This window comes from Entelurus aequoreus, linkage group LG09 (assembly GCF_033978785.1).
Source record: "Entelurus aequoreus isolate RoL-2023_Sb linkage group LG09, RoL_Eaeq_v1.1, whole genome shotgun sequence".
NCBI classification, from domain to species: domain Eukaryota; kingdom Metazoa; phylum Chordata; class Actinopteri; order Syngnathiformes; family Syngnathidae; genus Entelurus; species Entelurus aequoreus.
Window position 1 is genome coordinate 63,536,630 of NC_084739.1, and position 144,179 is coordinate 63,680,808.

General features: G+C 40.9%; 2 protein-coding genes across 3 annotated transcripts in view; one reads left to right on the top strand and one right to left on the bottom strand.

Moving 5' to 3' along the window:
- The first annotated feature begins 14,265 nt into the window (after window positions 1–14,265).
- Window positions 14,266–101,710, top strand: LOC133656923 (galactosylgalactosylxylosylprotein 3-beta-glucuronosyltransferase 2-like). 2 transcript variants are annotated; one of them, XM_062057784.1, is made up of 3 exons: window positions 14,266–14,546; window positions 63,363–63,472; window positions 99,133–101,710. In XM_062057784.1, exons 1-3 carry the CDS (start codon window positions 14,402–14,404, stop codon window positions 99,217–99,219), a joined length of 342 nt encoding a protein of 113 aa, XP_061913768.1. In that variant the 5' UTR covers window positions 14,266–14,401; the 3' UTR covers window positions 99,220–101,710. The 2 variants fall into 2 exon arrangements, with proteins under 2 accessions (XP_061913768.1, XP_061913767.1); XM_062057783.1 differs by having other exon boundaries at window positions 14,274–14,546; window positions 63,363–63,511.
- Window positions 101,711–134,262: 32,552 nt separating this feature from the next.
- The window catches only part of LOC133657013 (stromal membrane-associated protein 1-like), a 63,945-nt gene continuing 54,028 nt past the window's right edge, over window positions 134,263–144,179 (bottom strand). The window contains exons 5-6 of the mRNA XM_062057891.1: window positions 138,788–138,972; window positions 134,263–135,639 (exon numbers count right to left, since the gene is read on the bottom strand). Coding sequence (XP_061913875.1) covers window positions 135,496–135,639; window positions 138,788–138,972 — 329 coding nt within the window. The 3' untranslated portion in view covers window positions 134,263–135,495. The remainder of the gene's footprint in view (window positions 135,640–138,787; window positions 138,973–144,179) is intronic.

Consider the following 144,179-nt stretch of genomic DNA (forward strand, 5'->3'; position numbering starts at 1 on the left):
GAGAGGTCAGCCATATTTATTCTCTCAAATTTTTTTAGGATTCCTGTCACTCCCACTATACTTCACTGAGAGATGGAGGTTATTGCTTTTAGTCATTCCAAGCTGCCCAAAGATTTGGGTATATTTGTGTTCTGCCTTATCCTATAAACTCTTTGAGCTTTCTACTTATCTCACTCCTTTCCTGCATGCTCCCTGTGTAAGACTACGTCTGCAGGCCAAAAGTGGCCCAAATCAGATTTTTTTTTAATCTGACACTGCAAGTAAAATGTGATTTTTTCCAGACTCCAGTGTAAAGGCTCACAGGCCCCAATGTGGCCCCAATGTGGCCTCGTCGTCACTTGCATGCGCATTTTGATGAAGTGAAAATGAAAGAAGTTGACGGAGAGGAAGGCGCTACTACTACAAAATAAAATAAAAGTCGCAACACTTAAAATTAGTGTTTTTTACGTGAAAGTCAATGAACGTAATATCATGTATGAATGGATGTATATTGTGTAATATATTTGGGAGGGATCTTTTAATGGCTGTTAAGTAGAGGAGACACGGACATCAGCTGACACTTATTAAAGTCCCCAAGAATAAATTTGTCAGGGGTAGTGTTGTCCCGATACCAATATTTTAGTACTGGCACGGTACCAAAATTATTTTCGGTACTTTTCTAAATAAGGGGGACCACAAAAAATTGCATTATTGGCTTTATTTTGACAAACAATCTTACGGTACATTAACATATGTTTCTTATTGCAATCAAAGAACAATTTTGTCCTTAAATAAAATTGTGAACATACAAGACATCTTGTCTTTTAGTAGTAAGTAAGCAAACAAAGGCACCTAAAATTAGTCTGCTGACATATACAGTAACATATTGTGTAATTTTTCATTCTATTATTTTGTCAAAATTATGAGGGACATGCTGTAAAAAATATTTTTAATACACTTGTTCATTTACTGTTAATATCTGCTTTCTTTCTCTTTTAACCATGTTCTATCTACAACTTCTGTTAACATGTAATAATCACTTATTCTTCTGTTGTTTGGATACTTTACATTAGTTTTGGATGATACCACAAATTTAGGTATCGATCCGATACCAAGTAGTTACAGGATCCTACATTGGTCGTATTCAAAGTCCTCATGTGTCCTGGGATGTATTTCCTGAGTTTATAAACATAATATGAATTTTTAAACAAGGAAGACATTTTTTGTGACGATAGAAAATATCGATGTAATCATAGTAGTATCGACTAGATACGCTATTGTACTTGGTATCATTACAGTGGATGTCAGGTGTAGATCCACCCCTGGCGTTTGTTTACATTCAGGGTGCTAGCTTGCTGTTAGCGGTTAGCTATCGTGTCCTCCTGTGGTGTGTAGTGAAACATGTTTAGCTTTACCTCGTCCTGCAGGGATGATACTTGTAAGAAGCATACTTTATTTATTGCCATGGAAGAGAAGGATTAGTGATTTAGAAGTAGCTAAAACACTGCCGACTGCGAATGGACGTTCGCCGCGTGCTAGCTAGCCATGTCTTAAAGCACCTCTTCCTGCGGGCGTTTCAGTGTTATATCTTCACCTTTATTGTTAGTTTTTAGGCCAAAATGCGTCCGTTCTCCTTTTTCTGTCTACACACTGTGTCTGTTTGTAAGTACTCCGTGATTGTGCGCTGTCGAACATGATCGTCTGCTCGCAAAACCATCAATGCCGTGACGTGACGACGCACCGTCATGCCCTGGAACTGGTACTTTTCAAACAGAGTGTAGTACAGTTTTTGATTTGTTAGTATTGCGATACTATACCAGTACCGGTATACTGTACAACCATAGTCAGGAGAGATAGCATCGGGTCTATTGGTTACCTCCGCGACTGCTGGGATGCCGGCCCTCGGGTGTACAGTATGTAGATGGGTGAAAAGTAAAAAGACCAAAGTGAAATTAATAAAAGCTCAAAGTCAGGGGTGCATATTTCCTCCTGAACTGTGCCGTCAGTACAGTACCTCTCATTGATGTAAAAATCATACTGCGCCTCTGCAAGATTTGTTCGTTATGCGAGGCGACCGGTGCATCCGGACGGGGCGCCCGAAGCCGCTGAGGTGTAGATCCTTGTTGCTGCCACAGCTCTGTAAAGGTCACAAGCATGTGTCCCTAAAATCACGCTTGCACCTTGCGTAAGTTTTGTTTGTCCATTTTATTACGGATGGATTGAACATTAGAGAGAAGGATAGTCGGTGTCGGTTATCCAGTCCGTATTTCCTCTTTTTTCAGTGCTTTGTGTGTGATATGTCATCTGTCCTTGCCAGGTTATTGCTCTATAGCAGTGGTTTTTAACCTTGTTGGAGGTACCGAACCCCACCAGTTTCATATGCGCATTCACCGAACCCTTCTTTAGTGAAAAATAAAATGTTGTTTTTTTTCAAATTCAAGACAAAGTTATAGGTTTTTGGTAACACTTTAGTATGGGGAACATATTCTAAGTAACAAAGACTTAATTCAAAGTTTTTTGGACACTGAAGAACATATTGTAAATAACAAATACTTAATTTAGAGTTATTTGGTTAGGGTTAGAGGGTTAGGCCCAGGGTTAGAGGGTTATGGTTATAATAAGGCCATGCCGAATAAGGCATTAATAAGTACTTAATTATGAATAGTTAAGAGCCAATATGTTACTAATTTGCATGTTAATAAGCAGCTAATTAATGGTGAATATGTTCCCCATACTAAAGTGTTACCATGTTTTTTTACTGGTGCACAAAATGAACCATGCATGAACATCACCTTGTTCAAACAACAAAACCAACACAGTGCATAAACTCACAACAAATTACACACCTGCAAATCAGTGTGACTTCTGCTGTTGCCGTATCTGTAATACACCGATAGGGAGAGGTTTTTATTTACACGATGAGTCGGGTGTGTTTTGACATCCGCCGAACCCCTGAGGCCGACTCACCGAACCCCTAGGGTTCGATCGAACCCAGGTTAAGAACCACTGCTCCATAGCAAGTGGGAAATGGGCGGAATTGCGTTGCCTGCTGTCTGTGGTCGCAGTTCAAGCAATATCTCCCAGCTGTAGGTGATCCTCATGTACGCCGCCACGCCACCGTCAACATTCAATCCTCAGGCAAACCGAATAAAAATAGTCCAAAGCGCCACAAAGATGCCTAAATAGTTGCACCTCATTATAAAAAAACTTCCACACAAAAAAGTGACATACATCCATGCAACCATTTTCCACCACTTGTCCCTTTTGGGGTCGCGGGGGGTTCTGGAGCCTGTCTCAGCTGCATTCGGGCGGAAGGCGGGTAGACCCTGGACAAGTCGCCACCTCATCGCAGGGCAATAGACATACAATTTACAAAAATAAAGTTTAAAATGAATATTCCTCTTGAAAACTTTACATGTAGTGTCAATATTTTACTAGCATTAATGCTAAAAATAGCATTCTTTGTCCTTGATGAATCGGAAATATTTTTTCCAACCAATGGGGGCGGCGTGGCAAAGTTGGTAGAGTGGCCGGGCCAGCAATCGGAGGGTTGCTGGTTACTGGGGTTCAATCCCCACCTTCTACCATTCTAGTCACGTTCGTTGTGTACTTGGGCAAGACACTTCACCCTTGCTCCTGATGGCTGCTGGTTAGCGCCTTGCATGGCAGCTCCCTCCATCAGTGTGTGAATGTGTGTGTGAATGGGTAAATGTGGAAATACTGTCAAAGCGCTTTGAGTACCTTGAAGGTAGAAAAGCGCTATACAAGTATAACCCATTTACCATTATCATAATTTGTTTTGAAGTACATCATCGGTGTACACGTTCTTAAACATTAATCCTAACCCTTTTTGATACCATTTTTTTCAAGTCTTTTTCCCCCCGTCCTTGCATATTTTTTTCCATCCATCCATCCATCCATCTTCTTCCGCTTATCCGAGGTTGGGTCGCGGGGGCAGCAGCCTAAGCAGGGAAGCCCAGACTTCCCTCTCCCCAGCCACTTCGTCCAGCTCTTCCCGAGGGATCCCGAGGCGTTCCCAGGCCAGCCGGGAGACATAGTCTTCCCAACTTGTCCTGGGTCTTCCCCTTGGCCTCTTACCGGTCGGACGTGCCCTAAACACCTCCCTAGGGAGGCGTTCGGGTGGCATCCTGACCAGATGCCTGAACAGCCTCATCTGGCTCCTCTCGATGTGGAGGAGTAGTGGCTTTACTTTGAGCTCCTCCCGGATGGCAGAGCTTCTCACCCTATCTCGGCGGAGGAAACTCATTTCGGCCGCTTGTACCCGTGATCTTGTCCTTTCGGTTATAACCCAAAGCTCATGACCATAGGTGAGGATGGGAACGTAGATCGACCGGTAAATTGAGAGCTTTGCCTTCCGGCTCAGCTCCTTCTTCACCACAACGGATCGGTACAGCATCCGCATTACTGAAGACGCCGCACCGATCCGCCTGTCGATCTCACGATCCACTCTTCCCTCACTCATGAACAAGTTTCCGAGGTACTTGAACTCCTCCTCTTGGGGCAGGGTCTCCTCCCCAACCCGGAGATGGCACTCCACCCTTTTCCGGGCGAGAACCATGGACTCGGACTTGGAGGTGCTGATTCTCATCCCAGTCGCTTCACACTCGGCTGCGAACCGATCCAGTGAGAGCTGAAGATCCTGGCCGGATGAAGCCATCAGGACCACATCATCTGCAAAAAGCAGAGACCTAATCCTGCAGCCACCAAACCAGATCCCCTCAACGCCTTGACTGCGCCTAGAAATTCTGTCCATAAAAGTTATGAACAGAATCGGTGACAAAGGGCAGCCTTGGCGGAGTCCAACCCTCACTGGAAACGTGTCCGACTTACTGCCGGCAATGCGGACCAAGCTCTGACACTGATTGTACAGGGAGCGGACCGCCACAATCAGACAGTCCGATACCCCATACTCTCTGAGCACTCCCCACAGGACTTCCCAAGGGACACGGTCAAATGCCTTCTCCAAGTCCACAAAGCACATGTAGACTGGTTGGGCAAACTCCCATGCACCCTCAAGGACCTTGCCGAGAGTATAGAGCTGGTCCACAGTTCCACGACCAGGACGAAAACCGCACTGTTCCTCCTGAATCCGAGGTTCGACTATCCGGCGTATATTTTTTTCCACATTTACAAAAACATTTCCCATAAGTGTTAACTTTTTTTTTTTTTATCCATTTACTTAGAATGGAAACTGGGAACATTTACTTTTCACTTTGCAAAGATTTTTTCCACTCTTGCAAAAAAACGTTTCTAAACTGTTTTTTTTTGTGTTACTAAAATACGTAAACAAACTAACCCTTAACCCTAACGTTTTTTGTTATTCACTCACCTTTATGCACTTTTTAACATGCTGACCGTAACCATGTTTTTTATCTGACCAACTTGTTTTGCAGTACCTCATCTTTGTATGCTTTCTTAAATGCTAACCATAAATTTTTTTATGGTAGGACATAGTATACAAAGTATTTAAAGATAGCTAAATACACTGCTAGTTTGACACACGGTACTGTTTATGCAGATTTACACTGCAAGTACATGTTTTGCTATCATATATATATTATTATTGAAAATATATTATGAACCTTGATGTGAAAACACTTACCTGAAAGTAGAGTTTGCATGTGCACATAAATATGTAGCTATACTGGGCCAAATGCTGCCTTGTAGTGATTGCTTTATGACATTAGGAGAACATATCCCTGGACTAGACAGTAGTACAAACACAATGCACTTTAAATTATTCCAATTATTTCCTAATATATGGAAAGGTTGATGAATTATCGATGTTCCTACAAGAAGAATAACAAATAATATTGATTGCTGTAAAGTCCACACATTGAAGCTAAAAGAAAGCCTGATATACTTCTCTTGTAATGTGTCATCAAAAAAGTGTTTGAAAAAGGACTAAAGTGTATTCCTGTCAAAAATGTTAGTGTAAATTGTTTTAAAAATAAAGCATCCATATAACATCAAATTGTTTAAGCCTTTTTAAGTAATAAGATTGTACATTGTGTATTACAAGTGACATGCTGTAATGTAACATGACGCCAAATTAAGTCATCATATATCCAGGAAAATAAAAATAATTAGTTAAAAAGCAAATCACTTTTTATTAACTCTCCAAGACTCTCTCTGTAGGCATAACATTTGCTTTTTCATATTTTCTTGTTAATTACACTTGTAAATGGCCATTCTGATGTACAGTATATGCAAACAGGTAGGTAGATACTGTACAGTAGATCGTTTGCAGTTGTTAAGGTTAAAAAAAGAGAACAAACAAGAAACTATTATCTGCTTGTGTAAAACATACAGTATACATGAAAACAAAAATAGTTTTAGGAATGTATGAGTTTTTAAAAGCTCTATAAAGTCACAATTGACACAATTAAACATTGTAAAATTAAGAAGTTAAGGTTGACTTGCAGCTTTTCAATTCAGTTTGTTGTATATGTTGTTGTTCAATGACGATTAAAGCTTCTAATTCTAATTCCTTAGTATCACTAAGGAGATTAACCCCTGAAATGTGTCAAAAAATACACTTATAATGCAACTTAAAATCATGATATGTATATTAAGCATGTACAAATAATTACAAATAGAGGAAAACTACCAATATTCCTACAATGTAGTGAAATAATATGTTATTATTAAAAAACAACAATAAGTGGATCAGACATTAATGCTATTTTGATATTATATTTGCAATTTAAGTTATCATATGGGCAGCGTAGCTCGGTTGGTAGAGTGGCCATGCCCGCTACCTGAAGGTCCTAGGTTTGATCCCGGCTTCTGCCATCCTAGACACAGCCGTTGTTTCCTTTACCCACCTGCTACCAGTGCCACCCAAGCTGGTTTAAAAATGGAAGTTAGATAATGGGTTTCACTATGTAAAGCGCTTTGGGTCAGTAGAGAAAAGTGATCAAGAAATATAATTCACTTCACTACTTTCATCCATCCATCCATCCATCCATCCATCCATTTTCTACCGCTTATTCCCTTCGGGGTCGCGGGGGGCGCTGGAACCTATCTCAGCTACAATCGGGCGGAAGGGGGTGTACACCCTGGACAAGTCGCCACCTCATCGCAGGGCCAACACAGATAGACAGACAACATTCACACTCACATTCACACACTAGGGCCAATTTAGTGTTGCCAATCAACCTATCCCCAGGTGCATGTCTTTGGAGGTGGGAGGAAGCCGGAGTACCCGGAGGGAACCCACGCAGTCACGGGGAAAACATGCAAACTCCACACAGAAAGATCCCGAGCCCGGGATTGAACTCAGGACTACTCAGGACCTTCGTATTGTGAGGCAGATGCACTAACCCCTCTGTCACCGTGCTACCCTCACTACCTACAACTAAGCTTAAAATTTCTTCTTGGTAGCAATCAATTTGGCTCCATTAAATTATGCAATGGATTCACTTTTTCTTGTCCAGATGTTAAATACAGGGTAAGAATACACTTCCAGGTCAGAGGTGACATTTTTTTTCTCGCGCATGCATACTAGGTCGTGTTGCGCCGGCGGACGGTTGGGGGAGGGGTTCTTAAACGGTGGCATTGTGTATGTGTGGACAAGGATAAGGTTAGGTGGGGTATAGCCTGGATAACCTTCGGCTTAGTGTAGAATATAACCGAAATCTTACTCGTAGGTACAAAATCCATTCTAGCCAAAAACAACAGCTTGTCCGTTACTCTCGGCAATTCCTCCGTCTCACCCTCCTCCCAAGTTAAGAGTCTGGGTGTCATCCTCAACAGCACACTCTCTTTTCAAGCCAACACAAACAGCATTACCCGGTCTGCTTACTTTTATTTACGCAATATTAATCGCCTTCGCCCATCCTTTACCTCACATACTGCTGCCATACTGGTCCATAGCCTTGTCACCTCTCGCTACTACTGTAACTCTCTCCTGTTTGGTCACAAGTCACTTTACAGACTTCAGCTTCTTCAGAACTCTGCTGCCCGGATAATCATCAAACACTGTATCCAACGTAAAATAATTATCCTCAATTTCAAAACAATCCATAACCTTACCCGTCATCCATAAGCTTCCCCGTCATATCTTTCTGACCTGCTCCATGTCACCACGCCCTCACGTTCCCTAATATATTTATGACAAATAAAACCTATGTGGATATGGGTAGTTTCAGTGCCTATTTCGTTCTCAATATGCTGATACGCTGAAGAAATGGGTTCCAACATTAGCACGGCTGACATCATGGCAATGTGAAACGTATGGAGACAGACAAATCACATGATAAAATAATTCCTCATTTGTGTTTGCATATTGTGGACTACATGTACCAAATTACATGACAATCTGAAACGTTTGAAACAATAGCCTATAGGCATACCTTGGTAAAATAGCCCCTCTTTAGGCATACATTAGGCTGCTAAGCATGCTCTACTTATTTTCACCAATATAACTATTGCTAGCGTTGGTTGTAGTTGGTTTTAGTCTTTGTTTTCTGATAGTATGACAATAACCATATGATTGCCATTTGTTGTGATATTGTACGCAGGCATGACGTACTTCTTCCTGAAAATAGCCTAATTTCTGTATAAAATGGGTTGATTAGAGATTTGTTATTGACAAAATGCTTGTCTATTCAGCTATTATGGTCCCAGCACCTCAACCCCTAGTAAGAGGCAGTAGAAGTTTAAGTTCCTTGGAGTAGCCCAGTCCATCGAGCTGGATTCGGCTGCGTATCTGGCAACCTCAGTTAGAGAGAGGAGGAGGGGACTACAGAATGATTGCAGTACCGTTTCTGGCCAGATTATTACAGATGGCTCTTTTAACAAGAAATACAAACTACAAACATAATACAACGATAGCTTACTGAACAATGTCTGCTCTCACTGTTATGATGACTGATAGGATGTTCATATCTTCCCGTTTTGATGAAGAATTAATCATGATCCACACGAAGGTTTAAAAAGGAAAGTTGCTAATTACAGACAGGGTCTGCCCCACTTAAGAACTTTCCATTTTGGTTGATTTTGCTACCGCCAGTGGTAGCTATTTATTGGCTACCACGCAAATTTCCAATAGCTAACATTAGCATTAGCATTTTGATTTTAGCATCGAAAGGCACTTACTAGCATAGCAGGAACAGCGCCAAGGCAGCATCGGTCTGAAATCTCCCGTCTTTGAGCTCACACCATCGAATGAAAGCCGAGCCAATGTTGATTCTCGACTGTCTTTTTATACAAGCCGCTTCCTTTTTATTTGATTTTCATCTCCTTAGACAAAACTTTTCCTTTCTTTGGTTGTTTTGCAGCTTCTGCCATGATAGCAGTATTTGCACGTAAGCGTTCACACCGACTTTCGTCTTTGTAACGAATGGGGAAAGGGGGAGTGACGTATGCCGTAAAGCAAGTCTGCACATTTGTAGTTTTCTGTGTGGCAGAGTTCCTGCCAACCTCCTCAAAGTTGCTAAGTGCAGGTATAAGCGATACAGACCCCCTCAGGCTATGACAGAGGTGTCATTCAACTAGTTGTAAGTCCATGTATCATCCCAAAAGTTTTGAAAACATTTTATGAAGGTTAAAATGTTTTATTTAGTGCTGCTTTAACCACGGATAGTTAGTTACCTGAAAGATTGTTATATAGTCAGTGATCAGGTCAATGCATATCTTCGTGCAAAGATGAGTGAGGAGACTGACTGGTGTGCTCGCTGGCAAATGTCACTCCAAATACATGACAGGACTTTAGCGTGTTTAAAAAATGATGTGCATTCAGTAAAACATTTAAAACACATTTTTATTGGAAAATGTGTTTTAAAAGTTTTAAATATTTTGACACAAATGCAATTTTATTGTCAGAATGTCATATTCATTCTGACAATAAAATTGCATTTGTGTCAAAATATTATTAAGTTCATTCATTGCAAGCAAGTACTTTACTACAATTAACCATGATTAATCAAAATTGTGATTGTGATAATCTCATTAAAAAAATATTAATTTGACTGCACACGATACAATACAATAACCTAAAGAACACAAATTTCACATTGCTGTGTTGTGATATTGCTCGTATCAAGGTTAACATAAGGAGTTAATGAGGGAAGCATGCTAAAATTAATAATATTTTTTTCAAAAGCATAGTCTCATTATTATCTTTTGATATATTTTCCGTTAAACAACCAGACTCTATAACATCATAATGTGTATGCTCAGGTAACCTTCATTCATAATTGAAAACGAAGAAAAAAGCTTAATTTTAGGTTTGTTGTGTAAGATGTTCCTGTGGCAGCAGCAATATCTGCAGATGTTGGCACAAAATGTATTTTCCACATACAACAATAATACACCATCTGTTGAAGTACTGTCAGCTCACAGCTACCCTTGACACCCGTTTTGCCAAGTAATGTCACCTTTATGGGACAGTGGGGATACATAAAACATGTGCAGTGTGGTCTGACACTTCTGTCTCTGCTGAGGGCTCCTTTCACAACTAAAGAGTCTAAGAAAATGGTACTGCTCGGTTCAGATACTACACTATTGAATTTCCACTTTGTGTAGCTGAGGTGGTATGTCTTTGTCAGCTTTGGAAATATAGAGTGTCTCTACAAATAGTGCTATAAAAAACCCAAATCATGATTGTTATTGTTATCATACCACCTCTATTGAATTCAACAAAGAAGTGACCATGCTGTATTATATAGTAAATATTGCATGCTGTTGCAACTCCAAGATATTAGATGACATTATGTTGCTTTAGCCTGGAAGTAGTCTTTGCCATCAAGTTGAAACTGTCAGCCTTGTCTTTTGTAGAGTCCAACAAAGTGTTTAAACTGTAAGTATTGTACTTATTACACAGCAGCTGTTTGATTGTATCTTGCATCTTAGTTGTAGTTTTCATTAGCAAGTTTGGGGGTGTTGAAATTGCTATGTAAAATCGCTAATGCTCATCGGTAGCATGTTTAAAGCATAGTCAATGTAAATTAGCGCAGGGGTCAGCAACATTTTGCATCAAAAGAGCCATTTGGGCCTGTCTCCACCAAATTAAAACCCACTTGAAGTTGACAAAACGTATTTGATTACAATATTGCTACATAAAGTTTCCTTTAACGTATTGTCACATTACGTTCCTGTCCCTCCCCCCGTATTTTGCATGTTATTTTGTTACTGGTTTCTTTTCTAGTTTTTCCCTACAGTTTCCCTAGGTAAATACCCACACCTGTCGCCACCTGACAATTAGTCAAGATCCAACTCAGCTAGATTTTAGTTTTATGATCTGTTGTGTTGTTACCAGTGTTAGGCAAATTACTTTGACAAATCAATTAATTATAGTCAATAAAGGGATTGAATGTGCTTTGGTGGCTGTATCTCTCCTCCACAAACAGAGTATTGTGGTATTGCATGATCATTGAATTGTTGTTAATAATTCCCCGTAGTTGTATGTGTGTGTTAGTAACACCGTTGTTATGGCAGGGCATTATGCCTAACACTGGTTGTCACACATCTCCTTTTCTTCCATGTTTCTCCTTTTTATAGATAGATAGATAGATAGATAGATAGATAGATAGATAGACAGATAGATAGATAGATAGATAGATAGATAGACAGATAGATAGATAGATAGATAGATAGATAGATAGATAGATAGATAGATAGATAGATAGATAGATAGATAGATAGATAGATAGATAGATAGATAGATAGATAGATAGATAGATAGATAGATAGATAGATAGATAGATAGATAGACAGATAGATAGATAGTACTTTATTGATTCTTTCAGGAGAGTTCCCTCAGGAAAATTACAATTCCAGCAACAGTGTACAGAATTGAGATCAAATTTAAAAAGTATAAAGTAAATAGTGGGGGTATAAATGGAAATAAAATAGAAAATATTACAAAAACAATAAAAATAAAAAGCATCAATAAGAATAAAAATATAACAGTAAAAATAAGAATATAATAAGAGAAACTATGCAGTAGTGACCATGTTATGAAAATGTATTGCATCCCCTATCATCCAAAAGTGCAATTCACCTTTAAGGCAAATTGTGTCTTGCCCCTCCAAAACATGTCGTGTAGTGTGACGTACGCCTAAAAAAAAGTCTAACATTGCGTAAACAAGGCTGTAATTGGTTGGCTTTCAGTACTTGTCCTATGTTGATGCCATGAAGCACACTGCCCACCTTTGCAAGAATGCCTTATTTGCTTGCAAAAAAAGTATTTTAACACAGCACCAGTTCCAATCGAACTCAATACCTCTCCAGTTAGTATTGTTTATTAGTAGCAAAGAAAGCTAACAAGCTAAATCCTGACAAGTTAAGTGTCATGGTTTCTCACCAGAAAACACTGGCCCTGGAATTGAAGGGCATAACTTTGAAAGACTCATGATACTGTCTTATAATAATAATAATAATAATAATGGATTAGATTTATATTGTGCTTTCAAAGCGCAGAGAAGTGAGAACCCATCATTCATTCACACCTGGTGGTGGTAAGCTACTTTCGTTGCCACAGCTGCCCTGGGGTAGATTGACGGAAGCGTGGCTGCCAGTTTGCGCCTACGGCCCCTCCGACCACCACCCATCATTCATCATTCATTCACCAGTGTGAGCGGCACTGGGGGCAAAGGTGAAGTGTCATGCCCAAGGACACAACGGCAGCGATTTGGATGGTAAGAGGCGGGGAGCGAACCTGCAACCCACTACGCTATGCCGCCCCTTGTGGAGGAGTGTAGTGACTACAGTACACAAGCTAGTTAAACTATTTGGAGCCACAACAAAGGTGTTCAAGAACCTTACTGTATTTTTTAGCGCCTTCTTCTTGCTTTGTTGGCACTGAAAATTTAAACATGACTTAGAGGCAGTCCGACTGACTCTTCTCTGAGTGTTTGATTGCTTGTTTCCTGGCCAAGTGCTTGAGCCGTTGCCAGTTCTCAACCATACAACATTATTATACGTGGATCAATGCCCAGTAGTACCAACAGGCTTTGGTCGGTACATACAACGGTACCGAATCTGGTACCCATCTGTATTTTGGACACTGCTGAATCCCACTGGAAATGTAATCAAAGGTCAATCTATTCTGTGCTTGGAGGTTCTGTACTCAAAGCAGAGGCTCATCAGCAGTCAAAGCAGAACTTCACCATTAAGCCAAAAAGACCTTTGCTTCAAGATGATCTGGGACCGAGTGCACGCCTCGCTTTCTTCTTCTGTTTCTGAGTCTTCTCTGATTGTAAAGTCTTTGGAGAATGACCTGAGAGAGAAGACCAGGCATCAGCTACATGGAAACCAGTTAAGGACATTTTAGTTTAAGTGAGAAGAGAGGAAGAGCTTCAAAGCAGTTGTCATCTTTGGGACTTGGGGGATGAGGTGCCTTGGTAGGACACTGGTGTTCGGGAGAAGTGCAAGGTGCAGTAGGGGAGATAAATATTTAATGTGCTTACTCGACCTCATTTACAAAGACATGGCCAGCCTATAATTGGTATGGTTACGTTATAAAATGTCAACCAAAAACTGATTAAAAGCTATAAAATTGTTTGTTCTTGAGTCACTGTTACAAAGTGCACTTAAAACATTGATACCAAATCCTTAAAATTACAAGCTGAAGCAATGTTATCCAAAAAATAAATCACAAAAATAAATGTTAAAAGTTTTGCAAAACTTTTTGAAATAGCTACTGTGAAATCAGGCAATTAAGGCCCCAACAATCACAAACAAATACTTTCAAATCCTGAAAGGACTGAGTTGGATACACAGTGGTCGTACTGCAGGAAACCGAAGCGTAAGTTCCTTCTACATATTCACTGAGTGAGAGCGAATATAGAACTCTGTGTGATATTTGGATGCAACAATGCAACGCTACTGACTGATGGGTTTTGCTGTTCTGTTTTGTCATGTGCGCCTGGCTGGAGGCTATTTGTGTTAGAGAGTAGCGGTGGGTGGCCAGGATTGGAAAATAGAATAAGACACACATACACATAATCACAGTAGGATGGGCTTCATGCTTTTTGTGTGCGTGTGCGTGTGCGCGTGTGTGTGTGTGTGTGTGTGTGTGTGTGTGTGTGTGTGTGTGTGTGTGTGTGTGTGTGTGTGTGTGTGTTAGATAAGCCTGAGCTTTGTTCAAGCTGGCAGAAGCAAACAGAATGCAGCTCTCATATAGGTTCCCTACGCTGGTCACAACTTTAGGGACACTTGCACAAGCGCTACATCATAAAGTCTGCCTGAATTACCTGTAGTCAGCATGATGCTGCGGCATGAAAAGGAAAGTAAGCATGCTGTATGTAAGTACGGTATTGGGCATGTCAAGTTATTAGTTAGTGGTGTCATCCTGTTGTACTGTGCATTGCCAATAAAACCTCTCTAATCTGTTCTAATAAAAGATACACAATAGTTAAACATATCCCATTCTTTGCATTATTTTTCTTTCTAGATGCGAAACACTCGAGGCGTGTCTGTGTGGCCGGTGGGGTTTGTTGGTGGCAGAGCATATGAGCGCCCACTAGTGTCAGGGGGCAAAGTTGTGGGCTGGTACACCGGCTGGAGACCGGATCGACCTTTTGCTACTGACATGGCAGGTAAGAAGCTATGTGGATACAATGCCATGGTTATTTGTTTTTAACATTTTTTATGATCTCAATAGTTTTATGGGATATTCGATCATTTCCTCTCATTTATTATCTTCAGAATCAGTTAAATGCTATAGCTCGAGTTCATACATTAAAGCAGAGGTCCCCAACCTTTAATATTATTTAATGTTGATGTGTGGCCCCATCGCAAATGACAGATATTATACTATGTTCCGTAAATTCCCTTTTACCTTGGTTGGTTGGTTTAAGTTTATTTCGAACATGAATGCAGTTTCAACATGATATTGCACAAGTTTTCCATTTCTCATGTTTGAAAAGGATGAGGAAGAAGCACAGCTGACTTAATCTTACCCCTTTTCCACTTCATAGCACTTTCTTACACATATATGTTCACTTCCTGTTTTCAATTTGTAGCACAGTTATATCAATGTTTTCTGAATACAAACGTACAACATATATATATCAATAACTAACGTTGGAATTAGTTATTGATATCCAACCGCCATTTGCAACAAAATAATAATAATGCATTAAAATTATTATACAACATACATACTGTGTTCTATGCTTTGATTGTCAATAGGCTGCATGTTGAGTGTTAAGTCAACATTACTGTTGAACTATCAATTTTAACTCTTTTTAGCTCAGTTAACTTTTACCTTAGTACTTTCTGTCTGGTCTAATTGATTAAGAGTTAATAATGGTAGCACTAGCCAATGAGCTGTCAACTCTTTGTCCAGCTCTGCTCTTAATGTGTCGACAAGAGGGGTTTTACACATCAAATTTCCACACAGCCACACTCGCTGTTACACTCAGAACATAGATAAATCAAGTGGAACATCCAAAACTGATTCAATCAAATTTGTGCTTTCATGTGTTGAGTCTATGACTTTGTTCCAGACACAAACATTGCCTTTATTGAAGTTGTATTAATTGTGCAGGCAAATTCTACGTAATATTTTGGTTGTAAAAAGTAATAACATTGTACGGTAAAACCAATGATGGGCAGTAACAAGCTACATGTAGCTAAGCTACATAGCTTAACTACATTTCCCACTTTTTTAACGAGTAACTTTTCCTGTCTTAGCTACTTTTCGACCCATTTATGCTGTAGCTAGGTCGCTTACATCAAAGCTACAAGCTACAAAGAAGTAAAATGGACTGCGAATCCAGGTCAAAAAAATATGGAGAAAATACAATGCCCTAGGGGAATGACAACATCCACATTACAGACTGGCCAATCAGAGTCAAGATAAGGCGGGTCATCGAAACTAGTAAGCAAAATCATAACAGACATGCAATCATGGCACATGACGACGAGGGCGTCGGAAACAGAAGGACGCTTCAAGCTGTCGAATAAAAAAAAACATACTTGAGAATGACACAAATGAGGGATTCTCTCCCACAGATTAGATGTTTCCTTTATTGATGAAGATGACGTGCAGGAAACCAACAATAATGCGTGTCCTTGGCCATATTTAGAAAAATGTATGTGTTTAGAGAAAACAATGCCCAAAACCTCAGTTTTTAGTTGTTTACTCTGTAAACCAAAATCATTACTGCTCTCTTCATCTACAAATGTTTGTAAAACGTGGAACACAAATTTAGGAACACACATTAAGGTGAGTTGAGTTCATGAAAAGTGCACATAACCATTACCAACTGTTCCCAAACAACACACAAGTCATTTTTTCTTTTGTCAAGATATAGATAGATGCTCTTTTTTTGCTTAAGGCAGAGAAAATGGATAACATTATAGGGGTGGGCCAAAGAAAAAGCAAACCAAAATAAATAGAGGTAGTTGTAGGATGTCCTCAGCTAAATGACAGATAGTTAATAGTAATGGACCCTTATTGGGTCCATTTGTACACGCTCAGTTACATTAACAGTGATATTATACATGTGGGCCCTTAGATATAAATGCAGTTAAATGTAGCTTTGCTCTAGCAAGCTACTTTTGCCGTATAGCTTGTAGTGTAGCTTGCTATAATTCTCCGGGGGTAGCCTACCCTGTAACTTAGCTACATTTGAGAGTAACTTATAGCTTAGCTTTCTACATTTTCCAAGTAGCTTGCCCATCACTGAATAAAACAAAAAGAAAGTAACAGTGGAGTGGGAACAGGACAATATTTGCACAGGATTGCAGTCATCTTATTCTTTGGGTGCTAAGTCGTTCTCATACAATAGTGATCCTCCTCTATCTTTATAGGTTTGATGAAAATTCTACCCTTAACTTGGTCGAACTGCATATTGTTAGCTTTAGAGTTTTCCCTGTAATTTACTATCTAGTAAGTCCTCCGACCCATTAACATGTCAAATCATGACAGTACCTTTGACCACACTAATAATGTCTGGAATATTGGCTAATTTTATCTCGGCCAAAGACTTTGTCATCAGTGTGGTCTGCAGAACAAGATCATTATCAACCAGACCCTTTGTGTGTGGACAGAGTCATTTATGTATTCATTAGGTCACATACAGGCGCTCTCCAAGGTTGTCCCGAGCAACATGGTTGTTTTGGTTGACAGCTGAATGCCAACGTTGATTGATTTGATTGATTGTCAAAGTAAAGGCATGCAATTAATCACAGCAAATTATTGCTTTTTAATAATGTTTAAACGCAGATTAATTTTGATCGCACATGCTTTTTCACCTTAACGATGGATGGTTACCTGAAATGCGGTACAGTTGCTACACGGTCAGTGATTGATGCAAACATCAGTGCAAAGATGAGTGAGGATACTCCGATTAATCTATCGATTAGTTTGTTCGAAGAATCGAGTAAGCGGGTAGAACACACTTTATAGCCTCAATTGTAAGCCTCATCTGTGGTCACCTCATAACCTCAGAGCAGAGAGGAAAAGAGATGGCAGATTAACTGGTCTAAAAGGGGCGGGGGGTCTTTTTAAAGGCTAGAGTATACAAATGAGTTTTAAGATGGGACTTAAATGCTTCTACTGAGGTTGCATCTCTAACTGTTACCGGTAGGTCATTCCAGAATACTGGAGCCCGAATAGAAAACCCTCTATAGCCCACAGACTTTTTTGGGGCTCCGGGAATCACTAATAAGCCGGAGTTCTTTGAACACAGATTTCTGTCCAGTACATATGGTACAATACAATCAGCAAGATAGGATGGAGCTAGACCGTTAAGTATTTTATACGTACAGTAAGTAGTAAAACCTTACATTTGCATCTCAAGTGCACAGGAAGCCAGTGCAGGTGAGCCAGTATAGGCGTAATATGATCAAACTTTCTTGTTCTTGTCAAAAGTCTAGCAGCCGCATTTTGTACCAACTGTAATCTTTTAATGGTAGACATAGGGAGACCCGAAAATATTACGTTACAGTAATCGAGACGAGACGAAACGAACGCATGAATAATTATCTCAGTGTCGCTAGTGGACAAAATGGAACACATTTTAGCGATATTACGGAGATGAAAGAAGGCTGTTTTAGTAACACTCTTAATTTGTGACTAAAATGAAAGAGTTGGGTCGAAGATATTACCGAGATTCTTTCACTATCAAAGGCATCTTTGGACTGCTGGGAGTGAGCATTTGCTGTTTGGTCAAACTCAGATAAAACAGCCACTGCAGATTCTGGAGGTTAGTTGTACCATAATATATATTGTAAACATTAAATGCTATGTTTCATGGAAAATTTGATGTAGAACCAACCTATTCTCAGATAAAATCTAAATGGGCATCTTAATATCATAGTGAACAGCTTTGTTTTCCCAGACAAAACATTTAAAAAAAACAATTTTTTTTATAGCATTCAAAAGTCAGTGTAAACTGTGCACAGTTCTAAATAGTCTGTTTTATTTTGTTGTTCTTGGCTATTATAGTGTATTTTATGTTATATTGTTATGAAAACAAATAACAACAAATCTTTGAACAATTAACTTTTTTGTATTTAGGCTATGTAGAAGAACATGCACTAATAAAAACATTTTCCAAGACCACATTTAACACGTCATGATAATGTAACTGACCTTCGTCAGATTCTCATAATTAGTAAAGCAACTCTTTTCTGATGTCGGAATTGTACTGTTTGGGGGGTATTCCAAACCTGCTGGAGTTTGCTCGCGCTCAGCTAATTTCGATGAAGAAGAACCATGGGAAGAAGTTGGAGTTTTCCGACTAATTTTGTGGTGTGAATGCATCATGGCAGAGCCAAGTGTGTGTGCCTTTTGACGTAAATGAAAGAGAGTGAGCGGTTGCTGTCAATACGACATGTAGGTTGTCTGTTTTGGTATGATTACAGCAGAAGGGTACCCGTTTTGCTGGATAATAGTTTAGTGTGGTTATGGCCGACAGTCAGGGACATGCACATGATTATAGAGGGGCAGGGGCTCAAAGTCAGAAAAAGGCAGGACATTTTTTTTTGGTTCTTTGCACAATATGGAAATTAATGTAAAATTAAATTTGCTAATAGGAAGCTAACTACTTATCTGTGTGTCCTTTGTAGGTAAAAGTGATTGCCATTTATTTTGTGTCAACAAATTATTGTCATAATGAGTTAATTCACATTATCATAGGCTTGGAAGACATGAAAAGCAACAAAACACTGGTTTATTATTAGGCTATTTATTGTTAAAGATAAGCACTTTAATATTGAACATTGAACAGTGCAACATGAACTTTGAAAAAAAATACACAAATAAATACCCAAATGGAAAAAACTTCAATGTGAAAATCTGTCCTTCTTCCCTTAATTTGATGAAAACACCATCAAGTTGTATCTTATGGTATTTCTCACTTTCTCATGTGATCCGCCGTAAACACAGTGCATTTTATTTGGAAAATTAACCCGGTGTTTTATTTTGTATTTTGTACACTACTTCCTGTCCCGCACGATCCGCTCTGCTCTGTGCGGAATTGATATGCCGTGCTCAATTGATGCGCCGTGCTCCGACGTCCGGCAAAAAGAGAAGCTGACACATTGAATAATAGAATAATACAGCTTTTTTTAAAAATATTACCCATATTAGATGCTGAATAAGTGGACGGCGACTAGACAATAACTCACAGGTTCAAGTTGCTCCACTATCACGTCTCCTCAGGGGCACAGTTGGCTCTCTCTCCTCTCACTTACTCACTCACTCGCCCTCTCTCTCTCTCTCTGGCGGAAGCGGCAGGCTCAAACAACCCGGTATTACAAGAAAACGTGGAGTTTTTGTACCGCTGTTTTTTTGTTTGTTTTTTTTTACATCCCTGACAGGAATTTATTAATGTTGTTTAAAAAAAACAAAAAAAACCACACACACAGGCAGAGGGCACATTTTAAGACGAGGCAAAAAAGGGCAGGGGCTCAAGCACCCATAGGGCCCTATGGGTGCACGTGCCTGCCGACAGTAATCAATTTTGCTCAATAAAATTATTGTTAGTGATCCTTAAAACATCTTGGTCTATTGTGACCACTTCTTGAAAATGGTACAGAATAAAGTACTGAACTAGAGTACTAAAACATTTTGACAGATTTTTGAGTGCTCTGTAATGTTCTATATTCTCAATGAAACATCAAAGTTATGGGTTTGGGTTGCTAGTGACATTTATTAAACAGGCGGCATCAACCTGCAGTCCACAGGTATCTCTTATGTATGACTGCCATCTACTGGTCACATGAATTATTACACCATGTAACAAATAACATTACTTAGAGGTCATTAAGCGCACTGTTGATTTTTGAGAAAATGAAAGGATTTTCAGTGCGCCTTATTGTCTGAAAAATATGGCAGTTACACTCATTAAAAAATTAATTAAAAACAATTTAAGTAAAACATTTAAAACAATGTTCCTGTATGTTTTTTTGAGAGTAAAATTACATTTTTGTCAAACTATTGAGGTATTTTTCAAAGTTAATTCAAACTATGTAAACATATAATTTACTCTGATTAATCACAATTAATTGAAATTCAGAAGTGTGTTTAATCTGATTTTAAAAATTAATTATTTAAAAAAAACACCACTTTGTTCATTGTAAAACAAGGTTATGTCAATCTCTGGCTATAAGATAATGCCAGTGAGTAAGAACAGATGTTTTGGTTGGATCTTAAGAGGTTTATTGTGACATTATCTACACCATATAATGGCGGTGATCAGTGGTGTGTCCAGCTGTAACTGCTAGAGCAGTTTACCACGGTTACCACCACCAAGTATGGGGTGAATCTTCTTGCAAGACAATTGCTGACATTAAACAATATTGCAAAGTATTGCGGTATTACGATAAGTCAAACAACTTGCAACAATAATTGGCGCAAAATACTTATACAGTATGTCAACTTTCCTCTTTAATACAGTAAAAGTATAACATTCATAAACCTTTATTTAAATTTAAACAGACGAACTCCTCATTCAAATACACACTTTACGTTGCTGGCAATAAAATAATTTAAAAATATTACACAGTGTGCCTTAAAAGTCTTTGGCAAAAACAAATACATGAATTAGACTGAGTAGAACTAGAATCACGGTGGAATAACAAAGGATGGTGGGACTGATGTAACATTCAAAACAGATGAATATACCTGTTCTTGTGTTGGCAGGCAAACACTTTAATAAAATCATCCATGTTCAAGTCATTAGCTCTTTTGGACTCAATGCTTAGGATACCTACATGGCTAAGCCTCGTGTCAACCATAGTTGTACGTAAATGAAAAGCTCCGTTCACGCAGCACTGCTTACAGGAAGGCCTAAAGATATTTTACAAAAATCAAAACAGTTCATGGAACACTTCCTGATAAGGTTCTAAAAACACAGTCAAAGCCACAATGCTCTAACAGAAAATCCTACATCAAATTCAAAAGCTAAATATCACAGTTAATGCTAAAGATGCTTGTGTAAAAAAATATATTGTAGCTAAATGACTTACGTTCAGTCAGTGAAGGACCATGGATGTCAGGAACCTGGCTGCTCATCATCAGTCATCATCAATCAAAAAACAATGCCAGCCACTTGGATATGTGCGTGTCGATTAAGATTGCCCACCCATATCTGCGCCGCTACGCACCAAATACATTTGCCCGCCACCCGAATTATGGCCGTGCCGAATCCAACTATAAAGATTACCCATCAATATGTGCGCACAATGCGCATCGGATAACATTGCCCGCCACCTGAATATGTGCGCGCCGGCCGAATCCGACGATTAAGATTGCCCGCCAATAAGAGCACGCTGGATAAGATTGCCCGCCACTACAATATGAAGTATAAATGATAAAACATTGAGTATTAATTCCTACCTTGTTTACTTCCCTGACAATCTCCAGGCTCGTAAGTTTCTAAATCAATCAGAAATATCCCTCTGTACATCCATTTTCTATCGATGACCCCATTGTCCCTCAAACAACTAAAATGCGTCACAGAGTGTTTTGCATATATTACCCATCAGGCCTAGAGAAAGGGTTATATGGGTGTATTTTTTAATTATCTTACTGTCTTAGTACAATTAGACATGTTTCATGATGTCCATCTAGTTCAAGGGGAACGTTGTGTGTTGTTGTATTTGGTGTGGAACTAATGCATTGGGTGGTAAACTTTGCTCCCCTATACATTGAATCATGTTTTAAAAATAAACTTGGGACAACTCGTGCACTGTTAATTGGGGTCCTTAAACTGATATAAGCAATTATTTGGTGTACCAAATAATTCCCTGTTTGGCGTCCAAACAGAGACCCAAATCTCAAACCTCCCCAGTCTCCTGACTGTGTGGCCTACATGCTAACCAGTAGGCCACCGTGCGATGATAACAAACAATCAATTAATTTTACTCTGATGTTGTGCATACAGACAAATTATGTGAACTCTCTGACAGGGGCTGCTAAAAACAAAGTACAATTCTACCAACATAATGACAGCAGCTACTCAAAATGGTTTTGTTGTTTCCATGCTAATTTACCAAACCACTTATGGGCTAAATTAAATGTGTGCAGTTGTTTTTGACTCTGGAATGCATTATTTGGATTTAAATATATAATCTAAAATGTTTTTAGAATACATTCTTAGATTTTGTTGGGATTTTTTTGGGGATTTTGAACTTCATCATCATGCCAATCACTTTCTGTTGTTAACAACATTACTATTATTAATATTTAAATTAATATTTCATAATGTACACACAGCTGTTCGCACTGTGGCCGACTGCACGTGCGCTCACATTATCTCACACATGCACAAATCTGCCCCTGGCATTATTAATTAAACCTTCATAACAACAGATACCTTTTTTTTCATTCTTTGACCTCTCTTGCTTCACCACAAGCAGCATTCAATCTTTCCTTCCACATCCTTTTTAGTTCCTTTTTGCACGTTCATAAACATACACAACACTATAAAAATCATCATTACATTTACAGTACATGGATAATTATGGCGTGCTTAGATTCACTGCAGCGCTGGGAATGACAATGGGGTGAATGCAGTGAGTGCCAGTGCTCGTCCTAATACACTGCTGCATTGTTATCACTGAACTAAAGCTGCACATCCGCAAGGCAACCCCATTGAGGTGTACACAATAGGTCCTGGAGCATGTTTGTGTGAAACATTGTTCACCTTTCAACGTGGTCCTGTGTAATTATGCATATGAGCACACGCACACACACACTCAACTTCAACGAGGATCTATTTAGAAAGACACGCAAGCACACACCTGCTACTGATGCAATCAGACGTGTGTACACGTTTCGGGGAACTGACAAGCACGCGATTGTCTAAGATCACACGGCAGCAGTAACGCTGTAAAACGGGGCGACCTGTGCACACACAGCAAACACCAAAACACAGACCCCGGTGCCGACACTCGAGTGGTACTTGCTGCCTGAGAAGTGGTCCCTGAGAAGGCAACATGAAAGCATTTAACCCTGAGCGACCTCACCGTTTAGATGCTGCTCCCGAGGCGGTGAGATGTGAGGAGGAGGAGGATGGAGACTATCTGCAAGAGCAGTTAGAACATCTTCTCTCACATAACAATGCTGTAGTCTCATCTAGCCATGTATTAAACTACTAAATACTTTGCTAGAACATCTCTAGGTTTGGCTGTGTTCTCTAATGCGCCCCCAACCACCAGTCCGGAGACCATTTTTGATACAAGGTCGAACAAAAACATAATTTATAAATTACCTATTTTCTCTGACTTAATTTTGGCCTGTCTCACTAAACACACCAATAACCTTGTTCGTAGAAGTATAATGAAATTCATGATAGGAAGTCGTCATTTGTTATGTCTTTGTTACATGGGACAATGCACCTTAATGAACAAATACAATTAAAATGTGCCAGATTGTAGCCAAAGACTTATTTCCCCGGCAGGTTGATGATACAGTATATATGACAAGGTCCATAAAAAGTTAAATTAGACAGCACCAACATCAGACATAAACAGTACAATAAAACACACAGGCTCAGATATAATGATAGACATAAAATAAAATGGAGACCCATATAAAACAGTCGGTTGCTGCATGACCTCAGCTTAGGAACAGGTCAAGAATAAAGTCACCATTGTGGTTAACGTGCATAAGGCAGATGGAGAAGTGCTATAGTGCTAAAGTGCAAGGGTGCTAAATCTTTGCATATAACAAATGTGCTAAAGGAAGAAAATACACGTCTCCCTTGGCCTAGTAAGGTAAAGTGTTGCTATTATTGCACAAGTAGTTAGCATTAACAGGTGTGTTTACACGTAGAAAATTGCACACAAAAAAACAATCTACTACTTTAATCAATTATTATCTGATACTAAAAGGTAATATGGTGGCTCGGCTTTTGTATCGTCTGATTCGCTTTTCAATGAAAATGTGTTCCAAAATTTGCTCCGAGTTATATGACGTTAAAAGCCACATTAAAAAGTGATTTCACAAATCACAATCCTGCAAATACTTGATTATATCTTCTCATAGGACAAACACTGAATAAATCACTTTGATACAATGTGAAGTAGTCAATGTACAGCTGGTAAAACAGCATGAGTGTACTTAGGGTAAAGGTGATGAACTCGCCATTGCCAAGCATGTCACCAGACCAAAATCATTTTGAGCATCTGTGGGGCATCTTCAATGGAAAGGTGGCAAGGGGTAACATCCACCAGCTCTGTGATGTCGTCACGGATGAGTGGAAGAGGATTACAGAGATAACCTGTGAAGCTCCAGTCAACTCCATGCCCAAGAGAGTTAAGGCAGTGCTGGAAAAGAATAATAGTCACAGTAAATATTGACACTATAGACACAATTTGAGCATTTTTGCTTAGAGGATGTACTCATAGGTTGGTATCCTGTACTCCAGAGTACCATCAGAATTTAGCAGTCTGACAGCTTCCAGATAAAAGCTCTTCCTCAGTCTAGTGGTCCTACTCCGGAGATAGGGTTTGCTGGTGTGTGTGTGGGTAGGTGGGTTCCTCTGTGATGCAGAGAGCCCTCTTTCTGCATCTGCTGACAAAGATGTCTGTGGCGGTGGGAAGACTGCTCCCCCCGATCTTAGCAGCTTTCACCAGTCTCTGCAGTGCCATCTTTTCTTTAGCCATGCAGATGCTGTGCCACACTGTTAAGCCGATGCTAAGTCTCTCCACCACATATCTGTAGAAACCTCTAAGGATGGGGCACCCTAGTCCAGAACAGCACAGATTCCTGGGAAAGTAGAGACGCTGGTGTTCCTTCTTAAAGGCCTACTGAAATGAGATTTTCTTATTTAAACGGGGATAGCAGGTCCATTCTATCTGTCATACTTGATCATTTCGCGATATTGCCATATTTTTGCTGAAAGGATTTAGTAGAGAATATCGACGATAAAGTTCGCAACTTTTGGTCGCTGATAAAAAAGCCTTGCCTATACCGGAAGTAGCGTGACGTCACAGGTTGTGGAGCTCCTCACATCTGCACATTGTTTACAATCATGGCCACAAGCAGCGAGAGCGATTCGGACCGAGAAAGCGACGATTTCCCCATTAATTTGAGCGAGGATGAAAGATTTGTGGATGAGGAAAGTGAGAGTGAAGGACTAGAGGGCAGTGGAAGCGATTCAGATAGGGAAGATGCTGTGAGAGGCGGGTGGGACCTGATATTCAGCTGGGAATGACTAAAACAGTAAATAAACACAAGACATATATATACTCTATTAGCCACAACACAACAAGGCTTATATTTAATATGCCAAAAATTAATCCCACATAACAAACACCTCCCCCCTCCCGTCCATATAACCCGCCAATACAAACCAAACACCCGCACAACTCACTCAATCCCACAGCCCAAAGTACCATTCACCTCCCCAAAGTTCATACAGCACATATATTTCCCCAAAGTTATGTACGTGACATGCACATAGCGGCACGCACGTACGGGCAAGCGATCAAATGTTTGGAAGCCACAGCTGCGTACTCACGGTACCGCATATCCAACTCAAAGTCCTCCTGGTAGGAGTCTCTGTTGTCCCAGTTCCTCACAGGCCAATGTGTATCCAACTCAAAGTCCTCCTGGTAAGAGTCTATGTTGTCCCAGTTCTCCACAGGCCAATGGTAAAGCTTGACTGTCATCGTTCGGGAATGTAAACAATGAAACACTACTACGTCGTAGCCGCTACGTGTTTGTGTTGCTGTAGCCGGCCGCTAATACACCGCTTCCCACCTACAGCTTTCTTCTTTGCTATCTCCATTGTTCATTAAACAAATTGCAAAAGATTCACCAACACAGATGTCCAGAATACTGTGGAATTTTGCGATGAAAACAGACAACTTAATAGCTGGCCACAATGGTGTCCCAAAATGTCCGCTATAATCCGTGACGTCACGCGCAAACGTCATCATACCGAGACGTTTTCAGCAGGATATTTTGCGGGAAATTTAAAATTGCACTTTACTAATCTAACCCGGCCGTATTGGCATGTGTTGCAATGTTAAGATTTCATCATTGATATATAAACTATCAGACTGCGTGGTCGGTAGTAGTGGGTTTCAGTAGGCCTTTAAGCAAACAAAAAGTGTTGTAGCTCCAGGTGAGGTCCTTGGACAGATTAACTCTAAGATACATGAAGCTGGAGATCACATACACATCTGCTGGTGTCTGACCTTCCTAAAGTCCACCATCGAGGTAAATTGATGCTAAGGTTGCTGCTTTTGCACCAATCCACCAGATGTTCTACCTCCTTCCTGTCTGGGGTGCGTCCCACTACTACTGTAGTGGGACGCACCCCACAATATAACAGCTGGGGTGTTTAGCACTGCAGTCATAAGTCAATTTTGTATTCGTAGGAGTGACTATTGAAAGATGTTTTGATGATGAGCAATTGACACTAAAACGTGTGACAGCCAACCCTTATTTTTTCCTACCACATAAAATGTGTGTAGATTTTTCCTGGGTGGGAATGAGGAAACAGAATGTACAGAGTGGATATGTTTGTGACAGCTGACCTGGCTTTAAAACTGACAACACATTGGTCTATGTGGGGATGATGACAAGCTGGAAATATTTGCATGGCCACACTTTTGTCTGTAAGATGCATGCTGACATATTTCTCAAAGGACTGCTGTCTGCGAGCCGTGTCAGTAATTCACCATGGCTGTCGTCAACAGCGTTCCGCTCAGAGAGGAGAAGAGGGAAATAAGAGGAGGTCAGGAGAGATAATTGCTTAAAGTAAATTCCACAACTAAATGTGTGCTATCCAACCATTTTGCTTAAAGAAGTTATTATGTACACATTCTCAATGTTCTGATGTTCTTGGCACATGTTGCTGATATGAACCGTTGTATTTTCAATTTTATTATCATTTTTAGTATGATTATTTTTCATCCGATGGTGCTACTCGGTGTTGTCACCTTTACAACAGGAGCTGAACACTATAACAACACAGAATTATTTATTTAGTTTTTTTTCCAAATGTCTGGATTGTTCGTTTTTGGCGAGGTTTGCATTAAAGGAAGCAACTTCAGTGAACAGAAAGCAAAATAATGTATCTGCTTATTCTCAGTGGGCGTCTTTGATATGAGCAACATGGTCAATTACCCAGGTTGGCATTCTCTCTCTTTCGCTCTCTTGGGGGCGGCCAAGTATGAGGGGGAAAAAGATTTGTATTTAATAGTGCTCAGCATTTGTATGCAGTTCAGGATATAAGTATCAGATGGGAGGTCTCACAAGGGGTGTACTTTAATTTTCTAAAGGTGACTTTTGTCAAAGTGTAGCATGTTGGCATGTGGCGTGACCCCTACCCGTAGAAATGGGAGGCAATGTGCAGGTAAAAAATATGTTTTAATGAAAAAGTACCAGCGTGGCTGCAGCAGTGGGCCCTGGGTGAGTCAAATAACTTAGCGATGCAAAGAAAAATACCTGCAGGAAACAGCAACGACAGAAATAAAGAAACATGTACACAGTATAATAAAAAAAAGTTGACTATCAGATGAATCTTCTGATCACTCAGAACTACAGGTGGGGGAAATGATCAATTTTTAGATGCATCACAATACGTATATGTACGATTATAACAAATAAATTAGTAAACGTCAATAATGGATAATCGGTTTATTTATTGTAAATAAAGTAATGCAGAGAGTTCTAAAATTTGGCTGACTACAGTGGCTGATAGGTGGCTGATAGGTGAGATAGGTGGCTGATAGGTGAGCCACCTCACCTATCGGTGAGGTGGCTCTTATGTTCCAGTCTTGCACACATTTCCATTAATTTAATACATTTGATGGGAATTTCTTAAAACAGAAGCACTGTTTTTGAAAGTTGCAAGTGATAAACGCTTATTTAGTGAAACAAAATTAAGTATAAAATTAAATAAATATACAAACCCAAAACCAGTGAAGTTGGCACGTTGTGTAAATCGTAAATAAAAACAGAATACAATGACTTGCAAATCCTTTTCAACCTATATCCAATTGAATAGACTGCAAAGACAAGATACTTAACGTTCGAACTGGTAAACTTTGTTATTTTTTGCAAATATTAGCTCATTTGGAATTTGATGCCTGCAACATGTTTCAAATAAGCTGGCACAAGTGGCAAAAAAGACTGAGAAAGTTGAGGAATGCTCATTAAACACTTATTTGGAACATCCCACAGGTGAACAGGCTAATTGGGAACAGGTGGGTACCATGATTTGGTATAAAAGCAGCTTCCATGAAATGCTCAGTCATTCACAAACAAGGATGGGGCGAGGGTCACCCCTTTGTGAACAACATTGTCGAACAGTTTAAGAACAACATTTCTCAATGAGCTATTGCAAGGAATTTAGGGATTTCACCATCTATGCTCCGTAATATCATCAAAGGGTTCAGAGAATCTGGAAAAATCACTGCACGTAAGAGGCAAGGTTGAAAACCAACATTGAATGCCTGTGACCTTCAATCCTTCAGGCAATAGTGCATCAAAAAGTGACATCAGTGTGTAAAGGATATCACCACATGGGCTCAGGAACACTTCGGAAAACCACTGTCAGTAACTACAGTTTGTCGCTACATCTGTAAGTGCAAGTTAAAACTCTACTATGCAAAGCGAAAGCCATTTACAACAACACCCAGAAATGCCGCCGGCTTCACTGGGCCCGAGGTTAACTAAGATGGACTGACGCAAAGTGGGAAAGTGTTCTGTGGTCTGACAAGTCCACATTTCTAATTTTTTTCTTGGAAACTGTGGATGTCGTGTCCTCCGGACTAAAGAGGAAAAGAACCATCCGGACTGTTATAGGCGCTAAGTTCAAAAGCCAGCATCTGTGATGGTATGGGGGTGTATTTGTGCCCAAGGCATGGGTAACTTACACATCTGTGAAGGCACTATTAATGCTGAAAGGTACATACAGGTTTTGGAGCAACATATGTTGCCATCCAAGCAACGCCTTTTTCATGGCTGCCCCTGATTATTTCAGCCAAACAATGCCAAGCCACATTCTGCATGTGTTACAACAGTGTGGCTTCATAGTAAACGAGTGCGGGTACTACACTGGCCTGCCTGTAGTCCAGACCTGTCTCCCATTGAAAATGTGTGGCGCATTATGAAGCCTAAAATACGACAATGGAGACCCCGGACTGTTGAACAACTTAAGCTGTACATCAAGCAAGAATGGGAAAGAATTTCACATGAAAAGCTTCAAAAATTGGTCTCCTCAGTGTTGATAAAAGGAAAGGCCATGTAACACAGTGGTAAAATGCCCCTGTGCCAACTTTTTTGCAATGTGTTGATGTCATTAACTATAAGTTAATGATTATTTGCAAAAACAAAAGTAAATTTCTTAGTTCGAACATTAAATATATTCATCTTTGCAGCCTATTCAATTGAATATAGGTTGAAAAGGATTTGCAAATCATTGTATTATGTTTTTATTCACGATCTACACAACGTGCCAACTTCACTGGTTTTGGGTTTTGTACAAAAAATTAAAGATGCATCAATAATCGTTTTTTAATCGAATCGTAACTCCTGAATCGTAATCAAATGGTGAGATGGCCAAAAATTCCCACCTCTACTCAGCACGGAGTTAAAAAACACAAAGACAAGTGGAATAGAAGCAACACAAGCCTTAAACTGTCATGAGGGATCATGACAAGTGTAGCGATAAGTACTATACAATACAGATACTATATTATATAACCTTTATTGTGTGAATGCCACAAAGCACACATTATATTGTTCCACACCAAAAATGTATCTATTTATTATTCCTCTTATTATTATTATGTCAAAGTTTGGTTGCTATCAGCGCCCACAGTTTTCGGAACCGTTCAAGAATCAAAATTTGTGGCTCCACTGGGAATCGATGGCAACCATATTTTGAACTCCTCAAATATTACAGAATACCCAGAATTTCAGGTTTCACTGGAATTTTTTCCCATTTAAAATATATGGGCCACTTTTTAAACTTGCACAATTTCCACATTTCTCACCTGATTCGAACCGTTCCACTTTCAACACGTCCCACTCATCCTGGAAATTCAAACTACCATTTTCCGAGTTAAATTTTTTTTCAGGAATTCCCGTTTTTTTCCAAAGCTCTATTTTCACCCTTTGTTCTATCGGTTTCACGTCCACATTTTTCAGCCGATTTCAACCATTCCACCTCGTGGTTTAGAGAAAAGGTACTTTTTTTCGTACAAATTCTAGGTTTTCCCGAACTACCAGCAATACTGAAATACCTATTCTCAATTACAAAGTGTTACTACATCAACATTCTCAACCGATTAAAAAAAATCCAACACCAACCCATTCGTATCATCAAGGACAATTGTGATATTATCTAGATTTTGAAAAATTCCCGGTTTTCCTGAAATTCCCAAATTTCCAGGAAATTTCCATTCAAATGAATGGACATTTTCAAAGTTCTACAACTCCCAAATATTTCAAATTTTTGGGCCATGTTTTACCCGATTCGAACCTTTCAACCATCCACACCCTGGGTATTAAAGGCAAAAACATGTTTCCTAATTACCAAACTTACAATTTTTTCCCGAATTTCCAGGAATGTTTCCCTTTTGAAAATGAATGGGCAATATAGACAATGTTACATTACACACATTTTTAATCTGATTTGAACTGTTGCAGCATCCACACATTTCAGTTCCACTCATGCGTATCAGCGCCTTGCGTGTTTCCGCTGCGACATTCACACGCAATTCTTACTGGAATTGCATATTTTAGTTTAGTTTTGTTTTCTGAATTTTTCTATCTTCAGTCTCACACTGTTAAAATAAGTATATGAAAATGGACTGTCAATGTGAGGATCCGGTGCCCGGATCACAGTTTGTTTGTGTTTTCGATTCACTTGTGTTTTCAGCACCTTTGAGTTTGTGTGTTTCAGTTGCTATGACGGCAGATTACTCTCACCTGCCTCTGGCTAGTGTTCGGGACGCTCACCTGTTCCCGGGCACTAATCAGAGAGCTATTTAATCCATCCTCTGGCCTCACTCGGCCTGGTGGTTTTGTTTGCTCCCATGCAACAACGTTACGTTCTCGTTTACGCTCCTAGTCCGTATTTTTACAAGCATCTTTTGGCTATCCTTTCTTGTTTTCCGTGCCGTGGGCACCGCGAAGCATATTTTTGTCTGCATCTAGAATAAATCATTCTTCTCACCTGCAAGCCGCTTCCTGACGTTCCTCTGCATCTTGGAAAGACAACCTCCGGCATCACAATGCCACGACAGTGTGACAGTTAATGTCTTTAAAAAGTGTTAAACTTACAAAATCACCAGGGGAACAAACCATGCATTCATATTCTACCGAACATTAGCTACATTATTTGTGAATGTGAGTTTAGGTTTTGATGCAACAGGTATCAATACCTAGTCTGCGCAGAGAGGGAAAAATAGAAGTCATAGTCGGTACCATAGAGTTTGGGAATATATGCCTTCCATGACTTATTTATATACCGTTTTATGTCAAGCCTGTTTTGGCAGAAAGGGAAGCCGTGGAGCTAAGTCCCTTAGCCCGCCTATGGAATTTTAAATTATACCTCAGCATCAAACTAGCAGAGTAAATGCTACCATTTTTTTGGATGGTTGAATTGCTTGTTTAAGTATTGTTGACTGAGCATGCTTTTTTTTTTTTTTTTACACGAATGTACACTTAAGGTGTATCCTAACGTGATTCCTTCATAATCACTTCATTTTCCAGGCAATCAATGAACAACTTTGACTGAAGTTTGTTGTCTGTAATTTGAAGGACTGTTTACCTTCCTTCCAAACTAAATACCAACTTTCAGGGAAGACAGAATAGTTTATGCTGATCTATGTGGGGAATTAGCATCTGCCTGTGTTGTGTTGAGTGTCAATGCATTGGGCTGTAAAAGGAGTCCTTCCCAGGGCACCATTAAAGTTTTTAAGCTACAACTGTTAATTTTTGTATTTGTTTTGTATAAATACAGCATTACATTTGCTGTTCATATAAAAAATACAATACAAAAATAAATTGAATATAAATAGTTTTCCACTGTATATGAAAAAAGTCCGTTATCAGGCAGTCCATGCAAAGGCATTTTAACATTTAAGTTTGACAAAGAGGTCCTTCTGGCAGCACGGTGGCACAGGGGTTAGTGCGTGTGCCTCACAATACGAAGGTCCTGGGTTTGGGATCTTTCTGTGTGGAGTTTGCATGTTCTCCCCGTGACTGCGTGGGTTCCCTCTGGGTACTCCGGCTTCCTCCCACCTCCAAAGACATGCACCTGGGGATAGGTTGATTGGCAACACTAAATTGGCCCTAGTGTGTGAATGGGAGTGTGAATGTTGTCTGTCTATCTGTGTTGGCCCTGCTATGAGGTGGCGACTTGTCCAGGGTGTACCCCTCCTACCCCCCGAATGCAGCTGAGATAGGCTTCAGCACTCCCTGCGACCCCGAAAGGGACAAATGGTAGAAAATGGATGGATGGATGAAAGAGGTCCTTCTGAGTCTGTGCCATGAAAGGTAAATATTGAATCTGCTGAAAAGCGAGCAAAACATGGTGTTTTGTAGACTATAGACATGAAGAGACTTGAAGGTTCAGAGGCATGTGTATTTTAGTGACTGTCATCAAGCAGCTGCATTTTGGGGTGTCTGCAAGAATGGATGAAATCAATGTTCTCACTGATGAGGGATGTGAATGCAGTGCCTTTGTGATGCAACTCGTTGTTGCATTAGGCCTTCGTCAGTAAAATAAACAGTGTTTTATTGGTTTTCGTACATCAATTGTAGTTATTATATTTTTTTTACCCAGCCTTTGGACACGTCCAAGGTTTTGTCCCAACCCCAAATAAATGGCAGTGTTACCTCAGGAAGTGTATCATCACCGTCAAATAATTGTGAAAATGTTAATTTATAAAAAAATGTCTGTACAGTTTTTATGATAGACTGATAGCTACAGTAACAGTATTTCTTTTTCTATTGTTTCCTACACAAAAAACCTTGGTTGACGTGTCCCACAATGGTTCAACCTTAAAATATCCCCTATATTTTTTTAAGGGAATTATTTTTGACTGTGTTGATGCACATACAAACACACACAGAAAACACACACAGTCTTTCAATGTGGTTAGGGTTGAATTAGATTTGACTGGAATTAGGATGGTGTAAAAACTATGACTGATTTTCTGGGCTTCATTTGCATGAGAGGAAGAAGGCATTGCAATTTGGGACAAATCATTTTAGCACAGCACAGCTTGAAGTCATGTTTACTCTGGCTTGCACCAACAAAATATATTCATACTGTAAGCGGGACACATTTTTATGAGTTATCTAGCAGGCGACTAGCCAAGTAATTATCTGAGCATTTAAACACTGGGACAAGTATAATGCATAGACCATTGAAGTGTAATGTGCCTTTAAGGGGAACTGCACTTTTTAGGGAATTTGGCCTTCAATACACACTACTTATGAGAAACAAGAACACATATATTATTTATTTTTTTAATGCATTCTAACTCGGAAATAAACAAAAATAAAAGTGTTTACAATGAAGCCAATGGAAGCCATGACAATGTTGCGTCTATTGCGTTTTTTCTGATATAAAACCCAATAAATAACCTTTCAAAAAGTGCCAACAATACTCCATTTACATTTTGTGACCTGAATATTAACCAAGTATTATTATTATAAGCGCTAACGTTAAGGACATACATTTAGCGGTGCATTGAACAGAGAAAGACAACTTCTTTATACTGCTTTATTGACATCATCAGCTGGTGAGCTGCTTTCTCGCCTCGGAGATTGTGAAAGTTTATTCTAGATTTAAAATCCTGTCTCTTACTTGGATAGTAAAATGATGTGGACATAAACTGAGAAGTTGGTACACTTTGACAGCTGGGTGAAGTACTTCCACATTCCACTCGTGCCGAGCCGCGTATAATAATTAGGCAGCCTCATGTTGTTTTGTGATAAACTGCTATGTTCAATGCACCCCTTTACTTTTATTGTATTTATTTCTTCTCACATGTTGTGCACTTATTATTTGTGTTGCACGTGAAGAATATAATTATAGTGGAAGTAGCCATCATGATTTCCGACTTTGTAAGTGGAAGGCTTTTAACTCGACAGTGACGTCCGTCCCAGCTCCGACTTCCAAAATTTTGAGGTAAATAGCACGCAGCATTGTTGCTTCCTACAATCAAGCCACAGCAGGGTGATACTGCTTACTGAAGACGCAGCCAGCTGGCAGCTAGCGTGCTGATGCTAGCTATCTTAAAGGCTAACATAAATACATTTAACGTAGGCCAGCCAGTGTGGCTGTGCAAGTGTTGGTTAGTAAACCTCTCTCATCGATGACTTCAAGAGTAGGCAAGGCAAGGCAACTTTATTTGTATAGCACTTTTCATACACAAGGCAGACTCAAAGTGCTTCACAGACAACAAAGTGAAATGAAAGAAAATAAAAGCAAAATTAAAATGCAGACAATAAAAATAAACACAGTGCAGACGTTAAAAGTTAAAAGATTAACAGATTTAGCTGAAAGCTAAGGTAAACATAAAAGTTTTCAGTCTAGTTTTAAAAGTAGTCAGAGTTGGGGAAAGTCTGACATCTTCAGGAAGTTTATTCCAGCTATTTGTTGCATAGTGACTGAATGATGCTCTCCCTTGATTTGAGTTTACTCTGGGAACCGCTAACAGATTGGTCTCTGAAGATCTTAGTGATCTAGAGGGCTTATATAGTGGGAGCATATCAGTAATATACTTCGGCCCTAGACCATGTAGTGATTTATATGTGAGCAGGAAGATTTTGATATCAATTCTCTGATGTACAGAGAGCCAATGTAAGGATTTAAGAATTGGTGTAATGTGCTCACATTGTTTGGTCTTTGTTAGAACTCTAGCAGCAGCGTTCTGAACAAGCTGTAGCTGCCTGACAGTTTTTTTGGGAAGACCTGCAAGGAGACCATTACAATAGTCTAGCCTACTGGTAATAAAGGCATGTACAAGTTTTTCTAAGTCTTGAGCTGACATGAGCCCTCTAAGTCTTGTTACATTTTTGAGGTGATAGTAGGTCGATTTTGTTACTGATTTGATGTGACTGTCGAAATGTAAATCAGAATCTAAAATAACCCCAAGATTTCTGGCTTTATTTGAGGTTTTCAGAGACAGTGATTGAAGGTGTTGGATGACTTTAAACCTTTCTTTTTTAGCACCAAAAACAATTATCTCAGTTTAATAGTAGTGCTGGCTGCTGGCTTTTAGCCCAGTGGTCTGCACACTTGACTCTAATACAAACAACCGGTGTGTGCGTCCCCGTGCGGAAGCAGTTAAAGGCACGGGGCCGAACTAGATGGGATACATACATGACATATTTATGTATTTGTGGGGGGAGGTGTAGCCAGCGCTGCCTTTAGGAGTAAAAGTCACCGCCGCTGTCCGTGGTGCTGAGGAGGAGCGCCATCGGGCAGGGGCGGAGCATGTGCTGACGGCAAGACACAGCTGGCAGGTGATTAGATTTCACAGGTGGTACGTATTAATCTAATCATCTGTTGTCTTTAAGAGTGAGCGGCCGGGTGCAGGAGGGAGAGGAAGTTTGGAGAGTGACTGAAAAGTCATGTTCTGAGAGAGAAAACTTTGCATAAAAACATACAATCATTAAAAACTTGTTAAACCTGCACGCTGGACTCCTGTGCCGTGTCTGACAGTGGGACTGCGAGGAAACGACTTCCACAGTATTGTATTGTGCATTCGAGTTTAGTGAAGAACTTAGCGGAGTGAAGTGGCGTAAATGCAAAGTCCACAAAAGGAACAGGGTACTTGTTCTTGGCAGTAATGTGATGGAGGGTGCGATAGTCAACGCAAAGGCGTAGTGACTTGTCTTTATTTTCAATAAAGAAAAAAACCGGCAGCAACTGGTGCCGACGAGCGACGAGGGGATAATACCGCAGATAGTGAGGATGAAATATATTCCTCTAACGCCTCCTGCTTAATCTTGGACACATTGTACAGACGGGAGGAAGGTAATGGGGAACCAGACAGGAGGTTAATGCCACAATCATATGGTCGATGAGAGGGGAGTGACAACACCTTGTCGTTGCTAAACACCATCTTTAAATCATTGTACGCTATTGGTACTGTGGAGAGGTCCATGATTTAAGGAGGTGGCGTGCGATTAACGGAGTGAGGAGGAGCAGCGATGCAAAGACAATGCGTGTGACAGGTAACACTCTAGTTAAGAATAGTGGAACTTGACTGGTGCGTGTTTTTTTTTAGCAGCCATTAACTCAAGAACAAGAGGAGCAGAGCGAGAAGGCAAAACTTGGTGACGAATGATTAGGGATGTGTATTGTTAAAATGTTATTGCTACGTTACCCTTATCAATATTCCTTATCGGTACTCTTATTTGTGCTACATGTAATTGGTGTTAATAAAGATTTAAAAAATGCCTTTTTATTACAATTTTTATTGGCACAAGAGGTTAACATCTCACAGCAGGGAACTATTTTATCAACACCTTTTTTTTAATTCTTAAACAAGTCAACTATGTTTGCAGTGCAATGCAGTTATGTCATCATCTTGTTAAGACCACACAGATACTTCACTGTTTCTATTCAGGCCACAATATCCATCACTTTGTTTCTATTCATTACAATTACACTCAGATGAAAATAATATTTTGTAAGCAGAGCACAGACCTTTCACATGACACTGTACATCATATCATAATTTATATCATATTAAATATATCACACCAAATAATACAATCAATTAGCAAATTAGGTGGATGTGCACCTGCGACCTCGAGAGGGACAAGCGGTAGATAATGGATGGATGGATGGTGGTTGTGCAGATAAGCAAGGTGTGTTATGCTGCAACGCAAACGCGACGCGATGGAGTGACGTCAGACGGACACCAGTCATGCTATCTTGCTTCTGAACAACTTTATGAATTATTATATTACTTCAATGTTTCACTATTTTGAGCGGATTAATATTGGCTTGTGGATTACTGGATTGCTAAACACTGGACTTTGAGGGTCTTTTGAGGAGGAAATATTGTTGTGTGACAGACTATTGTGTGGTGTTGCTTCCTTATTTGTGACTACTCCAAGCTGATTAACTCATCCTTATGGGGCTGTGCAATATGAAAAAAAAAAAGATCCGATCTCCATTGATATCACATTTTTTTACATTGTTTTTAACCTGCCAGTTTTATGTGACAGTGCATGCATGTCATAATTACGACAGTCAGCTGGATAAAAAAGTCCTTAGAGCAGTATCATTAGTCCAGAATTTTTACGGTCTGCTTGGACTGACCCAATTAGGAACCGGTACCTAAAAATACCAGTGCTCTGAATATATCCCTACTCATGATGGTTACCAGATAGCCATAGACCGAGTGAGCAAGTTTTGTGAGTTATGCCTGCCAGGAGACGCCCGTTAAAAGAAAGACACTCTTTTGGTTCCCTTAGTTCAATACAGGGGTTAGAGTGGGTGTCAACAAAAGCAGCAATAATACAATTGTATCAGCACTGGCGTCAATGAGGGCACAAAGTATAATTATTCTCCGAAGAAAGTGTACCTGAGAGCTGCATCCTGTTGACAGGAGGAAGGGAAGAAGCACATCCTCTGATGGGCGAAATCCTAGGGGAGCAAGGTTGTGTGCGGTGACGGATTGCTCTGGTGGGGCATGTTCCACAGCGGGAGAGAAAGTGGTCAGTACAAGCATAGACCCAGCCGTCAATGTCGATCTCATTCAACAAACGTGAACCGGTTGCCACCAAGTTGCATCCACCTTCCAGGCCGGAGTGCTGAAGGGCCTCAGAGGTGAATCCAGCCATGGCAAAGCGAACGTTGGAACGGCTCTTCCGGGTAGTCGTCCTACAACTGCTTGTCGATGAGCACGGCTAGCTCGATCATGTCATGGGGAGAGCCAGCGGTATCATCATCCTGCGAATATCCTCTGCCAGTTTAAGATAAAAAGAGTCCAGGAGGACTGAGGAGTTCCAATCACTTTCGGCCGACCCGAAACTCCATTGCCAGCTTGAATAGGGAGCGTGCTGCTTCGCGGCCTGGAGGCTGTCGCTGTAAAATATGGAGCAACGCTTTGGAGAACACAGGAAAAGACAAGCTTGTGACGGTATTGCAATTCCACTCCGTTGTTGCCCACGCTCCCGCTCCCCATGTGAGGTGAGAGATGGCAAACGCCACCTTTGCCCGCTCTGCTGCAAAATCTGGATTTTATATAACGGTTTCCCCTGAGAATCTCTCCGGTCGGTATAGCTGTATAGCTGAGACTGGGCTGGCGCCTGGATCACGTTGGTGACGGGATCAGCTTGGGATTGGGTTGGGAGCAAGCAAGTAGAGTGTTGAAGCAGGAGATTAGGCTTTCCATCATCATATCCTGCCACTCAACAAGCCATTGAAGATCCATGCCCATGTTTTTTAGCTGCTCTCGTTGGGCTTGGCTACACATCTTGATGAGGTCTGTTCCATCTCTCTGGCCGGTTCCAACTGCTTCCGATTTTGTGTGGTGCAGAACCCAAGATGCAAAAACACAGGCCAGATGGCAGTTACAGTCTCTTTTAATTCAGAACGAGATCAACAAAAAGCGACGGTGGCGAGGGAAGAAGCACACCATGAAAAAACAGCACAAAATAACTCAACTGAGGGTCACGCCGGGAAATAGCTTGGCCAACCACGCAGGAGGGAGATGCCGATGCCAGAGCGAGAAGGAGCCTCGGAAGGTGAATCATGAGCCTGGAAACTAGCCAGTGGAGCAGTCATTGTTGCCCCGAACAGGATCATCAAGCATGTGGACCCTGCAACCTCCCAGCTGCCACCACTCTAAATAGCCCCGCTGTTGATAAGTGGGCGGTGTGCCCAAAATTAGTGCCACCTGTGGATTGCCCCACTATAAGAGAGAGCGAGAGAGAGAGAGAGAGAGAGAAAGGGAGCGAGCACACGAGGCAGCAGGTAATCGTCACAGGAGGATTCAAGATGGCGTCAGCGTGTACTGACCGCAGTCTGCATGCTCTGCAAGAACTACTGTTTATTGCTGTACTGTGTTCTATTTTGTGTGCCAAAATATGACTGGGTTGCTAGTGAATGACCGTCAGGCACTTATTGGTCCAAATCGACCTCATGAGGTGTGTCTAAATCCCAACTTTGAGGTTCAAGCACCTAGACTTCCTCCTCACCTGTCCCGTGGAGGAAGCATGTCCTGGAGGTCCAATTCCGGGATTGCTCCTGTCCTTTCTTCACTCGGATGCCAGGAAACACATGGATTGCAGTGGATCCAGCCTGGGGCCCCTGCATGTCTGGCCACCTGCCTGTGTCATCTGCCGATGACGCCTCCCTCGACACCACGGTGTGGATCAGGAATGCTTCTGGCCGCAGATCACCCCGGGCTTGCGAGGATGTGACTCTACACCTGTGTCTGCATCATGCTAGATCAATTGCTAACAAAATACATCTACTGAATGACTTCTTCATGTCCCGCAAGTTGGATTTTATGTATCTCACAGAAACCTGTCGGAGAAGTTGTCAAAAAGTGGAAGCCACAAAATAAAGGTAAGTAGACGCCCTTTTAAAGAAATAATAATGGCGCTAAATAAAATGATAATACGCCGCTTGCTCAGCTTTTTATTTTCCCATATTGTTTTGCATAATAAGAAAAACCTTAAAGTCTTATTTGACACTAGTGTTCAATATTTTGGTACCGGTACCAAAATGTATTTAAATACTTTCCGATACTTTTCAAAATAAAGGGGACCGCAAAAAATGTAATTATTGGCTTTATTTTAACAGAAAATCTTATGATACATTAAATATACATTTCTTATTGCATTCAAAGTACAATGTTGTCATTAAATCAGATAGTGAACATACTTGACGACTTCTCTTTTAGTATTAGGTAAACAAACGGGTTACAACGGCTCCAAATTTGGCTGCTGACATATGCAGTAACATATTGTGTCATTTTCCATTCTATTATTTTGTCCAAATTATGAGGGACTAGCGGTAGAAAATTGATTATAACTTGTTCATTTACTGTTAATACCTGTTAAAATGTAAATAAACACTTCTTCTTCTGTTGTTTGATACTTTACATACGTTTTGGGTGATACTACAAGTTTTGGTATCAATCCAATACCAAGTAGTTACAGGATAATCAAAGTTATTATGTGTCCATGAACGTTTCCTGGGTTTATAAACAATAAAAAAAAATTATAAAAGATTTTGTGATAATAAAAAATGTCGATGTAATTATTGTAGTATTGACTATATGCGGTTCTTGTTCTTGATGTCGTTACAGTCGATACCTGTGTAGGCCCACCCATGGCATTTGTTTACGATGAGGAGCGCTACCTTGCTGTTAGCGGTTACTTATTGTATCTTCCTACAATGTGTAGTGAAGCATGTTTAGCTATTCCTTGTCCTGCAGGGATGATACTTGTAAGAACCATAGTTTATTTATCACCATGGAAACGAGGATTAGTGATTTAGAAGAAGCTAAAACACTGCCGACTGCGGATAGAAGTTAGCCGCTAGCGAGCTATGTGTTGAAGTACCTCTTGCAGAGTGGCGCTTAGTGTTTATAGCTTCATCTTGATCATTGTTTTTAAGTCAACATGCTTCCATTTCCCTCTTTTGTCTCCACACAAAACTTTACCAGACTTTAGTTTTACCTAGAAATAGGTGGTTTGCCAGCCTTTGTTGTAGCTCAATTTAATTTTTTTTTAGCTGTACAGATGGTGATTTTCTTCCTTTTCTCCTTTGTTCACTCTCGTGCTTCACGTGCTGAAATGCGTACTGACCTAATTTGCATGTTTCTTGTTGGTGGGCGTGGCCGACCATCTCGCAGTTTAATTGACATGCCTAAAAAATGAAAAAGAGGTTGATGAAGCATATGAACATTTCTTAAACAAGTTCATAATACTTTATGACAAACATTGTCCATGGATACAACTCAGTAACAAGCAGAGAAAGAATAATCAACCATGGAGGAGAAAAGGATTAAAAAATGCTTGTAAGAAGAAGAATACACTATATACAAAATTTATAGCACAAAGAACTATAGAGGCAGAAATTAAGTACAAAAAGTATAAAAACAAGTTAACAGACATACTACAATCATGTAGAAAAGACTATTACAGTGAATTATTGGACAGGAACAAAAATAATATGAGAGCAACATGGAGCATCCTCAATAGCATTATTAAAAATGGAACTAAGAGGGACTACCCTCAATACTTCTTAGATGAAAATAAAAAAAATGACAACATAAAGGAAGTAGTTGAAAGCTTCAATAATTATTTTGTAAATATTGGACCAAAATTGGAAGAAAGGATTCCAGACCCAGTTCCAATTGAGGACTATAATGATACCATAGAGCGAAATCCCAACTCCATGTTCCTCAGTAATGTGACACAGGAGGAAATAGTTACAATCGTGAAAAAATGTAAATCTAAGACTTCAACTGATTGTAACTGAATTGATATGGAAACGATAAAAAAGGTTATTGAAGAGATCTCAGGACCATTAATGTATATTAGTAACCTATCATTTAAAACAGGTACATTTCCAAACAAAATGAAAATAGCTAAAGTTGCACCAATTTATAAGACTGGAGATAAACATCAATTTACAAATTATAGACCTGTTTCTCTACTTCCACAATTTTCTAAAATCATTGAAAAACTGTTCAATAACAGATTAGAAAGTTTCATGAATGAAAATAGAATACTCGAAGAGAACCAATATGGATACAGAGCTAATGTTTCAAGTTCAATGGCTTTAATTGAAATTACAGAAGAAATTACCAATGCAATAGATAGTAAAAAAATGTGCAGCAGCGGTTTTTATGGATCTAACTAAAGCATTTGACACAATTAATCACAATATTTTAATCAAAAAACTAGAACGATATGGCATCAGAGGGTTAGTCTTAAACTGGATAAGAAGTTATCTAACGAACAGGAAACAATATGTGAAGCTAGGCGAACACACGTCTACAACGCTAAATATATCCTGTGGTGTACCTCAGGGATCAATACTAGGACCTAAATTATTCAATCTCTATATAAATGACATTTGTAAAGTTACAAAAGATTTAAAGTTAGTATTATTTGCGGATGATACAACAGCGTTTTGTTCAGGAGAGAACACACAGGAGATAATACAAATAATAACAGAAGAAATTAACAAATTAAAAAGATGGTTTGACAAAAATAGATTATCGTTGAATCTTAGTAAAACTAAAATAATGCTATTTGGTAACAGTAGAAGAGAAAGTCAAACACAAATACAAATAGACGGAATAGAAATTGAAAGAGTAAACGAAACCAAATTTCTAGGTATAATGATTGATGATAAATTGAACTGGAAATCTCACGTAAAAAATATACAACATAAAGTTGCAAGAAACACGTCAATAATGAATAAAGCAAAACATGTTCTAGACCAAAAATCCCTTCATATTCTCTACTGCTCGCTAGTGTTACCATATCTGAGCTACTGTGTAGAAATATGGGGAAATAATTACAAAAGTACACTTCATTCATTAACGGTGTTACAAAAAAGATCAGTTAGAATAATACATAATGTTGGATATAGAGAACATACAAATCCTTTATTTATTGAATCAAAAATACTGAAATTCCACGACATAGTGAATTTGCAAACAGCTAAAATTATGCACAAAGCAAACTATAACCTGCTACCCAAGAATATACAACAATTATTCTCAAAAAAAGAGGAGAAATATAATCTTAGAGAAAAACGTAATTTAAAACATTTGTTTGCACGTACAACACTTAAGACCTTCAGTATATCAGTATGTGGAATTAAATTATGGAATGGATTAAGCAAAGCAATCAAACAATGTACTAATATGATACACTTCAAGAAACTCTTCAAACTTAAAGTGTTTACAAAGTACAAAGAAGAAGAACCATGACAAACACTCTCAATTTATTTCATCCATCCATTCATTCATTCTTAAAGTAATCTTACTTATCTCATCATATGAAATATGACTTACTTCACCAATTATTATTATTAAATTCTTACTATTATTTATTTATTTATTTTTATTGTAATTACTTATGGAGTTTATTGTGAAAAAATTGTGAACAGGAAGTGAACAAAAAGTTTTGCAACTGTTATGTAAAGAAAAGGGGTAGGATTAAATAAGCTCTGCTTCTTCCTACTCCTTTTCGAACATGTTGAAAAGAAACTGGAAATTGTGATGTATCATGTTGTATGCTTGCATGTTCGAAATAAACTCAAACTCAAACTCAAACTCAAACTCAAACAGCCCGCCCCTCACTGCTTTCTCCACACAGTGCCTCAATTTGATAAGGGCCAGATTAATTAAACTAAACACGCATTTCAAAATGAGAGGTTGACTATTAGCAAAGAGCCAATGAAATTTGGGGAAAGCACACTAGATCCCGGAGGTGGGGGGGGGGGGGTGCTCCGCCACCACACCTTTAGTAGTCACATGGGGGTAGTAGTCAGCGGTTGAGAGCTGTTGTAGACTCCAAACAAAACATGTACGGAACTAGAAAAATATTTTTGACTTTTGGACTGTAACCTATTTTTCAGTGATTAGAGTGTCCACCCTGAGATCGGTAGGTCGCGAGTTCAAACCCCGGCCGAGTCATACCAAAGACTATAAAAAATGGGACCCGTTACCTCCCTACTTGGCACTCTGCATTAAGGGTTTGAATTGGGGGTTAAATCACCAAAAATGATTCCCGGTCACGGCCACCGCTGCTGCCCACTGCTCCCCTCACCTCCCAGGGGGTGAGGGTGATGGGTCAAATGCAGAGGATAATCTCACCACACCTAGTGTGTGTGTGACAATCATTGGTACTTTAACTTTAACTCAAAAGTCTTTATTTTCTTTCAACTGCGAAATCACTAACAACAGAAAAAGAGAACAGCAGCAACTCTTTACAATAGATAAAAAAAAATAGTCCTGAAGATGTTCAGTGGATGAAGTGGCAACTCTGTGAAAAACAAACAAGCTATAAACAAGCAAATCTCTCAGAGCTGTGAGCCAATTAGCAACATTAGTCAGCTTTAATCGAGGTCTAACCCTCCCAAATTTGATATGTTGAAAACAGCCACAGGCAGTCAGGTGTCCACAGAGGCCACAGTCCTGAATTTTAAGAGCTGCCGTCAATAAAACTGACTTAATATGGTAATAAAAAGTCTAAGACAAACTGCTGAGTCAGAAAAAACAGCATCATCATCTTAATTATCATCATCATCAGGCAATTGAAAACAATGCATGTTCACGTCATGTGCACAGTCTGTATTAATATTACTCCTCCACACTTTTTTATGTATTTACAACGTAAGGAAATCAAGGGTATGGTCATGGCATCATTGAACTGTTGGATGCAAACATCCAGTCATATCTACATGTAATCTGATAATATGCTACGATGCATAAGCAACGTTCAATCCAATCCAATCCACTTTATTTATATAGCACATTTAAACAACAAAAATGTTTCCAAAGTGCTGCACAACAATATTAAAAACAATATTCAAATATCCTTAGCTCCACCAATGACTGAATAAAAACAAAAAATAAATAAATATAAAAACAATATAAAAATAAATATGATTAAAAACGATTTTAAAGGGTAAAACCAATTAAAACAGTAACGTTCAATAAGCATTCAAATTGGAAATACAAGGATACCTCAAATGCTAACAAAACAACATTTGATGACCGCCGTATGTCAGTACAGTACATGTGTATTTGTTTGTTTCTGAATCAGTTAAATGACAACCACATTTTTTAGTAGGCTTTAGTTTTCGAATTAGGTTCGATCAAAGAATGTCTTACAGATAAAATATAAAGTGTGTGAGAAAGCACCGAAGATACATTTTATTTGGACAATAATAATGGTACAGATAATTTTAAATATGCTGACAAAATGTAAATTGAAGAACATCACTTGTTTACACACATGTGACCCACCCATAATGTGTCACATTTTTGTGTTGATTTATTTATTTTATTTTGTGGTTTGAATTCGTTTTTGGAGCTGTCATTCCACATTTATCACTATTCAAATTGGTCAGTAGGGGGCAGTAGGGCGTTTCTTCCCAATTGAATGCTATTACCTGCAGACCGGAAGCTTCTCGTCATTCTGATGAGAGCGACCAGTCTGTAAACATCTGAAACGTTCTGTGTGATTTTTCCTCCTGTATAACAGGTTAGTTTTGGTGAATCCACTCACTGAATAATATCCATGTGATCTTTATAAGTTTAAGTATACATTCTGATGGTGGAGCCTAACTCTAAAGTGTTTGTGAGTTGTAGTTTGTATTTGTGAATGAATCCAGTGCACAGCTGCATTAATCAATACAAAATGGCGACGTGAGTGCGCAATGTTTGTATAGGAACTTCTGATCCTAATTCAGACTCCCAAATTAGAGCTCCCATTTTCTTACTGATTTTACAATGTATATATGTGTAATGTGTGTGTTCTGAAAGAGGTTTTACATGCTATTTTGTTGTGTTTAGACATGGTTATATAAGTTAAGCTCTCAGGAATGGTCAATGAACATTTCAAGTACAGTAACTTAAAGCTGCTATTATAAGAAGAATATGAAGAAAAGTAAAGTATTTAAATGAATGTTGCTAAATTGTGCATTAAGTTAAAGGTGAATATTCCTGAGAAAGATAAGACAGTGAAATAATGTTTAATTGGGCACTATATTGTATGTTTTGGAGTGATGATGTGGGTTGTGTGAAAATATATGGCAAAGGCATACAGTATTGTTATGGTAATTATAACTCCAGTGATACAGTAACGGTTTAATGATAGTTTATTGAGTGTTTTGATGAAAATAGAGGTGAAGATAAAGTAAAAGACATTTACATGATAACACAAAGTGACAAAATATATGGGAAATGAAGTGAATTGTGGATTTTTAATTTCTGTTAATAAATTCTGATGAGAGCGACCAGTCTGTAAACATCTGAAACGTTCTGTGTGATTTTTCCTCCTGTATAACAGGACATTATTATCTGACTGCTTGTCCTGGCTACCTGGGACCTGCAACAGATATTTGGGGGCTCGTCCGGGATCGGCAACACCATTGATGGTTTGACGGTTGCTGATCCAGTGATATATATGAACCAGAAGGCCAGAGTGACTGCACGTTACTGAAGTGAGGTGGCGTGTCTGCGGTGCGGCTACAGAGCAGAGGTGGTGTGTCTACAGTGCGGCTACAGAGACGAGGTGGCGCGACTGCAGGACAACTTCAGTACAGAGGTGACGTGTGACCATAGAGCCAAAGAAACTACAGCAACTGCAGTGCGACTAGAGAGACTGCAGTGCGACTAGAGAGACTGCAGTGCAACTACAGTGACTGCAGTGCAACTACAGTGACTCAGTGCGATATAGAGGCGAGGTGAAGTGGCTGCAGAGTGACGACAGGAGCAAGGTGTCATCACTGCAGCTAAGGCCATGTCTGAAGGACGCAAAGAACTCTTATGGAGCATCAAAAAGCAACTATACCATCTCTCAGGCACCGAAGCCTATGAGGTTGCGATGTCCATCGGAATTGATCATCCAGGCACAGACGAGCTGAGCTCAACCGATGAAGAAAGCTGCATCGACCATATCCTTTCCTTTATGCAATCTGATGATCTGTTTAATTCTAATGATGAGGGTATTGGTCGTTTGATGATATTGAATGATGTAATATTGAAGGTTTTCAAAAAACGTGATTGTTTTGAATTGCCTGTTTTTGTTTCAAATGATGAGCCATCTTGTTCAAATGCACCACACACACACTCAGGTGATACTACATATCCACACACTAACCCCAGTACACACACCCACACAACCACACCAGATATGAAGCAACTACAAGCCATGTATGAAGAACTAGGCAGGAAGTTACAGGAATGTGTGACTCCCACCACATCTTCTGGCCTGACAACCACAACTGACCCACACCTGAACAACCATGATGCAAACGACCCCCTAATGACTCAAAGAACCCCAGCACAAGGTGGCAGCCAGCCACGTCACCATAGTGATATCGAACCCACACCACGCCAAACCCCAGAGAGGTTGGTCTCCCTACAAGATCTTGCTTATCTCCAGCGAAAAGAGTTCAGGATACATGGGGGCCAAATAAGTGACACTACATCTGATCTAAGCTACAACAGCTTATGCAAACAAATAGATGAAGGTCTCAGAGAGAAACACACTGAGGGTGAGGTCATTAGAGGGGTGCTCCGTGCAATCAAACCTGGCAACTTCAGAGATATGTTGACAAACAAAAACGAACTGACTGTCACAGAACTCAAAAGCTTCCTCCAGTCACACCTAGGTGAAAAGGGATGCACAGAGCTCTTTCAGGACTTGATGTGTGCCAAACAACATGAAAATAAGACACCACAGCAATTCTTGTATAGAATGATTGGCCTCAAACAAAAGATTATGTTCACTACTAAACAAACAAGCTCAGTAGTTAAGTATGATACCTCCACAATACAGTGCATATTCTTGAACACAATATGTCAGGGAATAGGAGAGAAGTATGATGATGTCAGGCGTGAGCTCAAGCCTCTCCTTGCTGACCCAACAGTATCTGATGAAGCTTTGCTGCAACAGGTGATAAAGACCACCACAGAGGAAAGTGAGAGAAAGCGCAGATTTGGTCGCAGCTCTGCCCGTAAAGTAAGTCAGGCCCATAGCACCCAGGCTGAACCTGAGGAGAAAGTTAAGAGTGAGGTAAAAGTCAACACTGTCAATAAAGATGACACAATACAGAGACTTAGCTCCCGGGTTGAAGCATTGACCCAGGCAATGGAGACCCTGAAACAGCTGATCACACAGGCTCATGCACCAGGTCAGCAATGTGCACCAACCTCTTACTGTGACCCTGAAAAGCGCAGAACTGAGAGAAAGACACAGAGACCTTATGGCCGCACACAATGTGTCGCCCAGTCCAATCCAAATTGCAACCACTGCTTCGCATGCGGAGAAGAAGGCCATCGTGCAGTTGGGTGCTTGAAGAAACAGAAACCGTTGGGAAACGGGGTGCGGTCAAGACAGAGGGACAACCTTTGACCGCTCCTGCACCTATGTCCCAACCCCAAACATGCCCAAAACAAAAGCCAGCTAAGATCAGTGATGCCAACACAATACAATCTCACAATACATCACAGCCATGCAAGCTAGTAGCCCCACTCATTGGCCGCAAATCCCTGCTGAAATGTAGTATGGGTGGCTACGCTGTCACTGTCCTGCTGGACACAGGAGCCAATGTGAGCCTAATTGACCGCATGTGGAAGAACAAGTATCTGCCTAGCCAAAATATTCGACCTCTCTGTGAGCTACTGGACAATGAGCTGAATGTTTCGGCAGTCACGGGTGATGAAGTGCCTTACGACGGATGGGTTGAAGTGGTGGTAAACCTGCAAGGCAATGATGATCCAGACTTATCCATCCGTGTACCCTTCCTAGTGAGTTGCCTGAAACTAGACAGACCATTAGTTGGTTTTAATGTAATCCAAGAACTCATTAAGAGTAATGAAGGCCGGCCTAAACTCATGTCCATTCTGTCTAACCTCCTTGCGGGTGCCATGGAGATTGATGATGTTAGTGCTGGGGCCATAGTGAGTTTTATTCGGACTCAGAACTCCCCAAAAGAGGAACATGCTGCTGTAAAAGTGGGTTTCAAAGAGGTCACAAATTGTTCAGGTCAGGTAGTTCACGTTAAGTGCAGGGTTCCAGCCAATATTAATCCCTCAGAGTCATTTGTGTTGTTTGAACCCAACCTTGACAGTGTACAGCTGGAGTCATTGAGCATTGGAGCAGGCTTAATGGAGATTCACCAGACAGACAGGTGTTTCATTAAAGTGCCAGTGTCAAATCTCTCCCAACATGATGTGACCTTGCCAAGCTTCACAGTCCTAGGCAGCATTGAGCCCATTGACAAAGTCATAGAGACAGACAGTCCCCACAGTGACCATAAGAGTATTCATGTTAACACTGTTGACTCCTCACCTCCCCCCAATTCTAATCAGGTCCCACCCACTGCAGACCTGTGGCACCCACCAGTGGATTTCAGTCATCTGACAGATGATCAACAAGAGGAGGTGAAACAAATGTTGATGGAGGAATCAGGAGCTTTTGCTCGCAATGATGGTGACATTGGGGACATCCCAAGCCTCCATATGACCATCAGTCTGAAAGATGACATTCCAGTCCAAAAAACATATTCATCCATTCCCAAACCACTCTATCAAGAGGTCAAACAGTACATCCAAGAGCTGCTTGCAAAAGGCTGGATTGTCAAGTCAAAATCACCCTTTGCAGCACCTGTTGTCTGTGTCAGAAAACGTGATGGATCTCTAAGACTGTGTATTGATTACAGGCAGTTGAACCAGAAAACAGTGCCAGATCGCCACCCACTGCCTCGCATCCAGGATCTCTTGGACACCCTGGGCGGCCACAGCTGGTTCACCATTCTTGACCAAGGCAAAGCCTATCATCAGGGCTACATAGCTGAAGGATCCCGCCATATGACAGCCTTCATATCGCCTTGGGGTCTATATGAGTGGGTGAGAATACCGTTTGGTCTCAGCAATGCCCCTGCTGCTTTCCAACGCAGCATGGAGGAGATGCTTGTCGCCTTGCGTGATGACTGCTGTATTCCTTACCTTGACGACATCCTCTGCTACTCCAAGTCCTTTGCTGATCATGTCGATGCAGTGCGTCATGTCCTGAGAGCCCTGCAACGTCATGGAGTCAAGCTGCGACCCACAAAATGTGAGTTGTTCAAGCCAGAGGTCAGGTATGTGGGGATGTTAGTGTCAGCTAATGGGGTGAGAATAGACCCAAAAGACATTGAGGCTGTAATGTCACTGAGGGAGAAAAGACCCACTACAGTGGGGGATGTCCGTAAACTGTTAGGTTTTCTGAGTTACTATAGGATGTACATTTAAGATTTATCCCGCATCGCTAAGCCAATATATGGGCTGCTACAAGTGAAAGGAAATCCTGATGCAACACAGGGGAAGATAAAGAAAGGTAAAGGAGCACAGTTGCCTTCAAAGACCCCCATACAGTGGACTGATTGTCACCAGACCATCCTCGAGCAGCTCATTAACGTCCTGTCACACCCACCTACAGTAGCGTACCCTGACTTTGAACTGCCCTTTACGCTACACACAGATGCCTGTCAGCAGGGACTCGGTGCAGTCTTGTACCAGCGACAGAGTGGAAAGCTGAAAGTCATCGCATATGGTTCAAGGACATTGACCCCCGCTGAAAAGAACTATAACTTTCACTCTGGAAAGCTGGAGTTCTTAGCCTTAAAGTGGGCGGTATGTCAAAAATTCAGGGATTATCTGTTTTACGCCCCATCCTTCACAGTGTATACAGACAATAATCCACTAACATACGTGATGAGTACTGCAAAGCTGAACGCCACAGGCTACAGATGGGTTGGAGAGCTTGCTGACTTCAGATTCAACCTAAAGTATAGGCCAGGAAAAGTCAATGTGGATGCTGACACACTGTCTCGTCTCCCACTGGACATAAACAGTTATGTTGAGGAGTGTACTGAAGAGCTCAACAGAGATGCAATACGTGCTACTTGGGAAGGAAGTGAGGCTGCAAAAAGGTATGACATCGCCTATGTTGCTTCTCTTAACCTGGCCCAAAGTTCAGAGTCTCAAGTTAAGTCCCCAGTACCGACCATCAGCCAAAGTGAACTAATCCGATCTCAGAGGCAGGATGCAGCCATCAGTGAGATAATCAAGCTGAAACAGACAAAGACAGCACTGACAAATGAGGACAGGAAGAAAGCAGGTGGCCCTGTGAAAAGACTCATGCATGAGTGGGGTAAACTGTATATGGAATGTGGCCTACTGTACAGGAGTGCAGGGGGTCGACAGCAGCTTGTCCTACCTTCTGAATATCGGCCCCTTGTATTGAAGCATCTCCATGATGACATGGCTCATCTAGGATCAGAGAGAGTCATTGGGCTGGCAAGAGATCGTTTCTATTGGCCCTTCATGAAAAAGGACATTGCGGTTTCTGTCACAAAACAGTGCCCCTGTATCAAGAAAAAGAAACCTGTGGTCCATGATAGAGCACCAATGGGCAGTATCGCGACCAATGCACCACTTGAGCTTGTGTCTATCGATTACATGCACTTGGAGCAAAGCAAGGGTGGATACGAATACATCTTAGTAGTCATAGACCACTTCACCAGATTTGCCCAAGCATATCCAACACGAAACAAGTCAGGCAGAACAGCCGCAGAGAAAATATGTAATGACTTCATCCCTCGGTTTGGTTTTTTATCCAAATTGCACCATGATCAAGGCAGAGAGTTTGAGAACTCCCTGTTTAAGACCCTTCAGCAACTGTCTGGGGTGGGACACTCCAGGACAACCCCGTACCATCCTCAGGGAAACCCTGCAGAGAGATTCAATCGGACGTTGCTTCAGATGTTGAGAACGCTGCAAGAGGAGAAAAAGAGCAACTGGAAGGATCATTTACCACAGGTGGTGCACGCATACAACTGCACTAGACACGAGGCCACAGGTTTCTCACCCCACTACCTCATGTTTGGGCGCCACCCCCGCCTCCCTGTTGATCTGCTCTTTGGTCTGTCCTCTGAAGAGGAGGGTGAAACACCCCAAGGGTACGCCGACAAATGGGCTGTGAGAATGAAAGACGCCTACCGCATTGCATCTGAGAACAGTCAGCAGTCCAGTGCACGAGGCAAAAGACGATATGACCTTCATGTGAAGGGGATTGTTCTACAGCCTGGTGACAGGGTTTTAGTTCGCAACATGAGTGAGAGAGGAGGCCCAGGAAAGCTCAGGTCCTACTGGGAACAAATAGTAAACATTGTTAAGGAACAAATAAATGACAGCCCTGTTTACAAAGTGTCTCCAGAGACAGGTGGTGGCAAAGTCCGTACTCCACATAGGAATCTCCTCCACCTTGTAAATGACTTACCTGTGAGTGTGGCTGAACAGTCAAAGAACCAAGCACCGACTAAAGAGAGACAAAGGAATAGGAGTCAGGTTGAAAGGAATGCAGAGAGAGAGACATTCCAAAGCAGTGCTTCATCTGACTCTGATGAAGATGGCCCAAGACCACAGTACTGGCTCAGAGTATCAAGGCCAGCCGAGTCACAAAGGTCAAATATAACAACCACCCATGTGCCTAAAAAAAACCCTGTTACTTCTCCATCCTTACATGAACAAGCAAGGCTGACCACACAAGCAGGAGAGCACAGACAGCCTCCTAGCTTTACAGCAGAGGAACCTGAACTGATGGAGCAAGAACAATACAGTGAACACGAATATGAACAGAATGCTGAAAATGAACATTGCCAAGCCAGGTATGACACTTACCAGGACAGTTCTACTTCCCCTCAGTGTGGTTCAGTCAGGAGACCAGTGCGAGACAGGAGACCACCCAGGACACTGACTTACGAGTCTCTTGGTCAGCCATCTTACCAGTCAATTGGGTCAGTCAACAATATTGGACTTTGTGGGCCACAGACATTGCCAGCATGGGGAATACAGTAAGGCCCAACACCACATTACCCAACCTATCCCACACTATAACCAACACTGCCATACACTGTCATGATGCCATACATTGTCCCTTCCTTTGCATACTAACATAGAAGATTCGATTTGAAAAAAAAAGTGTATTGAAAAGAGTATTTTGTTTTGAATGCCGGGAGTCATTTTCTTTGTCGGGGAGCGTGTGACCCACCCATAATGTGTCACATTTTTGTGTTGATGTATTTATTTTATTTTGTGGTTTGAATTCGTTTTTGGAGCTGTCATTCCACATTTATCACTATTCAAATTGGTCAGTAGGGGGCAGTAGGGCGTTTCTTCCCAATTGAATGCTATTACCTGCAGACCGGAAGCTTCTCGTCATTCTGATGAGAGCGACCAGTCTGTAAACATCTGAAACGTTCTGTGTGATTTTTCCTCCTGTATAACAGGTTAGTTTTGGTGAATCCACTCACTGAATAATATCCATGTGATCTTTATAAGTTTAATTATACATTCTGATGGTGGAGCCCAACTCTAAAAGTGTTTGTGAGTTGTAGTTTGTATTTGTGAATGAATCCAGTGCACAGCTGCATTAATCAATACAAAATGGCGACGTGAGTGCGCAACGTTTGTATAGGAACTTCTGATCCTAATTCAGACTCCCAAATTAGAGCTCCCATTTTCTTATTGATTTTACAATGTATATTTGTGTAATGTGTGTGTTCTGAAAGAGGTTTTACATGCTATTTTGTTGTGTTTAGACATGGTTATATAAGTTAAGCTCTCAGGAATGGTCAATGAACATTTCAAGTACAGTAACTTAAAGCTGCTATTATAAGAAGAAGAATATGACGAAAAGTAAAGTACTTAAATGAATGTTGCTAAATTGTGCATTAAGTTAAAGGTGAATATTCCTGAGAAAGATAAGACAGTGAAATAATGTCTAATTGGGCACTATATTGTATGTTTTGGAGTGATGATGTGGGTTGTGTGAAAATATATGGCAAAGGCATACAGTATTGTTATGGTAATTATAACTCCAGTGATACAGTAACGGTTTAATGATAGTTTATTGAGTGTTTTGATGAAAATAGAGGTGAAGATAAAGTAAAAGACATTTACATGATAACACAAAGTGACAAAATATATGGGAAATGAAGTGAATTGTGGATTTCTAATTTCTGTTAATAAATTCTGATGAGAGCGACCAGTCTGTAAACATCTGAAACGTTCTGTGTGATTTTTCCTCCTGTATAACAGGACATTATTATCTGACTGCTTGTCCTGGCTACCTGGGACCTGCAACACACATTTCAACATGTCCGAAAAGGATTAGAAAGAAGTGAACCTTATTTAATCCTACAATTTCTCTATTAATCAACAATTACTAAAAAATTACTGAAAATCGGCACTTCCAAGTCCGAGTCCATAGTTCTCGCCTGGAAAAGGGTGGAGTGCCGTCTCCGGTTTGGGGAGGACATCCTGCCTCAAGTGGAGCAGTTCAGTACCTCAGGGTCTTGTTCACGAGTGAGGAAACAAGGGGGCTTTGGGTTATGACCGAAAGGACAAGATCACAGGTTTCCTCTTTCGGGTGGTGGGTTCTTCCTTAGAGATAGGGTGAGAAGCTCTCTCATTTGGGAGTAGTTCAAAGTAAAGCCGCTGCTCCTCCACATTGAGAGGAGCCAGATGAGGTGGTTCGGGCATCAAATAAGGAATCCCCCCCGGACACATCCCTGGGGAGGTGTTTAGGGCGCATCCGACCGGTAGGAGACCACGGGGAAGACCCAGGACACAGTGGAGAGACTATGTCTCCCTGCTGGCCTGGAAGACATAGTCTTCCAGTCTTCCATAGTCTTTGTCCAGCTCCTCCGGGAGGAGCTGGACAAGGGAGAGGGAAGTCTTGGCTTCTCTGCTTAGGCTGCTGCCCCTGCGACCCAACCTCGGATAAGCAGAAGATGATGGTTGGATGGATAGATGGATGGATGGATGGATACTATTTTTGATAACAAAAGTAGAAAAATAAATCAATCAATAAAGATGGAGTTAAAGGTGACAGAAATATTGCGCTGTAACACATAAAAGATATACCCCAACCAATACTGCAGTTGAAAATACAAAGAATGGAGAATTAACATTAAGTGAATATAAATAGATAAAAATAGGTAATGGTTATTATATAATAATTTATTAGATTATGAGATAATAATGAATTCAGGATAATGATCGCAAACACAGTCGTTCATAATATATATACATATACAAGATGTTATTCCAATCAAAAGGAAAACAAGTTTAGAGTAAACCCCTGGAGTCTAATGCACCTTCCCACCCTTCTTTATGCATTTCTGGAACGATTCTTCTAGGATCTTCCACAGCCATCTTGATGATGTTTGAGTTTAAGAAAGAGTACAACAATCCCACAGAGTTATGTTGGGTGAATAGTGAGTTTGTTCCAGCATGGCAATGTTCTTCCCGGCCATGGTGTTACGGTGAAGAAGCCACACTGTACATTTCCAAGTTGGAGGTTTTTTTAAGTCCTGTACCAATATCTCAACTTAACGTTGCTTTACACAGCATGTTATCTCATTTTCATCAGTTTGTTTCATCATCATAGATATCCTCGAAGTCATAGACATTTGGTGGTACCTCAATTTACGAGTAATTTGAGGTACAAGCTGTCTCTCAGCTTTTTGTTATGCTTTAAGTTGGTAACATCATTTCAGTTACAAGCCCAACCTTCCAACGGTTTAAGTAATACTGTGCTGTTTGATCAATTAAGGGTTAATACACTGTTGCACATTGCTGTTTCTACTACGTCTACACAAGGAATAATCATACATTTTGATTAGATAGTTGGGGGGGGGGTACTGTCATGACCCGATGTTCTGGGTCATGTCTTGTTTTGTGTTTTGTTTGTTATTCTCAGTATAGTGTTCTGTTTTTTTCCTTGTCCGTCCACTGTTTACCTTTCCTGTTGCCTCAGGCACTGAGTGGATGCACCTGTCTCCAGTTTATGATTAGTTTTTCCACCTGTCTCCTTAGTTGATCACTTTATACTCTGTTGTGACCCAGCCTAAGCCGCTGGATTAATGTTTGCTATTGGCGACAGTTTAAGTTTGTGACACACTATGCTAAGATAGCTTTCCTTGTTTTCCTTATGACACAGTTTGCATTGCAGGTTTGTTGTTTTTACATTTCTTGTTAGCCTCACGCTATTGCTTATGTTTCTAACATGTGGGTAGTTTTTGCCCTGTATATACATTTAAAAGACTGTTTCCTGCACTCTGCTTCTGCCACTTTACCTCCCTCCGCATCCGTTAGTGATGAGATCGACAGTTCTTTTGACTGTACTGAATCAGTAGGATCAGTTCCTTAAATTGAGTCGTTCAAAAAATGTGTTCACCGAATCCCCCCCCCAAAAAAAAAAAAAATAGGAGGGGGCGGGGGCGTGCATAGTACAGTACAGTGCAGACATTCGCGGGAGAAGCAGTAAATAGGGTGAACGCGAGTCCCTACACAGCTCTGTGCATGCAGTACACCAGGCACTGAGTGACTGACACAGCGCCACAGTCAGCACAGTTCAGTACGTGAACCTGAATCACTTCTGCAGCAGCAGTTCTGTGTGCAGGTCGGTGAATCATGAGTCAGTCAGTAACAGCTTCCCCAGCGGCAGATCTCGGTGTGTGTCAGTTCGCGAACGACACAAGCCCTCAGCACCCAATGAACGACGCACACAGTGACTGAACGAGAGCCTCAATGTGACGTCCTCCTCCGCGACACAGTCAGTTCTCTGTGTCAGTAGGTTCGCGAGTCCTGATTCTGAATGAGTGAGTGAGTGCAGCGCAAACCTGAATCACGTTCGCGAACGACACAACACTACCGCCCCTCCCCCTCGCGTCGCTGCTGCTCAGCCTTGCCCTGCTTGCACTGAGTTTCTTTCTGTCTCCTCTACTCATAACTTTATGTGTTGAGATAATGGGGACGGGGCGCGTGTGTGCGTTTGTTTTCATGTGGCTTGAGTCAACATTAGCCGTTAGCTTGGAGAATGAATGGAGAACGGATGCCAATGGCATGAAACATATCCCCGCGACGGGAGGAGAATCATTCGCGGCATTGGGGCAAGCAGAGCAGAGAGCGAGAGCGTTGTCGTTCACTGAGTGATTCATGTCATTAATCCGCGGTGAACGAATCGTTCGCTCAGTCCCTCCACCCGCCCCCATGATGAGTAGCTGGCTGCGTCAGTCGCCTACGTCGAGGGTTCAGTGAGTCACAGAATGCGCCAGTTCCACTCATACCGGCATGGTCGCGGCAGAGCTCAACTGAACTGAGAAAGGAACGAATCAGTTCATGAAGTGATTCGGTTCAGTACGTTCACTAAAAAGATTTGTTCGTTCGAACGAATCGTTCGTGAATGACACAACACTAGCATCTGTAAGAAGTCAAGAATCGCAGCTATGCGACCAGATCGCAACAAGATCAGAGTAATATAACTGGCGGCCCGTGGACTAAATCCGGCCTGGGAATGCCAGCAGACCGGCAACTGAGTTCAGTTAAAAAAAAACTGGTAAGAGACTCAGCAGACTCAGATTCCTAAAAACACTAGGGTTGCGTGGCTTTCCTCCTAAAAATGGATATACGATCACATCCAGAAAACAGCGTACGCAAGTAAAAATTCAGATGTATTAACATGTTCGCACACACAAATACAAGCACATTTCTTTGTTACATCGCAATCAACTTGAAATCAAGCACATCAATCAGTTTGAGGAGTAAAAGTTGGCACTTTTTTATGTGAACTGTTACTTAGCACCATCTCGTGTGTCGCTAAAGTATGGCAGCTATGGAGGCAGCGCACATTTCCATGTCAACGTCGGTCTTGATCAATGTTCATAATATTGTCGTTATATAATAACAGTTTTAGTAACTGCATTACTTTTACTAGTAACGATTAATCAAATTAATTACTTTTAAGTCCGTTACAACACCATTAGTGATAGCTTGATGTGACATGGCACATTACTTTTGTTGTGGTTGTACGTCGACAACAAAACAGCGTCATAAGTGCAGCAAGTTCAATGCAGGAAACATCTTTTTACTAGTGAAAGCAACAAGCAGCATCGCGCTAAAATGAACTTAAAGTACCAATGATTGTCACACACACACTAGGTGTGGTGAAATTTGTCCTCTGCATTTGACCCATCCCCTTCTTCACACCCGGGAATCATTTTTGGTGATTTAACCCCCAATTCCAACCCTTGATGCTGAGTGCCAAGCAGGGAGGTAATGGGTCCCATTTTTATAGTCTTTGGAATGACTCGGCCGGGGTTTGAACTCACGACCTACCGATCTCAGGGCGGACACTCTACCCATTAGGCCACTGAGTAGGAACTTGATATCAAATGGGAAGATGCAACATCTCACTGTGACACAGCAGACAACAACATATGTGCACGTACACAATGGCAATAATGAACAACAAATCAATGATTGCAGTGACAATTTTGCCATCCAAACAATACACTGTTTGTTGACAAGAAGATATGACAGCCATCGAAGCACATTCAGTCTATTTATTAACCACAGGTAACACAGTCCGGTGAAAATATTAAACAAACTGTCGCTGCTAACTGCTAAAGCTAACAAACACAGCTCTGTTGAAACCCTCGATGATGTCACGCGTCACTATGCAACAGGCCCCGCCTTTAGAAAGCACACACACACACACTGTGCGCCTATATGAAAAGTTTCTCAACTGCTTATGTCAGACACTTGAAGGATTTTTTTTGGACAGGATTTCTAGGCGCAGTCAGGGCGTTGAGGGGATCCGGTTTGGTGGCTGCCGGATTCGGTCTCTGCTTTTTGCAGATGATGTGGTCCTGATGGCTTCAACTGGCCAGGATCTTCAGCTCTCACTGGATCGGTTCGCAGCCGAGTGTGAAGCGACTGGGATGAGAATCAGCACCTCCATGTCCGAGTTCATGGTTCTCGCCCGGGAAAGGGTGGAGTGCCATCTCCAAGTTGGGTAGGAGATCTTGCCCCAAGTAGAGGAGTTCAAGTACCTAGGAGTCTTGCTCACGAGTGAGGGAAAAGTGGATCGTGAGATCCACAGGCGGATCGGTGCGGCGTCTTCAGTAATGCAGGCGCTGTATCGATCCGTTGTGGTGAAGAAGGAGCTGAGCCGCAAGGCAAAGCTCTCAATTTACCGGTCGATCTACGTTCCCATCCTCACTTATGGTCATGAGCTTTGGGTTATGACCAAAAGGACAAGATCACGGGTACAAGCGGCCGAAATAAGTTTCCTCCGCCGGGTGGCGGGGCCCTCCCTTAGAGATATGGTGACAAGCTCTGTCATCCGGGAGGAAGTCAAAGTAAAGCCGCTGCTCCTCCACATCGAGAGGAGCCAGATGAGGTGGTTCGGGCATCTGCTCAGAATGCCACCCAAACGCCTCCCTAGAGAGGTGTTTGGGGCACGTCCGACCGGCCATAAAAATATGAATTAGCACGTATGTGGTCTACATCAGTGTTTTTCAACCACTGTGCCGTGAGATACAGTCTGGTGTGCCGTGGGAGGTTATTTAATTTCACCTATTTGGGGTATAAAATATTTTTTGCAAAGCAGTAATTATAGTCTGCAAATGGTGTGTTGTTGTTGAGTGTCGGCAGAGTAACCATGTAATACTCTTCCATATCAGTAGGTGGCAGCAGGTAGCTAATTGTGATCACAATATGCAGACGACAGCGGGAGGCAGTGTGCAGGTAAAAAGGTATCTAATGCTTAAACTGAAAAATAAACAAAAGGTGAGTGCCCTAAAAAAAAAAGGCATTGAAGCTTAGGGAAGGCTATGCAGAACGAAACTAAAACTGAACTGGCGACAAAGTGAAGAAAAACAGAATGCTGGACGACAGCAAAGACTTACAGCGTGTGGAGCAGACGGCGTCCACAAAGTACATCCGAACATGACATGACGATCAACAATGTCCCCACAAAGAAGGATAAAAACAACTGAAATATTCTTGTTTGCTAAAACAAAGCAGGTGCGGGGAATAGCGCTTAAAGGAAGACATGAAACTGCTACAGGAAAATACCAACAAAACAGGAAAAGCCACCAAAATAGGAGCACAGGACAAGAAGTAAAACACTACACACAGGATAACAGCAAAAAAGTCCAAATAAGTCAGGGTGTGATGTGACAGGTGGTGACAGTACACCTACTTTGAGACAAGAGCTATAGTGATGCATGCTTAGTTATGGTTTAAAGTCATATCCGACAACTTTTTATTGTCAATATCGAGTTTCATATTTTAATGATTTCTGCTGGTGGTGTGCCTTTGGAGTTTTTCAATGAAAAAAATGTGCCTCGGCTCAAAAAAGGTTGAAAAACACTGGTCTACATCATGTTATGTGAGCCAGATAAAGTGCACATGACAGACAATTCTTATATTTCCTACAAAGCTCAGAATTGTAACTTGTGGTGCTGTCTATTATATGTGTGTGATTAATCAAGGCTAACACTGCTCTGCGAGTGCTATTTTGCATCTTTATTTAGCATGTCTCAAAACATTATGCAAACCTACATAGTTACACACGCGGCTGTGAGAAAGGAGGTGATCGTGCTGCAATGACAGACAATGGACAGATAATATTCCTTCCTGCTTGTGTGTCAACATATTTGGACTGTCAAAAATAGAAAATATTAGACATTAAAGTTGTCAAAAAACCAACATATTTTTGAATTAATCACAATTCTTATTTGTAACAATTCTTAATCGATTACAACAATTCAAAAATCTATTTGAATAAAATAAATTCAAAAAAAATATATACACTACCGTTCAAAAGTTTGGGGCCACCCAAACAATTTTGTGGAATAGCCTTCATTTCTAAGAACAAGAATAGACTGTCGAGTTTCAGATGAAAGTTCTCTTTTTCTGGCCATATAGAGCGTTTAATTGACCCCACAAATGTGATGCTCCAGAAACTCAATCTGCTCAAAGGAAGGTGAGTTTTGTAGCTTCTGTAACGAGCTAAACTGTTTTCAGATGTGTGAACATGATTGCACAAGGGTTTTCTAATCATCAATTAGCCTTCTGAGCCAATGAGCAAACACATTGTACCATTAGAACACTGGAGTGATAGTTGTTGGAAATGGGCCTCTATACACCTATGTAGATATTGCACCAAAAACCAGACATTTGCCGCTAGAATAGTCATTTACCACATTAGCAATGTATAGAGTGTATTTCTTTAAAGTTGGGACTAGTTTAAAGTTATCTTCATTGAAAAGTACAGTGCTTTTCCTTCAAAAATAAGGACATTTCAATGTGACCCCAAACTTTTGAACGGTAGTGTATATTTTTTTTAAACTGTCCTGTCCAGCCACCGAGGCAAATCGTATTAATGTATTGTTGTGCAGCACTTTGGAAACATTTTTGTTGTTTAAATGAGCTATAAAAAATAAAGTGGATTGGATTGGATGGATGTAGAAGATCATATCTGCTGTACAGATTTACTTTAGAAAAGGGAAGTGTTGGATACTTCTTTTGCCTTATTTGTATTTGACTTCAATAAATGTTTGGTTAGACTTTTTTTTAACAAAACCAGTTATCTTTTGGGTAATATAGAAATTTATCAGAGCTGTTTATCTATTTAATGGAGGAATGTAGTTAATCATATAACTGGCACTCAATGTTATGAAAAAAGTATTGATTTTAAATTGAATCGTTACCCCCAAGAATCGAATCAAATCCAATCGTGTGGTGACATATTGTCTATTTAGTAATATCCTTTTCTAATTTTATAGCTGCTGGATGACTTAAGGGGCTCATTAAAACAAACTAAATTAATATGTTTTGGTTTCTGCTGGCATTTCTTTAAATGCCGTTCTTTTTTCATTTAGGAATATATTGTTATAATATATCTCCTATTTGAAAGAACATCTTTAAATAAGCATTTTCTTGTGTTTGGACAATTCCAGACGTTTACTGCTGTGCTGTACGCCTCCATGGACAGCGCACCATCAGTGTGCTAAAAAAAAGTTTATGTTGTCTGGATTGCAGTTCTATATTGCAGAAAAGGTGTTTCAGAATATAGAAGTGTGCAGCTATTTCAAGAACATGGCACACGTTTGTTAGTCTCTCGCTTCAAACAGGGAGAAAGACACCTCACTCTGTACGTTGCTCTCAGCACCTGAGCGTGTTTATTTAACAGTAGAATTAACTTAACGCAGTGAGCCCTGTTTGCGCTCATTCACAATCTTTGTCCCACTGGGCGGACACTAAAGCAGGACTAGATGCTGGTTCTCAGGAATATACAAAATAAAAGGAATAGTGACGGGTGGAATAGTCCAGCATTCTGGAAATGTGGCCCCCAAAATATTGAAGTTGAATATCCCTGCTCTAGATAGTCAATCAACACACACATTTAAATAAACAAATGTACTTTTATTGTAACTCACCCATAACCTGTTATGATCCGTTACCCGGATCATAGTTTGTTACCATTTATTTAGTTTTTGATTCACTTGTGGTTTAAGTTCTGTTTCAGCACCCCTGTTTTGTGTTTCTTGGTTGTCATGGGTGCTGATTGTTTTCACCTGCCTCTGATTAGTGTTCGGGACGTTCACCTGTTCCCGGGCACTAATCAGAGCGCTATTTAGTCCTGCCTGTCACCTCACTCAGGCTGGTGCTTTTGTTTGCTCTCATGCAACGGTTACGTGTGTTACTCTGCATTCCTGAACTAAGCTTTGCCTTTTGCGTATTCTTGTGCATATGCTTTGTTTTCCTTGTGAGCTATTCCGTTAGCTTCCCGTGCTATAGGCACGCTCGTTTTGTTCGTTTTTGTATGTTTTTGAATGATTTATAGAAATAAATCATTTCCTACCTGCACCTTTGTCTCCGGAGTTCCTGGTGCATCGCTTGGAAGAACAATCCGCGCATCACCATGCGACCACCACGTTACATAACCCTCCATAATAATAGTTTTTGTTAAGTTTTTCATTTATTGACTTGTTTATTTCTCTTTAAAAGGTGTTTTCTTTGTTGTGAATTGTATCGTTCTTTTTAGTACTCTAACAAGGTTTCATTTAAGTAGTGTGAAGAAAAACATGTTCAAAGCTCTGTTATGTATCACCTCTGAATCATTATCAGTCTTCCTTCGCGGCTCCAAATCGTTTCATTTCCATAGTGCAATTATCACAGGGGAATGGCTCACCCCTGTGGTAAATTAATTTCTTATCATAGTCATTAGATACACTAAAGTGTGCGATCATTTACTGCTGTGATTATAATAGCCTCATAATGGTTTTTTAATGCATGTCTAACCTCGTGCTTCCATCACACCTTCCTCTGTGCTTCTCCCTTCCTTGCAGGTTTTGCTGTGAACCTCCACGTGATCCTGGCTAATCCGAGGGCGCAGTTCAAGAGGCGGGGCTCCCAGCCGGGCATGCAGGAGTCCGACTTCCTCAAGCAAATCACCAAGGTGACAGAGTTGGAGCCCAAAGCCAACAACTGCACTCGGGTCAGTGAGAGCTGTTTGTATTTAGACTGCAGCTATCTAATCTATTTCATCTAATCAAATCTTCCTACTTATCTTTGACACAAGATGTTTTATTTGTGCTTCCAATTCCTACCGTGGTGTTTGTGCGCGTGTAACTTACCCTGTACGTATATTTTATCCCTGCTATTGACAGCATGAGTCATGCTTCAAGCCGGTGGCCTGCTCTAAACGTAGACACACACAGCTTGAATAGGCTACAAACGCTGTTATATGACGCAGTCAATTGTACTTCTGTGTTTAGACAGCTTAGATCGATACTGCGAGCCTTAAATCACTGCGGACCCTTTTGGCGCTTGATTTTATGAAGCCACTCATCGTCCTGACAACCATCACTGAGGTGCCTTAAAGGACCTGCTGATAAATGGATTCTATTACACCTTTTCAAGGGAATCATCAACTGAAAGTCTATTGGCTCCAATCCTGTTGTTTTGTTTGTTCAGCCAATGCTGGCATTTGTGGTTTTTAACAAATAAAAATAAGATTATTATTTCTTTGGTGAGTTTACTGAAAGTTTAATAATGAGATCACTACACTGCTTTACACTGTTCTATTCATTTGTTCAAAGACACTATCTTTATCATTGATCAGGGTCATTTATCCTCTTTTTGAACAAGTTTATTAGACCTGTGTGAAGTTGGCCCCCTTTATCCTAGCAAATATTAAAATAACACTGCCATTTGTTTGTGCTGTAAAAATTGTTAATTTGTGCCGTTACGATTTTTAAGTTATTCTAAAATACATTTTCTGACCAGTGACGTCATCTATCAACATTGCCAAAATCTCCCCAAATGTGCCCCAAACGTTTGCGCTGCCAATTTTTTTTCTAACTGTTATAGTTATGTTATTAACGTTTTATAGTTTTATGTTAACGTATTATTAATCATAGGCAGCCGCCAACGTCGTCAAAACCTCCTCAAATTTGTCCCATTCGTTTGTTCTACATTTGTGCTGGTTTGTGCTGCAAAAATGTTATTACAATTTTTATGTTTTTAATATTTTATAGTTTTTATTACTCTGTAGAAGCCCCCCAACCATACTTGCCAACCTTGAGACCTCCGAATTCGGGAAATTGGGGGGGGGGGGGGTTGAGGTAGGCGGGGTCGGGGTCGGCGGGGCGGGGTTAAGGGGTCGGAGTATATTTATAGCTAGAATTCACTGAAATTCAAGTATTTCTTTTTTGTTTATATATATATATATATTTATTTTTTTTATATATAAAAGAAATACTTGAATTTGCACTGAATTTCAAGTATTTATTATATATATATAATACGAATACTTGAATTTCAGTGTTCATTTATTTACACATATACACACACATAACACTCCTCTCTACTCATTGTTGTATTTGAAAGTGCAATGCTTTGCAGCCAGTAGCACAGCCTTTGAAGGAGCATAGGTGAAATTAAATTTGCAGGAAAGGAGTGAGTTTAGGGTTGAATTGTCCATCCTCGTTCTATTCTCTGTCACTATCTTTTTTTGGACATTACTACTTGCTGTAGTTTTGAAGCAATGCATGATGGGAATCCGGAATGTTGTGTGTCAGTGTATTAACATGCCGGCTGGAATAAACACACGCTGAGAAATAGCTCTGTGCCTGCCTACTTTATGGGTTATAGATAAACCTATGGATAACGGAGACAAATATAATAGTCTCCTTCCTGTTGTGTGTGCAGTTGCGCACTGAGCTCCAAAAGCCGTAGATGTTATAACGTGACTGGGCCGGCACGCTGTTTATATGGAGATAAAGTGGACGTGACGACAGGCTGTCCTCACTCAGGTCCAGCTGGAAATCGGGGGGAAATTCAGGAGAATGGTTGTCCGGGAGATTTTCGGGAGAGGCACTGAAATTCGGGAGTCTCCCGGGAAATTCGGGAGGGTTGGCAAGTATGCCCCCAACCTTGTCAAAATCTCCCCAAACTTGTCCCAAACATATGTGCTACGTTTGTGTTGGTTTGTTCTGCTACATTTTTTTTCCAACTATTATAATATTTATGTTAATAATGTGCTTGTCACGATCGGCCTGAGCCGGAGTAGGACCACAACGCAGAGACGAAAATAAAAAAGAATAATAACCAAAAGCGCATTCAAAAAGGAGTGGGGAAAAACAATTAGGGATAGACACAAAATGTGTGCATAAACGGAGGTCGCACACAAAAGGTGTGCAGAGAAACAAGTTTACACTACAGGAAGGAGGAGATGTACTGGGAGGGGGTAGCAACAGGAATCAACTGGCGCCAAGGGAATGGACTGGAAAGCTTATGTAGTCAGGCAGAAATGGGTATCAGGTGTGCTCGAGTGTGGCTACGCCCCGTAGCCCGAAAACCAGGCACTGCATCGTAAAAAAGCAGAAATCTGCCAGATCATGACAGCCAACGTTAAACCCGGAGATGACAGCCAGTCCACTTGTCCAGGTTGATAAGTGGGGGATGGTACCCTGTGGCGAGCTGCCAGCCTATGGCAGCCGTCCGGGACAAAGCTGCTGTTGTATCCCGCCACACCCGATAGGCTTGGCGAATGTGTTGGTGGACGGATGGAATTGCCAATTCCGACTCCTGGGAAGGAAAAAGAGGCGGCTGGTAACCGTAGACGACTTTAAAAGGACATATACCTGTGGCCAAGGAGGTGAGGGAATTGTGAGCGTACTCCACTCAAAGGAGGTGTGAGGACCAGGACAAAGGGTGTTGGTGAAGTGCCGCCTCCAGGTCCTGGTCAGCCTACTCCGTCTGGCCGTTGGTCTGGGGAAGATATCTTGACAAAAGGCTCCGGGTGGCCCCTAACGCCTTGCAAAAAGCCTTCAATACTTGGAAAGCGAATTAGGATCCCCTGTCAGAGACCAGGTCCAGAGGGACACCATGAATGCGGAAAACGTGCTTGACCAGTAGTTGAGCAGTCTCCAGGGATGTAGGTAGTTTAGACAGGGGAAGGAAGTTTGCCATCCTTGAAAATCAGTCGATCAAATTGAGAATGAAAGAGTAGCCCCGGGAAGCTGGAAGGCCTGTAATGAAGTCCAATGGAATGTGGGACCATGGTCGTGACAGACTGGGTTGTGTTCTTCTTTGACGCTGTGCCATCAGGAGAGTAGACCTCACGTCAGGAAGACATTGAAAAGGGGAAAAAAGTGAAATAAAACAAATGTGACGTTGTCCTTCCTCAGTGTAGCAACATGAGACACTGTAAGTTTTCTGTCATAGCTAATTATTTTTCCTTTTAAACACTGTCGTCACCATAAAACGTAGCATAAAGTGTCGTAACACGAGGACCGCTAGTATGCACATTGTGGTGTTAATAACAACACCAGTCCATCAAATGAATATTTAAAGCACGGAAATTTGCGGCTATTAATGTTTCAAAAATGATCTGTCAAATCTAAATGAATAAAACCAACACACAATAAAACCAAACGTTGAACTGTTTGTTCGTTAATAGTCCTTGCAACATTCCAAGTCAAATATGAGTTAACCTGTGAGGCATCCAAGCACATCCGTACACAGTACATTGGTACGCATGGGATGATGTCTCTTCTGCCATCAGATGCTGCCCTCTCAAGCCCTCATTCTCTCTGCATAATTTACATCCCCTCTTTTGGAAATACACTTTGAACCCAATGGATGATTCCATGTGATGTATGCTCATGCATGAACCATAATACTGCTGGGTCGCTGAGGTCAAAGATCAACCAAACTAAATGGTGCTTCTTAATTCCAGCGACTTTCCAACATGAATATTGAATAATCTCAGAGTGCTTTTAAGGCTTGTTACATGCTAAAACATTTAAACTATCTAGATGGCTGTGGGATATCACTGCAGTTATTTTATTCTCTGTGGCGATACAAAGAGCAGAATTTGTATCTTCACAAAGTAAATGCATGTGTGTGTGTGTGTGTGTGTGTGTGTGTGTGTGTGTGGCACTGCAGTATGTCTCTAGGGGTTATACTTAATGTCTCCTGCAGGGAATTGTACAAATATTCAGACCTGCTGGCTCATCATCCATAGCTGACTGCTGCGGCAGCTGCTGCTGACAGCAAACTATCGCCGTGATTATCAGGCCCATTACTTTAATGGAGCTGCCTTACAGTTAATGTGGCTGCTGGCCTTTAACAGGATGTAACATCATCAGTTCGTCACTAGCAGTGTTAAGGTTGTGAGATTGATTTGTTAAAATATACAGTAAATGTCAGAAAGTAATAACACAACTCAATACAGACGCAGCACCTGCCGTTTAGAACCATGATGAAGTGATAGAAGAAAGGTAAACATATGATAAACCTACATGTGGCGGCATAAGGGAAAGTAATGTACAAGTTTCACTTTTGCATCTCACTGCCGATAACTGTGGAGAGTTCAAAGACCCTCAAAGTTAGAAACAGAGGCCACACTAGGTTTTAAAGTCAGGGGGAAACTTTACCCTAATATAATCATAACACTAACAATGTATTACAGTGGAACCTCAATTTACGAACTTAACTGGTTCTTGAACATGGTTGTCAAACCTAAACGTTTGTCTAGTTCCTCATTAGAAACAATGTAAACATGAATAACTGGTTCTAGTCTCGATAAAAGTCCCTATTTTTTTTTTAAATATACATATACATATATATACAGTATATATAATCATTTTCCATATATTAACTGCACAGGACTGTAAGCTGCAGATATATACGTTGTGAATAGAGTCATTGACACAGAAAAATTCTGTAAAAGCTTATTTACATACCGTAATTGTTTCAAAACAGTGCCTGTAACACGGCAGTAAAATGGCTGATCAAACAAAACAGCTCTCCAATTAGCTAAACAGACTCAATAACTCTACGGGGACATCTTGATGAACTTACTGAGGAATTTATGAAACTGAAACAATATGAAAAGAGTGTCATTGTAAGTTAATAATACTAACACAGAAACTTGTAAATGTGTTAGCCTATTAGGTAATGCTAACAACTTTTGCGTCATTACATTACGATAGCACATACAAATATGCATGAAAACACTCCTACAGACATCACACATGGGACGGTTTAGTTTGTATAAACAGTTTTAGTTATGCTGTAAAACTTATAAACGTTTGGAGTGATGAATGATGAATCCATACGCTTAGAAACGCTAAAAGACTAAACTGCTCGCCGGTTAAAAAATTTAAAAAAACACTGCTATTAATGGAAGGACACTGCAGCACCGGCAGAGAGCAATTTCTTCCAAAAGATGGCATCATACTACAAACAATGAAACACCCTCTAAGTGTTTTTGCTTTATATATATATATTTTTTTTCCAATTGCTGTTAGCGAAGAAAACTCAATAAATTAGCAGATTCATCTTATAGTGACTTATAGTCCGAAATTTACGGTATATAAATCAAACCAACATAATTTATTTTGTATCCAAAACCAACACAACAGCAGCCAACTGTCAATGCATTTGCGTTACCAACCATGTTGCTACAGTAAAAAAACTAAACATTTTTGTGTCTGTGAATATTTGTGGCATTTGTTTTGAAAGTCTGGGAGTTGTTTAGTTATAAATCCTTCATTGGCTTGTGTCCTGGGTGTGCATTGTCCTCAGCTGCTGAGGCATCTTTTTCCCCCCAAAAAGGCCCAGTGTCATCAGAGTTAAAAACGTGCTGCAGTTTAGGCCCCCTTTGCTGATAAAAGCCTTGAAGGGCTGGATAAAGTTTTGTCGGAGCTTGCAGCCTCACCACGCCACAGTCGGTGAATGCCGGCTCATCTTTTTAAACTTTTCCAACCCCCCATGGCTGGACTAAAATAGTTATTTTGTGCTGGTTCCACACGGGTCACTTTTGGACAGCAAGACCATATAAATGGCGAGCCTTTTCACAAATGTTAGCCTGCGAGCTGATTCTCATTCATCCACACATGCAACAGTTTTTCGACTTGGTCTTGCACTCTCTCTCCGCTCTTGCGAAGATGCTTAACCCTTTTGGCAAGTCAGCAATCACATAAACGTCCTTTTTTGATAATGGTTGCAACTGTGGACTTGTTTCTTCCATATTTTCCAGCCGATCCGTGTGCCATTGTCTCTGCCGCCGGGGTGTGCACCTCGCATATATGTAAACAGTACGTAACATAGGGACCGTGCCAGGACGTGTACAGGAAGTGATGTCGTAGGGCTTCCAGCGGCACACAAAATGAATTAATAAATGAATGAAGCATTCGTACATCGAGACATTGGTCGCACACAGATACATATGTGGCTTCATGTGATTTAGATTGATTGATTGATCTAAAGGTTCGCAGACCGAAAAGGTCACAAATAGAGGCTAATAGAGTACATCGAGGTTCCACTGTATTATGATTTGTATGATTTTTATCAGCTAATCTATACTCTACATGCTAAATACATCAGAAGACTCTGAATCATATTTAAGTTAAAAATGGCAGGTTATATGATTATTTAAATTCAAATTCTGGCTACTATATATTGAATTTGTTGGCACAAAACCAAATTATTTAGGGGTGTTTATCTAGAAATAATCGAAGTATCCCATTTTTGAAAAGTCAAAAATGTAATTATGGTTTTTACATCTGTTTTAAAAAGCTGGTTTCAACAAAATCCATGCAATAATTATTGTTGTAGTGTATGTAAACATTATTAATATTGTGTGTGTGGGGCGGTGACATTGGGTTTAGGGTGGGATGGGGTTACAGAATTTGGTGCTACGCCCCTGACTACCGGTCCTTGGGGAATATTTTATGTTGGCCAAACGTGCAGCATTGCTCCAAACACAGAAAAGAGTCACAACCAAAAAACACACAAACACCACAAAACGAAGCAAACAAGAAATGATGCAATTGTATTCCTTTAGGTCATCTTGCCTGCGGGCATGGCACTCATATACACTATATTGCCAAACATATTTGGCCACCTGCTTTTACTCACATGTGAACTTGAAGTGGCATCCCATGGAATTGTTCAAAATGTTTTGGTATCCTGGAGCATTCAAAGTTCCTTTCACTGGAACTAAGGGGCCAAGCCCAACTCCTGAAAAACAACCCCACACCATAATTCGTCCTCCACCAAATTTCACACCCGGCACAATGCAGTCCGAAATGTAGGGTTCTCCTGGCAACCTCCAAACCCAGACTTGTCCATCAGATTGCCAGATGGAAAAGCGTGATTCATCAGTCCAGAGAAGGCGTCTCCACTGCTCTAGAGTCCAGTGGCGACATGCTTTACACCACTGCATCCCACGCTTTGCATTGGACTTGGTGATCAGTGTTGGGACTAATGCGTTACTCTGTAACGCGTTACTGTAACGCCGTTATTTTTGGCGGTAACTAGTAATCTAACGCGTTATTTTTTATATTCAGTAACTCAGTTACCGTTACTACATGATGCGTTACTGCGTTATTTTACGTTATTTTTTATGTAGTATCGGCTAGAATCAGAAGATCTGAGTGTGTTTTATTGGAGCGCTGCGGTGTCGTCCTTCTGTGTCACAAGGAAAAGAAAAGGCGTGCTTTGTGTGGGTGGGGGCGGGGGGAGGGGGCTCCCAGACCGTAGTTGAGGAGCGCAGGGGAGACGTTCCTCCAGGGCCGATGTACCGTATTTTCCGCACCATAAGGCGCCCCGTGTTATTAGCCGCACGTTTAATGAACGGAATATTTCAAAACTTTGTTTACCTATTAGCCGCCCCGTGCCATTAGCCGCACCTACGCTACGCTAAAGGGAATGTCAACAAAACAGTCAGATAGGTCAGTCAAACTTTAATAATATATTACAAACCAGCGTTCTAACAACTCTGTTCACTCCCAAAATGTAATGTGCAAATGTGCAATCACAAAAATAGTAACACTCAAAATAGTGCAGAGCAATAGCAACATCAATAACTCAACGTTGCTCATACGTTAGTGTCACACGACACACAAAACAAACATTTAAAGCTCACTTTTTGAAGTTATTACTCATCCACAAATCCCTCGAATTCTTCTTCTTCGGTGTGCTTCACTTGTTTTTTGACACCATTTGTGATGTGGACGCGCATGCAGTCGTAGATCAACAGGAACGGCGCTGCGTGAAAAAAGTCACCCGGTCTCTTCGCGTAAACGTCTATCAACCACTCGCTCATCTTTTCTTTATCCATCCATCCCTTCGAGTTAGCTTTTATGATGACGCCGGCTGGAAAGTTCTCTTTTGGCAAGGTCTTCCTTTTGAATATCACCGTGGGTGAAAGTTTCTGGCCGTTAGCATGGCAAGCTAGCTAGCTCACGGTGAAGGACGACTTCTCATTCCCTGTGGTGCGAATATTCACCGTACGTGCTCCCGTTGTATCCACAGTGCGGTTCACATGAATATCAAAAGTCAGTGGAACCTTGTACGCGTATCTCTTAGGAGGAGACATTTTGTGGTCTTTACAGAAATACACAAATGAAATGAAACGTAATATCCGCGCGCTTCTTCTTCTACGGGGGCGGGTGCTCACCTTGGCGGTTGCTTACAGTAGAAGAAGAAGCGCTTCCTCTTCTATGGGGGCGGTTGCTTACCGTAGAAGAAGAAGCGCTTCCTCTTTTACGGGGAAAAAAGATGGCGGCTGTTTACCGTAGTTGCGAGACCTAAACTTTATGAAAATAAATATGAATATTAATCCATATATAAGGCGCACCGGGTTATTAGCCGCACTGTCTGCTTTTGAGAAAAATTGTGGTTTTTAGGTGCGGCTTATGGTGCGGAAAATACGGTACTTCAGGGCTAACAACCTTCACTTTACCCGGCAGTGGGTCTTTACAGCTCCGGACTCGAGGGTGAATGACGAGGCTGGCGGTTTGTTGCAACTTTGTGACTTTATTGGTGGATGGTACTCAGCCATCCACCAAGCTAGATCACCTGCACGCACTCACTGTTGCCGCTCCCTCACTTCTCTCGCCCACTCACTCACTGACGTCACTCACCTCACTTGCTGTCATATCTTAAAGGGCCACACACACACACACATACGCTACTCTCATAACAACTAACAAGACATCATGGAGAAGCCAGAAGTCGAGTTTCTTAACATGGAGACATTCTCAATACTTTTCTTTTGTCGAGCACGAAGAAAAGAACATTTTAGTTAAATGTAAGTTGTGTCTTGGATCAAAGATCCCATCTACTTAAAGTTAAAGTGCCAATGATTGTCACACACACACTAGGTGTGGCGAAATTATTCTCTGCATTTGACCCATCACCCTTGATAACCCCCTGGGAGGTGAGGGGAGCAGTGAGCAGCAGCAGTAACCGCGCCCGGGAATACTGCCCAAAACAGCAATTCAAATCTGCTGAAACAGCTATATAAGCAACATGCTTTGACGAAGCTAGTAAAGAGAGACACAGACTCCGATGCCACTTCAGCTCCACTTAAGGATTTTAACGGAGGGACTGCTAGCCAGGACAACATTGATAGAGCCATTACAGTGTATGTGCTAGAAGACATGCAGGCTATTTGTACAGTGGAGTCACCCACTTTCAGGCAGCTAATTAGCATGATACCGGCGTCAAACAGCAAATGGCATGGAAAACGTGTTCCAAGTACCTGGACAGTGAGTACATAAACATGGAAAGCAAGCTAAAGAAGACACTCCAAACTCTGCCTCTGTCATCATTCATCACTGAAGGTACACACACTCCGTCAATTCTCTTATATACTCTTTCATTCTAGAATTCTAGAGTGTTTGATTATCACATCACTCTAAATGTATAGACTATAAAGTTCACAAACATAAAGAGGGATCCTAGTGGGCCATGGCACTCTTTCCTTATCTCTAAACTAAAACTGGGGAAATGTGTAGAGTGTTCTGGGCTTCAGTACAGTGTTGATCTCCTGAATACATGATTTTATTTCCGAATTCCTTGAGAGAAAAGAAATGCCTGGTTAGGCTTTGTGTATGTCATGTGTGCCTTCCTTGGGTGAAGCCAGGTTTACAGCTATGCTGTTATTATGCTGTTTGTTACTTATGTATGTTATGTTTCAGCTATTTAAAATAGTTTTGTCAATTTGTTCTGGCCTGAAATAAATTGGCCCCTTGAAACATATCTTTGTCTTTGTGTGTTGTATGTAGACCACATTGCTTAGCAGAGTTCAGTGATGCAAATGCATTTCAAGTTGATCAACAGATTGTATTATTCTCCAGTGCAATAACAGTACTGAAATGAAGGCTAAAAGGGCATTAATGGAGCCTTAAAAAAAAATAAGAAAAAAATAAGTAACTAAATAGTTACTTTTCACAGTAATGCATTACTTTTTGGTGTAAGTAACTGAGTTAGTAACTGAGTTACTTTTGAAATAAAGTAACTAGTAACTGTAACTAGTTACTGGTTTTCAGGAACTAACCCAACACTGTTGGTGATGTATGGCTTAGATAGATGTAGCTGCTCGGCCATGGAAACTCATTCCATGAAGCTCTCTGCTTACTGTACGTGGGCTAATTGGAAGGTCACATGAAGTTTGGAGCTCTGTAGCAACTGGCTGTGCAGAAAGTCTTTGCACTATGCGCTTCAGCATCCGCTGACCCCTCTCTGTCAGTTTATGTGGCCTACCACATGGTGGCTGACTTGCTGTTGTTCCAAACTCTTCACTTTTCTTATAATAAAGTTGACTTTGGAATATTTAGGAGCGAGGAAATTTCACGACTGGATTTGTTGCACAGGTGGCATCCTATGACAGTCCCATGCTGGAAATCACTGAGAGCGACCCATTCTTTCACCAATGTTTGTAGAAACAGTCTTCATGCCTAAGTGCTTGATTTTATACACCGGGCGAAGTGAGTAGGGCACCTGATTCTCATCATTTAATATAGTGTACCTCTCATGTCTGCCACTCCTGGATGCCTGGCTAACTTCCGTTTTGTGCTGTGACCTTCCAGCATTTCTGTCATGCTGTTGTTTTTTCCTGCAGCATGTGTGCATCATGTGTGCATCATACTCAACTTCTGACACATTTTAGCAGTGTAAACGAGTCCTCAAGCTGCTTTAACGTGCAGGAAACTGTGAAGACCAAACTGCGATGAACATCGGTCGGACGCATTGACAAAAGGAACAGTCAAATGAAGACTGTGGCTTGTCAACATTAGCACCTGTGTTGAATTTTCTTATTTAATGTTGTGTATCCTTAAAAGCTGCAATGTTGTGTTCAACCAGCAGTGGTTGACGTCACCTTCAAGTATCGACCTGGTAGTGACCTGCTGTCTTGCTGAGTTACCGTGCAGGAGGCATTCGTTTCACCACAGGCGATCGACAACATGTCTCTCACTGCACATGTATGTCATTTTCATGTCGGTTAAATAATTAGACTATTTTTATAGAAAGGCAGCCAACATCATCGGCTTCAACTGGTCAAATATTTTGTTGTCTTTTTGACAGCCGACAATAGGGGAGGGATTTGGGTGAAAATGTCCGTCACAAACCAGATCATAGATAACTGTGGCTCCCCTTTATGTGACATTCAATAACTGGGATGTTCCCTAATGCATTTAAGCCAAAGTCTAGTTTCCCAATTCCATCTATCTTTCTAGGTATATTCCGTGAACTGCTGGCTAAGAATATTGGACTATTTTCTAACAAGAGTCTCAGAGGTCCCACAATCCTACAAAGCCTTGATTCTCGAATTTAGAAAAAATGCATTTAATAAGCACCTCTGGGAACATGCAGCTTTGTTTCTTTTGTCCACACCTGACTTTATACAAGTGTGTGTTTCCAAAAAGCAGTATTGTGTGATATCAATATTGATCCAATACGTTATCAGCACATGTATTATTTTTTGGAATTATTTGTTTTACTTTATTTTGTAGTGTGGAATGTTATAAAATGTTTGATCAAGTGACGTTAGTCAAGCAGAGAACAATGGTAGGAATGATAAACGTTAATCTATTTATTATTAACCATTTGGAATGGACTTAAGATGTCACCAAAAATAGATGTTTTTTGGTGACATCTAGTGCCAAGATGTTTCATTAAGATAGGCTAACACAGTAAGTTAAAGGCCTGCTGAAACCCACTACTACCGACCACGCAGTCTGATAGTTTATATATCATCGATGAAATCTTAACATTGCAACACATGCCAATACGGCCGGGTTAGATTAGTAAAGTGCAATTTTAAATTTCCCGGGAAATATCCTGCTGAAAACGTCTCGGTATGATGACGTTTGCGCGTGACGTCACGGATTGTAGCGGACATTTTGGGACACCATTGTGGCCAGCTATTAAGTCGTCTGTTTTCATCGCAAAATTCCACAGTATTCTGGACATCTGTGTTGGTGAATCTTTTGCAATTTGTTTAATGAACAATGGAGATAGCAAAGAAGAAAGCTGTAGGTGGGAAGCGGTGTATTAGCGGCCGGCTACAGCAACACAAACACGTAGTGGCTACGTCGTAGCCGGTGTTTCATTGTTTACATTCCCGAACGATGACAGTCAAGCTTTACCATTGGCCTGTGGAGAACTGGGAGAACAAAAACTCTTACCAGGAGGACTTTGAGTTGGATACGCATGCTTGTGGAGATGGGACAACAGACACTCTTACCAGGAGGACTTTGAGTTGGATACGCGGTACCGTGAGTACGCAGCTGCGGCTTCCAAACATTTAATCGCTTGCCCGTACGTGCGCGCCGCTATGTGCATGTCACGTACGTAACTTTGGGGAAATATATGGGCTGTATGAACTTTACGGAGGTGAACTGTACTTTGGGCTGTGGGATTGAGAGTGTTGTGCAGGTGTTTGATTTGTATTGGTGGGTTATATGGACGGGAGGGGGGAGGTGTTTGTTATGTGGCATATTAAATATAAGCCTGGTTGTGTTGTGGCTAATAGAGTATATATATGGCTTGTGTTTATTTACTGTTTTAGTCATTCCCAGCTGAATATCAGGTCCCACCCGCCTCTCACAGCATCTTCCCTATCTGAATCACTTCCACTGCCCTCTAGTCCTTCACTCTCACTTTCCTCATCCACAAATCTTTCATCCTCGCTCAACATAATGTGGAAATTGTCGCTTTCTCGGTCCGAATCGCTCTCGCTGCTTGTGGCCATGATTGTAAACAATGTTCAGATGTGAGGAGCTCCACAACCTGTGACGTCACGCTACTTCCGGTACAGGCAAGGCTTTTTTATCAGCGACCAAAAGTTGAGAACTTTATCGTCAATGTTCTCTACTAAATCCTTTCAGCAAAAATATGGCAATATCGCGAAATGATCAAGTATGACACATAAAATGGATCTGCTATCCCCGTTTAAATAAGAAAATCTCATTTCAGTAGGCCTTTAAAGGGGAACTGCACTTTTTTTTTTTTTGTTGCCTATAATTCACATTCCTTATGAGAGACAAGAATGCATGTCTTTTTTTAAGGCATTCTGACTCATAAATAAATGTAAAAAAAAATCATCTTACAATGGAGTGAATGTTTATTCTAGATTGTAAATCATGCCTGGATGAAGGTTGTGCCCATAAACCAAGAAGTCGGTATACTTTGACAGACAACTTAGAACTGGAAATGGCAAAAAAGACACACAAATCTACCCAATTTGTTTCTTTACAAAGATTATGAGTCAGTCTTCATCTAAACGGGAATTTATCAACATCCTAACAGTCAGCATCCCAGTGAAAGCAGACATTGTACAGTAAGTGATGTTTAATCATGTATTTTGGCTCTCATGAAGTCTGCAGTAAGTAATAATCAGTGAGGTAGTTAGTAGGAAAAATACACACACACATATATATATATATATATATATATATATATATATATATATATATATATATATATATATATATATATATATATATATATATATATATATATATATATATATATATATTTATATATGTCAGCCAACGTTCCCTCTAAGGTAAGCAATTGCGCACTGCTCACGCGTCCCAAAAAATCAATTCCCACTCCAAACAAAATAAACAAATTGTTTGTTTTGTATGATTTTGCAATGCAACTGTGAGTAACAGGTGACGAAAGACGGCCACAACAGATAAAAACAATGTTTGTCAACAAATTATTGTAACGTCTGTGGAGACACTTAAAGGAGGACAGGAATTCCATCGGTCGCTTTATTTAGCGAAATTGTTTGTCGGCCATAGGCACACCAAAACAATGTGTAAAATACTTTTATCTAGCAAAACTGGTCGTTGTCTACCGTACAAACGAAGCCAAAAGGAGCTCTTGGTCATCTGTTAAATCAACAGGAGCCGCTTGCTCTCTCTCTCACCTGCACCAACACATACACTATGGCAATTAGCCACTGGTGCGTTTATGGCCACACAAAAAGTTGGACAACTCCAACACTACACGTAAAGTGTAAATTTCAGGTCGTTTTACTATGACTCCTCAATTAGTGAGCTTATTCTACTGTCATTTGTTAGGAATGTTATTTTTTGGATATTAATCATGAAATGATGTTACAGGACTACATAATTGCTAATAAAACTATTTATTTTACAGGCAGAAAGTTAATAAACACTTCATCTCATGCAACATGTGAATGTTTTAAGGGGAATTAAATGTGATCTCTGAAAGGGGTACACAATCTTTCCAAAGCAGGACCCCACCCAGGCATAACATACTATAGTGCATAGCTGATTAAAAAAAAACAATATCTAAGTGGGCCAAATCACATATATTAGAAAATAATCTCTTGAAATTGACTAGTCACTTGATTATAATAATAAGACATTTAAATTGTTATGTCAGGTTTGAGACAAATGTGCTGCTGGTATGACCACAGTGTGCACGTCTGTATTCCACTGAATGCTCAGGGTGTTTGTGCGTTTGCTCACACACATGAAAAATTAGAGGGAACATTGATGTCAGCGTTTCTGTGCTTTATCCTTTATACGGTGCTCAATGAGCGGAATATACGTTAGGTCAGGAAATGTCATCCCTACAAGCCTGTTTCGCAGGTTTCTCTGCTCTTCAGGGGATTTTGAAAAATTATCAATTTACTTTTTTTTTTCATTAGAATGTAGTTATCAATAACATCTCAAATGCCATTCCGTAGTGCCACAGAATGCGTTGAACAGAAAAAAGACCATAAAGAGTTAACGATGGAAGGTGTACATTACCTGAAGGACACAAGAAGATGAGCTTGAAAGGAGACAGAAAAATGACACTTGTGTTTATTTCATTTGCAATGACTTTCAGCTCCCTGCTAAATTGTGTTTTGATTCTATTAGTGTCCTGGGTTTGATCCTGGGCTCGGGGGTTTTCTGTGTGGAGTTTGCATGTTCTCCCCGTGACTATGTGGGTTCCCTCGGAGGACTCCAGCTTCCTCCCACCTCCAAAAACATGCACCTGGGGATAGGTTGATTGGCAACACTAAATTTGTGGGATAGGCTCCAGCACCCCACGTCCCCAAATGGGACAAGCGTTAGAAAATGGATGGATGGATTGATGGATAGCGTGAGACAACCCTTCAGGAGGCGTCAGTGACGCTTCCTGCAAGCGGGTTCTTTTTCCAATTGTTGATATCCAAAACAACGCTCCATAAAAACATGCATATGTGCTCTAACAGTATCGAGATTCAAGAATGATATGTTTAAAACAAACACCAGACTTTCACTTAATCACAGCGGCGAGAATAGACAAGTCAAATAATATACATCGTATATACAGTTTGTACAATAAACATCCCCATCATAATTCACTTGAGACCAACATAGTGTTACACAGCTCGAAAGATGGGCCAACTCTTTCGTTGTGCGACACATTTATTTTTCAGGATCAAGCTGCAAAACAATTAACACAGCGTTACAACCGGAGCTTGATGCATATGCTTCTTTTCATACCACGTACTGACAGACTTCTTCTACAAAATACAATGTCTGGAGTTGAACAATTTTACAAATATTCCAAAAATATATTTATGTATACACATACACATACATATATATACACAAAAACCCTTTTTACTATTTCTATCTACCTTAGAATCATGCTCTTAATCACAGTTTAATAATATATGTATTGTATTTATATGTATTCATTATATGTATTTATTGTATTTATTTGTGTCATCTTATCATTACCTGTACCTAATCTACTGTCCTATGTGCGACTGTAAATCTACTGCCTTAGCACACACTAACTGTAATTTAGCTTTGACACACCTATCTGGTGTGCTTATGATCAATACAACACTCAAAAGTTCGTTTAGTATGTCCTTGTAACATAAATGGCATTTAACATTTTATTTTCAAGTATCTCTGAGGAGTTATGTTGTGAACTTACTCTTAAACTAAAGCTAACTGTATTTTGCCTCGTCACCGTGGTTACCCTCGGACCAACGTCCGCCATCTTAGAAAATACCCTGAATGTGACTCGAATTTAACTCATAACATTCACAAAACAGACATTAGCTTAACATTGCTTACTCTAAAAGGTACAGAATAAATTCTACTACTGCGTGTATGTGTTATATGCAAACCAGCTTACCTGCAAAACAATTAACACAGCGTTACAACCGGAGCTTGATGCATATGCTTCTTTTCATACCACGTACTGACAGACTTCTTCTACGGCGCCAGCTACTGATACCAACGGCACCACGCGCCCTCTGCTGGTGTAACTGAATATCGCATGCTGCATAGAAATACATAGAAAACCTTGACATCACAAAAAATTAGTCTATAAACAGTATTTAAATCGAGTTTTCTGACCTTAAAGAGTTTTTAATGGGGGGGCAACTATTTTAGTCAAATTAAATCACTTAGTGCCACACTCTCCCCCACAAAATTAAATGTCTCCTGACATTTCTGTTACTTAGTCCGTAACCTTAGCACCCTTGGACAGCCCAGGGTCTCCAAAAAGTTTTACTCTCAATAACCTGAGTCTTTATCTTACAACCCCTCTGTACCCAAGTCGGCTGACCTAAAGTGTTGTAACTCAGTACCATAGGTGGTTGTCTCTGTCGCTGAGGTCGCTGGTTCATAGTCTTAATCTCACCTTCATCGACGACTGAGACATCAGTGTTGGACTCACCACGTGCTAGACTGTCTTGTTCGGGATCCGAATCATTTTCTTCAGTCTCTGGTGGAATGTCCTCTTCACTTTGTAGTGGCAAATCCTCTTCAGGTTGCACTGGGTCCTGATGAGGCTGGAAGGGCTCCGCCAGTGGGTTGAGTGGAGTCTGCTGCCGCCGCCTTCTTGGACCAGGCCGAAGGTACCACCGGTAGGTTCCATTGCAGTCATCGTCGGATGTGTCACCGTTGTCTGGCGGTTGCTGCTGCTGCTGTCTGCGTTGAAGTCTGGACGTCCTCTTTGCTGCTGGTGGAGTAGTTGCTGGGGGCTTCTCGCAGGGCAGAAAGTCGCACGGGAGCAGAAGATTTCTGTGCACTACTTTGTCTCTTCCTTTTCCGTTTTCAGGAGTTATCTGATACACTGGACTATCTTCTGCTTTTCTCTCTTTTACTTTGTAAACTTGCTCTTCCCAATAGGACTGGATCTTTGCGGGACCACCCCTGGGAGTGAGATTCCGTAGGAGAACTCTATCGCCCGGCTTGAGGTCTCTGCCTTTAACTCTTTTGTCGTAGTGAGCTTTTCCTCGAGCCGCTTCTTTGTCAGCTGTTTTTGCTGCTATAGCATAGGCCTCTTGCATTCTTTTCTTCCAACTGTTTACATAATCGTCGTAATCTACATGGGACTTCTCTTTCTTTATGTCGAACAAGAGGTCAATTGGCAATCGGGGGGCACGACCAAAGACGAGGTAGTACGGAGCGTAGCCTGTCGCTTCACTTTTCGTGCAGTTGAATGCGTGGACAACTTTAGCTAACGACTCTTTCCAATTGTCTTTCTCTTTGTCTTCCAGGGTACGCAACATGGACAACAGGGTGCGATTGAATCTCTCGACCTGTCCGTTACCCTGTGGGTGGTACGGTGTCGTGTGTGAGCCCTGGATGCCTGACAGTTCTTTGAGCCTTGCCATTAACTTGTTCTCAAACTCTTTACCCATGTCATGGTGTATTCTTGTCGGAAACCCGAACTTGAGTGCGAAGTCGTTAAACAGCTTGTCCGCAACTGTTTTGGCTGTTTTGTTCCTCGTAGCGTAGGCTTGAGCAAACCTCGTAAAGTGATCCATAACTACCAAAATGTATTCATAGCCGTTTTTGCACTTTTCCAAGTGAAGGAAGTCTATGGACACGAGTTGGAATGGGTATGTAGTATGGATCGTGGTCAGAGGTGCTCGAGTCTGCTTACTTGGCTTTTTCTTCTTCAAACACTCGCATTCTTCGGTGACAAAATGCTCCACTTCTTTACTCATTTGTGGCCAGTAGAACCTCTCTCTTATCAAGTCGAGCGTCCTTTCCACCCCTAAGTGGCCCATCTCCTGGTGCAGCTCTTTGAAAACCAGGGGACGATAAGCTTTAGGGATCAACAGCTGCTCTCTGTGGACAGTGCGGCGACGCAGGACACCATCTGGATCAATGTGAATCTTTAGCCATTGCTTGAGCAGTGCAGCGACAGCAGGATGTTCGGACTTTGCTTCAGCTCTACTCGGCCTTTTGTTCTGTGTCTTAAACCAGATGACTCTTTCCAGGATCTCGTCTTCTTCCTGTGCTTTGCGGATCTGGTCTGGAGTGAAAGGCTGGTTCGCGTCAGAGTCTTTGATCAACTTTAGGGCACTGACCTGGATCACACCAACGCCTTTGCAAGGGTCATATTGCTCAACTTTCACAGACTCCATCGATGCACTTATTGCTTCTTGATTGACTTCGGCTGTGCAGGTGTTCATGTAGTTTTCAATGTCCAATGGCATCCGCGACAGTCCGTCAGCATCAGCGTTGGTTTTGCCTGGACGATAGCGAATGGTGAAGTTGTAATCGGCCAGCTCCGCGACCCATCTGTGACCTGTGGCATTGAGTTTTGCTGTTGTGAGCACATATGTTAACGGGTTATTATCTGTGTACACGACGAACGATGAAGCATGGTACAGATAATCTCGGAAGCGTTCACAGATGGCCCACTTCATTGCCAGGAACTCAAGCTTGCCAGAGTGCAGGTTGTAGTTCTTCTCTGCTGGACTTAGGGTGCGGGAGCCAAACGCTATCACTCTCATCTTTCCTTGCTGCCGCTGATATAACACCGCACCCAAGCCGACTTGCGAAGCATCACAGTGTAACACGAATGGTTGGGTGAAATCAGCATACCCGAGGACTGGAGGCGCTGTGAGTGCATCGACGAGCTGGTTCAATACTTCTTGGTGGATACTGGTCCATTGTATGGGCGTGCGTGAAGGCATGTGGCCTTTGTTCTTCTTGACCCCCTTTTTGAACTTTTCTGCAGGAGCTGTAGTGGTTTTCTCAGGAGCTGGGGGACTGAGCAGGCTGTACAGCGGGTGGGCCACACGAGAGAAGTTGGGTATGAAGGGCCTGTAATAAGAGAGAAAGCCAAGCATTTGACGTACCTCCCCAACAGTTGCAGGTCTTTTTTCTTTTAGGGCCCTCACTGGCGCCATCTCTGCCGGATCCATGGTATAGCCTTCTCCTGTCACCAGCTTTCCCAGAAACTTAACACTACTCCTAAAAAGTTCACATTTCTTTGGCGTCAACTTTACCCCGTGCTCTTTGTATCGCTGGAGGACAAGACGGATGTGTTCAACGTGGTCTTCAAAGCTGCTGCTATGCACAAGGTTGTCGTCCAGGTATGGGAGGCAAATAGTGTCTCTGAGGCCAGCCAAGCAATTCTCCATACTTCTCTGGAACTCTGCGGGTGCGGAGCTCAGGCCAAAGGGAATGCGCACCCATTCATATAATCCCCAAGGTGTGATGAAGGCTGTCAGCGGCCGGCTTTCTTTATCAAGGAAACCCTGGTGGTACGCTTTTCCCTGATCTAACACTGAAAACCAGGAGCTTCCACCCAGCGTATCCAACATGTCTTGAATCCTTGGTATTGGATGACGGTCTGGAACTGACTTGCGATTAAGCTCTCTGAAATCACAACAGAGACGGAGGCCCCCATCTTTCTTACGAACACACACGACAGGCGACGAGTAGGGGGACCGTGAGGGTGTGGTCCAACCTTTGTTGAGCAGATCTTGCAAGTACTCTTTGACTTCATTGTGAAGGGGTTTTGGGACAGACATGTAGGTCTTTTGCACTGGGCTGGTGTCACTTAGGGTGATGTGCATCTTGAGTGATGGTATGCAGCCTACATCGTCGTTGTCAAATGCAAATGCCTCACATTCCTCCCTCAACATTCTCCTTGCCGCTGCTTGTTGATCCTGTGTTAAGTGTTGGAGGCTCACAGGCGGATCCCACGACTTTGGTCTGTGTGTGTGTTGATTCTCGGACGGCTCTGTGTGGTTTGGCGTGTTTGTCTTAAACTTTGTGCTGCTTTTGTCTTCTTTTGTCAGTTTGTTTACTTTTGTTTGAATGTCTGCAGAATAAACTGTCTTCACTGATTCAAGATGCCCAATAACTTTACGACTTTGCAAGTAGATGGTGTGGTCTGTGGTATTGGTCACTGGGATGGGCACGTACGGCAATTTTCTGTGTGAGATTTTTACCAGTATCTCGTTGTAGACGATGCCCTCTGGTGGCGGATCAGATGTGTCAGGCGAGAACAACATGTCTTGGCCCCTGACTTGTTGACTAACATGTGCCCGCATGTGAACTACTGTGACCTTCTTAGCTGGCAATGTCACTGTTTTTACACCAATACGCACCACACCAATGTCTGACTCTTCGTTGCTGTTCTGCACTAGCTTGACGACGTTGTGAGCAGTTCTGACAGTTATTTCAAAAGCTTTACTCACTTTGTGGGCAAGCTGCTTTCTCCCCCCTTTAGTTTTGCCTTCATTGTTGTTGACAATGGCCTCGATCACATTGTAGCCGATGATGGGGTCACTGGCCACTGCTGGGTCACTGCAAACTAGTATTGGCACTTGAAACTCACTTTTGGATGAATCACTGTCGAGCCGAAATCGGACTTCAATCCAGCCAGTGTAGGGAATGGGCGTGTCATTAGCAGCATAAATTGTGAGTGTCTCATTTTCTAACAGTTCAGCTATCGGCCGGACGACTGTGTGGGGAAGATGCTGTTGTCGCCAGTTTTCATTAACTATGCTCGACTGGGCCCCTGTGTCCCACAAAACTTTGACTGGATGATTGTCCATAACACAGTTCACTGTACATCGGTTTCCCACAAGGCTGACTAACTGTGACTTGCGTTGAGGGGGTAAATAGTGAACTTCGCTTACACTGGCCTTGGCTGTAGGTTGTGGGGGGGCTGGTTCCGGATTTGGGAGCTCACCTTGGGACGATTGGCTTTGGACTACTGCTGGTCCCATCTCAGTAGTCCCTCCCCGTTTCCCGACTGTCTCAGAGCTCGGCATCCCCGAGAGAAGTGACCCTCACGCCCACATTTGAAGCAGTGTGAACAGTTATCTCCTGTTCCCTCTCCTCTACACTTTGTACAGCCCTTTTCTCTCTGCTTTGGTCCACTTGCACGGGGACTGGTCTCCATCAAGGTCATAAACATTACCTTCATTTCTTTACGCAACTCTTCAATGATTTGTTGTGTATCAGCGCTTTCACTTTTAGTCTCTTTACTTTTCACAGCTTTCACGGCCACTGCAGTCTGGGCTTCCCTGGGCTTTGCAGGGCTCTGGACAGGTGCAGGGTCTGCCTGGCATTCTGTTTGGAGCTCTTGCACTTTGGGAATCTTGGTTGCAGCTGACCTTTTACGTTTCTCAAGTCTTTCACTTTCCAGCTTTGACGCTTCAGTTACTCTTTCAATCAATTCTTCATCTGTTGTGCCCACATCACTGAGGAGGGGCATTAACTGATACTTAACGGAATCGCTGAGCAGCCCTGTTTCAATGGAACGTAAAAACTTGCGCTGGATTGTGCGTCGGCTGTAAAGTTCATCAGTTTCCTCATTTGCGACTTTCCACAACAGTTTCTCTTTCAGTTCAATGGCACGAAAAACAAAGTTCAGGACAGTCTCTCTGGGCTCTTGGGAGATATTGAGGAGCTGGTGGTATAGCTCAGTGGGGCTGTCTACCTTGTAGTGTCCCTTTAATATGGTGAACAGCTTATTGAGGGTCAGTTCACGTTTTATTTCCAGCATATCTCTGAGGGGCAGGCCTGGACTAATAGCCCTGATTACTGCTTCGATTATTTCAGTCTCTGAATGTCCTTTTTCAGTCCCCACCCCCATTTGACGCACAAGACTGAGGTAGGATAGCTTATCCCTCTGTCCAGGTTCACCTATCTGCCCACAGATCTTGAACTCCCTTCTCAAAGTTACCTCTTGCAGAGAATGTTTTTGCTCTGGTCGAACTCTGAGTGGAGAAGGTGTACTTTTGGGGGAAGTGTCATGCTTAAACAGTTTTTCTGATCCTTTCTTTGACAATAGTTCACCGTTTAATTTATTTATATATTTACTTAACTCTATATAACATTGTTCAACTTGTTCTTCTTGTTCACTTTCCTCAATCTCATCAAACGCGCCTTCTGCCATATTGATGAGCGCCCTTCTTGACTTGCTGCGAGACTCTCCGCTGTCCAGGCCGGAACATTTCAGTCGCCCGCAGACATCCACGAGAAGCTCTTCCTCCAGCTGCCACAAGGCTGCACTCAGTTCATCACGCAGTGGCTGTACTTTTTCCATGTTTAATAGAAGAATAAGGTTCGTCTCTTGGGAAGGAGGGTCGATGGTGGTGGTGTTGACTCACTGGTGCCCCCTCCTGGCTGGCTCGCCAAAATATGTTACACAGCTCGAAAGATGGGCCAACTCTTTCGTTGTGCGACACATTTATTTTTCAGGATCAAGCTGCAAAACAATTAACACAGCGTTACAACCGGAGCTTGATGCATATGCTTCTTTTCATACCACGTACTGACAGACTTCTTCTACAAAATACAATGTCTGGAGTTGAACAATTTTACAAATATTCCAAAAATATATTTATGTATACACATACACATACATATGTATACACAAAAACCCTTTTTACTATTTCTATCTACCTTAGAATCATGCTCTTAATCACAGTTTAATAATATATGTATTGTATTTATATGTATTCATTATATGTATTTATTGTATTTATTTGTGTCATCTTATCATTACCTGTACCTAATCTACTGTCCTATGTGCGACTGTAAATCTACTGCCTTAGCACACACTAACTGTAATTTAGCTTTGACACACCTATCTGGTGTGCTTATGATCAATACAACACTCAAAAGTTCGTTTAGTATGTCCTTGTAACATAAATGGCATTTAACATTGTATTTTCAAGTATCTCTGAGGAGTTATGTTGTGAACTTACTCTTAAACTAAAGCTAACTGTATTTTGCCTCGTCACCGTGGTTACCCTCGGACCAACGTCCGCCATCTTAGAAAATACCCTGAATGTGACTCGAATTTAACTCATAACATTCACAAAACAGACATTAGCTTAACATTGCTTACTCTAAAAGGTACAGAATAAATTCTACTACTGCGTGTATGTGTTATATGCAAACCAGCTTACCTGCAAAACAATTAACACAGCGTTACAACCGGAGCTTGATGCATATGCTTCTTTTCATACCACGTACTGACAGACTTCTTCTACGGCGCCAGCTACTGATACCAACGGCACCACGCGCCCTCTGCTGGTGTAACTGAATATCGCATGCTGCATAGAAATACATAGAAAACCTTGACATCACAAAAAATTAGTCTATAAACAGTATTTAAATCGAGTTTTCTGACCTTAAAGAGTTTTTAATGGGGGGGCAACTATTTTAGTCAAATTAAATCACTTAGTGCCACAATAGCCTTCAATTGTTTTTTAGAAGAATAAAATGTAGTTGTGGATTGGTGCTGGTGGTAGTTTATTCCAAAGAGTCCTCTGTATGTAAGTACATGGATTAGTTGAGGTTCTTCATAATGGTAGATACAAGTCACCACAGTGTCTTGTTGGGTAAGTATTTATATCAGAAAAATATGTAAGAAAATAATATATATATATATTATATATAATTTGTAAAACTATTAGTAAATCTGGAGATAAATGTACATACTTACATATACATAGATATACAATTTATGTTCATACTAAATATTGTCAACATTAGTCTTTTATAAAAAGAGGAGCAGATGAAGACAGTCTGTTAGAAGAATTTGATTTGAATTTAGGGACGAGCAGGGGGGGTGGCTGATGTTGTGACTGGTGGCAGCACGCGCGCGTGGTGGTGGTTGTCGGGGCTGACAAACTGTGTGTATGTATGTGTATGTGTGTGTATGTATGTATGTTTGTATGTATGTATGTATGTATGTATGTATGTATGTATGTATGTATATGTATGTGTGTGTATGTGTACATGTGTATGTATATAGATATGTATGTATATTTCTGGGGGTACGTTCTGGGCCTGCCTATCGGGTGGGGGTCGGCGCCTCAGGCTACTGCATCCGGACTGCGTGTCTGGATCTCCTGGGTCCCACCATCCATCCCTTCCGGGTGCCCGTCTTGGTTGGGGCCTGCTGGGTCTGGTCCCTGCGTCTACTGTGGTAGCTTGGTGCTGCAGGGTATTCCGGGGGGCTGCGAGTCGGCCAGTTGTTGGGGTAGCGACCTTGTGTGTCAGCATGTCTGTGATCTTCTTTTAATTCTTTTTTTTTTTTTTTTTAAATAGATTTAATTATTTATTTATTCTTATTTTTTAATGTATTTTATGAATATTATTATTATTATTGATTTTATTTATTTATTTTCCCTACCTCAGGGGGGGGACTCGGCGGGGGCGGTTGCTGGTTGTTCCATCTCCATCGTTGGGGTCCCTGCGGGTGGGGTGGGTGGCTCCCGTGGCCCCGTGCTGGGTGGTCCTGTGGCGGCCGGCTTGGGTGGGGTTGCCGTGGGCTGGCCTCACCGCGCTCTCCGGGGGTGGGGGTGGGCTCGTGGGGGCCCGGTTGCCGGTGGGGCGGGGGCGGTCTTCCCGTCCGGTTGCGGGGGGTCTCCCGGCCCCTCGGGCGGGGCGTCCCGCCTTTATGTCCGTGTGGGGTGTGGTCTCTCGCTGACTTGGGGTCTGACTGCCCCCTGCTTTTCTCGTGCCTTGTCCTCTGCCGGGTGCGTTTGTCTGCGGCCTGCTGCTGGCCCTTGCGGTGGGCCAGGCTCTGGGGTTCCTGTCGCTGTCCGGCTTGGCTGCGTGGGGGCGGTGGTCCCTGGTTCCCTGGGCACCACACCTACTGTTTGTGGGATGGGCTCTCGGGGAGGCTGGGGCCGTACTCTGGCTCCCGCACACACTGGGAGTCAAATGTATTGTACATGCAAATTCACATATACTCACATACATACATACACACATACATAGGTATCTACGCTCCCACATACAGATACAAATACAGTACATATTTACACACTCAAAGTTCGTACATCCACACGCACGCTCATTATACAAACATACTGTATACACATACTGTACATATACATTCACTGTAAAAACATACATATACACATACTGTACATATACACTCACTGTACAAACACACACATACACATACTGTACATATACATTCACTGTACAAACACACACATACATATACTGTACATATACATTCACTGTATAAACACACACATACACATACTGTACATATACATTCACTGTATAAACACACATATACACATACTGTACATATACATTCACTGTACAAACACACACATACACATTCTATACATATACATTCACTGTACAAACACACATATACACATACTGTACATATACATTCACTGTACTAGCACACATATGTATCCTACACTTCTCTTTTGTAAAGTAAATCTGAACAGCCGATATGGGCATCTACATCTACTATATGATTTGCCTGAGAAGCTGGGCAGGACAAAAAAAAATAATTTAGGGACGAGCGGTAGAAAATGGATGGATGGATGGATGTTTAGAGTTATGATTGATGAGTAGCACCCCAAATATTATTGCAGTATGTGGATGTACCAAACTGTAATATAATGTCAACATACAAGAATGAATGAATTAATAAAATAATGAACTTCACTCAAATTAACTATAAATTTCATCATCTTGCTGCAGAATGTTGAGTGTGTTGTTTCCAAGTGATTTCTTTATGAACAATAACTCATAAAAAATTGGTTCGAGCACCTGACTAATTTTGATGTCACCAATAAGAAGGTGGCGTCACATCTTTTTGATTACAGCCTTTGTTTTTCATGCTAAAAATCATTAGATTTGTTTTATAATACGAGGTGACGGTTCAGTAATTTCAAACAATTCAGAAATATTAGAGAGCTCTTCATTATCTTCTATTGTCAAGCAATCAGGAATAGAACGTGAAATCAAAAGACATTTGCAAACATAAGAGGCAGTACAGTCTTGCAAACATTTTTTTAAATCATTGATATAGATTAGAAATAAAAGAGGTTCCAACATGGAATCCTGACCCTGTATTTCCACTGGATGCGTAACGACTGCAGAACAGACCTTTTCCGTTTCTATTCTCATCAATGTGTCAGTTTACCCCTGCAAACAGCACCACTATGCCGGTAATTTGAGCCTGTATATAGGTGTGAGTGTTTGTTTATATGTGTGCTGTGATTGGCTGGCCACCATTCTATGGTGTACCCCGCAGCTTGACCGAAGTCAGCTGGGATAGTCTCCAGCTTACCCGCAGCCCTAATGAGGACGAGCAGTAGAAACTGAATTTAAAATTTTTTTATTTGAATGGTTTCTTTCTTGCCCATGCCACATCCCTGGAAATAGGTTCAGCTGTTTTTATGATGGTCCTACACAAAAAGCTGAATTCTATAATTCAAACTGTCAAATATTCTGCACTATTTATGATTTATTTAATTTAGTTGGTTGACTGATTGTTGAATATGTGTTTTTTAAGAGCACAGCTCAAGTGAATCCCCACAAAAAAACAGATCTCAACTTTTTCCACCTCATGGTTTAGTGAAGGTTGGCTTCAGCTCTGGCGGAGTGCCGAGAACACGATCAAACCTGACTATCTAGAGGAGATCAAATGGTAACAAAGTATCTATAGGTGAACCTGCGGAACGATCATTACCGTTGTCAAAGGGGAGCTGTGAGGGAAGCCTCCTGCCTGAGCAAACTGTAGAAAGTTGTAAAAAATTTTGATTTTTATATATATATATATATATATATATATATATATATATATATATATATATATATATATATATATATATATATATATATATATATATATATATATATATATATATATATATAGTTGAGGTTTCTGTGGTTTATCCGTTATACAGTGCTCAATACCGGGGTACAGTGAAACATATGTTAGGTCAGGAAAAACACAAGAGGCTATATCATCCCGACAAGCCTGATTTTTTATTTTAAACCTGCGAAACAGGCTTGTAGGGATGACATAGCCTCTTGTGTTTTTTCCTGACCTAACATATATATATATATATATATATATATATATATATATATATATATATATATATATATATATATATATATATATATATATATATATATATATATATATATATATACACATATATACATATATATACATGCATATATATATATATGTATATATATATATATATATATATATATATATATATATATATATATATATATATATATATATATATATATATATATATATGTATATATATATATATGTATATATATATATATGTATATATATATATATATATATATATATATATATATATATATATATATATATATATATACATATACATATATATGTATATATATATGTACATATATATGTATATATATGGCGTAGTGGGTAGAGCAACCGTGCCAGAAACCTGAGGGTTGCAGGTTCGCTCCGCACCTCTTACCATCCAAAATCGCTGCCGTTGTGTCCTTGGGCAGGACACTTCAGCCTTGCCCCCGGTGCCACTCACACCGGTGAATGAATGATGAATGATAGGTGGTGGTCGGAGGGGCCGTAGGCGCAAATTGGCAGCCACGCTTCCGTCAATCTACCCCAGGGCAGCTGTAGCTATGAAAGTAGCTTACCACCACCAGGTGTGAATGAATGATGGGTTCTCACTTCTCTGTGAAGCGCTTTGAGTGTCTAGAAAAGCGCTATATAAATCGAATCCATTATTATATATATATATATATATATATATATATATATATATATATATATATATATATATATATATATATATATATATATATATATATATATATATATATATATATATATATATATATATATATATATATATATATATATACATACTGTGTATATATATATATACATATTATTGTCAAAATGTCAAAAATTTGCAATAAACCCTTCTGGTAACTTAGAATGAAAATATAAAACGTATCATTCAACAAGTATTGTAAACATTTTAGAAACAACTGAGATAGTTTGTCGTATATTTATTATAATTTAAAGCCAGGCGTAAATCATATAGCAAATTGAATGGGAAAGTTTAACAAACATTATGAACTAGTATCTGAAGTATAAAAATGCATGCAACCAGCAAGAAAAGAAAAAAGACTAACATTCTGGGGAATCTCCAGTTTTATATTTTTCAACATTTGAATTTCAAAATAAGGGACATTTTACATGAAAATAAGGGTTAAGAGATTTGTCATACTGACTTACGTAATTTCGTGTTTCATCTGATATACTTCTAAATGTTAGAAAAAGCATGAGCGTGTCCGACTATGCTCTACTTTAGATAAGGACAATAATTTAGATATTTCATAGCCACATAGGTTATAGGTCATAGTCCTCTCAGAGTGAAGGCTCTCTTCAGATCAATCGTTTACTATTAGTGTTAGTATTCTTTGTAGTAGTGTCTCTTTTGATCAAGCAGATCCTTGTTTGAAATGTCTGGTAATAAGAAAAATGAAGAAGAATAGGTTACAATGTTGCTGGGCTTTACATCTGGATGCTGCCGTATTAGACTCCACAATCTCCACTATGTTGTCTTGCTGCCCCATCTTCTTAACAAAACATCTTCGTTACATTGTTGTTTTTGTTTTAGCTCTCATGATCCCACGTGACAGTGTGGACTTTGTTCGTTATTTCCCTGTGTTTGGTATCATTTCCTGTACTGGTGCTCTTGTTTTTGTAGTATTTCCTCTTTAGTTGCTGTGGTTGCAGCACCTTTACATTCTGTTCCTTGTCCTGCCAACACAACTGTTCCACATTGCTTTTTGAGTTTGTGGTCAACTTATGCTACTTTTCTTCTGCCTGGGAACAAATAAACAACCTTTCGTTTGCACGTTGCTTGCCTTTTCTCCATCCTGGGATCACAACAACAGCCATTGTGGGCAATCGTCTCACAAACCTCCATGGGTTCTTCCTCAGCTGATGTCGTCACTCCTCCACACAATTCATGAAAACACTTTGATGTTTTATGTTATCGTTGCTAAATGTCTATTCTCAGTCATGCCGACTCGAAACCTCTCCCCTAAAGATTGTCTCATTCCACTGGAGGATTTTTGCCAATAGTCAGGTGAACAATGGTTGATGGTTTAAGTTTGTTTCGAAAAATGCATAAAGTTACAATATGATCACATATTTCCCAGTTTCTCATTACAACATGTCTGAAAAGAAGTAGGAAGGAGCAGAGCTCATTTATTCTTTCCCCCTTTCCATCGCAATTAGTAACACATTTGATCACTTCCTGTTCTCAATGTATACACAATTTAAATCCATAAATAATTCATAATAAAGTTATTCATAATTAGTTAAATAAGTTGAAATTCACATAATGATATGACGAATATTATCTCATACTTAAATAAAGTTTCAAATGGTTATCAGGATTCATTATTTTTTACTTTGTAAACACTTTTAGTTTGAACATCTTATTAAACTGGATCATATTATAAAATTGTGTGATTTCTTTACTTAATCCATTCCATAATTTAATTGCACATACTGATATGCTGAAGGTTTTAAGTGTTGTACGTGCATAGAAATGTTTTAATTAACATATTTCTCTTAGGTTATATTTCTCGTCTTTTGTTGAGAATAGTTGTTGTACATTCTTGGGTAGCAGGTTATAGTTTGCTTTGTTACCAGATATGGTAACACTAGCGAACAATAAAGAATATAAAGTGATTTTTGATCCAATACATATTCTGCCTCATTCATTATTGACATGTGTTTTCCACCTTATGTTGTATATTTTTATGTGACATTTCCAGTTCATTTTCTCATCTATTATTACACCCAACATTGGGTTTAATTTACTCTTTCAATGTCTACTCCGTCTGTTGACTTTCTCTTCTACTGTTACCGAGTAGCTTTATTTTAGTTTTACAGAGGTTTAACACTAGAAGTCCCAGCATTTTTCTGTCTACCTAGAAGACCCAGAGAGGGGTCATTTGGCCCGACGCTTTTCCCGAATACACTAATCACTCATTTTGTTATGGTAATGAGGCTGTTAGGGGCAGTTTGTCTAGGTAGACAGAAAAATTATACATGTGGGAAATGCCGAAAGGAGCAATGGCAGTGCCAGGATTGTGAGTGACTGCTCAAATGTATGTCAGTCACGTTTACATGGACATGGTTTTTCATTCTTTGTAAATATGCTTTTTTCTTTGTAAATTTTTTTTTTTAAACTATTTTTGGCACACAAAAATAACAATTGCTTCTGCAACAACCCTCCACACCAAAACTGGGAAAACAGTTGCTTTTTCATTCTTTGTAAATATGTTTTGTTTTGTATTTTTTTTAACAATAAATGTCAGAGTGTTGATCCCTTCATTCTGTTGATCCTTGCAAAAACACACACAACCTACCTCAGAACTAAAGCTTGAGCTGTAAGGTCCCCTCCCCCACACAGGCTCAAGTGGCCCCCTGCCGTGTGCCACTAACAGCCACATTTTCATAACAAAAGGAGTGTCCACAGGGGGGACTAGGGGTCAAATGACCCTCTTGTGTGTTTTCTAGGTAAAAATGTCAATTGACCCTTCTCTGGGACTTCGCGTGTTAAAGGCCTACTGAAACCCACTACTACCGACCACACAGTCTGATAATTTATATATCAATGATGAAATCTTAACATTGAAACACATGCCAATACGGCCGGGTTAACTTATAAAGTGACATTTTAAAATTCCCGCCACACTTCCGGTTAAAAAACTCCATTGGATATGATTTATGCGCGTGGCGTCACAAAATCCACGGAATTGGTTGTACCCCATCGACCCGATACAAAAACCCTCTTGTTTTCTTCGACAAAATTCCACAGTATTCTGGACATCTGTGTTGGTGAATCTTTTGCAATTTGTTTAATGAACAATGGAGGCTGCAAAAAAGAACGTTGTAGGTGGGATCGATCGGTGTATTAGCGGCTAAGTACAATATTTACAGCAACACAACAAGGACTACTTACTACGCCTAGCCGATGCTTGCCGCCAAACCCACGGATGAAGTCCTTCGTCGCGCCGTCGATCGCTGGAACGCAGGTGAGCACGGCTGTTGATGGGAAGATGAGGGCTGGCTGGCGTAGGTGGAGCGCTAATGTTTTTATCATAGTTCTGTGAGGTCCGGTTGCTAAGTTGCTAAATTAGCCTTAGCGTCGTTAGCAACAGCATTGTTAAGCCTTACCAGGCTGCGAATTTTTAACCGTGTAGTTACATGTACATGGTTTAATAGTATTGTTGATCTTCTGTCTATCCTTCCAGTCAGGGGTTTATTTATTTTGTTTCTATCTTCATTTTGAGAATGATGCTATCACGTTAGCTCAGTAGCTAAGTGTGTCACCGATGTATTGTCGTGGAGATAAAAGTCACTTTAAATGTCCATTTCACGTGCTCGACTCTCATTTTCAAGAGGATATAGTATGGTGGTTTAAAATACAAATCAATATCGCGAAATGATCAAGTATGACACATAGAATGGATCTGCTATTCCCGTTTAAATTAAAAAAAATAATTTCAGTAGGCCTTTAAGGACAGTCTGTTCTTGTCAAACCAGGTCTTTAATGTTCTCATTTCTTCTGTTATTATTTTTAATAGCTTCTGTGTGTTCTCTCCTGAGCAAAATGCAGGTTTGTCGTCAGCAAATAGTACTAACTTTAAGTCCTTTGTGTTTTTACAAATGTCGTTTATATAAAGATTAAACAAATGTTGTCCCAGTATTGATCCAGGGGGTACACCACAGGATATATTTAGCATATGTTTGCTGCCTAGCTTCACATATTGCTTCTTGTTGGTTAAGTAGCTTCTTGCTCAGTTCAAGACCAACCCTCTGATGCCATATCGTTCTAATTTGTTAATTAAGATATTATGATTGATTGTGTCAAATGCATTTGTTGAATCCATAAATACTGCAGCTGCACACTGTTCACCTTCTATTGCATTGCTAATCTCTTCTTTTTTTTCGATTAATGCCATCGATGTTGAATTGTTAGCTCTGTATCTGTATTGGTTCTCCACGAGTGTTCCACTTTCATTTTTGAATTGGTCCAATCTGTTTTTAAGAATTTTATAAATTTGTGTATGTAAGGAAACAGGTTTATAAACAGGTGTTTGTATCCAGTTCTACGTAAGTTGTGAGTTCAAACCCCGACTGAGTCATACCAAAGACTATAAAAATGGGACCCATTACTTCCCTGCTTGGCACTCAGCATCAAAGGTTGGAATTGGGGGTTAAATCACCATAAAAATGATTCCCGGGCGCGGCCACCGCTGCTGCTCACTGCTCCCCTCACCTCTGTGATCAAGGGTGATGGGTCAAATGCAGAGAATAATTTCGCCACACCTAGTGTGTGTGTGACAATCATTGGTACTTTAACTTTAACTTTAACTTTAACTTTAAATCAGTACAAATGTTTCATTTTTGGGGGTAATTTTCCTGTTTGAAACGATAGGTTGCTGATCAATCAATCAATCAATCAATGTTTATTTATATAGCCCTAAATCACAAAAGTCTCAAAGAGCTGCACAAGCCACAACGACATCCTCGGTACAGAGCCCACATAAGGGACGTCGATGTGAATGACTATGAGAGACCTTGGAGAGGACCGCATATGTGGGTAACCCCCCCTCTAAGTACAGCCCTTAGTGGATCTAACATAATAGTGAGAGTCCAGTCCATAGTGGGGCCAGCAGGAGACCATCCCGAGTGGAGACGGGTCAGCAGCGCAGAGATGTCCCCAACCGATGCACAGGCGAGCGGTCCACCCATATACTTTAAAGATTCTAGAATCTCTTCAATCACTTTTTTAATCATACATATCAATTCCATTACAATCAGTTGAGGTCTTGAATTTAAATTGATTGACAATTGATTATTTCCTCTTCTGTCACTTTCGTGAGAAACATCAAGTAGGGGTTCTGCCTATGGTATCAACCAAGTCCTCCACTGGCACAGGACCTGAAATCCTTTCCTTCAGATTTTGTCCAATTGTTACAAAGTAGTTACCAATATTAAAGCTTTCGACTACTTTGTTCATATTGTCATTTTTTATGTTTCCGCCTGAGAAGTATTAAAAATAATCATTCTTAGCACCACTTTAATGATGCTATTGAGGATGCCCCGTGTTGCTCTCGCTGTTTTTGTTCCTGATTAATAAATGGCTGTAATATTCTTTCCTACATGTTCATAGTATGCTAGTTAGCTTGTTTTTATGTGTTTTGTACTTATTTTCTGTCTCTATAGATCTTTGTGTTATAATGTTCTTTACTATGTATTTTTCTTGTTACAATAATTTTTCAGTCCCTTTGGTTAGTTGTTGTTCTTTTGATTCCTACTATGTTGTTTCCACTGACTTATGTTTGTCATAAAGCATCATGAGAGTGTTTAAAGGATTACCATATGCTTCATTTACATCATTTTTTCTGTATACATTATCCATATTTTGTTTTTCTTTTCTTAAGAACAATCATACTTTAAAATGTGTGTTTGTCATCAATGTTCCTCTTCCTGAACTTTTGGTCTTAGATTGTGAAAACTGGTAGATGATCACTGATGTCGGTTGTAGTATTATCATCACAATCATTAGTAAAAATAGTATCAACAAGCGTGGCTCAGTGTCCTGTGATTCTGATGGGCCTTGTGATTTTAGGATATAAACTCATGCTATACATTGTATCTATTAAGTCATCAAAGGTCTTTTGCTTACAAGGGTTCAAGAGGTCAATGTTGAAGTCACCACATACGTAAGAAAATTACTATTTGACTGATTTCAGTGAAGGTTGCTTTAATCCAGCAATAATGTAATACATTTTAAAACTTGACTTAAGTGTTCTATATATACAGCTGATCAATACGGTTTTTGTTTTTTTTCATGACATATTTGAATGGTTCCAAGATATTATCAATAGCACAATACATTTTTTATTCCCACTTTGTAGTTGAGGTTTTCATCACGTACACAGCTACTCCTCCTTTCTTGTTGATGTAATTTACTTCATATCCTTGCAGATAGAAATCCATTCCTTTTTTTTAGCATCAATCTATGTTTCTGAGAGAGCGATCACTAGCGATCATCAAGGGTTTGTTGAATTGTTCCAAAAATGCTTCATGTTGTTATAGTTTGCATACAAACTTCCACCGTTGAAATTAATAACTGACTATTGTTACACAGGACAATAAAAACAAACCTAATGTGAGACCCACCACCAACATAAATAAGTAGATTCCACACCAAAAATGTAGGACTGAAGAAGTCTTAAGGGTGAAATGTCTTCAAGAAACAACATGTCCATTTGTATTTTCATGTAAGACACAACCCTGGAGCTTTTATTCAGTAATAGCTTGAAGTATTTCCATCCTTTTACTCTTCTTCCTCACATTTCTTCCACTGGCGCATAGAAAGCCTTTTTTTTTTGTATTATTTATTCTCCACTTCTGAATGCTGTTAAAAGAAACTCCAGCCAGGTAAAGCGTTTTGTTTTCGAATTGCCTCAGGGAAGAAGTGAACTAGAAGAAGCGCAAAAAGAGAGCAAAGCCATAAGAGAAGAGGTCAGACGTGATAAAAGAAGGCAGGGTTATGATTCCAGAGGAACAAAGAGGTCAGTCTTAGTGTGTTATTAGGGCACACACACACACGTGCACACACACACGTGCACACACACCCAGTTCCCACAGTGTTGATATACTTCTTTAGCGGGCCAATTAGCAGCACAGTGGACAGGATGGGACATAGTCCAGGTGAAGAAGCTCACACACACTTGTGGTTTTTGCAGCTACAAATCAACTTTCCGTGCAAAATATTGCCACAAAAAGTCACACACATCTCAATTAAAGGATGATTTAAAAAATAAGCGACCTCACCGGTGAGAAACAAATCTGTTGTTGAAAGTGTTTTTGAACTGCAGCTTGTTTTTCATTGACCCTTGACATTTTCATTCAAAAATAGAATGAAAATATTCATGAGATATGTTATTACATATTCCCAATACATATTAGGATAGGATAGGATAGACTTCATTCATCCCCCAATGGGGTAGAGCATAAGATCAAGTTCTAATACTGGATATTGACCTACATTGTGTTGCTTGGAGCATCTTTAATACACAACATGTATCAACATGGTATTAGAAAGTATTTTAAAGAGAGTAGTGCTACTATTTTACTATTATTATTTTAATAAAGTGGTTATTCTGCTTTTTTCACCAGGTTCTTGTTTGGCACACGCGCAGTGAGAAGCCGCACCTCGCAAACGAGTCCAAGCATGCAATGGACAGTGTGGTCATCGAGGTGTGAGCCAAGGAGAATCAATTTCAAGCTCTCAACACGTTTCCACTGGAACTTACTAGCAGCAAACTGCCATTCCTCCTCGTAGTGTTCATCACTGACAGTAACTGAGGAGGCACGTCAGTCGATCCCCCGTTTGTTTGTGGGCAAAAGGCGGACTACACTCTCAACAGATCACCTGTTCATCCAGAGGATTTAAATGCTGGCTGCATTGATTGATTGATTGATTGATTGAGACTTGTATTAGTAGGTTGCACAGTGAAGTACATATTCCGTACAATTGACCACTAAATGGTAACACCCGAATAAGTTTTTCAACTTGTTTAAGTCGGGGTCCATGATACAGATATATACTATCAGATATATACTATCATCATAATACAAGATAATCACATTGAACTATTTACATTATTTACAATCAGGGGTGTGGAGGGTTGGGGGGGTAGGATATGGACAGCAAGTAGTGGACAGAGAGAGAGAGAGAGAGAGAGAGCGAGAGAGAGAGAGAAAGAGATCAGAAGGCATAAGAAAAAGTATCTGCATTTGATTGTTTACATTTGATTATTAACAATCAGGGGAGGGTGTTAGTTTAGGGTTGTAGCTGCCTGGAGGTGAACTTTTATTGCGGTTTTGAAGGAGGATAGAGATGAACTCCTACACGACCACGGAGCCACTAAAAAAAAAAAAAAAAAAATACGGAATTGTGTTCAACTTTTCCAGGGTGTACACCGCCTTCCGCCCGAATGCAGCTGGGATAGGCTCCAGCCACCCCCGCGACCCTGAGAGGGACAAGCGGTAGAAGATGGATGGATGGATGGATGGATGGATGAATTGTGTTCAGGTGTCCAAATGTGATTTTTTTCCCCCGCATTACAAACGAATGGCAGCAAATGATAATGTGATAAACATGTCATTAATGTTGTCTGATTTGCAATTTTTGACAACATCATCCAACATTAGTACTTGTAGTACCAACAAACAGTACTTTTGTAAGTGTACTTACTTACTTACACAAGTCCAGATTGTTTACGGTCGAAATGTTAAAAAAACATGTCATGTAAAATGAGTGTTTATCCAGCAAGCCATCTTTTTCATTTGAGTGAAATACTATTTGCCCTTCAATCAAACACAAATTAATGTGTGCACCTTATTTTATGTTTTTTGGTTTTTACACTCCATCTTTCTCTGTTAAAATGAACCTACTATTAAAATGTTGTACCGTTCATATCTTTGTAAGGAAGTAAACGTACAAAACAATCAGGGTGTCAAATACTTCATGTATTTTTCACACTGTACTGTATGTCAGTGGTCCCCAACCACCGGGCCGCACAAGAAATGAAAAAAAAAAAGTTTTTATTTTTTATTTTTTTTAATTAAATCAACATAAAAAACACAATATATACATTATATACCAATATAGATCAATACAGTCTGCAGGGATACAGTCCGTAATCACACATGATTGTATTTCTTTATGAAAAAAAAATAATAATAAACTCACCCCCCCGGTCCGTGGGACAAATTTTCAAGTGTTGACCGGTCCGCAGCTACAAAAAGGTTGGGGACCACTGCTGTATGTAATTGACATTCTGTAAGATATATGAATTCACTTTTCATATGTGTGTCTTTCTTCGTGTGTGGGTACGACTTTGGTATAGGACGAGATAAACAGCACAGGTGAGCTGGAGCCCATCCCAGCTGACTTACTGCGAGATTGAGTAGTTGTTTGTCAATATGTGATTGACTGGCATCCAGCCTCTTGTTCAGAGTCAGCTGGGATAGGCCCCAGCTCACCTATGACCCTGAATATAATAAGCGGTGGAAAATGAAACATATTGATGAATCGATTGTTAATTTTCACAATTAGTAATTGAGTAAATTTAAAAGGCCATCTACAACCCAGAAATAATACATGTTGTGTGTAAGTAATATTACAAGGAAAGCAATGAATGAGTTATGTGAATGAGTTATTTTGTCAATTGAAAAGTAAAAGGGTCCAAACATTGAGCCTTGAAGCGTCCGTGTGAAGTCAAGGAGACTCAGCACCAGTCAAAGATGTCCAGACTTTTGACATGAAATATTAGCAGTGATGAGGTAGTTGACTATGATTATGTCTTCCGAGCTAATGTTACATTTGAAGGACATATGGCCTGATCTACTAAGACCTAAATAACAGACCCTGCAAACTATAAAATGTACTATTAGTGGGCGTGTTGCGTGTGATCTACTAAGACCGCGTGCACAGTTCATGACACGTGCAAAAGTGGTGCAGACCGCCCTATTTAAATAAAATATTTGCGTGTGTACAGGCTGTTACCATGGAGACACTCCTTTATTACATCATATGGTCCAGCTGGTGGTGTTCCGTCATGTTGTTGACATGCAGCACACAAATATCATAGGTACCATTGTCTCTAGGTTTTATTGAAGCACAATCTAGGCAACAGAAGCTACTTTTAACAGGTTAAAAGTGCGCTTTGGGAGGCGCTGCGGAGTTGTGATGGTGTGTTTTAAATGATCCACCTGCAATAAAATGTATATTGCATGTAGGAGATGGATTATATCTCCTTTGTGAAAAAAAAAACACCTTTAAAAAACACAGCAGACACCAAAACAAAATAATTGTATTTGTTTTAAGAAGACCCGTAAGCCATCCAGCAGCTATGAAATGATACAATGTCATTGCTGAATAGACGATATAACAAACATTGTTAGTCCAAGCATGCTGACGCACGTCTTTGCAGCTTCCCTTCTCTCAGCCTTTTGTGCATAACTGTGCCAGTTTGCACGAACAATTCAAACAGCGGCCGCAAAGTGGTTTTAAGTTTTGATAAATCACATTGTGAGTGCTAAATTATTATATTTGCATCTCCTCCTCTAAGTAGTGTGGGCTGTCTAATAATCAGCATATACATATTCCGCATATTAATTTCGACAGACACACTAAATGGATTGCACTACTTACGTTCCTCATTTAACAGATGCAATCCTCTGCGCACAAGTTTAGTCAGATGTTTTTGTTGTTCAGCGTGTTATCAAGTTTGCACGTGTTTTAGCACACGCAAACCTTTAGTAGATCAGGCCCATAGTCTAAAATCAGTGACGTGTGTGAGAGAGGTTCAGGCTTGATATAGCATGGACTCCTTGGGGTTGTTGTTGTTTTTTTACTTTACATGATTGTCCTCTAATCAATGGTATTACAGGTTACACAGGAAAAATTCCCTTTTGGTAAAATTTTTAGGTTTGAAATACTTATTTTTCTCATGTAAATTTTTGTTTTTAAATAAAACTGAAAACCATTTACGGCGTTACGTTTATTTACACACACCTATCCTTTCCAGGAAAATATACTTTCTGGTAAAAGAATGATCTGATTCGTCTGAAAGTCCAGTCTAGAGAAGTTTTTGATCTTGGCAGATTAATTCGCTCATTCATTAACCCTCCTGTTGTCCTCGGGTCATTTGACCCGCCACTGTGTTAAAAACCAAAACAATATTTTTTTTAACTTGAAATTTATGACTTTTCCTAGATTGGCACCAACAGTAGAAAAAGTGAAATGTTGCTTTTCTTCACATTTCCATGTAAGCTGTACAAAAAAATGTACAAAGGTGGTCTTTGGGTCAAAATGACCCGTGAGTCACAAAGTGTTGAAATCAAAGTCACAGAGTTATTTATACGTCACATAATGTTACAATGTTTTAGTTGTTATAGTCCATCAGTAGCAGAGCTCTTTTTCTGTGGATTTCCAGAGATTATAAAGGTGCTGCAGATCACAGGGCCCCGAATTCTGTCTGTGCTGAAGCCATGAGTGTGCGTTATACCGCTGAAGAGGCTCTAGAGCTAATTTTTTCAGATGTCCAGCAAGACAACTCTGATTCAGAAGAGAAGGTGGAGGATGTATCAGAAGAAGAAGATGGGGAGGAATACAATCCAGAGCATGATGAATCTTCTTCAGAAGAAGAAAACCCTGAAGCTGAAAGAGAGACTTTCCTTTCGAAAAATAACATGGTCCTCAGCAGCATATGACCATCAAGGCAGGCATGCAGAACAAAACATCATAAAGATGACCCCAGGACCCACAAGGTATGCCGTTTCTCATGCCCATGACATTGTCTCTACATTCTACCTGTTTATCACACCAGCAATTGAAAAAATAATCCAGGAGATGACACATTTGGAGGGTTTTCGCAAATAGGAGACAACTGGAAAAAGATGGATGAGACTGACCTGCAGGCCTACTTAGGGCTGCTAATTTTAGCCGGTGTATACAGGTCCCGAGGTGAGGCTGCAGCTAGTCTATGGGATGCAGAGAGTGAAAGGCCAATTTTCCGAGCCACAATGCCACTCAAACTCTTTCACACCTACTCAAGACTGATACAATTTGATGACCGTGAGTCAAGACCAGCAAGACGTGTGACAGACAAACTTGCAGCCATAAGAGAGGTCTGGGACAATGTAGTTCTTCTGAGCACACTGCACACAGATGGTGACATTAGCGATCGTGAGGACAGGAAGCCAGTCATCATCCTAGACTACAACCGCAACAAGCGAGGTGTGGACAACCTAAATAAGGTGATTGGAACATACAGCTGCAGAAGGATGACTGCCCGCTGGCCCCTGGTCATCTTCCACAACATCATTGATGTTTCCTCCTTTAATGCCTTTGTGATTTAGAGAGAGATCAACCCGACCTGGATGACTCGTAAGCAGAACAAGAGGAGGGTGTTCTGGAACACCAGATAGTTCGATACGTTTGGTAACTCCACTGACGCAAATTCTTAAAGTACCACAAGAGTGGAAAAACAAGTTGCTTCTATATTGAAACTATTACATTCTTTAATTTTTTTTATTCAATGTCTAAAAGCAATCAACATAACATTAAAATAAATACTAAAAAAACATGAATGAAAAGGAGCAGAAAGAAGTAAAAACTTATAACATCTTCCCCATATTCACACAATTACAACAGTTGTTGTTCAACTCAGGAGACCATTTAGGCAATTTTTCTGTATTCATAACATACATATTTCATAACAAACAACAAAATAATTAAACATGGAAGCAAAATATTTACTCCAAATCTTATCTTTTGATCATCATGATTTAAAAAAAAACAACCTTTGACTGAAATGCATCTTTCAATTGTCACTGTTTTATTTCTCGATTTACTAAACATCTCAGTTCCTTTTAGATTATAATTACTTTCTCTTTTAACAAATCTTTTTTGAATGCTGTTTGGTATAATTTTTTTAGGATCTTATACTCTATCAATTTCAGTAAGTTTAACTGTTTGAATATTGGGTTTGTGGGTTCCCTGAATGCATTTCTAGTAATGATTCTTACGGCTCTTTTCTGCAGAAGGAAGATTGGATTTCAATATGTTTTACAGGCACTACCCCGTGTTAGAAATAATACCTGGGATTTATATAGCGCTTTTCTAAGTACCCAAAGTCGCTTTACATGTAGAACCCATCATTCATTCACACCTGGTGGTGGTAAGCTACTTTCATAGCCACAGCTGCACTGGGGTAGACTGACTGAAATGGAACAATCAGTGAGTTATACAAAATATACAATGCTTTTTGATTTAGCAATTGCTTCACAGTGGTTACAGTAAAGCCAAGTGCTACATACGCTTCATCATATTCTGGTAAGGCAAAAAAAGGATGTTCCCCGAGGTCACACACGCCCCCCTTGGCATCGCACTGCGCCCACCCAGGGGGACCCGCCCCACTAATTGAGGAGGACTGCTGATTTCCATGACAAATGTTCATCAAACATAACACCCAAAAACTTGATCTCGTGTGTTCTTTGATCTCAACTCCTTTGACATATAATGAGATCCACACTTTTTCTACTACTACAAAAAATCATAAACTTAGTTTTACTAGTATTCAAGGATCATTTATTTACATCAAACCATCTTTAATTTTGATGGATTCTTTTTCAACCAACTCTAACACATCTCTAATATTTTGTCCTGAATAAAATAAAGGTGTGTCGTCCCGAAATAAAATACACTTAAAACAGTTTGGAAACCATGTAATATCATTGACGTGCATGAGAAACAGTATTGGTCCAAGGACTGGTCCTTGTGGTACTCCACAACTAATATTATGTAAGGCAGCTTACTTACACTGTTTTCTGTCCTTCAGGTAACTTTTGACCCACTCATGAGCCACTCCTCATATTCCATATTTGTACAGTTTGTCTAGTAATATTTCAGGATCATGCATATCAAACGTTTTTTTAAGATCTACACACATACTTACTAAATATTGTTTTGATCTATTGCATCTGAAATTTCTTCCGCCAAATCAATTATTGCTGTTGCAGTTGAGTGGTTAGGACGGAATCCATATTTACTAATGCTTGAGATATTATATTTATCATTGACTGTCCATCCATCCATTCATTTTCTTCCGCTTATCCGAGGTCGGGTCGCGGGGGCAGCAGCCTAAGCAGGGAAGCCCACACTTTCTTCTCCCCAGCCACTTTGTCCAGCTCCTCCTGGGGGATCCTGAGGCATTTCCAGGCCAGCCGGGAGACATAGTCTCTCCAACGTGTCCTGGGTCTTCCCCGTGGCCTCCTCCCGGTCAAACGTGCCCTAAACATGTGCATCCTGAGCAAATTCCCGAACCACCTCATCTGGCTCCTCTCTATGTGTCATGACGCGGAGTCGATCCCAGGTTTCCTCTGCAGCTGGAGCTGCAGGCACCTCTGCTAACCCCTCTGCTGGCAGCACCCTCAAACACACCTCTGCTCACACTGAGCACAACACGCCCACACAGCAACAAGTCTGCAAGCAATCACTGATCAGCACACCTGGACTTGACGAGGGGGAGCGGCATAAAGACCAGCGGACCCGAGGAACCTTTGCCAGAACGTCGCTAACCTTCCAGTAAGCATCACGTCTGGCATTCCTTTTCCCAGTGATTTCCTCGTCCTTGTTTTGCTCTATTTCTCCGTGTTTCCCCCTGGTTCATGCCCTTTTGTATTTCCACAGTGACTCCCCTGACCTCCGTGATCGTGCCTTGTCACTCGACACCCATCCGGATTCCTAACTGCCCACCTCGATCCACAATTTCCCTGCTCGGACCCAGACCACACTGCCCTGCTCTTGCCCACGACCACTTGCCTGTCCACGAACTGCCTCTTCGCCTTTGCCCCTTGGATACGACGAAAGATACAACCAACATTTACAGACAACAACCCTTGGTAACATTTACATTATTAATTTTACACATAGTCAACACTCACTCACTTTGAGTAGCATACACACGCCACGTATTCATCTAAGGTTTCCTATAAACCTTGTAAACCGCAGTCCTGCCCTGGTTGTCGCCTCCTTCCCTTCTCTGAGATACAACAGTACGTTCTGGCCAACAACATGTCGGAACCAGGCGACAGCAGCAAGCCCCAGGCCCAGATAGCCATATCTTCCGACCTAGCTATCCTTAGCTCCGTCGTTAGCGAACACCAGGTTCGGTTTACTGCCCTTGAGGATCATCTTGAGAGAGCTTTTACCAGACTGTATTCCAAGCTGGACAACATGTGCCCCGGGGCCAGTTCTGGACCGGTGGTACCTCCACGTGCTTCTCCAGTTCCTGGACCCGAACACAGCATTTTGGAACGAAAGCCCAGGATTGCCAGCCCTAAACCCTTTGAAGGGGACTTTGAACTTTGTAGAGGGTTCTTGGTACAATGTGACCTCATTTTTCGGCACCAGCCCTCCCGTTATTCCTCAGACGGCGCCAAGATTGCATTTATTTTTTCCTTACTTTTCGGCCCGGCTCTCAAGTGGGCTACAGCTGCAGTTGACAGAACCATTGGGCTCAACTCCGACTATTCTGCGTTCCGTGCAGAATTTCGGGCTGTCTTTGATCACCCCAAGGATGGGGGGGACGCGGCCGGACGTCTGCACTCCATCTCGCAGGGTTCACGTTCCGTGGCAGCCTACACCTTAGAGTTCCGGACTTTGGCGGCAGACAGCGGTTGGGATGACCGGGCGCTCCAAAGCGCATTCCGTCGCGGCCTTTCCGATGAAATAAAGGACGGTCTATTGAGGGACAGACCCACGTCCTGCAAAGACCTCATTGAACTGGCCCTCCAATTTGACATTCGACTTTGTGAACGAGCAGCAGAGCGAGGTCAGAGAGGTGCCTCTAGGAACCAGACTTGGCCTACCTTCAAGACAGAGGTGGACCCATACCGGCCTACAACTACTACAATGGCAGCCCCGGAGCCCATGCAGTTGGGTAGGACACGGTTACCCATTGAGGAAAGGGAGAGGAGGTACAGGCAGCGCCTCTGCCTCTACTGCGGTCTAGCAGGACACGTCCGATATAATTGTCCGGCGAGACCAAAAGATCAAGCTCACCAGCAGAGGGGATCCTGGTGAGCCATACTTTATTTCCCCGTAAGGAGGAAAACCCTGACATTCTGCTACCCGCTACTTTGGCCTGGGACAAGAGGAGCATTCAAGTGAAGGCATTTGTGGACTCGGGAGCTGACGAGAGTTTGTTGGACTACACGTTCGCCCGGGAGATGCGCATTCCCCTGATATCCTTGGACAAGACGCTGCCTGCACAGGCTCTAGATGGACGACCATTGGGCCCCATCAAGTACCGCACGGAGCCCCTTTCCATGACCATTTCTGGAAATCACAGAGAGACCATTAATTTATGGGTGCTAGAAGCTCCGGTAGCCCCACTGGTACTTGGAAGATCTTGGCTTCGTCACCACAACCCCCATATATATTGGTCTTCTGGCAGAATTCTGGCTTGGAGTACACCCTGCATGGCCAACTGTCTTGGGTCAGCATCTCATCCGGTCTACCACTCCACTACCACGACTCCCCAGGCCGATCTATCTCTGGTTCCAGCTTGCTACCATGACTTAGCCGAGGTCTTCAGCAAGGTACGTGCCCTGGGACTACCCCCTCATAGACCTTATGATTGTGCCATCGAGTTACTCCCTAACGCTACCTTGCCGTCTAGTCGCCTATACAACTTGTCTCTTCCATAGAAGGAAGCTATGAGGAACTACATCACCGAGGGCCTTGCCTCGGGCATCATAACACCATCCAAGTCTCCACTGGCGGCGGGATTCTTTTTCGTGGCTAAGAAGGACGGATCCCTTTGTCCCTGCATTGACTACCGTCACCTTAACAACATCACCATTAAGAATAAGTACCCTCTTCCTCTACTCAACTCATCTTTTGAACCTTTGGCACCTGCTACCATATTTACCAAACTGGATCTCCGTAACGCCTATCACTTGGTCCGGATCAAAGAGGGAGACGAGTGGAAGACTGCTTTCAACACTCATATGGGGCATTATGAGTACCGAGTGATGCCTTTTTGACTCACCAACGCACCTGCAGTTTTCCAAACTCTTGTCAACGACATTCTTCGGGACATGCTGGACCAATTTGTGGTAGTATACCTAGATGATATTCTCATTTTCTCCCGTAACCTCTCTGATCACCAAAGACATGTTCGACTTGTCCTGCAACGGCTTTTCGAAAACTGTCTATTTGTTAAGGCAGAAAAGTGCTGCTTCCACTCCTCTTCGGTGGAGTTCCTCGGTTTCGTGGTCGAAAGGGGTCACATAAGGCCAGACCCGAAGAAGGTGGAGGCCGTGGTGAAGTGGCCGCAACCTACTACTAGGACGGAACTTCGGAGGTTCCTCGGCTTCGCTGGCTTCTACCGTCGCTTCATTCAAGACTTCAGTAGAGTTGCGGCACCACTATATTCGCTTACGTCTACTAACGTTCCTTTTGTGTGGACTCTTTTGGCGAGGAAGGCCTTCGAGGAGTTAAAGGAGCGTTTTGTTTCTGCCCCCATTCTAGTCCATCCCGACTTAGAAACTGCTTTTTTGGTGGAAGTTGACGCCTCAGACTCGGGGATTGGGGCTATTCTCTCTCAACGGTCCAAAAATGACAATTTGGTTCACCCTGTTGCTTTTTTCTCCAGGCGGCTGACCCCCGCCGAACAGAATTATGATGCTAGGAATAGAGAATTACTGGCAGTCCATGAGGCCCTGGTGGAATGGAGACACTGGTTGGAAGGAGCTAGACACCAGTTTCAGATCCTAACCGACCACAGTAACCTTCTACACATCCGTGCTGCCAAGAGGATCAACAACCGCCAGGCAAGGTGGCAGCAGTTTTTCTCTCGCTTCAATTACGTGCTTTCTTTCAGACCTGGGTCCAAGAACACTAAGGCTGACGCACTGTCCCGGCTATTTCTGAAAGAACCTACTGGTCCGGCAGTGGCAGAACCCATCCTTCCTTCCACTCGTATCATTGGGATGGTAACTTGGAAAGTGGAGGACCTAGTTAAGGCTGCACTGCGCTCCAATCCAGGACCGGGAGGTGGACCTCCCAACAAACTGTTCGTCCATCGGGAGTTACGACCCAGGGTCCTGGATTGGGGGCACTCTAGCCTGTTCTCATGCCATCCTGACTTTCAACGAACCCTATCATTGCTGCGAAGACGTTTTTGGTGGCCATCAATGGCCAAGGACACTCGTGAGTTCATCGCTGCTTGTTTAACTTGTGCCCGTAGTAAGATGTCACACAGGCCTCCTGCTGGTCTTCTTCACCCTTTCTCCATTCCTGCCCGTCCTTGGTCACACATCGCCCTGGATTTTGTCACAGGATTTCCAGCCTCCAGAGGTAACACCACTATCCTTAATATTGTAGACCGTTTCTCCAAGGCAGCCCATTTTGTTCCACTGCGAAAGTTACCTTCTGCCTCAGAGACTTCTGACCTCCTCACACTTCACGTCGTCAAACAACATGGTATTCCGATGGATATCGTTTCTGACCGAGGCCCTCAGTTTACATCGCAAGTATGGAGAGCCTTCTGCAAGGGTATCGGGGCCTCGGTCAGCCTCACATCCCCAGAGCAACGGGCAGGCTGAAAGAACTAATCAAAGCTTGGAGACCATGCTCCGATGTGTCGCCAGTCATCAACCCACGTCCTGGAGCAAGTTTCTGCCATGGGTGGAGTTTTCTTATAACTCCTTGAAGAGCTCCGCTACCGGTATGTCCCCATTTGAGTGCTCATTAGGTTATCAACCCCCTTTATTTCCCCAACAGGAACTGGAAATCGCTGTTCCCTCTACTAGAGCTCATATTAGACGGTGTCGTGCAGCTTTGGAAAGAGCATCTGAGAAAATGTGTCGCAACGCCAACCGTCATCGTATTCCAGCCCCGTCCTATAAACCAGGACAACAAGTGATGCTTCTCACTAAGGACCTCAGTCTCCAGGTACCATCTAGAAAATTGTCTCCCCGTTATGTTGGTCCGTTCTCCATCATTTCTATTATAAACCCTGTATCTGTTAAATTGGCTCTCCCACCCTCGGTCAAGCGGCATCCTGTTGTCCATGTTTCCCAGATTAAACCGGTAGCGGAGAGCGCTCTGTCCCCTCCTGTCCCTGCCCCCCCCCCCACCCTCTAGGTTTTTGCCTAATGGAGATCAGGTTTGGACGGTCAAGGAGATCCTCAGGGTCCGTCGACAAGGTAGGGGGCTCGTTTATCTGGTCGACTGGGAGGGATATGGACCTGAAGACAGATCATGGGTGCCAGCCTCCTATCTTGCCGATCCCTCACTTCTAGGGGACTTCTACCGTGCCAATCCTGATGCTCCTCGGCGCTCGTCGGGGGCCTCGCATAAGGGGGGGGGGGGGGTACTGTCATGACGCGGAGTCGATCCCAAGTTTCCTCTGCAGCTGGAGCTGCAGGCACTTCTGCTAACCCCTCTGCTGGCAGCACGCTCAAACACACCTCTGCTCACACTGAGCCCAACACGCCCACACAGCAACAAGTCTGCAAGCAATCACTGATCAGCACACCTGGACTTGACGAGGGGGAGCGGCATAAAGACCAGCGGACCCGAGGAACCTTTGCCAGAACGTCGCTAACCTTCCAGTAAGCATCACGTCTGGCATTCCTTTTCCCAGTGATTTCCTCGTCCTTGTTTTGCTCTATTCCTCCATGTTTCCCCCTGGTTCATGACCTTTTATATTTCCACAGTGACTCCCCTGACCTCCGTGATCGTGCCTTGTCACTCGACACCCATCCGGATTCCTAACTGCCCACCTCGATCCACAATTTCCCTGCTCGGACCCAGACCACGCTGCCCTGCTCTTGCCCACGACCACTTGCCTGTCCACGAACTGCCTCTTCGCCTTTGCCCCTTGGATACGACGAAAGATACAACCAACATTTACAGACAACAACCCTTGGTAACATTTACATTATTAATTTTACACATAGTCAACACTCACTCACTTTGAGTAGCATACACACGCCACATATTCATCTAAGGTTTCCAATAAACCTTGTAAACCGCAGTCCTGCCCTGGTTGTCGCCTCCTTCCCTTCTCTGATATACAACACTTTGTTGAGGAGCAGCGGCTTTACTTTGAGCTCCTCCCAAATGACAGAGCTTCTCACCCTATCTCTTAGGGAGAGCCCCGCCACCCGATGGAGGAAACTCATTTTGGCCACTCGTACCCGTGATTTTGTCCTTTTGATCATAACCCAAAGCTCATGACCATAGGTAAGGATGGAAACATAGATCGACCAGTACATTGAGAGCTTCGCCTTCCGGCTCAGCTCCTTTTTCACTACAGTGGACAGATGCAGGGTCCGCATCACTGCAGAAACAGCAGCAATCCGCCTGTTGTTCTCACAATCCACTCTTCCCTCACTCTTGAACAAGACTCTGAGGTACTGGAACTCCTTCACTTTGGGTAATATCTCCTCCCCAACACGGAGAACCATGGACTTGGGTTTGTAGGTGATGATTCTCATCCCAGTCGCTTCACACTGCTGCGAATCGATCCAGTGGGAGCTGAAGATCTTGGCCAGATGAAGCTATGAGGACCACATAATTTGCAGCGAGGTGACGTTTCACGTCCCAAGAGCTAGCTTCTCTAGCCGAGGACCGGACCGCCAAGCGGCCTGCCTTCAGCTGCCGCCCAGGTCACACTGCACCCGACCTCTATGGTCCTTCCTATGAGTAGTGAGCCTATTGGAGGGGGAACCCACGTTACCTTTTCGGGCTCGCCATTGAGCCCCACCTTTGGGCCTGTCTCCAGAGGGGCCCACGTCCTGGCGAGGGAAATCTGGTCCTTCAATTTGACTTTCCATAGAGATCTTCAAGCTGCTCTTTGTCTGATCCCTCACCGAAGACTTGTTTGTCTAGAAAGCCCCCGGACAACATAGTTTCTCGGATTATTGGGACACGTAAACTCCTCTACCACGATAAAGTACCAGCTTATGAATGTATTCAACCTAACAGCAAACAATTGCGCTAAGACTTTTGAGAAGTGATCTTCGTCTGTAAAAGGAGAACTTGTGCTTGTTTTGACATTTGGAAAGTGGTTTTACTTCAGCAATTTTCATATAATCTGGGAATACTCCGTCCTTGAATGACAAGTTACAAATGAGTTCAATAACTCATTGTGCAACAATAATAAATGGTTCAATAACTAAGTCTAGGATGCTCTTTATAGATGAGTCATGTGTCTACATAATCGTTTGAGATCATATTTGGACACTGCTTCATAATTTGTAATATTTCAAACTTCTCCACTTTATCAAGAAAAATACAACCAATATGATCTATTTGTGACGACCGGGTCGCATAGTGATGCGAATGTTCGTTCTCCCAGGAATGCAAATCGGGCTTCGGACACAGCTTGCAGGTAAAGAATGATTTATTTAAGAATAAAATAATACTGAACAAACAAAAACGTGCTCATAGCACTTAAGGAAGAAACAAAAGGAGCTAGCGTGGGAGCTAGAAGGTAAACACTAAACAGAGCCTTTAGCGTGGGAGCTAGAAGGTTAACAGAGCAGGAAACAAAAGTCGTCATCTGTTGTGAGGAACAAACTACGAAGCAAGACAGACTGAATGGGAAGGCAGGCTTATATAATAATGACATACAGGTGCACGTCTACACGCGGCAGGTGAAAACAATAAGCAGCCATGGCAACAAACTCAGGTGTACAAACAGGCACTCAAGGACTCCAAAACTAACAGAAAACACAAGTGCCTTGAAAACGTAAACAGAAATATGATCCGGGCAGCGGATCATAACACTATTATCTCAGCTGCATTCGGGCGGAAGGCAGTGTACACTATGGACAAGCCGCCACTGCATCACAGGGCCAACACAGATAGACAGACAACATTCAGGCTCCAGCACCCCCAGCGACTCCAAAAGGGACAAGCGGTAGAAAATGGATGGATGGACGGATGGTCTATTATTGTTTTTCCCATTATATTGTCAAGTTTAACTTTTGCTATTTGTTTAACCAAAGTCGGGCCGATGTTGACAAAAATGTATTAAAATGATTTACTGTTGGCAGGAGCTCTGTGCTCTTGTGTCATCCTTTTGTGTTCCTGGTGTTTACCTCTTGTTTTCATGGTTTTTATTTTTTTTTGCCTTTTGGTTCGTGACCCTTTGGTGCTGTGCGACAATGGGTGGCACTTTCGTAACTTACTGCGGTGCTTTTTTGTGGGCTTCTGGATCTGCCTACCAGTAGCCTTTTGGCCATGGAGACCAGCTGCTGGTCTCTGCCACACCAGAGTCTGTTTGGAGACACTGGAGGAGAGGAGATGCGTATGAAGAGACAGGGCTGCGGAGCTGGCGCTGGGTGCCGGGACGGACGGACTTCACAGTGTCTTGGCTGAATGAACGGGTATCGGACGCATCGGTCTCCTTGGACGCATCCTCGCTTATGCGTGCGGACTGGATACTGACCGAGAGTTGGTGGGCGGCCGAGGGTTGAGTCGGCTATCTTGGTTTCTTTGTTGGGTCTGTTCCTGTCTCTGGCCATGCTCCCCCCACCCCAGCAGACGATGGCGTGGAACACCGCAGAGGCCACCACAGTGTGTGTGGGTGTTGAAATTATGTTTTTGTTTGGTTGCTTGTCTATGCATGGTGCAATCGTGTGTGCGCAATGTATATTATTGGTTGATTAGTTTTTGTTTTTTTGTTGTTTTACTTTTGTGACTGTGTGTAGAAGTGGCACTGCTGGAGTGGCAGCTGGTTGCATCATCTCTGCTCTTTTAATGTCTTTAAAGTCCTTTGTGTTCTATGATGTTTCCCTCTTACACACATGTTTATGTGTGCTATGGCTATGAGTTTTGTTTCCCTTGGCCTCAGTCTGGACCCCCTCTACAGGGGCCCAGACTCAGACTGAATATATATATATATATATTTTCAACTCCCCCCACACACCTCACCAGCGTTTACCTGTTTCTCACCTTTTTTGTAAGGGGCGCCGGAAGTCGGCAGACCCATCAGCGATCCTGTTCTGTCTCCCTGTAATGTTTGTCTGATCTTGAATGGGATTGTGCTGAAAATCTTAATTTCCCCTCAGGGATTAATAAAGTACTTCTGATTCTGATGTATGTATACATGTATACACACGGGTGTATATTTGTATATATCCACATGCCCTCCTATTTATATAGGCATAACTGGATTCTACTATTTATATTTTACATTAGCATGCTAGTTAATAAATTCCTTCACTATCTTAGCCATGCTAACCTGTCCTAGGTGCTCTGTCGTCGTAAAACGGAGAGAAATAACTGTGGCCAGTAAAGTGTGATGATAGGAATGTCTTAATGGACTCCAGCTGCAGCGCAGAACAAAGACTTACACGCAAGCACTCCACACAGGGAGCCCACAGCAGTTGGTAGATTTGCTGTTGTACAGTGAAGACCAGAAAAAAACACCAGAACTGGACCTACCGGCACAGGCCCAAAGACTGGGCCTGCCAATGTACAAACACCGTTTCCATATGAGTTTGGAAATTGTGTTAGATGTAAATATAAACGGAATACAATGATTTGCAAATCCTTTTCAACCCATATTCAATTGAATGCACTACAAAGACAAGATATTTGATGTTCAAACTCATAAACTTTATTTTTTTTTGCAAATAATAACTAACTTAGAATTTCATGGCTACAACACGTGCCAAAGTAGTTGGGAAAGGGCATGTTCACCGCTGTGTTTCCTTTTAACAACACTCAGTAAAAGTTTGGGAACTGAGGAGACACATTTTTTAAGCTTTTCAGGTGGAATTCTTTCCCATTCTTGCTTGATGTACAGTTTAAGTTGTTCAACAGTCCGGGGGTCTCCGTTGTGGTATTTTAGGCTTCATAATGCACCACACATTTTCAATGGGAGACAGGTCTGGACTACAGGCAGGCCAGTCTAGTACCCGCACTCTTTTACTATGAAGCCATGTTGATGTAACACATGGCTTGGCATTGTCTTGCTGAAATAAGCAGGGGCATCCATGGTAACGTTGCTTGGATGGCAACATATGTTGCTCCAAAACCTGTATGTACCTTTCAGCATTAATGGCGCCTTCACAGATGTGTAAGTTACCCATGTCTTGGGCACTAATACATCCCCATACCATCACAGATGCTGGCTTTTCAACTTTGCGCCTATAACAATCCGGATGGTTCTTTTCCTCTTTGGTCCGGAGGACACGACGTCCACAGTTTCCAAAAACAATTTGAAATGTGGACTCGTCAGACCACAGAACACTTTTCCACTTTGTATCAGTCCATTTTAGATGAGCTCAGGCCCAGCGAAGCCGACGGCGTTTCTGGGTGTTGATAAACGGTTTTCGCCTTGCATAGGAGAGATTTAACTTGCACTTACAGATGTAGCAACCAACTGTAGTTACTGACAGTGGGTTTCTGAAGTGTGCCTGAGCCCATGTGGTGATATCCTTTACACACTGATGTCGCTTGTTGATGCAGTACAGCCTGAGGGATGGAAGGTCACGGGCTTAGTTGCTTATGTGCAGTGATTTCTCCAGATTCTCTGAACCCTTTGATGATATTACGGACCGTAGATGGTGAAATCCCTAAATTCCTTGCAATAGCTGGTTGAGAAAGGTTTTTCTTAAACTGTTCAACAATTTTCTCACGCATTTGTTGACAAAGTGGTGACCCTCGCCCCATCCTTGTTTGTGAATGACTGAGCATTTCATGGAATCTACTTTTATACCCAATCATGGCACCCACCTGTTCCCAATTTGCCTGTTCACCTGTGGGATGTTCCAAATAAGTGTTTGATGAGCATTTCTCAACTTTATCAGTATTTATTGCCACCTTTCCCAACTTCTTTGTCACGTGTTGCTGGCATCAAATTCTAAAGTTAATGATTATTTGCAAAAAAAAAATGTTTATCAGTTTGAACATCAAATATGTTGTCTTTGTAGCATATTCAACTGAATATGGGTTGAAAATGATTTGCAAATCATTGTATTCCGTTTATATTTACATCTAACACAATTTCCCAACTCATATGGAAACGGGGTTTGTAGATGTCACTTGCAGAGTCACATTTGTGATTAGTAAGGAAGAAGGCAAGAACTAAGTCTCTCGCAGTCTGTAAGAAACTCTCCAGCAGCTCCTCTCTCCAGCCACCTCCATATCAGAAGGTGACAGTAATGCATATATCATTTATATCTGATTTATGACACAAAAGACTCCAAAGTTTGTGAATAAATAGATATGTTCATGGATGGATGGAAAATAATATGGATGGAGATTCCCGAGCCATTTTGAGAGTTAATGAGCAAGCCAGCCACTTGACCCGTGTTCTGGAGTTAGTAACCAGAGATCCCTTCTCCATCAACAACAACGCTAATTACACAGACTTTTTGAGAGCCTACAACGATTACTTTGAGAAAAATTATGATCCAGGACCTTATATTTTTGAGCCCGAACCCAAGGAGGATGAGCAAAAAGTTTTAGAAGCCGAGTGCTAAACGGATGCAGATTTATTGAAACACCATAGCATCAGCAGCATTGCTAGGTGCTAAACATACAAACTAACTATCCATCCATCCAACAACGCGTTTTTTGCCATTTTGGGATGTAAAACTGGACCGGCCTGTCGGTCCATGGCCACATTTGTCTACTACCAGGTGATAGATGCATGAATTTTAATTTATGATTAACTATTAGCAGACGAAGCAGAAGCAGGCACCGGTTTAGTGTGTCAATAATAGCAGCATAAGCTAGCATTAGCTCACCGCTATCAATGCACCGCTAAAATAGGCCGTCTGAGTTAGCGCTTATAATAACAATATTGCTCATATTTGGTTAATTTTCAGGTCTTGACAAGTAAATGGAATACTGTTGGTGGTTTCTGGATGTTTTTAGAGACAGTTTAATGAGCGCAACAGAGGACCCTCGATCTGTTCACTCAATTTGTAGCTATTTATTTCCGATTTTGAATGTATAAAAAAGCCAAACATATGCGCTCTTGTCTTACATGAGGATTGTGAATGATAAACACCACATTTCTTTCCAATATTTGTATATTTCCAGTATGACTGATCTGATAACATGGTCAGACGTGTCACTACACTGACGTAGAATCTACAGAAATTGCTAAAGATATTTCGAGTGTAATATTCAAAATGGTTGACTGAATTTGTGGCATTTTGTGATGTTTAGACGGTATTTCTACATACTTTGCAGATTGTAAATATAATTGGATATGGTTTAATGGCTACAATGAAACACAGATAAGCATATAAGGTCAACTTGTTTTTCCACTCTACTGGTACTTTAATACCACTCGACAAATCTTTTATTGATAAAGTATAGGGATCTATTAAATGGTAAATTGATTTATACTTATATAGCACTTTTTCACCTTCAAGGTACTCAAAGCGCTTTGACACTATTTCCACATTCACCCACTGATGGCGGGAGCTGCCATGCAAGGCGCTAACCATGACCCATCAGGAGCAAAGGAGAAGTGTTTTGCTCAAGGACGCAACAGACGTGACTAGGATGGCGGAAGACGGGGATCGAACCAGAAACCCTCAGGTTGCTGACACAGTCGCTCTGCCAACGGAGCCACGCCGTCCATTGCATATCTTGATTGTCTTGCACGTATCTGTTTTTTGGAGGAAAATCTAGGCCCTTTGCATACTTAGATAGTTTGGGTGCTGATTGTTGCACAACAGCCATCCTGTCTTGGTTGACCACCACTGTTTTTCACTCCCGGGAAGAAGTCACATGATGGAATACAAGCAATATGCTTACTCGTCAGAAAACACAATTAAATAAATATCCCAGCAGGCACAATGCATTAAAACAACGTTGAGAACTTGATGTTGAGCATCTCAAACCTTATGTTGGAACGATGACGTTTAATCAATGTTGGGTTCTGACGTTGATTTCACCTTTGAAATTTGGTCATTTTACCACACAAATACAACGTTGAAACAACATGCTTTTTGACAACGTTTAGTCAATGTCAGGTTGTTTATTTATTTATTTATTTACAGACAGACATAATTTTTTATTACAGTACTGTTTCTTTTGTTAATATCAGAGTCCGTTCTGCAAAAAGGTAATCCTAGAAGCACACAGTTTATGAACAGGGACCCACTCTGACGTTGATTTGATCATGGAAGTTGATCATTTTCCAACCAACAACGTTGGACATCAATGACATTTCAATTTACAAATACAACTATTTGGCAACGTTGTTTCAAACTCAGTTTTAAAGAACGTATGTATAATCAACGTTGTACTAATGTCTTGTGCTTGCTGGGATTATTTCAAAGAATGACTTACTTGTAGCACAAGTGACAAAGACTCCATAAGGTAAGTCTACACAAAGTAGTACATGTTGATTGTTATTTTGTTTTAGGAAAACTCTGGCATTGATGCGCATGCATGCACAGGCTCAGTAGCGTTGTGTAGCTCTTTTTTATGGGTGGAACCTTTTGCAGACTGCGACAAGCACCTGTTGGCTCAGGCCCACTCCCGCATATCACGGCACCGTGTGCCTCCTGTATGGCCTTTTTTAGTGTATAAGCAATAATAATGATGTCACATATGTACATTAAAGACATCACACTGCAGGCTGTAGAAACTTTAGAAAGTCTTGGTGTATGACTTCTACAAAATGATATTGGTGACTGGCGAACAAAAACAGACACATAGTATCCAACCCAGTTTCTATAGGATCGTGCACTTTAGAAAGGCTTGGTGTATGATTTCTGCAAAATGATATTGGTGAGATGCTGGTGACCAGAAACAGACACGCAGTATCCAACCCAGTTTGTAAAGGATTGTGCACTCAGAGGATCGCTCAGCTTTGCAGTAATCGGAGAAGAGATGCTTTCTGCGGGCTCGGCTCAGGTTTGTTCCCTAGATTTGGTCATCAAATGTGCAGATGCAGTGCTCGTACAGAAAATACACTTAGAGTACAATCAGGGTTGCTCCTCCCTATACGCAAATCATGCGCCGTGTGTTGGGCCCCGCGATTCGTGGGCACCCTGTTTTGCGCTAATAAGCGCATGTGAAGTGAAGTGAATTATATTTATATAGCGTTTTACTCTAGTGACTCAAAGTGCTTTACATAGTGAAACCCAATATCTAAGTTACATTTAAACTAGTGTGGGTGGCACTGGGAGCAAGTGGATAAAGTGTCTTGCCCAAGGACACAACGGCAGTGACTAGGATGGCCGAAGCAGGGATCGAACCTGGAACCCTCAAGTTGCTGGCACGGCCACTCTACCAACCGAGCTATACCGCCCCACATGTAAAATATCAATTAATAGATGACAGTGCGCTTCATATAAAATATTGCCGCAAACGTATTCCTAGGCCCTTTCTGCTCTGTCACTGATGAAAATATAATCCCTTGACACTCATTGTCCTCCATGGCGCACAGTGTTCGTGCTAGGCTTGTAAACAGACACACTGGGTTTAGATCTCAACGGAGATGTGTCAGGAATAAATTCAAATTTAAGTTAAATATGTTATTTTGCTCTGAATTAAAAAATATCAAATCAAAAATAAATAATTTAACAATTTCTTTCCAATAATTTTTTTGAACAAAACGTGCATCAAATTGAATTAAATTTGCGTCTAAAAAATTGAAAGAACATTTTCACATAAATAAAATAATGTGAACATTTGTTCTAATGTGTAAATTACAATCTAGCCAGGGGCAGACCTTCTTATAACGCAGTTCAATGGGCAAACATCCATCCATTTTCTATCGCTTGTCCCTTGTCTGGGGCACTGGAGCCTATCCCAGCTGCATTCGGGTGGAAGACGGGGTACACCCTGGACAAGTCGCCACCTCATCACAGGGCCAACACAGATAGACAGACAACATTCACACACTAGGGTACATTTTACAGTATATTATTTATTTTCATGATGGCAGGGACACTGATACAGTATATACAGTACATGTGTTTTCAGCATTTCAGGTGGTAAATATTAAACTGTTGGGGTTTCCTAATCTGATATTGATATCAGATATCGGTCCAATATCAGCAAACAAATCGGATGATATCGGCTTGCATCTAAAATCTCTGCTCCGATACAAGCAGTCCCGTGTGTTTACTTATGCAAAGCTGGACAGTCAACATCTAAATGTCCTCCAATAAGCACAGAAAGTTGTTTTTTTCTTGTATTTTAGTGAAGTCTCTAAAGACATTCTTGGATGCAGGTGCCGGTTTCAAAGGTTTTACTGTAGTTCAAGCAAAGGTACAAGGGAGTCAAAGGTACAAGGGAGTCAGCAAAAACGTAGTCAAAGGCAAAAATAGTTCAGCAACAAACAAAGACTAAAGCTAAATGTTACAAATGGACAGGACCGTGTGGTCAGGCTAAAGTCTTTCAAAGTCAAACAATACTGCCTGAGGCAGCCAGGCTGAGGAGGGTATATATATAGATGTTTGGTAATGAGTCACCGGTGAGTGTGGAGTCTGATTGGCTGTAAGGCTATGAGCAGATGAGCAGACAGCTGAGTGTAATTAATAGACTGGAGATGAGGATCTCTGGAGTGAGGGTTTGGGCGTGGTGACAGTACCCCCCCCTGACGTGCGGCACTGGTCGCAGGATGACCACGGCCTGGCGTCCGAACCCGAGGGCGTGGAGCGGGACGATCAGGGCAATGCCGCTGGAAGTCCCGGATGAGGTTTGGAACCAGAACATCAACAGCTGGAACCCAGCTGCGCTCCTCTGGGCCAAATCCCTCCAGTCCACCAGATACTGAAGCCTACCCCCAATGTCTGGAGTCCAGGAGGGCCCTGACAGCATAAGCCGGGGCGCCCTCTATGTCCAGGAGAGGTGGTGGGGTATTGAGGGGGATAGCATCCGCCAGGTGACCGGGAGTCACAGGTCTGAGGAGGGAGACAAGAAAACGTGGGCGAAATGCGGAAATGAGCAGGAAGTTGCAGCCTGTATGACACCTCGTTGACGATGCGCAGGACCTTGAAGGGACCCACAAAACGTGGACTCAGCTTCTGGAAGAGCATGCGAAGGTTGAGGTTCTTAGTGGAGAGCCAGACCTGATCTTCAGGTTGGTAAATCGGAATCACACCAAGATGACGGTCAGCCTGCTCTTTCTGTCTGTGAATGGCGCGCTGGAGTCGGACATTAGCTGAATTACACACCTCCTCAGAACGATGGAACCAGTCATCCACTGCAGGGACCTCCATCTTTGTTGGATCCCAAGGGCACAAGGGAGGCTTGTAGCCGAAGACACACTGGAATAGAGTCAGACCCATAGAAGAGTGGTGAAGGGAATTTTGAGCCTACTCAGCCCAAGGGAGAAACTGTGTCCACTGAGACTGTTGGTCCATGTAGTAGCTGCGGAGGAACCTGCCCAGTTCCTGTTTGGTCCACTCTACTTGTCCATTCGACTGCGGACTGTAACCAGATGTGAGGCTCACTGCTACCCCCAATTTCGTCATGAAGGCCTTCCATACTCTTGACGTGAACTGTGGACCACCATCCGAAACAATGTCCTCTGGAAGGCTATAGTGTCGAAACACCTGTTCAAACAGCATCTCTGCTACTTGGAAGGCAGTTGGGAGACAAGTGAAAAGTGAAACGACAGGACTTGGAGAGTCTGTCAACTAATACTATGGTGTGACTCTTGAAAGAGGATAGATCGGTAACAAAGTCCTGGACAGCAAATCCAAAATCAAAAATACAAAGGAAATACAATAATAATAATAATAATAATAATAATGGATTAGATTTATATAGCGCTTTTCTAGACACTCACAGCGCTTCACAGAGAAGTGAGAACCCATCAATTACCTGGATATGTCATGTCTGTGATCATGTTTTGTTTAAGTCATGTTCTGTTTGGTTTTTGGACACTTAGTTCCTGCTTTTTCACTCTCTTGTTTTGTCACCATAGCAACCATTAGTTTCACCTGTTTCACATTTTGAGTCACGCACCTGTTTTCACTAATCATGTCACTATTATTTAAACCGATAGTTGCCAGGAAATCAGCCTGGCGACATTACCTCTGCTCACTTCATGCCATGCTACTTCTGACACCCCTGCTAACTCTGTTTGACTTTATGCTACCATAGTTCCATGCCAAGTAAGTTTTTGTTTATTGTTCATAGTTTCTGCCTTTGTGCAAGTTTTGTTTCATTAGCCAAGTTTTTGCACTTCCGCCTTGTGCGCGCCTTTGGTTCCTTTTTTATAGTAATAATAAAAAATGTCCTTACCTTCACACCTTGCCCGCGCCAACTTTCCTTTGCATTCCGGGAAAACAAAACACCCCAAAGTCCACGTTTTGACAGGAGAAATGAGAAAATCCATGATGATTGGTTAGTGTTCGTATGATGAGTCAAAATTGGCTAAAGATAGGGCGAAACATTACAGACTGGCCAATCAGAGGCAAGATAAGGTGGGTCATTGAAACCAGGAAGCAAAATCATAACAGATACACACTCATGTCACATGTCGACAAGGGAGTCAGAGATAGAGGGACGCTTCAAACTGACCACTCAAAAAAAAAAAAAAACATACTTGAAAATGGCAGAGGAATTCTCTCCCACAGATTAGATTTTTCCTTTAGTGATGAAGATGACATGCAGGAAACCCAGAATAATGCTTGTCCTTGGCCAAATTTAGATAATTGTATGCGTTTAGAGAAAACAATGCCCAAAACCTTAGTTTTTACTTGTTTACTCTGTAAACCAAAATCATAACTGTTTTCTTCATTTAAAACATGGAACACAAATTTAGGAACACACATTAAGGTGAGTTGAGGTCATGAAAAGTTTTACAGCACATAACCATTGCCAACTGTTCCTAAACAACACACAAGTCATTGTTTTTTTTTTGTCAAGATATACATTGATGCTCTTTTTTTTACTGTAGGCAAAGAAGATGAATAACATTATAGGGGTTAAAGAAAAGGCAAACTAAATAAATACATACAGTGAGGTGTGGGGACCCCTAGAAGTAGTTGTAGGGTGTCCCCCGCTAAATGCCAGATAGTTAATAGTAATGAATCCTCTTTGGGTCCATTTGTACACTCTCACTTACATTAATATTGATATTACACATGATATAAATGCTGTTAAATGGGGTCAGTAGCTTAATGCATGTCATACTGGGGGCCATATATAAATGTAGCATTGATGTGGCAAGCTACTTTTGCGATGTAGCTTGTAGTGTAGCCTCCCCTGCTTAGCTACATAAATAGAGAGTAACTTGTAGCTTAGATTACTACATTTTCCAAGTAGCTTGCCCATCACTGCTTATACAGGTACAAAGTCTCCAAGACAGAAGCATATCAGAAAGTATCAAGTAACACACGTGTCCGCATCATTCAACTTACTGTTTCACGAGCTTAACTTTAAGGGGATTTATTATGCAAAACCAAATTTTCTTACCTGCTAGTACCTGTTTTTGTGTATTTGGAATCTGCAAAAGTCCCGAAAATTTGAAATCAAACCAAGGAATAGATATTGATAAAACAAAGTTGCCTTCCTTCATACTTCCTGCCAACAAGCTGTTTAGAATCAGCCAAATTTTTGGAAAATATTCCAAGCATGACATTAGCTGATAGCTCCATATTAGATTAAGTTTTACTCAAAGATCTACGTAGTCAATAAATTCCTTATCCTCTATCCTCTTGTTGTGGGCCAGACTGGCTCGTACATGCACATGCATCTTCCGCTGTTGCCCTTTCTAATACAAACACACTCCCATATTAAACATATTGACCAAAACACTTGGCATCCATGAGAGTAATGCAAAGAAGTGACGGAAGGTAAAAGCACCTTTGTCAGCACAACACTGCACACATGAAGAATAAAGAGTCTTCTGTATGATTGAACACCTTTAATAGTGGTTGATGTGCTGCTAAGTGCTGAGAACAAATGTACAATAACACACTTTTACACTGCAAATCAACTTTGGACAACAAAGCATGTCTATTTATTACTAAAGTACAGAAACATGTTTATTAGGCACCAGAAACTCTCAAAATAAATGTAAATAAACCTAGAGGACATTTTATGTGTTATTGTGTCATGAAGTGAATACTTATTGCGTGGCAGAGGACCCTGATGCCAGTGGACGCTAGCTCTGCGTCAATGTGACGTGTGTGTGTGTGCGTGTGCGTGTGCGTGTGCGTGTGCGTGTGTGTGTGTTTCTTACAGCATAGACTCAAGCAGACATCTTTGGATCAATACTCCATTTTCAAACAGGTCCATCGTATGCTTAGTGGTCCAGGTTTATTTGCTTCCTATTAATTGTGCTTCTCTTGTACGACACACAACGGAACAACACAATGAGTACTGTCCATGCACTAAATTAGTCGTATTTCTCAAATAGTTTAGTTCTAAATAAAGATTTTCATGGAAACACCTTAATCCAATCGTGTTCGATTTTTGAAAAGTCGGACTAACACACCTGGATTATGTGATTGGAAACCAGGTCTCTCGAGGGAGTGTGTGCGCGCGAGAGGACCCTTCGTGTCGCACATGCGCCACTCTCAATGCGCAGGATGCAACCCAGAGGCAAATACTACTAAAAAAAAACAGCCGTGAGCGTGTCACTTGAGGCTCTGTCAGAGGTGACTGTTATATTCCTCCGCGCAGGAGCACTTTCAGTAAGTCGACCTGGTCAGTAAGGAGTGCAAATGTGTGGAACGCCGTACCTGAGGAGGTTAAACTGGTCACAACATACAAGGCCTTCACAAAAAAATGGTAAATGTGGCTTATCAACACCTACAGCTGCCAGCACTAAAAGATGAGTCTGTTTTGATGCTATGATATTTTTGTATATCGTATATGTATTGTGTGTTTTTTCTTTTTCTCTCTTTTTCTTTGAAATTGTAATTTTACTGCCTTTTTTACATCATGGCCAGGGGACTACAGATGAAAACTAGCCTTCTGGCTAATTCTGACTTTAGTGTAGTCATGTGTTTTATGAAATTGCATTGTCGCCTTTGAACTCATCTTAATCTTAATCTTAAAAACATAGCAACAACTGTAATGAAGAGGAGATTGTTTATTTGCTTCACAAATTAAAAAAAACAAAACATTTTCAAGTGCATCGATGGTAGAAAAAAAGAAAACAGATACGGTAGCTAAGGAAATGGAGAATGCCGTCTTAACTGGGACTCCCGAACAAAATAGGAATGAGATGAAAGAGAATGATGCAGGTATATAAAAGGTGAATAATAAAGCGTACACAAACCTTTTCACGCTGCAGTTGTGCAAGCCAACTGATTAACAATAACTCTGTGGTCCACACAACTGGTAAGATAGTCCAAAGAAAGAGCGACCAAGTTCAACTAGAACAGTATCAGTCGGGGCACAAACTGTCTTTTCCTTCGGATTGAAAACTTCTTCCACCAATCCACAAAGCCTTTACTGCTGTATGAATGAACTCCAAGACATTCAAATGTTATGATTTCATAATTCTCGGCCCATGAATTACTTCGAAAGAGTCGGTGGTCTTTCTTTACTTCGGACCTGCATCCGCGCCGATACATTCCTGTTAGTAGCGTCATGTTTCTAGCGCAATCCAAGATCGTTTCTTGTTGTTGTCTGCTACTTAACATCAGCATAGCCATTAGAGACGTAACATTTGTCATCTGTGCCTATATTACAGCGGACATCACAACAGAGCTAGGATGTTAACTTGTTAGAAGCCAGAGACGCCTAGTGTGACGTCATAGGTCAACTGGAAAATAAATACTTTAAACCATGCTAAAAGGAAATAAGACCAATAGTCGCATTAGAGTCCAAGTGCATGTACACTTGGACTTCACACGAAAGTGTGAAAATACAAAAATAGTAACTATTTGAGAAATCCGCCTAATTTAGTGCATGGAAAAATAGTGAGTCACTACTGAGAAATGAGATGGCAGCAGAATACTAAGAAAACAGTGGATTTTAAAGTGTACTGTTATGGAAAGGCAGCACGTTGTCATGGTCGTTGTTGTTTTTTGTGTGACTGACTGACTGGTAAAAAGCTGCAAAATAAAACGGCTACAAATACCAGAACACATATGAACCACAAAAACACATTCGAGAAATGCTGCAACTTCACAGAAGTCAGCCAGGCCACATGGGGGCGCCAGAACTGATGGATATCCGATATAGCCCAGCAGAAAAAATTGGGGGGTTTGTGTCGTTGCTATTTGTAAAATTATTATTTTGCATTTGTTTTGGACCCTGCAGCGCTCGTTTGATTGCAGCATTTCATCATGAGCCAGATGTACAGTTGGCCTTTTTGGTTTACTTCCATGAAATATTCAAACAAAAACATGTCTAGATGGCTGAGTGCTGCTTGTGTTTGTTAGTCTAATGAAGGTGAATAGATGAATTGGAGCATTACATGTAAGTATAATTCATGTATTTTATAACTGCTAAAATACAATATCCTAACTTTTAAATTAATTAACCAATGTAATCACTTTGATTTATTTCTAAGTCATGAACATTAAGCTGGATCTCAGAACTCTGATTCCTCAAAGGACTGTTTTAGTTTTAATTTTAAGACTTGATACATTTAGACACACTTGTGGAGTCAACATTTCTTGCAAGACACAACACAACCTCCAACACTTTTTGTTACAGGACCCTGGTTGAACGATGCTTCATATTTCAATAGGTTGTTTTCATTTTTTTTTAAAGAAAGAAATGAGCTGTAAAAGTATGACGGATAAACAATAACATATGTACTGAAACATTGCGTAGAACACAGTAGTGAAGGTGGAGGGAAAGGAAGGATACATACACTTTTACTACCATAATGTACACACTTAGCCATATTGTACTGAGCAGCCAGGACGGATATATTATGTATGATGTCACCACATTCGCCATTGGCAGGCTGACAAAGTCAACTGCATTCAGGAATACGTGCTAGTCTAGAGGGTGAGATGTGTGAGGTACACTGCCAGCCAGCAGGGTTTGTCCGCTGATGTGAAAAATGCACGATTGTTGTAAATATCGACTGACTTGTTATTGTACAGTAAGTAATATTAAACTGAGCAGCCAGTACATCATCATATTTGCAATGACCCTTCACTTCATCTTGAGACCCTTACTGAGCTAAAGAGTACATTGGTACCTCGGTTTTCATCCGCTCCAATTTTTGTATGGTTCGGTTTTCTATGAACATGTCGAGCCAAATTGCTTCATTCATTGTTTGGGTTATTGTACGGTCAAATAGCGCGCCTGACAAAGTCAACCGTTTGCTATGTATCATTCCGCAGACCGTGGGGCCCAAACAAAGAATCCTACATGTCGGTGACGTGTTATTAATCAAGTATATGCCTGGTTTACTAAACATTTGCGTGCATTAAAACATGTGCAAACTTGATAGCACAAACAAAGCTGATCAACTAAACTTGTGTGCAGAGGACTGGGTGTCTTAAATGAGCAAATAAGAGAGTGCGATACATTTAGCGCGTCTGTCGCCCACAATGCTAGGGGGAGGAGATGCGGAGATAATCACTTAACACTCACAATGTGATTTATTAAGAATGAAACTGTTCTGCGGTTGTGGTTTAGTGTACGCTTGACCACGCGTGCAAACTGGCACAGTTACGGATGGCTGTGAGAAAGGAGGCGATCACACTGCAAAGACAGACGATGAATAGAGAATCATCAGTCTGTGCTGTGGGTGTGTGTCAACATATATGGAATATCGTGAATGATAAAGACATCATGTATATATATATATATATATATATATATATATATATATATATATATATATATATATATATATATATATATATATATATATATATATATACATATATATATATATATATATATACATATATATATATATATATATATATATATATATATATATATATATATATATATATATATATATATATATATATATATATATATATATATATATATATATATATATATATATATACAGTATATATATATATATATATATACTGTATATGACTTTAAGGGTTGATTCAAATGAATCCAATCCATTTGTTTTGGTGTCTGCTGATGTTTTAAATTGAAACGGTGAGTTTTTTCATATATATTTTAATAATTTTTCATATATGTATATCCATCCATTTTCTACCGCTTGTCTCTCTCGGGGTCGTGGGGGTGCTGGAGCCTATCCCAGCTGCATTCGGGCGGAAGCGGGGTACACCCTGGACAAGTCGCCACCTCATCGCAGGGCCAACACAGATAGACAGACGATATTTACACTCACTCGCTGTATATATATACAGTATTTTTCTGAGTATAAGTCGCACCGGAGTATAAGTCGCACCGGCCGAAAATGCATAATAAAGAAGAAAAAAAAACATATATAAGTCGCACTGGAGTATATGTCGCATTTTTGGGGGAAATGTATTTGATAAAACCCAACACCAAGATTAGACATTTGAAGGGCAATTTAAAATAAATAAAGAATAGTGAACAACAGGCTGAATAAGTGTACGTTATATGATGCATAAATAACCAACTGAGAACATGCCTGGTATGTTAACGTAACATATTATGGTAAGAGTCATTCAAATAACTATAACATATAGAACATGCTATACGTTTACCAAACAATCTGTCACTCCTAATCGCTAAATCCGATGAAATCTTATACGTCTAGTCTCTTACGTGAATGAGCTAAATAATATTATTTGATATATTACGGTAATGTGTTAATAATTTCACACAAGAGTCGCTCCTTAGTATAAGTCGCACCCCCAGCCAAACTATGAAAAAAACTGTGACTTATAGTCCGAAAAATACGGTGTATATATATATATATATATATATATATATATATATATATATATATATATATATATATATATATATATATATATATATGTTGTAATTTATCTCCTTTATGAAAAACCTAGGGCTGACAAGTGATTATTTTTAGCTTCAGAAAGTAGCCCAATATTTGGATAAAAATTCAACTTGATAGTCAGAATATCATACAAAAGGACGTTTTTCTTAAATGTTTTTTTTGACCTGCAATTCATTGATTTGCTCAAAACTTAGTGACAGCGAGTATAGTAAGAATTAAGTGCACATTTTGAACGTATTTGCAATAATCTTGCAAACAAGGTACAGTCACTAATGGATAATGTAGTAAACACACTCATAAACAACTTAACAATAGTGCACCATTTAAATCTGCATTTACTCTTGTTTTAGTTTAACCAGTTGTTAAAACAAACACACTTGTTTACATTTTTCAGATGACAATGCTGATATATTTTTTGTCACAATGCGACCCCAGCTTGTGATTACTTACAGATGTCCAACGTTCTCCAGGAAGCTAAATAAATTAAAATCCAGTCCGTAGTTGCAAGTTGATGCTCTTGTTTGTGTAGTACATTTGGTTTATCCTTGCTGTATTTGTGCCTCTCTAAAGTATTGTACGACGAATGTGGTGATATGAATGACATCTTCCTACAGGACTTGGTCTTCACACATGTTAGATGTCCTGCATGCGGTGGCAGTCTGTTTAGCAAAGGCATATGTTTAACTTAAATGTGCTACTTTTGTTGACAACATTGAATCAGTAAACTTTGCCAGCGTAGCGTTCTCCTCTGCTTCTTGTCGATGTAGCGAGCATGTAGCTAGCGGCGCCATCCTTAAGTTCGTGTTTAGCTTTAAGATGGTATTTTAAACTAGATGTGCGCCGATGATTAGAATGTTTGTAGCTGCAATACCAACAAGTTACCTCAGTTTAATCTAAAGTTCTGTTTTGAAGCGAAATTGGCCGCCTCTCATCTCGATCACAGACCATGTAACAATGCGTGCGTCTTCCCGGATAAACCTTAACCTAAATGTGATTAATCTTCATTCATATTTGATAACGCAATAATTTATTTTTATTAATCACATGTGTAACATATCACGACATGCATTTTCTTATATTTGGATCATTCCAGACACGCCATCACTGCACCGCAGCACCTCCAAGAGGGCAGCTTCAACATGCTAAAAGTAGGTTCTGTTGTCTACATAGTGCTTTAATATCACCTAGAAAAGGTGGTAAATATTTTATTTGTGTGCTGCTTGTCAACAACATGAGGAAACCGGTAACTGTTTAAATAGAGCGGTCTGCACCATTTATGCACTTGTTTTCAAGAATACATGCAGTTTTAGTAGATCTCTTGCACCACGACCACTAATAGTACACATAGGGCCTGATCTACTAAGATCTAAATACTACACGCCAAACAGCATGTGCAAACTATAAAATTGTGTGCACTATTAGTGGCCATTTTGCATGTGATCTACTAAGACTGCATGTACAATGGATAACTAGTGCAGACCGCCTTATTTAAATGACATTTATGTGTGTACTACGCGGCTTTCACCACGGAGACACTCGGTCATGTACTGCAAACATGCAGAAGACATTTACCAATTTTTCTGGGCATTTTTGAAGCAGTCCTGCGATGCTTCTAGAATGGAAACCACTTTTCTTTTCTTTTTTGTTTAGTGCATGGAAGTTGTGATCATGGGAGAGGCTGGCACTAACTGCAAGTTTGTGATTAGTTATTAATACAGCTTTCTTTATGAAAAAACAAACGTTATTAAAAAAACACCAGCAGACATTGAAACACATCAATGGAATTTGTTTTAATCAGCCCCTTAAGTCATCCAGCAGCTGTATAAATGTATAAAATGATATTGCTGAATCGACGATATGCATACTTGCCAACCTTGAGACCTCCGAATTCGGGAGATGGGGGGGTGGGGGGCGTGGTTGCGGGGGCGTGGTTACGGGGGCAGGGTTGGGGGGCGTTGTTGAGGTGCAGGCAGCATACCCCTTCCCCTTCGAGCTGTCCTGGATTAAATGAAATTCTTTTTTCCAATCATTTTGGAACTTGCAAGCGTATTTGTTCTTCTTACTCGTCGTCGTCATGTCTCTTCTTCGTTCTTCTGCTTCGTCTCCTTCTTGTTGTGTGTGCAGTTGTGCACTGAGCTCCAAAAACCGTAGATGTTATTGTAGCGTCCCGGAAGAGTTAGTGCTGCAAGGGGTTCTGGGTATTTGTTCTGTTGTTCTGGGGACGTTTGGCAAAATTGAGAGAGTGGCCGTGCCAGCAATCTGAGGGTTACTGGGGTTCAATCCCCACCTTCTACCATCCTAGTCACGTCCGTTGTGTCCTTGAGCAAGACACTTCACCCTTGCTCCTGATGGGCCTGGTTAGCGCCGTTCATGGCAACTCCCGCCATCAGTGTGTGAATGTTTGTGTGTGAATGGGTGAATGTGGAAAATAGTGTCAAAGCGCTTTGAGTTCCTTAAAAAGGTAGAAAAGCGCTTTACAAGTATGACCCATTTACCATTTACCATTTGTGTTTATGTTGTGTTACGGTGCGGATGTTCTCCCGAAATGTGTTTGTCATTCTTGTTTGGTGTGGGTTGACAGTGTGGCGCATATTTTGTAACAGTGTTAAAGTTGTTTATACGGCAACCGTCAGTGTGACATGTATGGCTGTTGACCAAGTATGAATTGCATTCACTTGTGTGTGTGTGTGTGTGTGCTTGAAATTAACGTCATTAAACCGGCCAAAAGATCAAACAACGTGTCAGCATTTCTTGACATCTTCGAGTAAAGACCGTTGTTAAACCCGTCCAACGCTACATTATAATGTGACTGGGCCGGCACGCTGTTTACATGGAGGAAAAGTGGACGCCTGGACAGCATGCGGCTGTTAAAGGCCTACTGAAACCCACTACTACCGACCACACAGTCTGATAGTTTATATATCAATGATGAAATCTTAACATTGCAACACATGCCAATACGGCCGGGTTAACTTATAAAGTGCAATTTTAAATTTCCCGCTAAACTTCCGGTTGAAAACATCTATGTATGATGACGTTTGCGCATGACGTCAATGGTTGAAACGGAAGTATTCGGACACATTGTATCTCAATACAACAGCTCTGTTTTCATCGCAAAATTCCACAGTATTCTGGACATCTGTGTTGGTGAATCTTTTGCAATTTGTTTAATGAACAGTGGAGACTGCAAAGAAGAAAGCTGTAGGTGGGATCGGTGTATTAGCGGCTGGCTGCAGCAACACAACCAGGAGGACTTTGAGTCGGATAGCAGACGCGCTATCTGACGCTAGCCGCCGACCGCATCGATGATCGGGTGAAGTCCTTCGTCGCGCCATCGATCGCTGGAACGCAGGTGAGCACGGGTGTTGATGAGCAGATGAGGGCTGGCGTAGGTGGAGAGATAATGTTTTTATCATAGCTCTGACGAGGTCCCCTAGCTAAGTTAGCTTCAATGGCGTCGTTAGCAACAGCATTGCTAGGCTTCGACAGGCGGCACAGCATTAACCGTGTAGTTACAGGTCCAGTGTTTGGTTCGGTGTCTCCTGATAGTAGTATTGTTGATCTTCTGTCTATCCTTCCAGTCAAGGGCTTATTTCTTTTGTTTCTATCTGCATTTAAGCACGATGCTATCACGTTAGCTCCGTAGCTAAAGTGCTTCACCGATGTATTGTCGTGGAGATAAAAGTCACTGTGAATGTCCATTTCGCGTTCTCGACTCTCATTTTCTAGAGGATATAGTATCCGAGGTGGTTTAAAATACAAATCCGTGATCCACAATAGAAAAAGGAGAGAGTGTGGAATCCAATGAGCCCTTGTACCTAAGTTACGGTCAGAGCGAAAAAAGATATGTCCTGCACTGCACTCTAGTCCTTCACTCTCACGTTCCTCAACCACGAATCTTTCATCCTGGCTCAAATTAATGGGGTAATCGTCGCTTTCTCGGTCCGAATCGCTCTCGCTGCTGGTGTAAACAATGGGGAAATGTGAGGAGCCTTTCAACCTGCGACGTCATGCTACTTCCGGTACAGGTAAGGCTTTTTTATCAGCGACCAAAAGTTGTGAACTTTATCGTCGATGTTCTCTACTAAATCCTTTCAGCAAAAATATGGCAATATCGCGAAATGATCAAGTATGACACATAGAATGGATCTGCTATCCCCGTTTAAATAAAAAAAATCATTTCAGTAGGCCTTTAAGGGGTGAAGGTTTCAGGTGAAAGGGGACGCTAAAGGCAGTGCCTTTAAGGCACGACCCCAATGTTGTTGTACGGGTGGAAATTGGGAGAAATTCGAGGGAATGGTTGCCCCGGGAGATTTTCGGGAGGGGCACTGAAATTCGGGAGCCTCCCGGGGAAATCGGGAGGGTTGGCAAGTATGACGATATGTCTAATATTTTTATTTTTGACAGTCCCTATATGTTGACAAGGACATCCGTGTGTGTAACTGTGTCAGTTTACACATCATGTACTTTTTAGACGTGCTAAATAAAGGCAAACCAGTTTTAGTCATGATAAATCACACTTTGTGTGCTAAATTGTTATATTAGCATTTTCTCCTCCGAGTGTTGTGGGATTTCTGATGATCAGCATATATTCTGCATATCCATAAAGACTGACAGGCTAAATGGATTGCACTCCTTATTCTGCTCACTAGAGAGGATCAATCCTCTGCTCACAAGTCAACAAGTTGATTGGCTGCAAGCTCCCACCCCTCCAGGACCTGTTCTCCTCCAGGACCAGGAGGCGTGTGGGTCGGATCACAGCTGACTCTTCTCACCCTGGACACAAACTATTCTCCCCTCTCCCCTCAGGCAGGAGACTACGCTCCATCCAGACCCACACCTCCCGCCACCTGAACAGTTTTCCCCCCCGGCCATCAGGCACATGAACAATAACAAGATCTGATAGTTCAGTTACAGCTCATTTTATTACCTATTCTGTGTTATATGTGTTTTATGTTGCACGATTGCACCAAGAAAAATTCCTAGTTAGTGAACCCGTTCTCAAACAATGGCAATAAAAACTATTCTGATTCTGATTAGTCGACCAGCTTTGTGTGTGCTATCAAGTTTGCACTTGTTCTAATACACGCACACCTTTAGTAGATCAGGCCCACAATGTTTTAGTTTGCACATACTGTTTAGAACTTGTAATTTAGATATTAGTAGACCATGTTATTGTGTATTCATGTTCGTAATGTTTTTTTGTTACAAAATGTTTGTTAGCTCTCAACTCTTCACCCACAAGTCATTCTCCCTCTTTGACATCATCACCTGTTAAATCTGTAGTTCTTTGCTAACAAACACAGTCACACCACACGTTTCTATTTCATTGAGCACAGCTGCAAAGTAATCCACCATGGGGCCAAAGAAAGTTGCAAGTGCCAGCACTTTGATAAATAAGGTATTCAAAAGAACTCGTAACAAAGTACGAACATGGCGTTTGTGTGGTCCCTCGCTGTCTTCGCCAATAAGAGTTTTGAAATTCATAATTTTTTTGGATTTCATGTTCTTTTCTGCATGGAAAACTATAATACTTTTCCTTAAAATGTGTTTTGTGTTCATATTTTGGAGTATCTGGAACAGATTGTTGGATTTAATAGGATTAAATCTTTGTCGGACCTTTACTAACAAAAACCGAGGTACTACTGTACATGCAGTGTCTTTAAACGTCCTGATATGTTGTTAAAGTCATGATATGGACATCTTTACACTCATCTATGTTCATGGCCGCTCTCAAAGTTGACTTCTAGTGACGCTGAAGACAAACTAGTGCAGCACTAATCCTTCACCTTGGCCCTGATAAAGTTAGAGGGTGACACAAACACTACAAGTCAGACTATTACCTCTCACAAGGCTATGCTGGCGGTTTAGAGAAGACCAGGTTGGTACGACAGACAGAGGAGAGCCTAGCAAAGACCAAGCACCACACATATCTACTGTACACACTCAATGACTAATAATTGTCTCAATATTATCTCATAACGTTACAATAGTGCTCTTTTTTTTGTCACAGCACCAACATGAAATCGAAAAGAGATCCAATTAAGACAGAACATGGCAGCTGTGTTGTAATTGTCATGTTGGCTGTTCGTAGGCTTCAGGATGCGTCTTACTTCCACAGCTGAGTGCTGAGGGTCTGACCAGACGCCGCTGGAGCTACTGGCCAACCAGTTGCTGCTGGTGCTGTTGCTGCTGGTGCTGGTGGCGGCGGCGCTCCGCCGCTCGTGGCCATGCCCGCCATCTGCTGAGATAACTGCATAGGGAGACAATAAGAGATTTTTAAGAGATACAAAGAACACACCACCTCACTCTTCTCCTTGGCTACAGAAAGTGTCCCTCCACTCTCCATCCTAGCCCCCTAATCACCTCCTGACTCTGCCTTCTACACAACACCTCCTCCATCTTCCATTAGGTCTTATCTATTATGAATGTGCTTCATGTGTGCACTACTTGTTTATCTGGTTATCTGAGAGCTGTGTGTATGCACACACACACACACACACACACTCACACACACACACACACACACACACACACACACACACACACACACACACACACACACACACACACACACACACACACACACACACACACACACACACACACACACACACACACACACACACACACACACACACACACACACACACACAAAAGAAGCCAGTGCACTCCATGTGCCTTCAGACAGTGTGTGAAGCTCACAGTAACAATATGAAAGACACACACAGCTTTTAAAAGAATCCATGCATCTACAGGATCAGACGCCGTAGTTCCATGACAACATTCTCCATCACTCCTGATATGTCAGATCCCTTTGATAGAAAGCGTCTTACATCAGCCTGCCCTCGTCAATAATGTTACCTAACATCACAATATTGACAACGTGGAAAGAATTGAAGTAGAAGCAGAAACTACAGGAGAGTGAAAGTAAAGCATTGTGTGTACACCCACACACACACACCTGTTAAACAATATATTACATTAAAATGTGACTCCTGCACTGCAAAAAGTCAGTGTTCAAAAACAAGAAGAAAAAATAACAAAAATTAGGGGTATTTTAACCTAAGCAAAATTATCTGCCAATAGAACAAGAATATTCGGCTTGTCAAGACTTTCCAAAACAAGTAAAATTTGCTAACCTCAATTAACCCAAAAATACCTTAAAATAAGTATATTCTCACTAATGACAAGTGCACTTTTCTTGGTAGAAAATGTTGTTTTGACCTTTTTGCTCAATATGTTGAAAAATATTCTTAAATAAGTAAACGCTAGTGCCATTATCTTGACATAATGATATGCGCTCTGCATCATGATTTTTTTTCATGCTTGAAGTAAGAAATGATTACTTTAAAAAAGCAGTTTTATACTTGTGAGTGTTGATGACACAGATTGTAAATACACTTGGATATGGTTTAATGAATACAATCAAACACAACTAAGCATTTAAAGTCAAATAGTTTTTCCACTCTACTGGTACTTTAAAGGAGCCATAATGTTTATTCTGTTTTTAGAATTGTATTTAATAAGTATTGTATTTGTATGTCATTTCAATTATTGTGTAAATATTTATCATAAGTATGGTACAACGATTGTTGGGTTGGAGTTGTTTTTTTTTAGGTCAACACTGCACATACAATCAGTAGCCAAGAGGAGCTTTTGTAACCTGTCACCTGTTTTGAATTTTTTTTTTTTTTTTACAATTTGCAGACCAAAATAATATATAACGAGAAGCAGTTAGCGGTCAATATTCGTTTCTACAAAGTCTTGTCTGTTTTGGTTTGCCTATGAATGAAAATGTATTTGATGTATTATGTCAATTTTGATCCGATAAAATCTCATTTCCTAAACGTTTGTACAAGTTTAAAACAATCGCAACGCTAACAGCATAAGACCCTACCTTTATTGTTTATGGTTGCATTGCTTCTGTACTGTTTATATCAAACTGCAGTGCAAATTATTTGCCACTTGCCAAAATGTTTGATTTAATTTCTAGAAATGTCCCTAGTGTTAAGAGCTATTTACTTATTTTTAGTCATTGACTAATCTTATTTTAGCAGAAATAACTACATTTTTCTATTCTAAAAATTTTTAAATTGAGAAAATAACGATTCAAATAAGATATTTTGGATTTACCTCCACATAGAAAATCATGTTTAAATATTCTCTGTAAAAATGATTGTCTTCTATGCAAATTTGAAGAAAGTGAGCAGTGTGTGTATTACTGCAATACTGTCAGTCTTTTTTTTGGTTTGTTGAAATTGTTCACACATTGCACAGCTTTTATTTTTCTATCAAAAAAACAGTGATGTATGGTTTGTTGAGTTAGCAATGTGGAAATGACAAAAGTAGTTGAGACATAGAACAGTTTTTATTTAGCTTTATTTTGTTCAATGCCTAGATGGGCTGTGACTTAAAGTTTAACTGCTTTGTAGATAAACTGAGATGAAGTCTAAGTTCATTGTGTTCTTCATGGTGTTCTTGAAACGGCACCAATTCTTTCCTCAGAACTTTCAACTAACTTGAAGTGTTTTGTCAAGAGGATTATTTGTGATATGTACATTTTCGGAATGTGCTTGTTCTATTTTGGGCCAAAGTAAAACAAAGAAAACAATCTGAAGTTGTCCTAAATCAATCAATCAATCAATCAATTATATTTTATATAGCGCTTTTCTCTAGTGACTCAAAGCACTTTACATAGTGAAACCCAATATCTAAGTTACATTTAAACCAGTGTGGGTGGCACTGAGAGCAGGTGGGTAAAGTGCCTTGCCCAAGGACACAACGGCAGTGACTAGGATGGCGGAAGCGGGGATCGAACCTGCAACCCTCAAGTTGCTGGCACGGCCGCTCTACCAACCGAGCTATACCGCCCCATAAATAGTTGTATTTTTAAGTTATCATGCCATGATTTTACCCGTCCGGCCCACGTGGGAATACATTTTCCTCCATGCGGCCCCTGAACTAACCGACACCCCTGATCTGTAGTATTCAACTGTCTATGTGTTTATTACTATTACCTTAAAGCTTTTTTCATGGTCGTCTAAACTTTTGTGGTGAAAAAAAACCCCAATATCATTTCTATGTCATCAAACCAATGCATGTATTTGTTATATTTTATTGAGCTACCTGATTTTGTCCGCTTCATAGGAAATATACATTTATTGACATTTATCTTTTCAAACACGTTCTATCATCTAATCTTATCGACACATTTAAATAAAGACGCCAGGCGTTTCTCTTTGTTAGCCTTATGTGTCATCGCTTTAGTAGAGTATAATATGTATGGGATTCATGCTACAAAGCTAGTATTATTACAATATGCTGCTACTCAAAATCCTCCCCACTGAGAGAGGGATTCAAAAGCAAACAATTCTAGTAATTGTCTTGTAATTAATTACCTGCCCCACACTCCACTGTCCTTGCTGCATGCTGTACATGTTCTGTCCTTCATTGGCTGCCATCACATTCTGCTGCATGCCCGCATAGCTGCCATTGGGGAGCGTCGCACCTGCCATCATGGCCCCTCCTCCCATTGAAGTGTTGAAGCCCTGCTGTGGAACCTGAGTCTGGGCCATGTACACACCTAAAACACAAACAAACACACAATACAAGTCCAGTGATGCAGGACAACAAGCCTCATTTGGTCTATTTAGATGTCAAAGTGCACAATGACGCCAGCAAGAAGCTCTTCATTACAATTTTAATTTCTAATATAAATAAATGATAAATGGGTTATACTTGTATAGCGCTTTTCTACCTTCAAGGTACTCAAAGCGCTTTGACAGTATTTCCACATTCACCCATTCACACACACATTCACACACTGATGGCGGGAGCTGCCATGCAAGGCGCTAACCAGCAGCCATCAGGAGCAAGGGTGAAGTGTCTTGCCCAAGGACACAACGGACGTGACTAGGATGGTAGAAGGTGGGGATTGAACCCCAGTAACCAGCGATTGCTGGCACGGCCACTCTACCAACTTCGCCACGGCGTCCCCTAATCCTCCAAATATGCCAGTATATTAGCACAGCAGTATATTGAATATGCCTGCTCCTCAAAATGTCCACATTTTCCCCCACAAACACCCTATATCTGTCATGATCCGGGGTCCGGATCATGTTTGTTTAGTTATTCTGTTAGTTTTGGACTGCTTTAGTTCTTGGTTGTGCTCCTGTGAGTTTGTTTTGGTTGTCATGGTCACCCTTTGTGTGCACCTGTCTCTGATTAGTGCTCGCCCGCTCACCTGCTTCCCGAGCGCTAATCAGAGGCATTATTTAAGTTGCCTTTGCCAGTCACTCGTCCTGCTTTCGTTGGCTTTGCGTCACACCTTTGACTAAGTAAGTTTTTGATTATGCCATGTCCTAGTCCATGCTAAGTAATTAGCTTCATGTGTTTTAGGCACGCTTGCCTTTTTGTTGTTTGCCTGCTTTTTGGTAGTTCGGAGTTTTATAAGAAATAAATCATCTCTTACCTTACGCCTGTCGTCCGGAGCCGTTCCTTTGCTTTGGAAGAACAACCGCGCAGCAAGCGCACCCCTCACGTGACAATATCAGTGGTTCTCAACCTTTTTTCAGTGATGTACCCCCTGTGAACATTTTTTTAATTCAAGTACCCCCTAATCAGAGCAAAGCCTGAAAGAAGTAAAATACAGCACTATGTCATCAGTTTATGACTTATTAAATTGTATAACAGTGCAAAATATTGCTCATTTGTAGTGGTCTTTCTTGAACTCTTTGGAAAAAAAGATGTAAAAATAACTAAAAACTTGTTGAAAAATAAACAAGTGATTCACATATAAATAAATATTTCTACACATAGAAGTAATCATCAACTTAAAGTGCCCTCTTTGGGGATTGTAATAGAGATCCATCTGGATTCATGAACTTAATTCTAAACATTTCTTCACAAAAAAAGAAATCTTTAACATCAATATTTATAGAACATGTCCACAAAAAATCTAGCTGTCAACACTGAATATTGCATTGTTGCATTTCTTTTCACAGTTCTTTTTGACAGACATTTTAAACAAATCTCACGTACCCCTTGGCATACCTTCAAGTACCCCCAGGGGTACGCGTACCCCCATTTGAGAACCACTGCCCTATATGATCACTCACCAACACAACACACACCATCACACACACATATACAAAGTCAAAAGGTTTGTGAGTAGTCTACTTTAATTTCTTTGCTGCAGTGGCACTCCAGAAATGGCCCTGACTACTTTTTCCTGCATTGACATTTTTTTTCCTTCTTTCCTATGTGTTTTTAGGATCCTTGTGTGTGTGCGTGTGTGTGTTTGTATGTGTGCGTGCGTGCGTGTGTGTGTGTGTGTGCGCATGTGCAGAACCACCATTACATTTCCACTGTATACATGCAACTCTTATACTGTAGGAAGATGATTCATTTGGTCCCAATCATCGCAGTTTACCTGACACATGAAATGTGACGAGTTTGGGGCATAAAATTATATCCACTTCAGCCGCCAGATAGGAGTAGAGTATCTTAAAATGTGTTGTGTGGGAATTTTAACTTGTAGAGTGGTGCTTTTCATCATTTTCAGCAGCCTGCATTGCAAAATGTATACCCCCCACCCACTCATCCTCTCACGCCAGATGCACCGAGGAATGGGGCCAAATGAATCCTTCCCCTGCTGGGCAGCTGCATTTTAATCGTTATTTTATATTACAGATGGCCAATTCATCTTTTTTTTTTTTCATCATTTCTTTGTATTCCTTTCATGAAAATGCATATATACAAGCCACGTACAGTTGACACTTTCATTGTTTTTTGTTTCTTATACATTTCCATGATCAGAAAAGAGCAGATGGAAGAAGAATATTCTTATATTTATCTGTCCCCTTTTTAACACAAATCATTTTAGATGACTTTATTACTGTTCCTTCCACCAACACCCCAACTCCAACATACTTTTTAATTTTCGTTTAAGCATTTTCACAATGACACGTCCAATCAAAATCAAAAATCAGTTTGATATAATTCCAGTTGTCTCTTTTTGTAACTCTTTTTAAGTTCAAAAATATGCTTGCAACTTTTTAAGTCTTTCTTTAGAGAATTCCATGCTTTCACACCAGCAACAGACAAGCACATTTGCTTCAAATTTGTTCTCACTCTTGGATGTTTAAAATCATACGGCCTTCTGTGGTTCTCATCTTCCGACGTGAACACAAATAACTTTTGTAAGTCCTTCGGAAGAACTTTATTTCGAGCTTTGAACATCACTAATAGAGTATACAACGTCTTTTAGTTTTAATAATCCTGCCCTAATGAAGAGTGGATTCGTGTTGTCTCTGTATACATTCATCCATCCATTTTCTACCGCTTGTCCCTTTTTGGGGTCGCTACTTTAAAAATAATATGAATTACTCTTTCTTGTGAAAGAAATAAAGGCATTATGTTGCTGTGATATGTATTTCCCCATATTTCTGCACAATAATTGAAATAAGGTAGAATAATTGAGCAATATAACATTCTCATTGTGTTATACGGGAAACTGTATTCAACCTTGTTCAAAATAAATAAGCTTTTAGATACCTTATTTTTCACATGCAATATATGAGCTTTCCATGTCAACTTTTCATTTAAGATGACCCCAAGAAATCTGGGGCCGTACTTATCAAGCTTCTTAGATTGCCATTTTACACTTAAGTCCTGAGAATTTGCGAAATTTAGTCCTACTCTCAAACTTAAGAATAAAAGCTTTTTATCAACGTTCTTAAGTCTAAGAATCACTCCTACTCTCCACGATATTTAAGAGACCTTCAGAGGTGTCTTAAGTGGTTAGGAGTTGCCAGCAGGGGATGGCACTGAGGCGAGAGAGACGTGCGCGAACGTTCAGGGAACGGAACAATGTTTGGGTTTTTTTTGATGACGAGCAGCTGATCAAACGGTATCGTTTAGACAGAGCGGATATTATTTTTGTCACAGATTTAATACTTTTCGATTCCTTGTTGATTTCTGCATGTGGCTGCAGTGGGCTAGTATATATAGAGCCACCCACACCAGTTTCAAATTAGTTGCCTAATTAATGAATTGGAAAGAAAATGTTATGAGAGTAGCGTATGTGTGTGGCCGTGAGGTGAGTGACGTCAGTGAGTGTGTGGGCGATAGAAGAGAGGGAGCGGTAGCGTGAGTGCCGGTGGGGACTAGTTTGTTTTGTATTATTTTGTAGTTTATTGTCAAAATATACACTCCCATTGTCCACTTAAATATTTCCAAGATATTTCTTTATTCTTAGACAACGGATTCCCTTCCGTGATTGGTCATTTCTATGGACACAGAAATGACGTCACCTAAAATTCCGTTTACGGCACATAGTAATGTCGTAATTCAGCTCTGAGTGTGACACTTAAGATTCAGTCATACACTTCGCTGAAAGTGTGAGTAAGACGCTTGATAACTAACATTTAAGTGCAGCTTTCAGCGAAGAATTTATTTACTCTTAAGTCAACTCTTAGCAGACTTCTTAGGAGTAATTCTAAGAAGCTTGATAAGTACGGCCCCTGATTTCAGACACCTTCTCAATTTTCACATTGTTTATGGATAAACTAACTTCTATCTTTCTTTTATTACTGAATACAATAAAAATGTAGTCTTTTCCAAATTTAAAGATAATTTATTTACATCAAACCACAATTTTAGTCGAACCATTTCCTCTTCAATATTATCGGCTAAGATTTTCAAGTAATCTCCTGAACAGTATAAATTTGTATTGTCTGTGAATAATACGTACTGTAAAATTTTCGAAACCTCACAAATATCCTTTATATATAAAATAAAAAGTTTGGGTCCTAAAATCGAACCTTGTGGAATTAAAAAAGAAAAGAAAAGATGAATAACATTTTCTGTAGTCGTTTGTGGTGCTTGATTTAAAAAGGGGTGATACAGAGAGAAATCGGACCAAAAAAACCTAACAATAGCATTGGCTTCTCGCGCTTACTATAAGAGGAGGATGATGCGCAATGAACAAAACAACACGTTAAGTGTGACCAAACAAACACCACTAGGAATAACAGCAGCAGTGACATTGAAAGCGAAAAATGCAGTGATAAAGTGCAGGGAACATCCCGACGCCACAATGTAGAAAGCCACACCGTCAGCGCATCCCACAACCTACAGAGACACAAGAGAACCAGGCACTCAACTCACTAAGGAGCTGGCAGTGGAGCAGAGCAGCAACGCCCACTGCTGAGGAGCCCTCAGAGGGAGGGAGCACGTCAAACCTGCCAAAAGCTGCCTCACAGTGTGTCTATGTGTGTATATATATATATATATATATATATATATATATATATATATATATATATATATATATATATATATATATATATATATATATATATATATATATATATATATATATATATATATATATATATATATACACATATATATATACACAGATAGCTTGGCATCACAGCTTTGGGAGACCATTGAATTCTTAACTTCATACATTTTTTTACATACATACAGTATTTATAAATATATATATATATATATACATACATACATACATATATATGTACATATATATATATACACACATATATACACATACATATACAACTGTATGTATATATACATACATATATAGATATATATACATATATATATATATACATATATATACATACATGCATATATATGTACATATATATATATATATATATATATATATATATATATATATATATATATATATATATATATATATATATATATATATATATATATATATATATATATATATATATATATATATATACACAC

Excerpts from the sequence above, each read along its gene's own strand:
- LOC133656923 (XM_062057783.1), top strand. The coding sequence starts at position 14,402 with ATGCGAAACACTCGAGGCGTGTCTGTGTGGCCGGTGGGGTTTGTTGGT. Across the intron at positions 14,547-63,362 it reads TTTTGCTACTGACATGGCAG|GTTTTGCTGTGAACCTCCAC; the intron begins GTAAGAAGCTAT and ends CCTTCCTTGCAG. Across the intron at positions 63,512-99,132 it reads AAGCCAACAACTGCACTCGG|GTTCTTGTTTGGCACACGCG; the intron begins GTCAGTGAGAGC and ends TTTTTTCACCAG.